Genomic DNA, 144,179 nt, shown 5'->3' with positions numbered 1-144,179 from the left:
TTTCTGTTATAAAATATGACCCATGATCCAAAAGGTAGGCCCAGCCCAAATCCACCCCAAAACTCACACTTGGATGGCTCAACCCAATAAACTGTCTTGACCCTTTCCTTCGGCTTAAGCCCACTTCAGCCACCTGGCCCATTCCCCAACCCGGCTCCCCTGTTATATATACCTCCTTGTTTAGTAGGTGAAAATCCTAACCCTAATTTGCGCTTCTCCTCGTCTCTTTCACTTCTCCCTCTCTCTCTTTTCGATTTTCTTCCTCCGCCGTTCTTCTCTCTCTCTGAATTAATATTTTTCCCCTATATGTACCTCTGGTGGTTTTTGATGTTGTTAATAACCAGAAAACTTCTCTCTTTCTTTTTCCCAATTAAAAATTTTTCGTGAACAAATTTCTTAGTGGAAATATGAGTGATTTTTTTTAGTGGTCCTTAGTGGATTGAGTCTTGGTGGTTTTTTGAGTTTTGTAATCGTGAGGGGTTGTCGGCCATTGGGTGGTGTTTGGGCTCCTGTGTACCGAATCTGGTCCTTGAGCCAAATATTCGTTTTTATTCTTTTTATTATTTCTTTATTATTTTTTTTAGATCTGTAATTATTCATTATTATTTTTTTTGTTGATTTTTTTCCCCATAGTTTCGTGCCTCATTGGTATGACGTAATTTTGTCGGTCTTAACTCTGGTGAAGGGAAAGGAATTTCAAGAGAATTATGATCCATCATTGGAGACCAAGTTCTTCTTCCTATCCTATCACTTGAAAGTCTTCTCTCCACCGTTAATGCATTGTTTGCTTCGAAAGATTAAACCCAAAAATGTACCTCTGGATCAGAATTGTCTCCGTCATAATTTAGGCCGCGCCAATCACGCCTTTACCTGTTATGTCTCATTGCATGCTGCATGATTAGTGTTAAGTTTGATAAAATTGATGTTTCTTTGTAACACGAGCGATAGGTCCTGAACATCACATGGATTTAAGTTAACTAACTTTATACATTTTTACACGTTAAATGCATGTAAGGAGGTACATGATCACTCTTATTTTTAGTTAGAAAAAAATTTGTTTGACCTTTAATAAGTCAATAATAAAGCAATCAGGGGTAAATATGTACTTTATTCAATTTTTGTGCTACTATCAATAAATACGATAAATTTTGACTAACGGAGTGATCTATTTATTAGACGAACAAATATTATGAATACTATATGTAATTTTCAAAACTACAAAAAATATAACTATATAATTAGTGGAAACAATTACAAACCCATTTTGGATAAGACAATTACAATGAAAATTATAAATATTTGAAGTGAGGGTAATATTCTGAAAACCGTATAAAGAATCCTAGACTCCAATTTCAAATTGCCTGCGGACAACTCTAGATCCTCGAAATACATTTTGGGTTGTCTGACCCAGCCTCGATACCGATCAAAACTCAAATATATATGGGCTCATTGTTACCAATGGATCATTTTCAAATATATGGTTCAAATGAAATTGTACAGTTAGATAAATCTATATGCCTTATGTACAACTTTTGTTACTCTAATATTCCTTACCACTTGAGTCTTTCTCCTCTATGACCTATTCTAATTTAGATAGCAAAGGGCTATAATCCAGGCCTTTTTCGTATGATTCTGATGATTTTATGCCTTGTCGATCTTGCACATAAAAATTTTAGGCATATTTAAATTATTTAAGAAGCACAATTCTTATTTATGACTTAAATATAAACCAAGCTAAAAATAGTAACAACAATAGAAAAAATTATTTGTTTAGTCCTTTAAGTTTGCCTGCTATTAATTTTAATGCTTTAAATTTATCCATTTTAATTTTAGTCCAATAACTTTCAAAATTGCTTAATTTTAATCATTTGACCAAATTTCAAATAATTTTACCCTACACAGCTTTTCAAGAGCAACTTTGTATATAACTACTCATTTTACATCTCGTAGCGAATGCTCACCTAGAATGGTAAGAGTTTAGGTTTATTCAAAAAATATTTATTTATACTACAGTTAAAGCATTATGATGGACTATTTAGTATTTATCATCAAAAGGGCAAAATAATCATAAATTAGACTAAAGAACCAAATTTACGCAAATTATTAGTAATTAATTGACGGGGTAATAAGTTTAATTTTATCACTTCAGTCTCTTGAATTTGTAAAATTATCGAATTAATCCTTTTCTACACACAAAAAAAAAAAAAAAAAACTTTTTTATATTCTTTTATGCTGATATATTATAATTATCTTATGTAATAATAGAAACTTTCAACTCTTGTGAACATAATAATAATAATAATATATTACTTAATTTAAATAAACAGTCTCTTTCTTTTAGTAGTTAAAAAAATCAAAATTATGAATAAATTTTATAAAACTTATCTAATATGAAAATATAAAAAAAAAAAAACCCAAGTCACTAATTTTTATATCAAGAGCTAAAGATAGGTTTAAAAAAGTTAAACCTTAACAATACTTATAAATATTTGGATTTTCGAACAAAAATTTGATAAGTTATACTTTTTAACTAGATTTTTTAATGGATTTCATATAAAATTCAATTTAAGATGTTTTCTAAATATATAGTCCTATTTTATAGAAAAAGATCTACAAAAATCTCTTAAAATGAATTTTATATATATATGAAATCCATCAAACAATCTAATTAAAAGTACATTCCACCGACTTTTCCTTCAAAATCGTAACTATTAATATTTAATAACATTGTTAAGATTTAATTTTATTAGACATATCTTTAACTCCTAAGATAAAAAATCCTACTTATATTTTTTTTATTATATTTTCATATTAGATAAGTTTTACAAAATCTATTTATAACTTTGATTTTTTTTACTTTTGAAAATAATTAAAAAAAAAGAGACTATTGCAATATGTTAATACTTTATTCACAAGATTTTAAAATTTTTATTTTTCATAGTCATAATTCATTGGTTGATTGTATCATTAACCATTTCTTTTTGTTGGTACGAGGAACTTATCATGAATCCACTGATTTCTGCTGCTTCCGTTATTGCTGCTGGATTGGCCGTAGGGCTTGCTTCTATTGGACCTGGAGTTGGTCAAGGGACTGCTGCAGGTCAAGCCGTAGAGGGTATCGCGAGACAGCCCGAGGCAGAGGGAAAAATACGAGGTACTCTATTGCTTAGTCTAGCTTTTATGGAAGCTTTAACGATTTATGGATTGGTTGTAGCATTAGCACTTTTATTTGCGAATCCTTTTGTTTAATTGTTTAATCTTAGAAATAGGAAAAATAATTACATCATATTCACCATATAAAAATTTAAAAAAAATAATTTTCTTTCAAAAAAAAGATTAATTTGATAATTTTATAATCTTAAGGGACTAAAGTGATACAATAAAACTTAAATTGACCATTTTACCTTCGAGAAAGTCAAACTCCAGCCATATTTTTGCCAAAAAATAGTCAGAGGGATCAAACTGAAACACAAAATAAAATTTAGGAATGCTAAAGTCAAAAAATAAAATTAAAAAACTAAAAAATAAAAATTTAAGGGACCAAATCTCACATTTACCCTAATTTTAGCGAAAATTATATTTTTTTAGTCTATGTTGATACTAAAATTTTTGGGATAAGTTTTTAATTTAAAGTTCGAATAAATTGATTACTAATTGGATTCAATCTAAAGTTCGAATAAATTGATTGCTAATTGGATTCTAGATTGAAATTTATATCAAATTTGTACCTTAGTATGATACCCAAATAAAATAAGAAATTATTATTTTTTTTAAAAAGAATTGATTGGCTAATGCGGGCAAAATATGTATGAATATAATGCGATTGTAGAAATAATTCACCAAAGTGTACTGGTCTTCAATTCCAAATAGAAGTGACCTCCATGCCGGCAAAAGAAGCAAATATCATTGATTTGATAATTCTAAATGGCATCTTTTGATTAAAGAAATGTCAATCGAATCATGAAGTACTATCTATCAAATCGCGCCACCTCATTAACCAATCATGACAATAGAAATCCTTTTCAATTCAACACAAGTTAAGTTAGATAGCCAGTCAAGTCAGACAACAAGTCAAGCCAAGATACACACAAGAAGTCAATTCCAACAAAAAGCCAACACAAACATCAAGTCAATGGACATACAACACATTAGCTCAAAAATCATGTCCAAAGCTCTGGGCCGGAATAAAGCGTTGGAAATTGCAAAAGTTTAACTCTTTATCATCAAATTCTTAAGGTTTTCATATCAAATTTCGACGTAACTCATAATTTGCTCCCATAAATTCAAAAGAGATTATACATTTGTATCCAAAAAAGAGAATGGGCATGAAAGAAAACGCTATTATGTCCTCCACGCAGCCACTTCACCTTACCTCGTTGTTTCTACAGCAATTCCTTGTCATCAAAGCACTCCTCAAGTTCGTTGCTCGACTATAATTAGCAACTAATTTCGAGTTGCCCATTATAGTGTTTCACGTAGTTTATTTATTTGTTGGTCGTTTTTAATATTATTATTTTTTTTTTCTTGGTATTGTTCCCAAACTTGTGTTTGCTCCACTACATTAGTCCAAGTTAGTATCCTATAACCTTACCTCAAAATCTCTCATCCTCATTCCCCCACCCCCCACCCAACTTGTTGCAGTAATCTGTTTGCACTTTGGCCCGCAGCCAAGCGGCCTCAAAGCAGAACTGTTGCTTTCATCATGAAGGTACTATTTGAATGGATATGTGCCAATGCAATTAGAGAAGTCGTGTGGTCAGAGCAGCTGATTGCGCATCTCGTGGGAAAGTTGTTGCGCAGCTCATGTCGCAACATGCACGATTTACTCTTTTCATCAACGGTATGAGAATGGCTAATAGCGTACGTACTATGGTTAAAAAAATGAGAAAGTGTAGCCAACACTAATTAATCACGGGTTTGTAACGGCTATTAGCTGTTGCTTCTGCTAGTGAGGAAAAAATATTAACCATAGCTAAAATCATAGCAAATATTCATTCACCGTCCTCAAATATTTAATTTTTTATATCAATTTTGTTTGATTGTGGTGGGATAGTATTGATTTATTATAATTTTTAAGCCGTGGTCATTATAATGTAGGGAATAATTTATTTATTTATATTTAGTGCTGTGATATTTATGCTTAATTAATTTCTAAAATATAAGGGCACAGATCAAAGTGTACCTTTTACTCCACTACTATTTTCATATATATTCTTGTGTTGATTATTTATTTTTCCATGTTTTAATCCTTGTGAGGAGTCACTATTATAACATGGAATTGCAAGAAAAAGGTGGAAAATTGAAATTGTATGGAAAATATACATGACAAGGAAGCTAAATATTATACTATATATTGCTTCTAAAAGAAACTAGAAAAAAAAATAAACTTTCTAAGATTGATGTTTGACAAGCATGCTCCTTGCTGTAAATCCTGAGATAGGATGAGAAACAAGAATATTTTTTTTTTTTTGTGAGAGATAAAAACAAGGGAAGATTTCTAAGATTTAATCAGTCTACTGGTTAAAGTTGAGATTTTGTGAAAAAATTTAATTTTATGAGTTCGAGTCTCATCAGATGTATGATTATTTGTTTTACACTTGTATGAAAGTTTATTGTCTTTGTTTCGTTATATTGATGTTTGATTGAATATTTGTGCATTAATTAAACTGGTTTCTTCCTAATTTATTGAAATATTAATGTCTGTAATTACCACTTTAAAAAAAAAAAAACTATTTTTCATCATGTAACTATCTCGAATGACACTTTTGATCTACTTCAATTTTAATTTTGCAATTCGGAATAATAATTTAAAAAAAAAAATAGCACATCAGGTCCAATTTCTATCAAAATACCAATTTCACTGTTGAAAAAAAAAATATCACGTGCCAAGTACATGCTAATTTTCAACGGAATTGGCGTTTGTCTGTAAAACTTGGACCAATATGCTACTTTTTTAAAGTATGTTCTCAATTGTAAAATTGAAATCAGAGCCGATCAAACGTGCCAATCAATCATAATAACATGACAGGGAAAATGGGTTTTTCCCTAAAATCAGTTTAATTAAATTAATCTTAAATTAAAATCAATATAATTAAAAATATTTGATGATTAATACTAAACTAAAACAAGCAGCATCTGACTGACGTGCACTTGCTTTTCGATCCATTTAACAACAAAATGAATATCAAATGAGAAAATTAGTCAAACTCCACATGCATTGTCTTAACGTGCAGATTGATGGCTCTCTCTTTAATTATTATGTAATTATTAAGACTCACGCACACAGTATAATTGCTGTATGTGTCCACTGGTGAAAGAATCATTGTTGCCTACATTTTTAACGATAAAATTGTGAGAAATAATTATTATTAATTATAATTAAATAAATTAATGAAATTTAGTTTAGTTGGTGAAATTAAAGCCATAATCTTAGAAATTATTGATTCAAATCCACGATATGTATGGGATGTTGTTTTTACTGCATAGTAGATATTGTTCCTACTATATAGTAGGTATTGTCTACTGTAATAATAGGTGTTGGTTAAATTTGTAATTTATTTATTTCAATTAATAATAGTTTGTAGCTTTTATTTCAAAAAAAATTATATTTAGATAAAATCGATGCAAAAATTTAATTAACTTTTCCATCTATTTTTATGCCATGGTAATATATGAGTCATGGCAAATATTTGTACCATAGTTTTTAACCATGACAAATATTTTAGCCACACTCATAAAATTACAACTAATAATCATTGCGTGATTGCGATCAATAATAATTCATTATAATTAATTATAACTATAACAATTAGTCATAATTAATTAAATGTTATATCTCTTTTAGTGTTAACACTTTTTCTTTCTCTTTTTTTTTCCAAAGAGGGTGAGTCATCCACATATGTTGGGAAACTAATTTAATATCAAGCAATCATTTTGGCAATTTGTGGCTATTTTATCTATTTTAATAGTTATTTGTTGATCTATTGGAATAGTAAATATATATTGGTTAATTATGCATAATTGATATTGATAATTAATATAATAGCGATTAATTATTATTAATTGAAATAAATTAATTACAATAATTCATGTTGAATATCAATATCTAACAAACTATCGCAACAATTATACTTTGATCAATAATATTAAATACACTAAATTTAACCAACGTCTACTATTACAGAAGAATTACCACCTACTGTTCAAATAGAAACAACATACCTATTATTCAATAGAAACAATCTCTCACACATGAGGTGAGGTTCGAACCCACAACTTTTAAGATCATAGGACCCTCAACCTCGCCAAAATTGCAACCCAATAATTCCAAATCCGTAGTGGTTCTCATTAAAATTTGTTTCTTTGAATGCAAAAAATATTTTCTATCCTATTTATGTTACCCTATGTATATTTAAAAGGCGTTCGGGCAAAATTATATTTAAAAACTTATACGATATAGTAAAGAATCCTGCAAATCTTTTAAAAAATAAACTTATAAAATTTTAAATTACTAGTTATCATTATTAATATCTTATAAGGTTTGTGCTCGTATTTTATTTAAATGTTTAAAAAGCTTAATTTTTAAAATAAAATTTAATATTTTATAAGCTTTAAAAATATGTGATAAGATGTATATGATGAGCTTGTTATACGATCTAGCAAAACACCATCTTATTATACAAATGCTTGTATATAATTAAGGTACAGAATTCGGAAAAGTATGTTTTTCGTCCCTTAAATTTGTTACTAAAATCAATTTGGTCCTTCATTTTTTATGAATTACACATTTTCAGTTTGAAAACTTTCAGTCATCTCTGTCAAGTATTCGATAAGAAAACAAAAAGAGATGTTCGCGTGCTGGTCACATTTGTCTGGGTTGGGAAAATTACAATTTTAGTTCTATAAGTTAAGGGTAGTATTTCTAGTTTTATACGAATTGATTTTTACAATTTAGCTCTGTAATTTTATAATTTTGACAAATGTAGTTATTTTTCGGCTAATTTGATCAGAAAAATTACATGTGATTTGCTAGTGCACTCCATATATCCACCAGGGATGGTTGTGCTTTTACCATATACGTCAGCTGACGTTTCTATAATTGATTTATCGTTTTAAAAAGTTATGACTCAATTAATTACATAAAAATATATATAAATAAAGATATATGTTTAGCCCCACTGAATGTGTCGACAAGATTTTCAAACATGCATAGTGAATATAATAGCTCTCGACTTTAACCACCGAGTCATAACAATTAATGGTGGTGGAATGAAATTATGATTGAAAACGTGGATGATTTTGCAAATAAAAAAAGTAAGGAAGGAGTGAAAGATGAGGTATGCAAAGCAGGGATATAGCGTCAGCAAGAAAGGACAATGCCCCCACGTCTTTGTCGTCTTCCCTTTGCCGACTCATGAAGAGACGTTCGCCTTTTTGAACAAATCGAGAAATGAGGTAGCTAGGGTTTTCACTTTTACTCTTTTCCTTCTCTTTTAGCAAATTTGATTCCCAATCACACACAAATAGCTATGTGCTCCTGCGTGTTTATATATATATATATATATATATATGTCTATAAATGTATGTGTCTGTCTCTGTGTAACAATTTCAATTCATTTTTAAATTAACAAATATTATTTAATAATTTACAATGATATCAATTATTAATTATAAGCAATCAATTATAAATGTGTAGATACCTATTTTTTTTATGAGATTTGAACTCAAAACTTTAAAATAATAAGTGGTTTTTTTTGTTGGATTTTTATTCTTATTTTTTAGTATTTAAATAGAACGATGTGCTTAAATTTTGTTAAGATTTTCATAAATGAAAATGTGCATAGATGAATTGATAAGATTGTTTTATTTATTATTGGCATCGAATAGTAGCTAGTGTTTAAGGGAAAATGCCATTTTGGACTTGTCTCATCTTGTATGAATTGATTTTTGTAATTTAATTATAAAATTTTAAAATTTTGGTGATTTTCTTTCTTTTTTGGCCAGATTTTATGATAATTTGCACATAACCTAATCAAATTACATTTTAGTCTTGTAATTAACTTAAGGGTCGTCCGCATTTTTAGTCATGTCACTTAGGCGAGTTTGTTGATCGTGCACGAATAGATTTACATGATTAAAATTATAATTTAATTGGGTCTGTGCAAATCACATATATATGATTTTCCAGTCAAATTAGTCGGAAAGTACTAAAATTGCTAAAACTATAAAATTACAAAATTAAAATATAAAATTTAATTCATACAAAATAAAAAAAATACCACCTTTTAAATCACAAGACTAAAATTGCAATTTTTGTTGTGATTTTCGTTTGAATGAAACTGATAGTCCTACTCTTTCTCTTGTATTTTTCAATTGATTTAGGGTTGTGAATATAACAAATATCAATGCATTATCGTATATATCACTATTCAAAAAATTTAATAATTGAGGATATATATGTATGTATATATATGTATATATATAATATGTAATGATTGAAATTGTAAGATGGTACTGAACACATAAACAGACATGATATTGTATTTTCAAACAGATGAAAATCAAACAACGCTTAGGCCAGATTTCAAACATTAGGGTATTACGAACTCATAATTAATGTAATTAAGTGTAATTAGAAATTATGGGTTCGACGACCGCTATATGTATGGAATGTTATTTTACTACATTGTGCGTGTTGTTTAAATTTTATTTATTTGACAATATTAAATCAAAGTATAATTGTTGTAATTGTCTTTATTAGGTATTAATATTTGACAAGAATAATTGTAATCAAATTATTTTAATTAATAATAGTTCATATTATTTCAAAACGAAAAGAATATTGTCACAACTTCAATATTCGGCGCATGCAGACGATAAAAAAAATATGATCTTGATATATACAGGTACGGGATGAAATTAAGATATTTAAAATATATAATGAGTTAAAAAAATATATTTGACGTGAAATTTAATTAAAACAACAGTTTATCATTGTACTGGGAGAAGCATAAAGCAAACATAACTAAGCTAATATTTATAATTATTTACATAAGTGTATATACATATCGCCAAATAATAATCTGCATGTGTAATATTTTAAATTACAAAAGGTTTGAGATTTGCATTAGATAATTGCTTGATTCTAAAGTGTAGATATAGATAAGAAAAGCTATATCAATAAATTTATATTTTGTTTCGATCAACGAATTTGAATTTAAGAATTTCAACAAGGAATCTATCAAATTTATTTGAATAATTCTTAATTGTCACAAAAAAATTCATTTTGAACTATATTTTGTTCAATTATAAAAAAAATTAAATTCATTGAATATATATGGAGTCGCTCGAAATCCTATTCAAAACCCTTCCCTTAATTCAAATTAATCTATCCATGAAAAAGGAGCTTTATTTATTTGGAGAAGAAACTACTTTTTTACCATGAAAATGGAGCCTTATTTATTTGCTCAAATTTGAAATTTTGTGTTAAAATATAAATATTTAAAATTCACTTTCTGCAATGATTGGAAAATTGCAATATTTTTTCTATGGAAAATAACAAAAATATATTAATTAGAACAAAAGTTTCTGATGTTATTTTTTGGTGTTTGAATAAGTAAACTACATACAAAGAACAACTTCACAAACCAAAACGCTCATCTTTAATTTTACTCTATTTTCTTAATTGTAAATTAAGTCCAAATATTTATAGCTAGTACGTACGATACATGGAAATTACTAATTAATTATAAAAGATAGCTAACTATTTTTTATGCTTCAATTTTATTTATGACATTTTAAATTGCTAAAATTACTCATTTATGAAAATTAATAATATAGTTGGTAACTATGAAAATTATTAGATTTATAAATTGAATTTCTACACAATAAAGTGGAAACATATTCATCAATTCCAAGATTATTTATGGCAATTATTGTTACAAACTCAAATGTCACGCAGGCATTTTTATACTTTTACGCACAGTGTAAATTTATAATATAATACAGAAAAGTGGAATATTTCATGATCATACAATGGTACATAGATTAGACTTGCACGCGTGTTCTGCAATAAGTACATAATATTTAATATTTTTAGCCAGCACATACAAAAAGATTCTATATCTTAAGAATTGACACGGCGTTCACCTTTAACTTTTTTATTTACTTCCCGACTATTTAATCTCTGGCACACGTCGACAGACGTCGTTTCATTTGATGTGAAATAAACAATCATTTATACCATTAGACATCACTCAAGATCAAGAAGGGGAGGAACCCTTTTTCTTGAAGCAAAAAAAAGAGGGAAACCCTCGTGGAACCTCTAGCTTGTAAGCTTATGCTAAAGCCTAAATAGCAAATCATATAACTTGAAAGATGTGAAAAAAGACCAAATAATGATTGTAGTAGGTAAGAAAGGTATGTCCATCACTTGGTACTTTTGAAGTCGGCACATACTTTTGCTTCATTTTGGAGAGTGTAATTATCGTAATTTTTGAATTTTATCTTGGTTGGTATAGATAAGAAAATTAAAGAAAAATGATATATAGGTTCATAGCAAGGGAGAAATCATATAAGTGCAAATTTATGAAATAATATTGAGAGTGTTTGATATGATTTACAAAAGATGAATCTTGATCATTATATTGTCTACGGAAAACATTAATTTCACCTTACAAGAAAATTATTTGCAGTAAATATATGGAAAAATTGTTTGGTTAATGATGTTTGCGTAAATAAATTAGTTAGAAACTGTTTACAGTAAACGTTAGTTGTACCTTGCAAGAACTGTTTACAGTAAATATGTAGAAAAAAATTCTTGATTAATGATATTTACCAAAATATATTAGCTGGAAACTGTTTACAGTAAACGTTAGTTTTACCTTAGAAGAAAAGTGCTTACAGTAAACATATGGGAAGACTGTTTCGTTTACGTAAATATATTAGTGAACATTATCTACAGTAAACGTTAGTTTCACCTTAACAAAAAAAAAAAAAAAAAAACATGTAAAAAAAAAAAAAAAAAAAAAAAACATTCTTGGAGTATTTCAATTTCTCAATAATAGTTCTCTTGAAATTCGAATCATTCAAGTGGTAAAACCACCAGCATATTCTCATTACATCATAAAACGAACAAACTTATAACTCAATTGTTATGTTATGTGATGATGATATGTATAATAACCACAGTTTTTTCTTAATTATTGTGTTACGTGAAGGTTACATGTGTAATAATTACTGACGTTTCAACTAACATCCCACAAAAAAAGTAAAAATTAGTTGAGAAGAGGTCGTCTGATCAACCGTAAACCTTAAATAACTAATAAAAAATTATTATAAAGAGATATCGTTGATCCATCGCCTATCGTTACGTCCCTTTTTATAGAGTAGTACACATGTAACCTACCAATGAGAGCTGCAAACCCAACAAATATACATATAACTCAACTTCTTATTACAAAACATTCTAGACCTACACTAAGTGTGTGAGAAATGATTCATAATGTTGAAGTATTGTTTGACATTTTGTCCTACCCACCAAGAAGCAACAAGCACCGAGCATCTTGTCACTTTTCATCACTCTAGTGCGCTCTATAATTCATTTGCAAATTGGTTAGTTTTTTTTTTTTTTTTCTGCCCATTTTTGAGAATAACTTTGGACCCTTTAATTTTTAATAGTCGTGTTTCCAACTTTCTAACACTTCTGATTGAAAATTGCCACCAAAATTGGGACAAAACGTCTTTATATTGAAATGATTGCACAAGAACGTTGATTACCTCAAGATTTGGCTTTGGCTTGGTTACTTTTGGTTGGATTCCAGCCAATCACGTTTAACTTAATGCAGAGTTTAATAAGTTTAAATCCCACCATTTCAATCACAATTGTTAAATTGAATTGGATTGTTACAATTGTTAATAATTAAAATTGATAATATAATAGTCGATGAAGCTTTGTTTAATTAACAAAGTTGAAACCCTATAATTAAGAGATCATTAATTTGAACCCCACAAATGTAGAAAATTATAATTTTTATTTTGTAAATATAGACGTAACAATTTTGGTCCTATACGAATCTATTTTCACTTTTTCGATCACTTTTATCCTTAATATGCGAAATCTTTAAAATTATAGGACAAAAATTGTTAAGATGGATTCGTACGGGACTAAAATTGTCACTCTTCCACATACTTACAGGACCAAAATTGCAATTTGTCCCTTACCAATATATAAGGTGTCGATCTACTTTAATAATATAATGATTAGTCTACTATAATAGAAATAATTTATTAATTATACATATTTAATAATGATAATCATAACATATTATGGGGAGTAGGTACAAGAATAAAGGAGGTGAATGCATTTATGGGAACCCCAACATTGATACATATATGGGAGACCGCATGTAGTGGACACCCTCTTTTACCTTTTCTATAAACAAGAAAACAGTTGCTCAATGTAGGCCGAAATTTCATTAAGAAGGGCCTAAGAGTTTGACAATTAATACATACGGCAGAATGTAAGATTAATTCCACCACTAAGGATTCAAACCCACATCGTAGACGTGGCAATATTTGCCAGTATATCTCCATAGTTTCTACTCCCTATTTTCTTGAAAAAATTGAAATTTATGTCGCACAATTTACTTTTTTAGTGATTTTGGTCTCGTTATTTTAGTATCAAAGATTTAGTTCCTACATCATAAAAAGTTGTAATTTTAGTCACAACCACAATCGTGCCTAAAGGTATTACAACATCCTACAAAATAAAGGAGGAAAATTCAAAAACTAGGAACGGTCAAAATAAATTATTTGTGCCTAAATAAATTACAAACAAATTTAATTTCGCATCGAGTGAAATGTGGAGGGAAAATCACATCTAGTAACGGTTGTTAAATATTTGGTTGTTCCTAATATGTATTTAGAGCAAACCTTGGCTAATTGTATAAAATTATCGTGCCTAAAGGAATAATGGAACCATTCCTAATAATAACAAAAATTTCCTAGTTTCCTTCCCGATTACGATATCTCTACATCCGCGAGCCTGATTAATTTTAAATTTTAACGCATATAAATACTATACATATGCAAATATATCTAGCAGTTTGATGTAAAATCACACGGTTTAATGGACAGTTGCATCGTTTTCTACCTCATTAGTTGTTAATCAAATACGATATTTCAGTATTCGTATGACAAAATTATCCATAACTACATTGAATGTAGTATTTTATCGATTTGATCATATCCAACGGTTTGATTAGGTAATGTAGTATAACTGTAAAAGATGCCACTAAAATTTTTTCTAAAATTAAATTATTTTTCTGAAATTAAACTATTTTTCTTGAGATGAAAATATATATTTTTTTTCTGAAATTTAAATACTTTTCGAACATTAAAATAGTTTTCTGAATTTTTTTCAGAAATTAAATTTTCAGTTTATTATGTAATTTATTGTGTAATTTAGATCATTTGAGTATTTTTTTGTCAAATTTATTATGTAATTGCGTAATTCATGTAATTCTTGTCTAATTTATCATATTCATAATTTTTGTCAAGTTTATTGTATAGTTGTGTAATTTATGAATTATTTTGTAATGTAGATCATATTGTGTAATTTTTTTTAAATTTATTATATAATTATGTAATTCATGTAATTCTTGTGTAATTTTTATAAATAATATTATTTACATAATAATATCAATAATCACAATATCAGACTAATCTTTCCAATAATATTATTATTTACATAATAATAAATAATCACAACCTTAGGATATTCTTTATAATAAAAATATTATTTGCATAATTATGTCAATAATAACAATATTAGGCTAATTTTTTAATATTAATATCATTTCATAATTATATCAATAATGACAAAATTAGGCTAATATCTCAAATTAAAATACATTCACATTATAATGTCAATAATCACAATATTAGCTAATCTTTCTAATAATATTATTATTTACATAATAACGTCAATAATCACAACCTTAGGCTAATCTTTCTAATAAAAATATTATTTACATAGTTCTGTCAATAATGACAATATTAGGCTAATATTTTCAATAATAATATTATTTACATAATAATGTCAACAATCACAAATTAGGCTAATATATATTTCACATTTAAATGCATTTACATAATAATTACCATGACCACAAAATAAGGATAATATTTTCAATAATAACAAAAGAAGCTTAAAGCAATATTTGACCCGTTTGTATATATACACGCTATACATTTTTAATAATTAATGAGTACAATAATCATAAATTCATGATAATATTTCCAATAATAAAAAAATTAGTATATTTTTTTAATAATTATAAAATTAGGATAATTTTTCAACAATTACAAAAACTGATATTTACTATAATTTGTATAGATTATATCTAGTGGTACGCCTCCTGTACCACGTGATTGTGGTCGTGGTCGTGGCCCGCCACTTCCAGCAGTGCCCTTTGATGCTTCCCAGGCTGGGGAAACAGTCTTTCGACTACCACTACCACCTGACACGGTCGGACTTTCAGCCGCCACGAAAACTCCAAATGATGCTGGACCATCTGGTGCGGCACCGGCAGCTATGGAAATCGGACAACTGTCTCCCATACCAGCGGTTGATCCTGTCCGTCAGTGGGTTGTTCCACCACTAGCACCACCAGCAATCCCCCCACCATCAGCGCGCCAATATATCAGCCTCGATGACGCGAAGTAAATTTGTTTACGAATAATATTTAGTGTTAGTTTATCTTGAAAATCACTAATTAAAAGTTCCTTTCAAGTATGACCGCAAAATCCACGAGATCATCAATGCAATAGTGCGAGGACACTTTTCCCACCCTTGGGGATGTTTGAGGCAGGTGCCGCCAAAGCACCAATATTTCTGATTCGAGAGTATGAAGGTAATGTACTTTAAAATAATTTGGTATTATCTTATAGTCTAAATTGTTCAATGAATTTTACTAATTTTTTTTTAATTTGATATTTGTAGATTATATACTGGTAGGACTACAACGATGAGTCCATGTTCTGGGTATTCCACAGGTGGACAGGCAAATACATCCAGAAGAAGTTCTCTGTCACCCTGAGGGAGCTGGTCAAGCCACTTTGGCTGGCCAACAAGGTACAGCTCCAGTCCAGGCTTACTGGTCCATTGCGGATTTCCAGGAGGAATTCGTAAAGAATAAGGTGAACCGGGCGTCGAACCCTGAGGTGTCCTCTACTGTGTATCGTGGGGGATCTTCCTCTATCGGCATGCACAAGAGGAAGTTGATAGCTACACTGTTTTGAAAACAATATTACAAGGTGTTGTCATGCAAATTACTATATTATTAGATTTAGGGTCAATTATACTTAGACTTACTTCAAAAATATAAAATTACACTTTTTCCAAAAAGAAATTAAGATTATATTTATACCCCTCAAAAAATTCTCCATTACGTCCAATCCTTTTATGTTAGGATTTTGGACTAAAAATGTTGACATTAGCAAAAAAAAAATACATTTTTGGTCCACTAACATAGGGGTTGTGGCAGTTTCAGTCTAAATCAATTCGAGATTTGTAATAAAAAGATTGTAATTTATGAAAAATGGTTTGATCAAAAAATTCCAATTTGGCCGGAAAGTTTAAAATTTCCCAAATTTGAGATGTCAGGTGCAGACTATATGATAAAATTCCTGCCAAATTAGAGTTTGTTGTACCAAAATTGCTTATAAATTGAAGTCCTTTATTGCAATTCTCTAATTCGCCTAAACTGAAGCTATCACCATTCCTATGTTAGGGGACCAAAATTGCATTAGGGAATAATGCAAATTTTGGTCTAATAATATATGGGTGGTGGCAGTTTCAACCTAGATCAATTCGAGATTTGCAGTAAAGGACTGTAATGATAAAAATTAGCAATTTTGGTCCAACAAACCCTAAATTCTAAGACTGTAATTTCGGCCAAATCAGAGTTTCCTGGACCAAGATTGTTTTTGATAAATTGCAATCCTTTATTGCAAATCTCAAATTGACATGTACAGAAACTGTCATCACCCTTATACTAATAAACCAAAATTACATTTCTCCCTAAAAAAAAATGCATAAATTTCTAATCTATCCCTCATTTAATATTATCATGTAATATTTTATACTTATAAGAGAATAAATGTAATAAATATATAAAGTCAAAAGAGTATAATTATAAGAAAATATTATTTTCGAACTATAGACGTTACAAAAGTAGTGAGAATACTAAATAAAAAGTTCAATGATAAATAATACTCTTCCATCAAACTAAGTAAATGTAGTTGTTTGGCCGCAACTAAGGGATGGAGTTATTCCTGAAAGCATTCATGAATATAATTAGGACACATAACCTATAGTATCAACCCTAAAGGATTAATACATAGCCGTCAGCTTGTTATTAGTGACAAACGTTGTCACAATCACGAGCTCAAATTCAAAACTTAGTTCCATTTGATTTGGTGGCAGTTGACGTTAGATAACTTAGACAATAGTTTAACCGGGAGGTATCATTGTTGAACGAATGTCTCAGTTTATATCTTTTTGCAACAGAAATATTTGAATTTATCCCAATATTAATTGAAACTGGTAATTTCATGGCACTTGAAATGACTGACCTTTTTTACCGTTTCTTTTGAAATTTTATGACCAAAATTAATTCTGCATTAATGTTACTAATTGCCTTGGCCTATAAAACTTTAATACGGGATGTATAATTTCTTCAAGATAAACAGAAAAAATTATGTGATTTGGTTGATAATTTACTTTGAACCCAAAATTGTTACGCTACAACTCTCTTATAAGTTTTAGATTTAAATTTCCATTATAACAGCATATTTAACTGATTCTCTATTTATTCCAATATGTTTGTTTTGCGAAATTGGCTTCCAAAACTGTTAATGTTAAATTTGATTGATTTTCAAAACTGTGCAATGCTTGATTGAAAGTTTTTCCAACAATAAGTGGGACGCAAGCTTGCATCATTAGCCCCCTACGAGGGCTTGAAATAGACACATGGCTTTGTTCCAACAAAAGGTGCCAAGTAATGCGGCATGCAACGGGACCGACCTCTATTGTGCAACACATTATTTGTTTTGACTTTACAAATTAGAGTTTGCAAAATACATAGAATATATAAAATAATAATAAGTAAAAAAGATAAACCATCACCTCATTATTTTCAAATATATAGATTAGGAAAAAAAATTAAGTAAGAAATGATTTTGAATAGTGTAATATAGATCAATTTTATTGAAACAATACAAAAGTAATGAATGTGAACTTTATGGGCATTTTTGCAGCATATGATCTCCAGCTAAATGCTCAAGAGAGAGTTGCTAGCTATCACATCCTCTTCATCAACTTGCATTAAATAAAAAAAATAATTAGGATCATGTAATTATTTTCGTTGCGAATATTCAAGTAGGGTTGAAAAATTAATTTAAAATGCTAGCTATTCAATTTGAAATTGATTGAAAAATACATTTATAAAAAAAAGTAAAATAGATAAAAGCATCACCACATTATTTACAAACAAACAAATCGGGGAAAAAAAAAAGTAAAAGGTAAAAGCATTCCCTCATCGTCTCGCCCTTCTACTCCAACCATCACTTTATTCCGTATTCAAATAAGTATTAATAACACAATTCAATATTCGATTTGCGACTGATTAATAAAGATGTAAATGAACTCGATCCGTTCACTCAACAAATTAGACTTCAACTTAATTTATTGTTTGATGAATATTCAAATTATGTTCGAACGGAATTCAATTATCAAAAATATAATAAAATATATTTAAAAACATCAAATTACTCGAGTCCCACTCGCGTCGGATTCAACTAAACTTGTTCGAGATTAATTTGATTATTAATCAAATTAAACTCAAATGTCATTTTTTAAACTTAACAATAATTCAAACAAATCCAAACAATAATGCATTCCACTCAATTCGCGTTTGTTACAACTATACAAGTAAAAGCTCATGTTTTCTTTTCTTATTCCTCTTCTGCAAATAACTATTGGAATTGGGCTTTTCACAAGCTTGCGATGATTTCAAGCCCATAATAGCTTTATAGCCTAAGGGCCGATATATTTGGGCTTATTAGCAGGCCCATCATAGCTCTATTACTTCTTTACATTTTTTATTGTGGCCCGTGACTTGTCCCAATAGCCTGATACATATCTGAATTTGTGGCTGATTTCACTTGCAAAAACAACAACTAATAATCGTCGTTGGCCCTGATTAACTTATGCTCACCATGATTTTTTTATCATAATAATTAATTATAGCAAAAAATAATTTTTTTTCTAGTAGCATAAAAAAGAATCTCTGATTGGTTTGAAATAATTGGTGAAACGAAAGTAAAAACGAACGCAGTCGAAATATTTGCTGCCACGCTTCGTTTCCATCTAAAATTAGGTGGAAAATAGAAAGTATAATCTTCAGAAATTAAAAAAAAAAGTCCTCATTATAATTTAATTTACCACATTAGTCACAATTATAAAATTCTCTCCTGTTTTATTTAACTCTACTTTTCGTCCCACTTTTATATTGATGTAGCATGCAGCTCAATTGATGCTCATTTGTATAGCTTGTCTGTTTTGTTTTCATATGAGTCTCACAATTTTGTATAGATAAGACGTCTCGCTAAGGATAGGAGACTGTGAGACTTATAAACTATTCGAACTTTTCGTTTGCAATCAAAGTGTAACGCATGCCTAAGTCAGGTGTATTCCTTCTATTGCAGAAATTTGTTACTATACATTACCCTTCCCACACAGTCATCCCAGCAAGGGAAAATAAACAAAAAAACTATTATACTCTAATGATGTTTGATGCAATTATATAATTTTTGTATGAAGGTTTGAAATGATCAACTTTGCCCTTACTATACTGTTTTTAAAAAAATGATTAATTAATTATAAAAAAATTAAACAAGGTGGATGAAAAATTTAATAACTTTTTGATAAAAATATTCAATTAGTCAATAATTTTTTTAAAATATATATAATTAAATTTATAATTTTATAATGGCATTTTGGTTAGTTGACTACAAAAAATAATTGAAAAACTAACGAAAGCTAACAAATTGGACTAGTTGTTAGCCGGCTGTTAAAATTAAAGGGGTATTTGTTTCAATACTGAGTGAGTATTCGTAACTTTGTTATATTTTAGGGAAGGTTATTATGATTTATTCTAATTTAAATATTTATGTATATTATATTTTAATTTGAAAAAGAATTCCACGTACATTTCTTTTTTCCTCAAAAAACCCAACGAAGCTTTAATCTGAACTCAAATCGGATCCTGCCCGCAATGCTTGGTATAAACCAAACAGCAAGAATAGATAATATTGGTTGGGCCTTATGATCCAAGATCCGACATTTTTGCTGCTTCTGTCAGAAACATAGGACGGATCCAGTAATAGGGCCCAGTCATCACAAAGGCTTAAATTTAGGTTAAATTACCTTTCTAAATTTTGTTGTATTTTTTATTTTATTTAATACATACAAATTATGTGTACAAAAAAATTAAATAAAATAAGTAACATAAATAAAGTAAAAAATATAATAAAATTTAAAATAATAAATAACTACACTTACAAGTAGTCGAAGATGAGAACCTTTTGCTCACAGTTTATAGTTTACTTGTGACATCTAATGTTTTAACTCCACTTATAAAAACAACGACTAATAACCCTTCAAATGGTGTTCCAATAGTAAAAAATCAATCCCTTTTTTAGATTTTATAATTTAAATCTAGATATGCTGATCAAAGCCCTTAAAAACTCGAGTCAATCGGTGATACAATCGTAAGACATAATTCACTTTAAAGAAATGCAATATTCAATTATGGCTAATTGTTATAGTAAAAACAAAATAATCATAGCAAATAGTCATTGACCACAACTATGCAAAGGTTGTTGGCTATGGTACTTGCGAGGGTGGCTAAAACATTTATCATGTCTTTTTTTACCATGACTCTTAGCTATGTCAAATAATATTTTTTGATTGAAAATTTATGTTTTGGTATCGATTTTATTTAAGCATGGTAAAAAAAAAAACTATTTTCTATAGTTTTTTCTAGTGATTATAGTTGCTTAGTTTTTTTTTCTTCAACAAAAAAAAGAAAGTTAATACGGAAAATATATTTTTTTGATCACGAATAATCAACCGTTCTCTTTTTTTTTTTCCTTCAGAAAAAAAAAAGAAAAAAAAGAGAGAATAAGAAATAAATGAAAAAGAAAAGTAGAGAGGATAAGAAGGATACATGAGATGGTGGTGGTTGAGTCCGTGTCTGATTTTTGCATACCAAATAGCATGTGGAGAGGAGTGAAAGAAGGAAAGGGATGTGAATGGACATCAGTCTACACCACCCCTAGTGCTGCTGCCGGATGAGGGAAGCTGTACGTTATGCAGTATGAGTTGGTACCACGGCTTGGTACTTTGTATCTGGAAATTCTAGTCCAAATTTATTATGTGACTGATGTACAATTCATAAAAAATATCAATTATATAACAAATATATCGCGCTTGTACTATGATTGGTTGGTTTGGCCAAATCATGTTGCTTTCGATTTTTTAACACATTTTTTTTTATATAAGGTGTCACATTGATAAATAATTGATTAGATTTTTTTAGAATTAAAAATATAAATAAATTAGATTATTATTCAAAAGTTGAGGTACAAATAATATATGTGTGAATGTGACATTAGTGTAAAATATGAAAAATGTGTTGGAGGTATAGATCACCTTAAAAAGTATATTTTTATTTCTCTTTTTTTTTGTGTGTGGGGACAATTTTTTTCAAAATTATGTGTTTTAATTTGGTATGAGTTTGTTTATATTTTAATTTTTAATTTTTAGTAGAAAGTATGTGTTTTTAAAGGCTTTTATACACTAACAAAAATGTAATATTTAACCATGGTTAATTGTCATTGTTTATAATAAAATAATCGTAGCAAATAGTCATTGACCACGGTCATACAGCAGTTGTTAGCCATGGTATCTGCGAGGGTGGCTAAAAGCCATGGTTTAGCTATAGCAAATATTTTTACTATGGCTCTTAGCCATGACAAATAACTTTTTTTTTAATAAAAAGCCTATGTTTTTTAATCGATTTTATTTAACCATAGTCAATAAAAAGTATTTACCACAATTTTTAGTCCATGCCTATTAAAATATCGTCAATAATTATTTTTTTCTAGCGGTGTGAAGTGAGAATATATTTGGATTAATTATTTAAAATTTATGTTTTATATTAGATTGTGATGTCAAATTAATATATTTTCGACGAGAATACATATAAACAAACATATTTTCGCTGTAATAATTAAAAAAGGTGAATTTATAAACTAAATGAATATAATTGTCCCTATATAAGTCAACGAACACTAGCTTCGTTGGCGTGGCTGAGGCTTCATAATTAGAAAATCACGAGTTTGAATTTCATCAATATATGTATGTGTATCGATCTATTATAATACTAAATACTGGTCTATTATAATAATAATTATCAATTAACAATAGAAAAAATATGATTTTCTATTACGATTAATTACTATAGTCAAAAGAAGAAAATCATGATAAATGCAAATCGATCGTGGTTTCTTAACAGTCATTATCTGTTATTAAAAATCATGGCGAATATTATTTAATCGTGGTAAAAATTTAAAGTTTATAAGTTGATCTTGTTTAACTGTGATTAATAATATTGATTTACTATCGTTTTTAAGCCGTGGTTAATTATAGTATAGCAAAAATTTAATTTATTTATAGTATAATTAAATATATTTAATATTTTTAAAGTATATTATTCCTTAATAAAATTTTATAGTATAATTGTAATTAATATACCAAAAAAAAAAAAAAGGTAATGAGTGTCTTAAACAGACAATAAAAACGTAGGACAGCTTGTATGTACGTTTAGGAGGAAGAGGTGCATGTGGGGGCTCGTCTTCCTGTCAACACAACGACATCAAAGTTCTGAAACGGTTTGGAAATTGAATTTTCGAAAATTGTGGGGTCTTATAATAAATCACATTTATGAAAATTGTCTTTTCTTCTGTCCTTTTTTTTCTGTTTAAAAAAAAAAGAAAAAAACAGAGAGTTTTGAAGGAAATATGAATGTTATACTCGTTTTTTTTTAATCTTTTTCTATTAATTATATTTTTTATTTATAAATAAAATAAAATATTGATTGATCTGTATATAAATATTATTGTATATGAGATAGATGTATTTGGAAATTTAAGAAAAAGAGAGAGATTATTTTATTTTAAGTTAACCAATATATTATTATTCTATTCATAAGAGTTTAAAGTTTTTATTATCCATGTAAGATAATTACAAATGTCAACATAAAAAAATATAAAAAAAAGGTTATTTTTTCATTTAAAAAATAATTAATTTGATTATTTTAAAAACTTTAGGGATTAAAGTGACAAAATCAAATTTATAGACCAGTTTACTCTTCAAAGAGTAAAAATTCGGTCACATTTTCATAGAAAAATAGTCAAAGGGACCAAATTGAGACAAAAATTAAAGTTTAAGAATGCTAAAGTCAAGAAATGAACTTGAGGGACTAAAGTGATTCTAAACGAAAACTTAAGAAACCAAATGTAGCATTTACCCTATAATAAAATACCTAAAAATGAATTCAAACACTATAAAAGTAATGTGTAAATACTCGACTCTTCTAACAAGATACAGAGATAACTTGAAATCTATAATTAGAAATAGTTTTTATATTTTTATCTATTTGGTGTTCATAAAAATGAACTCGCTAAAAAGTCCCAAATGAGCCCAAAGAAAGAAAGAGACGTAAGAATCCAAATGAATGAAAGACCCAAGGTACCTCGAAGAGGCCCAATTCGAGTGAGGGCCAAGAGTGCGCCAAAAAACATAGTTTAGATAGAGATCCCAAGAAGTCCGACAGGAAGTGCTCCTAGGAAATAAATCTGCCCAGATCCAATAAGTCTTGTAGGCCCATAAGAAAACTTAGGGACTTAAAAATAAATAGTCGGACCAAAAAGTTATTGATTACGATCATACAACGGTTGTCGACAGTGGTACTTTTGTAGGCAGCTAAAAAAAATTTGTCATGATAAATACATTATTATACAAAGTATAATTTATTAAGAAGAAAGCAACAACCACCATCAATTAACAAATAACAAGTCTTATAGTTATAAACAACCAATTAAGTAGATCTAAGAGAAAACACATTTAGTGGGATTCTTAATTAAAACCACAAAGTCTTGAAATCTTAATTTTATAAATTAAATAGGAATCTATGATAAAAAATTAACCTATAGTGCGTTTCACAATCCTTAATGAATTCACAAACAAGTTGGAGGTGATGAGTTCAAATTCTATCGTACATGTGAAAAATTTTCTCATTTTATGTAAATCTAGTGGTTGATTCGTTGCATAGTTTTTTATTATATTAATATATTCATTGAATTGATATATTGATCAGTTGGTCAATTTATTAAAATATTGATATAATTATCGCTTTTACAAGAAAAATTAAATTTTGTGATGGCAATATCTTAATTATAAACAATTAATGCAGAAATTCCACAATGAGTATGAGATGTCGAATTAAAATTTCAGAACATGTATATAAGTATACATGTCACTAGAAAAAAAATTATTATTGCCCACGACTTTATTAGCTATGGATTAAAGCTATAGTAAATAATTATTATTAACCACGGTTAACCACCTTTTGTAAAAATTTAACTTATTCGCCATAAAACTATTTTTGTCATTGCAATGAGCAATAGCAAATATTTTCGCCATGACTTTTAGCTCTTACAAATATATTAGCTACACTAGCAAAAACCACGGCCAACAATTATTGTGTGGCGTGGTCAATGACTTTTTATTACAACTATTAATTTTTAACCATGGCTAATAAATCTTACATTTCTGATGTATATTGGTAAAAAAATATTCACCTGCAAGGGTAATTATTATTTTTTAGCATATTTACTATTCATTGATTGTGACCACACCTATCAAGAAACTCCCTCAAAAATTTTATTTTCACCTGGTGAGTTATTGTGTCGCTGGTAATATTCACATTTCATCATTTTGTAAAAATCTCAACCACATCAATTTCTTATAATGTCTTATTAAAATATGTTTTTCATTATATTCTTTATTATAAACTAATTGATTGAAAAATACAATAGAATAATTATTAATTAACTTTTGAATATGAAAATATAAGAATCATTGTAAGAAAAATAGAATTCACAAATGTAGAAAAAATGAAGAAAATGAGATGATGATTGCGGGAAGAGATGAGTAGAAGAGAAAATGAGAGTAATCATTCGCATAACACTGACAAATGTTGTGGGGGCCCAATCATATCAAAAACCTAATCCAGAGAGAATCCCCACACTGTTAGGATAAGGCTGCCCCTACCCATAACTTCCAAAACCTCAATCCCTTCCAAACACATCTTTCATCCCACAAATTAACATAGAATATTACTACCCCACCTCCCACCCAACTCTCCAAAAAAAAATATATATATATCTTACTAAAAGATTTTTGTAAATATATATTATAACTAAATTATTGAACAACATATCAATCATTAAATAATTTAATTCATTTTCTGACTATCTATGAATTATCAATGAGTAATAGAACAACAAATTAGAGTAATAAAAATAAACATGTATTCATACATTGGGAAGAATTTGAGCCAAACCCTATAGGTTTTATTTGGTTCTATTTTTAAGGTTGTGATACCTATAAAAATTGGATTGGTCTAAAAAAGTTTGAACGATCGGATAGAAAGAAAGAAATTGTAATAAGTCATAAGAATGCAAGGCCTAAAGTAATCCCAAAAGACCTAATTTGACTGAGGGCCAAGGTGCGGTCAAACTGTCCAGTCCAAGTAGAGGCTCGAAGAAGGCAAGTGGGATGTGCATTCAGGAAGTAAATTAGCTTAAAGAGATCCGAGCAGCCAAAATTCGAGAAGATCATGTAAGACCACAGGAAAGTTTATGGGCTTGAAATCTCCCAACCAAAGAAAAAATCAATATCACATAGCGTTTAAGGGTGGTTTAGATGGCATCCACGTGGAAACATGGTTCCTTCAACCAAAAGTAACATTCGAACTTGAAAAGTCTTGGGATCCCAGCTAAGTGAAGATATCTCTTCAACCACTTGCAAAAATTCAAGAAGGCATCCTTATCTTAGAAGATATCCTCATTCACTACGGACTCTAACCACCTCCGAGGATTGCGAGTCTCCAGCTGCCAGGAAATGAGCCTCCACCGAATTCATAGGAGATTTAGTCTTATCCAACCATCATGAGATAATCCTCTACCAAAATCTTGGAAACTCTCCACGGGGATTCGATTTTATCCAATCGATTGAGGATTGTGTATAAATTAAGAGGAAAAAGCTAACTTTAGCTAAAATAATATATTTTCTTATTTGGGGTTTTACACTTTGAATTTCAATTTCATTCTCTGATATGTATACAAGAAATAGTAATTCTGCTCTCAATTTCACTAATTTATACTCTCTCATTTCTTTCTTTGTTAATTTGATTACTTTGCGTTGCAATTGGATAAGCGCACCATTTTATACTCGTATCAGAGTGTTTTTAAATTATTTTGTATTAGTATAAGATAAATAAGACTAAGTTAAAACAATTGAATTTTGTGTTTTACTAAAATATAAATAGACGTTTAGGATATTTTTTTTTACTCTCTTTAAATTGTGAAAATAAACAAAAAATAAATTAAAAATTATACGATTAAAGTCTCAAGAGCTATGCAAATTGATGTGTACTTGGGTTCAGTTGCACCATAACGGTAACTTTGTGTCACTCATCTACTCGCATATTTATACTTATATTTCAATTTATTGTCACTCTATTTCAAATATCACATCATTATTTTTACGTTATTTCAAAGATTCTCAATTATTTATACAATCAATCAATTACTGATTTAAGTGTTGGAGTGCTAACACCTGTTTTGTAGGTTAGCCCTTCTTTAATTTTAAGATTTTTTGAAAATTCTTTAACTTTTATAGTGCATCTGGACCTACATTATTTTAAGATTTTTCAATTATTTATTTAAATAATAAATTAACGACTTAAGTATCAAAATGTTAACTTATATTTTGTAGACTAACCCTTCTCTAATTTTAGAATTTTATCAAAAATACTTCGACTCTTGTAATGTAATTGGACCCACTACGCATCACAAATAATAATAGAAATGCTGGGAATCAACTTTGGTGCAAGTGACTCTCAAGAGGGGCCACTTTGCTAGATTCAGAACAATTTTTGTGATGCCAAAATAATACAAATAAAATTTTCAATCTTGTTATATTATATTGTATTTATATTGTAAGTTTCTTCTCTTTTCATACCGCAACCATCTTAATTTGTGTGCCTTACATCGATCACAACCGTATGCTAAAATCATTAATTTATATGGAAAATACAATTTTAAAGGACTTTTAAATATATAAAAGTTCATATGAAAAAATGTTGAATATTCAGTACACTACCAAAAAATTCAATTTTCTTATACTATAAATCATTACGTCTCAATAAAAATTATGACAAATCAATGCTATCTACTACGGTCTAAATAAAATCAATGCAGAAACTTAAATTTTGACCACGGTTAATCAATATTTGTTATGATTTTATCGATAGTGAAAACATTTGCTATAGATTTTAGGTGTAGCTAAAATTTTTACCTCGTCTGCAGAAAAAACAGCTAATATATAGCCATTGTGCATTCATGTTTAATTAATATTCGCCGTGGTCTTTTACTTTTAACCATGATCATTAATCATAATAAAAAAAATCATATTTCTTTTAATTGTAACTAATATTAAATATTTTTTTTAGAATAAATCACATTCATAGAACTATATCAGGATGTGAGAATTAGTGAATTTTCAAATATAGTTTACCCCCATTTTACGAGGTACTTCAGGCACTATAAAAAAATATGATACTATCGCAGTTAAAGTATCAGGTAATAATTTTAATATTTTTGTTAAAATATATATAAACTAAGTAATGATAATTTTTTATTTTTATTAATTATTTTGGTAGTGAAGTTATCCCCCCCATGATATTTACCTTGCCTTGTTAAAAAAAGGTCCCTCTGTCGTTACAAAAAAAATGCCAAAAACCCCCTTGTGAAAAAAAAAAAAAAGCAATAAATAACACACACCAATTTTATTTTATTTTTAATTTCTTAGGAAGATAATTCAAATTGTACCTCTTATTATAAACGATCTTACTTTATTCATATCAACGATCCAAATTTTATTGATATAGATTAATAATTTTTGACCTATTCAGTTTTAATTTCAATGTGCATATAAACAAACATATATAAGATATAATATAATAAGTAAAATTAGAAAAATAGAAAAATTATATAATCAAAAAAAATATTATTCAATTTTATTAGAACAGATAAAATATAGACCGTTGATCATATCAAATAAAACCTTATGATTGATTAACAAGGGTATATTTATCATTTTATAAATTAAAAATAGAAGGTAAATTCTCAATCATATGTTTATTTCATCTATATAAATATAGCTCTTCTCAAATAAGCGATTTCGATCGTTCATAAAAAATTATCAGAAAAACGTGTTTGACTTCCCCTTAACGGTATTCTTTATATTGTAGATTGATCCATTTATCACTTCAAATAAAATATATAAAAGAGTAAATAAAATACTGATGTTAGCAAAAAAAGTTAAATTATTTTTTTTTATCTCTCATTTATAAAGGGGATAAATGTCATATATACAAAGTCAAAAAAGTGTAATTATAAAATATTATTCTCGAATTATAACCATTGGACAATAAGTAGTCGTTTGTGGATGAAAAAACTAATAATTGTTTTGTATTTTTTTTATTTTATAACTATATAAGGTGAGATGAACAGCTGCGTATATTTCTTGAAGCATTTGATTAAGTACTTGAACAAGATATTTTCAAAAAGTTAGATGTATGTAACAATGGTGTTAACCCCATTGGAATATCAAAAGTAAAAGAAAACACCATAAGATGACTAGTTTTTTTTTTTTTTATTTATGACTCCAATTGCTATAATTTGGAGCAATATTTTATTATAATTACACCCTTATGATTATATATATATATATATATATATTACATTTACCCCATTTCAAATATAAAAATATTACAGGTGAACGTTGAATGAAGGGTAACATAAAAATTTTATGTATTTTTTTTGTTAACGTCAATATTTTTCAAATACGGCTAGGTGTAAATAGTCAATTTTCGAAGTGAACATAAATATAGGATGAAAAAATTTACAAATTAAAAGGGCTCAAATATACTCATCACTTCTGTGGAGTGATGTTCAATTAATTTAGTATATATGTAGAGAAGAAGAAAGTATACATATATATATATATATATATATATGGTTCTACCTTCCCTTGTCTTTGTCCATCAATGTCTCATATTGTTCCCTTCTATATTATTGATGATGTAAAAATGCATATGTCAGTGTGTGCGAAAATTCCGAAAATTCTACACAAGCATGTTCAATCATGTACAATTGGGTAAGTCTATTTCCATGTGTTTAATTTGATTTAATATGAAACTTTATATTTAATTATGAAAATTTAATTTATTATGTTTCTACCTTAAATTTTAATAGTTGGGATTTAATACAGTTATTTTTTATCAAATAAAATAAAATCTTCTTTAAGATTGATAAATTATTCAACGGTTGAGACCAGACTATTTTGGGAACCGAGTAATAAATTTATTTATATATTCACATTTTGTGTATTTTATGTTTTGATACTTCGTTTTGATTCGATTGATTGGGAACCATACACTTAATTTATTTATGTCTAGTTACTGTGTCTTTGTCAATAATTTTGTCCTTGTTAATAAATATATTTGATATTAATTAATTATACATCTTTAATATTGATAATTGATATATATATATATATACACGTTAATATTTTTTTATTAAATTTTAAATGTAACCGATTCCCTCAATTATTCCTCTCAATGCTATCAAAGAACAAATGGATTGACAGATGGAACTTGTAAAACTTGATTAAATTATTTTTTATCTTCTTCCATTAATCAATATAATTATTTTAAATGAATTAAAATTATTGTCTATAACTTCCTAATAAGTTATTATTATGTCAAAAATAAAAATGATCTTACAAATAAAAATATTAAATAAATCAAATACATCTGTAAATGTTATGTGCCCAGCAGGTCTACAACAAGACTTGACGTCCAACCCAGATTCACTGACGTCCACAAAATACAAATTTGTGCCCGAACATGAATCAAATAATTTGGATCCAATCCCGACCCAAACTCTATTGATGTTATTTGTCATCCCTAACCCTAATATCATTGGAGGTATGCTCTAAAAAGAATGCTCAAAGCAAATCTTGATGAAATCCTCTTTTGAAAAACTCTCCCATTGTATATCCACATGATCTCAGGACACTTCATTCCAAATTTCATGAAAAATTGAATATTTCCCTTAAAAAGAAACGTTCAGTATAAATGTTCCTTCTCAATTTCACCTTTTAATAGTGAATATGTGATTTTAATTTTGTAAGTTAGAAGCTTTTCGTGTGTAAAAAGAAAATATGTTTACGTTAGTTGATGAGATTATATTTACGTTGCGGTGGTGTTAAATTAATATATATCTATATATATATATTTATTTTAAAGAGATTGATAGTTATATTTTTGAATTGATAACAATGATGGTAAAGATATCTCCACCAATAATATGTTTCTATTCACTGTCTCAAAAATTAAAAGTTGAAAAATATAAATAAAACCAAATACGAACTAACTATTTTCAAATAGGATAAATAGGGGTGTTTGTTCGGTAACATCGAGCCAAAATTTCGGTATGCTTATATGACGTACCGAATACCAAAACTTCAGTAAAAACATAACAAAATTCGATTTGGTTCAGTATTTTAATAATTTTTTAAAAAAGTCATACATATATCTAACTTTTTTATTTATTATATTTTTGTATATAATATTTTTTTAAAAAAAACAAAAGTCGATATTCGGTAAGGTATAGTATACCGATACCAACTACCAATACCGTATTGAATATCTAAACTTGTCAAAGTTGACTACCTAATACCAAATATTCGAACTTTTAATTCAGTATTGAGTACGCATCGAAATTTTTATTTCGTATGATCGATTTTTAACAAATTAGACACACGCTTAGAACTAAATTTAAACTGCCTCCTATGAGATTAAAATAACAATAAACCTTCCCGAACTAAGAAAAAAAGGTCAAAAAGACATCTGAATACTTCAAAAAAAAACGAGCAATTACTCCCCCTCATGTTCGTTTTGTTATTCAACCGCGTAATTTCCAACTAATTTTTATATTTTGACTTGTATATTATCTAATTGCTCTCATTCACTAATTATAAGACTTAAATATTCAACTAAATACTTAATTTTATCTCCTCTCCAATCACAATAAGAAAAGAAAAAGGGCAAAAAAGAGTTAGGTTTAAATACTTGTTTTTCAAAATATTGTTTCTATTTTAATTTTCACAAGTAATCTAAATTTAACCCTTGTCAAGAATAGTAGGAAGCATAAAAAGGTTCAAAGTAGAGCAGTAAACTCCACTCTTTTTCTTTCTTTTGGCCCTTTTGTGGTGGGAAGAAGTGGTTGGTTGTGAATATTAGTATTTTATTACAGCAAAAAGGTAACAACTTTTTCTTCTCATCTCATTTTCAAAGTTCAAATCACTTGAGAGTTTCAACCAATTATCCAATCTACCATATGCAACTAATAAGTGTGGTATATTTTATGTATGTGTATAATTTTTATAAAGTAAAAAATACCTAAATATATATACTGATAATGAGTTAATAGAGGAACAAAGATAATAAATAATGTCGGAGAAATAAAAAAATGCATGAGAACAAAAAAACTATTGAAAGATACATAGAAAATTATGTAAAATTGAGGATTTAAATTAATTAATTTAAAATTTTAAAAATAAATGACAACTAATACTTGTTACACGTTAAAAGAGTGTTGCCCTTAATAATAAAGTATAGATGGATGCTATGTCCTATATACATGACACACCAAATCCCTAACCCACAAACATCGTTTGACATAGCTCACCTTAAATCCACACAATTCTCACTCTACACCTACTTATTTTGAAGAATATACATTTTTTTGTTGATTCTATTTGGTGCAGGTGAACTACTTAGTGTCCATAAATATATATATTTGTATCATATTGATGTTCTTCTATGATTAGTATATATTTATATGCATTGGTATAAGTTAAAAAAACTATAAAAATTATCAAATTATGTTTTCATTAGGTTAAGAAATACACATACGGCACAAAGGGTCTGCATCTTTTTTATCGAACCCATCCCCCCACCCCCATGAAACCTGATAATCAAGAACCCTAATACCTAGATTGCCTGATACATGGCATAATCTGAGCATGTTCTGTGGACACTGTCATAGTGTTTCATATTTTTCCGTCACAAGTAAGATTTGATAAACTTATACACAACACCATTTCATATACGAGCTCTAGACCACTTAACTAACCTGACCACAAAGGAGATTGAGGCACCTCTGACCTTGTGTTGGTTTCAAGTTACTCCCTTAATCAATACTAAGGATTGGAGCATGACTGTTTGAACTTAATCTCATAGTAACAATTAAAGCACACTCAATATGTGTGCATAATTAAATTTTTGTTATATTCATTTAATTGAATAAAAAGTAGGAAGACAAAATGACTAATTATTCAAAATCAATAAAATGAATTAACATTGATGTATATGAAAAAGAAATTATTAATGAATTTGATTAAGAAAAAACATATATCTATATGTGGAATAAGTAAATATAATTAGCATATATCTATATGTGGAAGAAGTAAATATAATTAGTACGTTTTAGACAATTCATATTCTACCAACCATGATAATACTCTAGAGATTTACCCCTTATGTATAGTATAGATACATATCATGTGGCATCGCCTCTACTCATATATAATTAGATAAACTCTTTATTATTCCCCAAGTACATATATAAATATATCATCGATTTTGTTAGGAATATTTTTATATTTTTCATTCAATACCTACCCTATGGTATTAAATACCTTTAACTCATTGGGGAAATAAAATATCAAATACATTAAATATGTATATTTCAAATAATAATAATACATACACACATACATACATACGTCGGTACATACATTCTATTCATACATTTAAGATATTATTATTGTTACTTAAATACAAATGGGACCACAAAAATCACATGAAATAAAATATCGAAAAAAAAAGAGTAAATTATATTAATATGTTTGAGATTAGATCAAAATACATTAACACTTAATACTTTTTGTTAGATTACAATGACATTCTTGATGGATACTCGTGTAATATTTTTTAAACACCTTATTTCTTTTTACTAAATTACAGTTATACCTTTTGAGGATGCTAGTTTTTTAATAAATATTTATATAAATTTTATCTTTAAATAAAAAATATAGTTGTAATTATAATTATAATTTGATGGATCTAGACGTAATTTATCCCCAAAAAAAAAAATTATGATGCCAAAAAGGGAAGGAAAAAAAAGAAAGAGCTCTGGTTTAATTTGTTGGAAGTAGGAAACTTCGTGAAGCTGCCACGTTAAATGACAATTACTTCTTCATTCATTTACTATTCCCTCCAATCCTCACCTGCATCACTGCTAAGACTGTTGGGAATTTTTCCAAGAAATCAAAGCAAGATCAGATAAATTACTACTAATATCCACACTCCATCCACCATACCCGACCATTTCTGATTCTGATTTCCTCTCACATGGCGGCCACCACCCTGCACGACCTCCCCGACGTGATCCTATCCAACATAATCGCCGCCGTGTCTGATGTACGAAGCCGGAACTGCGCCGCGTTGGTCTGCCGCAGGTGGTACCTCTTGGAACGCGCCACCCGGTCAGCTCTCACCCTCCGCGGCAACCTGCGGGAGCTCTTCATGGTCCCCACCTGTTTTTCATCCATATCCCATCTCGACCTCTCACTCCTCTCTCCCTGGGGTCACCCCCTCACCTCCGCCTCCGCCTCCGATTCCGCCCTCATCGCCCACCTCCTCCGCCACGCCTTCCCTTCTGTCACTTCGCTCACCTTCTACGCGCGTAACCCATCTACCATTCAGCTCGTAGCCCCTCAGTGGCCTAATCTCGAACGCGTAAAGCTCGTGAGATGGCACCAGCGGCCTCAGATAGCCGCCGCCGGCGATGAGCTCAAGATTTTGTTTTCCGAGTGCAGCCAGCTGCGTTCTCTTGATCTTTCTGCTTTCTATTGCTGGACGGATGATGTGCCTCCGGCCCTCGAGTCGTACCCGTCAGTTGCTTCCAATCTCACTTGCCTCAATCTCTTGAACCCATCATTCTCTGAGGGTTTCAAGTCCGATGAGATTAAGGTAATCACCAAGGCTTGCCCCAATCTGAGGGAATTTCGGGCTGCCTGTATGTTCGATCCGAGGTATATTGGGTATGTTGGAGATGAGGCCTTGGTTTCTGTATCAGTGAACTGCCCAAAACTGGCGATTCTTCATTTGGCTGATACATCTGCTCTATCGAATGTAAGAGGGGATCCCGAGGATGATGGGTTCACGCAAGAAGACGCCAGGATCAACGTGGCCACTTTGATTGAGGTGTTTTCGGGGCTTCCGCTGCTAGAAGAGCTGGCTCTAGATTTTTGCAATAATGTCAGAGACAGTGGTCCAGCACTGGAGATGCTCAATTCTAAATGCCCCAACTTGAGGTCTCTTAAACTGGGGCAGTTTCATGGCGTCTCAATGCCTGTTGAGTCGAAGTTGGACGGCGTCGCCGTGTGCCAAGGGCTTGAGTCATTGTCGATTAGGAATGTAGGTGATTTGACTGATATGGGTTTGATTGCAATTGCCAGAGGTTGTTGTAGATTGGCCAAGTTTGAGGTTCACGGTTGCAAGAAGATAACGATGAGGGGGATGAGGACTTTTACTTGTTTGCTTCGTCGGACGTTGGTTGATGTCAGGATCTCTTGCTGCAAGAATCTCGGTGCAGCACCGTCGCTGAAAGCATTGGAGCCGATACAGGATCGGATTGAGAGGCTTCATATCGATTGCATCTGGGATTTCACCGAAGAGCTTGAGGATCTTGATGGAATTGGAGGTACTTTTGACCTAAATAGTTCGGATCAAGGTGAGATATCGAACCACCCTGTTGAAAAAAAACACTTTAGAGCCACTGGTTATGATTATGACTATGATGGCATGAATAGTGCAAGCAAGAGATGCAAATATGATCTGAATTCTACTTACATGGGATTGGATGTTAATGGCAACGGCTATGAAAATGGCAATGGATATGGTGAGAGAACATGGGACAGGCTGCAGTATCTTTCCCTGTGGATTGAGGTGGGGCAGCTTTTGACTCCTCTGGCATCCGCAGGACTAGAGAATTGTCCCGATTTAGAGGAAATTCGGATCAAAATTGAAGGAGATTGTCGGGAATTGTCGAAGCCGTCGGAGCGTGAGTTTGGGTTGAGCACTCTGGTGAATTACCCCAAGTTGTCGAAGATGCATTTGGACTGCAGTGACACCATTGGGTACGCCCATACAGCACCTTCCGGGCAGATGGACTTGAGCCTCTGGGAACGGTTTTATCTAATTGGTGTAGGCCATTTGTGTTTAACGGAGCTTGACTACTGGCTTCCACAAGACAGGGATGTCAACCAAAGGAGTCTATCCCTTCCGGCGGCCGGATTGCTGCAAGAGTGTTTTGGTCTTAGGAAACTTTTCATCCACGGGACGGCTCATGAGCATTTCCTGATGTTCCTCCTGAGGATACCTGATTTACGAGATGTCCAGTTGAGAGAAGACTATTACCCAGCACCAGAAAATGATATGAGCACCGAGATGAGGGCGGACTCGTGCAGCCGCTTTGAGGCTGCTCTTAACAGGCGCCGGATTGCTGATTGATACAAGCTGAGTGTTAGGCCGTATGTATGACAGGAACTGGGATATGGCGCAGGTTGTAGAATTTGTTGCATCAGTGTAAATAATGGTTCGAGTTTCAGAACCCTCCCAGTTTTTGTTTTTAATTTATCCTTCTGTCCCCCTATTCACAAAGCTCAAATAAGAAATGCTGGTTAACTCACAGTTTTAACATTACATTTATATTATATTTGGTCTAATTTGCTTTCTGAATCTGGAGACACACGAGCAGGAAAATTCACTGTTTGATTGCACAAAAACGATTTTGTAGCACTCAGATACAGAAGTTGAAACAGAACCTCATTCTAAAGCTGGAAACTCACGAGTTTTACAAATGAGCCGAAATACACCGTAAACCTCAACAGTGCTGTTTTCTATACAACGAAAGAAGCACATAGTGTTGGGATTAGCAAAGTGCTAATTCACAGTCTAGCAAGCGGGTAAGAATTTCCTCACAACTCGGTCGATCCTGGGGTTCTGCCCAACAATCTGCAGCCAAGAAATCATATATGGTCACAATCTGGAACAAACATTCCACTGCCTACCAGTGCACAAGTCAAGTTCTAACTCTTCACCATAACTAATACCTGCAATTAACCTGCCCACAGGCCCTTCAGGTATCTCCAACCGTGACCCTTCATTTGCAACAGCATAAACAACCTAAACAAGGCAGAGAATGAGGAAACCAATGAAAATCTAAAGAAGTATACGTTAACTGATAAAGCGGAAAAGAATAACAGCCATTACCCGCTCAGGGGGCACTCCATCCCATGGCCTGTTTAGAGTGTATAGCTCCCACATTATAACGCCAAGGCTGAAAATGTCACATTTCTCTGTGAAAGGTTCATTTCGGATAAGCTCAGGGGCCATCCATTCTGGTGTCCCAGCTGATGAGGAGTCCTTTATGGGTGCATCAGTCATGATTCTTGACAGCCCAAAGTCACAGATCTTAACCGTCCAGTGCTTGTTCACAAGGCAATTTGCACTTTTAAGATCACGGTGGATTATCTTCATGCGATGTATGCACATCAGCCCTCTTAATTGCCAAAAATAGTAGATAAATAAGTGAATATAACTTGCTGAGTGAAAAGAATTCTAATATTCTCTAAGTTGGTATATGTTGCATCCCCCATTCTCTCAGCAACATAACAATAATAAATGTTTCAAACATCACAATCCAGAGATTTCCAAATCACAACAGAGCAGATTCTAACAAGGTCTATAACCCTGCCCCTAAACTGATACAAGGTTGTTACTCCCTACTTTCCGCAAACGAGTTCTTGATTTCTATTTTGTATGTCCAAACACTCTTGTAATAAATGTTTCATTTGATTACCTATAACACCTTTTTCCAATATGATTACTTAGATTTTAATGCATTAATTGGAAAACAACAACTAAATACTATAACTATCAAGTCCAAGTAAATCACAAATGGATAGCTAAACTACCACATCATCTAAGGGAAGTTTTGTGCATAGTACGTAGACTTCTCAAACTCTTCAAGAAGAGTAACTTGGGTAAGAAAAGAATTGGCAACCCAGACATCATTTTTGGGTGGAGGTAATAGTTCCTTCTATCACTTTGTAGAACAGAATAGAGAGGTACACCAAGAATACACTCATAACTTCACTTTTGTCTGACAAACAGCTTGCCAGATTCTCTTTCCTCATCATGATTTCAAGAAATTTCTCCTACCACCCAACTTTCTATCTTGGTTTCATCAAACATATAAGTCTGTTTTTAAAAGATAACACAAGATTCAAGTAATTCTCGACTTCTGTCTGCTACAACAAGGTTTCATGACAAAAGGGTTGGAATCTGAATCAAAGAATAGTTGACGGAATCGACGAATTCCCAGAATAGACCTACTTATGGAGAAACTGCAGTAATGTTGAGACACGACTGCGATAAGGACATTTTAACAATCAGATGAAGGAACTTTTCACCAAATTTATTTTGAAAAGGATCAACATTGACCTAAACAGATGCTTCAAGTTCTTCAACTTATGGCCGCATAGAAAATGTCCGATCTCCAAACCATTAAAACAAATAATATGTCTATATAACTAATCTAGATCATTCTTCCTTCCAGTATTTGATAAAAGCATGTCTAACATTTATCCTGATCTGGGGCCTGTCATGCCTAATAACACCCGGGGTTCACGCTGCCAAGACTATCTCGGCCAGAATCTAGACATGTCGGGCTTCATTTTCATTCTGGAAACCAACCCAGCAGAAGCCATACCACCGTTTAGACCAGCAAAACTCATTGGATCCACTTTGTAATTTTGAAAATATTACAAACAATTATTTTTGAATAGGATATCACTATGACCTTCAAAATACGAGAAAATAGTGTTGTTAACAAATAATCATTTATTCGTATACTTATTGCACGTATGTTTCCTTCTTAAAAAATCATAATTTTAAAAGTAAAGACTTTTGTGTACATTGAAACTCGTCAATTATTTACTAACTTTAAGTAGTTTTTTAGTTTATAAAATATGGTAGTTATTTTTGTACATGCGTGTATATGCAACATAAAATATTTTCTTATATAAGCACATCACGTAATATATCGATAAAACAAAGACACATTTACACATAAGAAAGTCAGGCAGAAGGGTTTATAAGAACCCATAACCCAGGTCCCAAACCTGCTTGGCTTCAATACCTGGAAACCCAAAACATGCCCAAAAGCCTCTTATAGAGTCAAAACCTGACGTCTGGGTAAAACTTGAATCTATTATCACTCCCAGTTTAAATATGGCCAAGTCATGCAGGCAACATATCAAGAACACAATTTCAGTTACAGAGCATATGGTTCCTGGAAAACTTGTGTACTAAGAGAGCCAAATGATGGAGACAATCTGCCGAAAGTACAATTCAAATACCGATAAATATGATCGCCAAACACTTGTGTTCCAAGAATAGATTTTGAAGGTTAGTTGAGGAATGTTGAAGCTCAGTAAACGAGATAATAATCTTAGTTTAAGAATCTGAGCAGGAGACGGCACATGCTTGTGCACATATACATAGCTCACAAAATTTGGCATGAATATGAAAAATAGAGGAAATAAAGAGAAATGATGAAGCATGGTAGAAATATCTCTATGTAGGTCAAGCATGATCTGGACAGGACAAGACATGATGTCAAAAAGTTGAAAAAGCGCTCATGACATATGTAAATGACAAGAAAAGTGATAGAGCATTGATGGAGCTGAAGACTCAATGTCGCTCAAAAACATTTAATTTGACTCGGTGGCCCATTTGGTTTATCCAAGCTACTTCGCATATCAGTTCTGTTACAGTCTACAACTGATGCTCAAATCCAGAGAATAGCAATGGCGCTTACTCTGAGGAAAAAATCATCGATAAATAAATCTGACGTATGGAAAAGTTTCAACTAACCTGCATATGTCACGTAGCATCTTGATCCTCCTTCGCCAGCTTAGTTTCTTCTTCTGACCACTCAGGTGAATCAAATAATATAGCGATCCCATTTCCATGTATTCAGTTATCATCGAAAGTCGTGGGGGTCTTGTGCAGGCACCAAGAAATAATATGACTGCAGGAAAGGCACAAGTCAAACTGCAGAAAATGATTCCAAGACATACATCTAAAAGACATTAAGAATAAGGAGACTTATATCCACAATTTTAAAGAGAGGTTAATTCCATCAGCACTCACAGATATGCACACACGTGCGGACACATATATATACATATATCTTTGAAGGTGGCCGATTTTGAAAATTTTCCTTAAAATGTTTAATGATTTTCATTCAGATTAATTCATTAAAGTACCCGTGAACAGGGATATGGTTTAAGGGGCAGCAAAGGCGAAATCGGAACCACAATGACCCAAGCAAAGGGTAAATCATCCACTATGGTAGTTCCACTATACATTGTTATTTTCTCAGGTAGACATTCGATAAACTTCACAGATAAAAAAACATGACCATAATTTACCATTTAAAAATATATGAGACGGTTGTGTGTGTGTGTATGAGTGAGACAGACAGACAGACAGACAAGAGGATTGTTTGAAGTACACAATCTATCTTACTATCGGTTGTTTATTTGGTAAAGTCATATTGCAGTTCAACTTCAAATGATCCAAAGTCTAGTTTGAGCTTCACCAAGTTCTAAACCAAACTGATGGCAGCGAAGTTAAATTTTCTGGATTAATTCCAATTGCAAATAAAATTCACTTTGACACCAGACCTGATTATTTGAAGACGAAAAATATGGACATTGAATCATCAACGTCTATTATTTCGCATGTATGTACTTGAGGTTCATCTGCCGATTCCTTCGTCATTGTTATTGGTCATGACTAAGAGTCGCAAAAATGTGGTCTAACACCAAATATAACACAAGATCGGGGTTTAATTAAAGCAGGTGAAGAAAAAAGTACCATTTGGATGCCGAAGACGACTGGAACAAGAAAAACAAAAAAAATTCAAAGTTAGAATAACATACCCGAAGAAAAATTAGATGCCATAAAAGTAACAAAATGATTATAGATCACACCTGAGGATGGATATTTCATTGCAGAAGTCCTCCATGTTTTCGGCAGTGAGATCTTGCTCCAAAAACACTTTGATTGCAACCTCCGTTCCATTCCAAATGCCACGAAAAACTTCCCCAAAGAATCCTGGTAATGAGATCCTCAAAAGTCAAGGAACATGAAGATGGATGCGAAGTGGAAAAGGCATAAGCCACAAATTAAGAATTGAAATGAGTAACCAACTTTCCAAGCAAATCAAGCGTGAAACATCAAGGTGACTTTATGCCAAGACAATTCTCAAAGTTCTTCTTTCTTCATACTCAAAAAGAAAATGATATCTTTTCCCTAGAAACTTGAAATGCAGTTACACATTGGCTAAGCAGATTTCTCGATTGACAAGTTTCGATGCCTTTCAGGTCTCCTATTTCCACCTATATGTCCATACCTCTTAGGACTTGATAGAATGTAGCTGCTAATATTTATCAGTTCAGTGCATAGCTGCCATAGCACATAGTTTCTCATCAGGACAGTGGTAACAACACTGTGTATCTCAGATTTTACGAAATGATGTGACAACTTGTCCTCCTAGCCACTCTTTACTTTTTGCTTGTTACTTAAGTAATTTACTGCTTTATCAGGAAACTAGTACTTAGAAGGGGCTGTGCCTCACCAATCCCAACACGAGTGCCAACAGTTAACTCTGAGAAATCAATATTCCACTCCTCAAATGGAAGCAGTGGCTTATTATGGAACATGGGCAAATCCAGAACTCTGTTCCATGTAGAAACCAGTTCTTCATTTACCCCGTGATTCCCACTTCTTGGCGGAGTATGACCCATGAACTCGTGAGGAGATGAAGGTAATGAAACTGCCTTCTGAGAGTTGTGCTGCCTAAGAGGAGCATATAAGGAAGATCTTCCACCAGAGATATTGTCATGATCATCAACGTGAATATCAGTACCCTGCACAAAGTACAAGGTCGTTGATAATATAAAAGAATTTAAGGTTTTGAAACGTGAATTGCATCGAATTAAACAAAGATATTAGTATAGAATAAGAATCAAGCAAAATTTCGTTGTTTACTCTAAGCCAAATGACCTGATGCGTACCACGGGGACCAGGTCAAGGATGTGAATCATGTACTAGAATTGACAACTAGAAACAATTTCAAGCTCTTTTAGCATAGTTATTGGATAATTATTAAAAGGAAGCTCATATTTATTGACAAATACAGCATAACAGCACATTATAAGAACAAAACAAAATGTCACGACAAAACAATGATGAATTCAAAATTAAGACAAATTGATTCTTATATGAATTAACAGTTTACGTATAAAGGAAGAGGCAACACTGTTCAGACATTTTCGATTTATAATATACCCACCGAGGTAACGCAAAAAGGACATAGAGATGGTTTTAAATCATAAATACACATAGAAAGGTGTAAGAAAAAACAGAGGGCAGATGATGCCTTCAATTTTCTGAACGTCTGACTAAATAAAGCTCAAACTTTGTTTACAATTTGCAGAAGCTATCCATCATAAATAGGAACAGATACAATTATGTGTTAAATATGGAGAAATTATGGGACATCGACTGCAGAAACCACAACATGCATGCAGGAAAGATGAATATAAATTAAAACCACAAGGTTAAAGCATACATACATCTTTTGATTGACCTGCATTTTGTTGGTGCTGGACATTTGAACCAAAAGAATACGAGCCACCTTCTCCTTGTTCTCTTAAAAGACGATTCTGCTTCAGTGATTCATTCATTGCTCGCACAGCCCTGATGTGATTTACAATGGTTGTGATTTAAGATAGAGAGAAGGTCATCAGAAGATCCAAGAAACTTGACACGGAGAAAATATTCAAAATGATGCAAAAAAATTCTGCAAATACAATGACCAAGCAAGAGCTTCTATTTCAGCTCTCTTTATACAGGCATTTTTATGGTAATTTGTTTATGAAGCCAAATAATGCGATATAATTTAAGTTGCAAAAGGGTTGGTATTAACCTTACGATGTCATCACCAATCTCTGGAGTCATACTCATGCTTCTTCTTCTTAATCGGCGTGTATCAGATGTTGATGCACCTTCTGACCTGCAGGATGCAATTTAACTCAAAATGAAAGAAGCTCAAACAAGCATGCTTTATAAATAAACTAAGCCACTACTGGAGAGTTCATTAATGTAAGGATAACTGCATGAGGGAACTATTGTCCTTTCAATCATATTCACTTTTATTTGGTCATTCAATTCAATTGAAGAAAGTTCAACTGATCAACCTAAAATGACAATCAACCAGCAATCACACAATAATCTGTTTGATATAATTCTTCTTAAAGCAAAGATTTTTCTGATATATTTCAGAAAAGAAATTTGATGATGCAACAGGCTCTCAAATTAGAATTCATAACATAACAGCAGCAAAACTATGAGATAAAATCATTTTCCAGATCCAAACCAGAGATATTAGTGCACTAACTCTGAATTTCCAGAAAAGACAATATTAAAACAAGCTGCCAAAGGAAAAGTTTTAGTACCTTGATGTAGCAATGTCATCAGAAAAATCTCTGAAAGGTTTGTTATCTCCACTAAGCATAGATCGGGCACGTGCTCGAAGTGAAGGATGCTCAGGACTGGAAAACTTAAAATATTATAAAAATGCAAGAATAGAGACTAAGAACCCTCAAGTATAACATTTAAGGAATATGGCATGATAACCAAACAGAAAATAGAGTTTCCATAATCTGAGATTGACCACCAAATACTTTTTTAAATGTGCAGTATACTATTTTCCTTTACTTGGGAAACAATGAATAGAAGGATAAACTTTGTCAGTACACAACCTAGAGAAATAAGAGAAGAAAGAAAAATGCATTTCCATGTGCTATTGTTAGGTGAAAATAGGCGAAACACATGTCTAACTTATGTGTATCTTCCGGATTATTTTCTTTCGGTAGGTGATGTTGGACTACTTATCAAAATGTTTGTCTTCTTCCAAGTGAACAAAATAAAGCAACTGATATCTATTGACAATAAAAGGTCTCTAGAATGACATTTATAAGGCTGTGCAGCATAGACCTACATCAACCTAGCCTCCAAACACAATTCACAAAGTTGATCCCAGGTTGGGTAGTACCCAAAACAAATTAAAAGAGGATTGAGTAGATGGCTGGCAGCTTGCAAGGAACTTGATCTCCTACCCAAACCCCACCGAGGGGGGAACTGTTGTCGAACAAGGCAGAACACTTTTAGGCAAATCCAAGAAAAATCTCCATGCTCCTTAGCTCTTATGTAACAGAAAGACAAGGGATAGTTGCTTTCACCACTGAATTCACATGGCCATGTTGCTAATCATTGAATGTACTGTGTGTGAAAATGTGTTACAAAAGATTCATATACAACTGGTACTTTAGCATATGGGCATACGGTATTCATTCATCTCAAGTACTAAAGGTAGATGGGGAAGGGGAAACCTTCTTTGTCCTTGGCCCACAACAAAGCTAGGGTCCAAAATAAGGTTGTGGTAATTGACCAAACATGCTTTTCATCTATTTATTCCCCGAATTATTCAAGTTGACACATTTTCTTTCACAACCAAGCAAATCTTTTGGAGAAACACAGAACACATTAAAATCCCAAAAGCAAATACCAGATTTTCAACTACACAACACTGGTGTACGGTTGGATTAAAACAAGTTTAACATCACATGTCACAGGACACTTGCTGGATAATGCTTATGGTACATTGTCCTGATAAAATACTCATACTTTGTTGACACAATCATGCCATTGCAAGCATCCAATTTTTATGTATTTATCTCTTCTTTGGCCAAAAATAATGACAAAATCCAGATAGTGGTACATTTCTTGCTCCAGAATAATATCCAACTTATTAACCATCACAAAATCACGAAGATGCTCAAGTTTTAGCATTTAAAGATAAGCATTACAGAACGTGGACCATTAACCTCGACTGTTTGGGTCCATTTAGTATCCATAAGGGAAAGCAGATAACAGATCCTAACTGGATATCTCAAGTTATAAATCAACTTAAATTTAGAATACAAAACTCTGGAACAGAATAATAATGTGGTTGATATTTTATATAATAGGAGTCTCAGTTATGAAGAGAAACCTTGAACTTGCAGTCCTATTTTGAGCAATGACCTTTCTGCGACTCCTTTGCCAAAATGCAGCAGCAATATTTGGTTCACTCTGTGACAAGCTGAAAAATAATATTAAACTTACAAAAATACCTATCCTTATTCTTGAAAGAGAAAGCATGTGGAGAAAAAGAATTAAAAAAAATGATAAAACAAAGATTTCAGTTTGAACAGTTATAGTACCTCAATTTTGTATCAATGGAATTTGACCGCAACATCATATTCCTCAATGAAGGCCCTACTGCATTTGAAGATGCCTCTAGTCTACGCTGATAGAGCAAACTTTCTTCTTTCTCAGCACTGCAGAGGCTAAATAAATTAACTTTACAAATATACAACAAAGCCATAACCTAACCAACTCCTTTCTATTGTCCAAAGATGACTCACCCCAACAAATAAAATATTAATTCCATGTTTTGCCTTAGTCAGTGTATAACTTATAAAAGCTGTTTTATGCAACAACAAAAGTCTCAATTCTGCTAACCTCTCAGGATCAACTCTCTCTGAAACCCCGTATAGAGGGCTGTTTGGTTCCAATGGTGAATCACAAGAATCATTTTCTGCAGAATCACTCTCCCCTGCAGCAGATATGTGAGTCATAAAGATAGCCTTAGATGATCGTGGTATCAGTTGGCCAGGAAACCGCATCAGATCCACCAGCAATTCCACAGAATTCAACACAACTAAGACCGACATATGCTTGTACGAATCAACACACTCAGAAGCACCTTCCATAGGTAAACCCTGATAAGATGAAACCAGGTAGACACAACATGAGATAAATTGGTGGAAGAATTTTAAGAGAATGCTTTCAGAATTTCGACTGATTCCCATCAAACGTACATCAGTAAGAAAGACCTACGTAATTGAATAACAGAGGTAAAGTAAAGCTTACCACCACTAGCCTGCTTTCAAGTCCTACAGTATCTGCAAGTACTTTAAATAATATTGCTCGAGGTCTGCATGAGCCATGCTTTATTTGGCCCAACATCTGCACACCTCTATTCTCAGATAAATGTAGGGTTTCCTCTAGAGCAGCTTTCTTGGGACTTAGTTCTGAATTTGGTCGTTTGTAAACATCAGATACCTATAAAGGAAGTTAGCTGGTCAAAAACCTCACATCACAATGGCACATGAGAAATACTGAAAGACAAATGAACGTTATCATGATCAGTAAAACTGAAAAATCAACTCAATGGATTATGAAAGAAACAGGCCACTACAAATACAGAATTTATTTTAACTAAAAAGGATGAAGCAGATCGAGTGCACCCTCAACACACTAAAAAGCCCTAAGCCACTATGTAATGTCTGTGTCACAAGAGCAAGCCAAAAGACTGCAGATCACGTAATGAAGGATGAACTAAAAGGATAAGTTAGTTATCTTGTTAATAGTCAGAAGAACGGAAAAATTAGTGCTTCTCAAAAGTTCAGAAGAAAGTTCAGTGAATTCACTTCAGACAAGGAAGAAAATATGTGGCAGTACAAAAGATGGTATAGATTAACTATAAATCATGAGAAACAAGAAAGAACTAAAATATAATATACTGTTTCTCAGGCAGAGGATTCAGTTGCCAATCAGACTTGACAGTGAAGTAACCCTTGAACAAGTGTTCTTGAATATCGAAAACATGAGTTATGCCCCATAGTAGTAATTCGAAACAAATATTGGATCTAGTAACAAATTTGTTTAATTTGTTGCTGAAATAAATAATATTCTGAATTATGAAGAGCCATTGATAGTGATACTCACTAATCCAGCAATTTTTTTTATCATAGCCGCATGATTTGTGTTTAAACCCTTAACCAGAGCAACAATTAACTGCTTTAGCATAGACAGCTTCTTGTCTTTCTCTGTATCTACAAGAATCACATCGGCTCTCAAACCTTCAGTCTCCAAAGCATGAAGCTCCTCCAGAGTAGGTATATCTTCATAAAGTTCTTTGAGCTTTTTATCCTGTCAGTAAAACTTAGTAAGAAATAGCCTCTTAAGAGCGAAGGATACAAAAGAAGAAACAGACTGTCCACCACTAGATTCGAGGAAATAAAAAATTGTAATATGCAAAGATTCTTGTTAATGAAACTGTAGCAAAATCTTAAATATTAAATACATCTGTAAAAGATTGGCCCACAAGTAAAAGATGTAAACCTATTGCATTCTGTTAAGGAAAATATCATCCATATAATAGAGAAACTAATCCGGGAATCCACTATGAGAAACTATGTACCACAGATTCAATATTATGTAATACCTGTCCACAAAGGAATATAATTGCCATTTCATGGTCCGGTTTTACCTTGAAAAGATGTAGCAGCAAGACAGCAAATACTTCCCAGAACAAAGGTACCAATTTCATATCTTCTTCTATCCCTAAATGCAACAGTACATATTATACGTAACTGGGAGGAGGTCATAACTTCTACTCTGGTTATGAACTTCACATTCATATTCTTTAATTCACGTGATGGCCTAATTTCCTACGTCCCACCATTCTCAACCTAACAACATCCAAAGTTTTCTGTCTAACATTCTGCTGCACAAAAAGGTATAATATGTTTCTAAAATTTTCATATTTATATCCTTGACAAATCGGTTTTGCACCCCAATACATGTCTTCAGAATGAACAAGGTCAGAGGGGAAGAAAATACCAACAGGAGAGAGAGAGAAGTTCGAGAAACCTAAATTCTCCAATATATGGAGAAGAAAAGCAGGAAGGAGGGAACCACAGACAGCCATTCATTTTCATAGAGCTTTAAAAGCCATTTACTTTCATTCTGTGGATTTCAAACTAGAAGACCAATTGTCAATGCTAATGTTTGTCTTTCTACAAAAATTTAGCGAAGAAAAAGAATCTGCTAGTAACTATAGTCCCTTCTAATAATTGATGGAAAAATGTTTAGTAAGTCGGAGAAAATGCCAACTAGGTGGCAGTTGCACAAGTATAACAAAAAATAGGACTTCAATAATGCTGATGAGATCTACAAATAAAATATTTTTTCTTCATTCCATGAAAGAAGCATCAAATACCGCAGTTACAAGACTTCGCTTCAAATGGCATTGTTTAAAACTAAATTCTTTAGCCTCGCATGAAGTACTAATAATGCCCATCGTCATGCTATACAGGTAAATCAAATAAGACCTTCACATGCTGAGAATGTGAAAGTTCATTTATCCTAAAATTAACAACTTTAAGATTTAAAATCTATGTTTCCAAAAAGTTTCATTGATTATCTACAACACCACACCTTACAACAGAAACTTCTTTAATCTTATGGTTTTGCAAAAGTAAGATGCATATTGCATAGGTAGCATAAGGTGATTCATATTAAACGTCTTTTGCGTTGTCACAGACAGAACCATGAAAATCAAATCTATGTGCTTCAAATTACTTTTTACTTTTTAAAATAATGAGGGAACTACCTTTTTTACAATAAAAAGTTGGAATGTGAAATTCTCTGGTTTAAATAAGGAAAAATTCCTTCCAATTATCATCAGAAAATCGAGTTTCAAATTCAGCTCCTGAACTGGAACATCATTTGCATATCTGCGACATATTTGAGGACTGAATAAGATTTTATTATGACTTTTCAAATGTAACGTTTTGCTCCAATGCAAAGACAAAACAAGTTGGTATGTCAATCAGTATTTATGCATGGAGAATTCAATTTCCCATTCTTAGATAGCTATCTCAAACAGCATCATGATTGAGCATGTTACATTAACTCTCAGCAAAGGGATAACCAACCAGGAGCTCATACTAGTGGATGGCGCATATTCTATTTAAGTCAAGAGACACAAACATAAGAAACTAGAAAATAGAAATAGACATATGTAACGGGATTTATGAGATAAATCTTGGAGCTTACAGGAACAACAGAGTAGAAACCATTAGGAATTGGTTCGGAAAGCATTCCTGTGCGCCAAAGGATCTGTGATGCTGTAATACTTGACGGTCTGTCATACTTCTCTTTGTCATTCAATTCTTTGTTTTTCGGTTTACTGTCCTTAGAATCCAAGGATACGGATCCAAACTTTTCAACAAAATCGGAAGGCCACCATGCAGCTCTAGGAGACTTCTCCTCTGAAGGTCCAGCATCATCTTGCATATCCTCCATCTCCATAAGTTCTGAAAATGCAATACCATGTCGGTACCCCTTTTACCCCATAAAAGTATTAATCAGTTTCACGGTTCCATAAAGATACAAACTCATTGATGTATCTACTTCTTTTTCAGCTTCTCAAAGTTGAGGGCGATGGGACCTAAAAAATGAAGAAAGAGTTGGGTATGTATAAATCACGTACAAGTATTATATCCACTCATCCAAAATAAAGCATTTACAGGTTCAAAGTGTTCAAGGAGGGAGCAAACGTTGAAGAGGAATCTCACAGAAACCGGGCTACCCAAACTTCACAAGTACCCAAAAGAAAATCAAATAGCTAATGTGGAAACCGCGGAAATAAAAATTAGCAAAAAAATTAAAGCAAGTAGCATCAAAAACCTTGAAACCCCAGCCGTCCAAAATACTGACATAAATGAACAGATATACAATAAAAGGTAAAGGAAAAACAAAGAGAACAGGATTTGGGGAGGAAGGAGGAAGGAGGAAGTAAACCAAGAAAGCAAAAATAAACAACATACAATAGCCACTAAACTATTAAATCTATAGCCAAGTTTCATTAGAAAGAGGCAAGTTAACAAATCAGTAAATCACATCAACAGCAGAGAAATCAGATTACTGAATGAACACAGTAGTCAATGCAAACACAAGAATTATGGACTATCAATAGAATAGAAAGCTTCATTGTCATTGACAGAAGCTATTCAGGTTTTGTTGATATTCAAAACAGGAGAAGAGACTAAGACTGATAGTTCGCAATCAATTGGAAACTTTATACCCCACAAAAGGGGGCCTGAAGTTGCTGTGGATTCAACAATGAAATTTGACCAACCATCAATTATCAATTTATGGTGAAGCTCAAGAATTTAATATACATTGTTGAGCAGTCAAATGGTTCGAGTTTGCTTCTCGTTTATAGAGCAACATATGTATGCCAAGCTTCATAAGCAACAAAGTTTCACTATGTCTACATAATAGCACGCCTTTACATTTCAATCCCATTGGATTCCATAAAGAAGGAATGAAGGATAAGGAAAAAGATCAATGAATGAAGGACTTTCAGCAAAATAAAGCCAAATTGGCGCATGTCATCATCATACTGAAAACCAGTCCACAAATCCTTAACGGGCTTTCAGAGCCCTTCAGCAGCACAAAACTTTGCCCAAAGAGAAAAGAAATTGATAATTGGAATTTCTACTGTAGTGTTTGTTTATATTCAACATAAACACAAGATCATACACAGGCAACTTCAGGGATAGCAAATATAAACCAGCAACTTGCACTCACTTAAGACAGTAGAGTTTTGAATTTAGCAAGAGAGCACAGCCAGAATATGAAATTCCTGTGGGAGCCCCAAATCCCGGCTACTATTTTCCAGAAAATAAAAGTCAGATCAAGTGTATGCGTCCACGGAAATAGGACACCCTAATACAGGAAAGAGCACAAGTGATATCATCCACCCCATAATAATGTTATCTCAACCATGTCTATGCAGAGGATTCAAATGTCCAAAAACAAGTACAAAATACTTCTCAAAGATTGCAACCATCCAAAAAACACCACAAACCCTCCAAGTTTTTATACAGGTTCATATAATTATAATCCGCATTTTGAATGTCACCGCTCACCAACCCTATGCTCTCCAGAATTCTTACCTCTTGAATCCAGAGAGTGAAAACAAATTCTTTAAGCCCATAGACAATTGGAAATAACAGCAGATTGTTATTCAGATTCCTCCAACATAGCAGTGATATGATCCACCTCCAAGTCTAACATGTAACTAGGAATAAAATATTTCCCAGGCTCGGATCTCTTATAACCAATGCACGTAAATAGACTATTTTAACTCTTCATTGAGGACGATCAAGGTAAAGATGGATCTATTAGTATAGCTCATAGAATTTATGTATCAGGAACTATCCACGGTAATCTCAAACACCACAGCAGCTTCTCAAAAGTTCAAACAATGTTCTTAAGTAATTCAGCAAGTCTTCAAAAACTACAGCGCATACTAAACACAGCTTGTGAACTAAGCCCTTCACATGCATAACCAAACCTTAGATCCACATAGCAACGCTTTACTTCCAGACGCAAGAGACCTTGTTTCTACCTCTCGTAAATTTCAACTGATCATGGTCATAAGATTTCATGGTGAAGTCCTCAAGAACACACTGCCTATCTTGTCAACTACATCCAGGTATCCAACTAGCAGACGCACGCAGTTCCGAGGCCATCAAACTGAAATCCTACCAACCCGATTTCACGCATAACCATCGAAAACAAACTAAATGTAGCATCCACAGCAGCATAAAACTTACAACATGATCGATGCCAACCTAGCACCGTACATACTCAAAATCACAAAACAGAATTTCACATACCGAGTTTCCAGATCTTCAGCTACACCTACCACTACTTCAAAATCACTAATCCAATCACTCATCCTCCATCCTTTCCTCACCCCGGCCAAGTTCTTCGATCACTTCAGCTCAGTCCAAATTAGCACAAAAAATAATCAACCAACAACGAATCCAAATCGGAAAAACACACGACAACTTAATAACATACAAAATTCAAATAAAACAGAAAATAAACCGGGGCAAAAAGAAAAGAAAAAAGAATCACATACACAAAACCAATGAGTTGCGATTGCAGAATTCACCACCAGCAGATCTTAGCACGAGAAATTCAACTCACATTCGAATCCTCCAACTCCCCCAACAACAAATTCCATTCCTCAAATCCAAAAAAAAAAATCAATGAAACTTTACAGTAAGCTAAAAAAATACAGAGCAAACATAGATGCAAACGAGGTGATGCCGTGATAGTGAGTGCTGAATTTACATAATGGGGGGAGCGGGGATTTATTGCAGTATTCCGGTACAATAAATGGGCTTTCTCTCGGGTCCGGGTTTGGGTATTCGGGTGAGGAAAAGAACTGAAAGCGATGACGCAGACGGGCAGGGCAGAGTCTGCTCCTTATTTCTGGTTCCGAGGGATCTTATTTGAAAAATAAAATCAAAGGTACAACTGGTGATGCACAAAGTACAATTCATTGGATCTTCTTTTGCTCTGTGTTTGGTTTGGGGGTTAAGGTTTCCTCATTAGTCATAAATGATAGTTTGACTCCAAAACCTAATCGAAGGGTTAGTCCAATGGGGCAATGGAATTAACGTACCGTTGAAGTGAATTCTTTTGACCCTAAAAGCCCCCATTTTCAAAGGTAAAATATTCGATTTATTATAAATTTTAATAATTAATTTATTAAATATTTATAATTAATTAATTGTTATTATTATAATAAATCAGTATTCACATATCAGTAAGATTCGAATTTACGATCTTAAACCTATGTATTAATGAACTTTAGGTTATTTTTATGTATTAATCATACTATTGAACAATATAATAAATCGATTTTATGAAAAAAAAAATTATAGTATATCAGGTTGAGTTTAATAAACGTGTTATTCACATTTGTTATTTTTTTTTTATCAAAGTTAAATTACTGTGATTATTGAACTAAATCGAGTTGGGTTAATTATATACAAGTGAAATATAAAAAAGATCTAGATAATCTAATTTTCATTTATGCTTTTTAAACTTTTTACTAATTTAAAATAATTAAATTTCATAACTCACTTCTACATATGGTATAAAAACACTTACGTCAAAAAATTTGAATTTCGATTTCGAGTTAATTGACCCTTTGGGAAGTGACTGTAATAACTATCGTCAATTGACTAATTTAAAATAATTAAATTTCATAACATCATCGCGTACGCTTTTTTTTTTTCCTTCATCTCTCTAAAGCTATTTTTTCACCAGTACATATTTAAGGTTAAATTACTTTTATCGGTTGCGATCAGATATTTTTTTATCTTCGATCTCTATCGTTTAATTAAAATGAGTATAATAAAAATATTGACTATGTACATAAATTGAGTGTGCTTCGATCGCAGATACTTTGAGAGAAAGCATATATTAATGTTTTTAGAAAAGGCGTGAGGCGTTAATTACAATTATGGCTCTCTAATTATAAGATATAAATCCATATGATGTGCGGTGATTATATGAAATTAATAATAAGATGTGAAGAAAAGAAGAGCGGAGAAGAAAAGTGCACGTGAGAGAGAGAGAGAGAGAGAGAGAGAGAGAGAGGGAATTTAGGGCTAGTTGGGGGGGGTGGGGTAGAGAGGGAGGGGTGTTTATGGCGTGGGTCACGTGCATGTATTGAGCGCGAAATTTGGGTGAGATCTCTCCGACAGCCAGCTGGCGGAAGGGGTGTTGGCTAGTTGGCTTCCCAACGTCCACACCTTCTTCACCGTGAACTCTTTTTAAAAAGTGACTCAACCCAACACCCTCCTTTCAATTTTGCTTTTTAACTTTATTGCAATCTTTTTTTTTGTTAAATGAAAAGGTATTTATTTTTATATTAAATTTTGCAAATATATATATATATATATATATTTCTACGTTATAAATTGTGATTTTTATTGTTGGCAAAATTTTATTTTTCGTGCGTAAGTATAGGTGTGTTGCACTTTCGCTCCTTTATCTACTTTGACAGGAATAGAATAAAAATGCAATTTTTAACAAGAATTCCACACATTTTCAAACCAAAATTTCAACTTTTCCTTCCACTCTCAAACCCTACGTATGTTTAAGGGTAAAAGAGTGACAAGTTTTATAAGGTTTGATATAATTATGAAAACTTTATCGCTATTTAAAAATTAGAAATACTTCCTTAATGTTTGAAAAAATTATGTAATTTTTAGATGATGATTCAGTGATTTTCAACTTTACCCTTGTTATATTTTTTTTAAAAAAAATTAAAAAATGGAATGAGTTGGATGGAAGGGTTCAAAAAATTTAAAAAGAATTTATTCACTTAGTCCATAAAATAATTTCAGAAACTTAAAAATAACAAGTAGAATTATAATTCAATTCCACAAAGACATTTTGGTCAATTTATCATAAAAAAGGGATGAAAATCTAACATAAACTAACGAGTTGAGCTAATTATCAGACAACTATTAAAATTAAAAGAGTATCGGTAATTTTTCAAATAATAAGAATGTATTTGTAATTATAATAAATCTTGAGAAAATTCGTTATAATTTACTCTAAATTTGAATTAAATACTTGTCAACTTTTTACTTAACATAAGTTAAAAAGCGTTGTTATGACCTACAATTTATGTTTTTGAACCACTTAAATCAGATACATTTAAGCCAAAATATAAATTTCTCGCTACAAACTTTTACGGCTTCTTGATAATATTTTAAATATTTGAAGTCTACCTCGACCATTTAATTCCCCCACACTTTAATTTATATATTTATTTTTAAATACTTTTAATTCTCATTACAACTAAATATGAAAAATAAAATAATTTTTTTGCAAACACCCCAAAAATATATCATACGCTATATTCTTTTAATATCCTTTAATAAATTAATCGAAAAACTATTGTTATAACGTTCAAAAAATAGGTAAATACAATGAATCTAATTATATGCTTCACGATAATAAATGAACAAAAATGTGCTTTCGTTATGCTTTTGCTTATATATATATAATACTTGTCGAATTCTAAACGACTTGAAATTGGGCACGAGGCGTTGAACTTTAAGAATTCATAGACAATACTCAACTAAAAAATGTTTTTTCTTTTTTTTTTCAGGTAAAATTTGTTCATTATTATGTCATTCAATATATTATTTCAAATACTAATTCAATATATCGATATTTTTAAATCAATTAATATATCGAAAGTGAACAAAAATACAAAACACCATTATTAAAAATAAATTATATACCCACGCTCATAAAATTCGAACCCACAACCAAACTCTCACCCCTGGAACAAGGGCTTGTTTGGCCTCTACCATGAAATGGTTGAAGTTGCAAAACTTATAGTTGGCTTAAATCACGGAAGCAAGCAACGCATGAAAGTTCAATCTTTTCTTGATTTATGGAAGCTTTTTCATCATAGCAAAAGTTCTCAAACTTTGAGTGGGACAAAGTATTCAAAATTTTTCAGATTGGAAAACATGGAAAGCAAACTTACCAGAAATAATGAGGGGGGTAGTGATTGGGAATTTGAAAGGATTGACAGTTTAAAATTGCACTATATGTGTGAATTGACAATTTACCCATATGTTAATGGAAAGTGCAAAAAAGTCTTGTCAAAAAATAAAGTGCAATTTATCCCCTTATGACACTAAAAATGATGCATTTCCTTATATATTATTACACATTCATCCACTATAAATGTCAATACTATTTACACAAAATCATTTCCACTTTTTAAAAAATTACACACACAGAGACACTAAAAAAACGCTAACATCATTACACAAACTACTCATATTTTTTTATTATCAGGGGTTATTTTTATAATTATGCAAAAGACAGGGATGGTTTCTCTAAATAGACCATAAATCATGATATGTGAATGTAATTATCCCCTGTAAATATATCAGATGGTGATAATGATAGATAAATTCGTATAGTTGTTAATGATTGAAAAATGCATCCTGATTTATGTGCTATTTTCGTGTGACAAGATCTTGGTTCTTGACGACATGAAGCTAGGTATAAGAACCCTGACCGGAACATATAGTGCAGGCAATTATTAAAATTTGAACACATGACCTCGAACTTTATGTATAAAACCTCAACTTTAATTACTAAGCTAAAACATTGCTAATTGCGTAATTATAGTTTTAAAGTGAGGCAAATGTGCGCAAAACCTAAAGAGGAAAATTAACCCAAATACCACAAAATTTGTGCTAAATCATTGCAAATTAAACATAATTACCATAAGAACTAATCATCAAAGATTTGATAAGGAGACAAAAAAAAGAAAGAGCAAAGACAAAAGGAGATCCACCTAATTATTAACTTTACCCCCAAAATATACGTTATGCAATCATTTAGATCTTTATTTAGTACTCCCTTTTCTCATGCTGAAATTCACAATTTTTCAATATTTTAATATCCAATAATATCCCAAGATTTTATGCTTAAATGAATGAACAATGATTCATGTTTATGACTAAGACTTATAGGTCCTCACCTACCAATTTAGGGTATGTGTGTGTGTTTTTTAAAATTTTTAAGAAATTAAAAAAATAGAAATAAAAAGATATAAGTTTTTTAATGGGTGTCAGGACGAGTTTGTTTTAAGTATTTATCAGATTTTATTGTTGAAAATAAATTGAAAAATATGTTTTTAATTTACAATTTATGCTTTTCAATTGTTTAAGATAAATTGATTTAGATGAAAGTTATTAGTAGATTCCTATCAACTTCTACAGTTTATCGATAAAATTGTAAATATTATTTATTTATTTTACCCAAATACTCCAGTGTAAGCTTTTTAAATTTTTTATTACTTTTTACTTTTTTTTCTCCAAGCACTCTAACCTTCACAAGGCTCAATTTTACAATTTTTTATATAACTTATTCTTATCAAAGAAATAAAAACTAATACAAAAACCCTTTAGAGTTTGTAATATGTTTGATTTTGTATTTTATATTAGTATAAGATAAATAAAAATCGAGACAATAAAATCACAACACACTAAACTATGTATTTTATAAAAATATAGACAAACATTCATGATGTTTTTGACTCTTTATGAAATAGTAAAAAATGGAAAAAAAAATTAAAAAAAAAAAAAGCAATCTTGACATGATCCCAAGAATGGATGAGCAAAAAAAGCAAAGCCCAGAAAATATTAGTATACTACCAAACCAAACTAAAGTAAAGTATTGATTCTCATAAGTCATAACCCCTCATGCCAAGAATTCAAATTTCCTACACACAAGAATATGCACAAACAATGGTGTATACTACGACTACTGTGTATATGTTCTTCCCCATTTTACACAAGGTATAATGAGCTCCTCCCCCTCTTTGTCTCCACATAGTTTAATAATCTTCTGGAAATGGAAATCATTGCACAAGCGTACAACTTGGTTTATTCCCTCTCTCTTCTTCAAGTTCTTTCCTTGGGTGTTTTACAGCTCTCATCAATAAATATGGGGTAATGGCTGTGGGAGAATCAAGAAAATCCCATTTTCAAGACTCCTCGTTCTTGAAAAAAGGTAGTAGCTTTATCTCATTGTGATCAAATCTGCATGTCCCTTCTTTGAGTGTATAGTGTGTGTATGTGGGGTTGTAATCTTTTTTTTTGAATCTTGTTTTTTTTTTAAGGAATTTGATCCCATAATCATGTCAGCTTGTGGGTGGAAAGGAAAGTTCTGGGATTTCTTCAGTTCATGCTTTAGATGAGATTCTGATTTTATGTTGGGTTCTTGAAATTTGAACCTTGAATTTAATCTTTTTTCTTGACTGGATTTAAGCTTCAACTTCTGCTGTGGATTCAACTTGTGTTTGGTCTAGTGTCTGACTTGATATGATTGTAACTAGTGATTGTTGAAACTCAGAGATGCTACTTCTTTTAGTCAGGGATGTAGATATTTCATGCATGTTCTTGGTATTTTGTGTTGCTTGATATATATAGTCTTGTGGTTATTAGCTGAGTGGTGGAAACGATGTGTTAAATTGTCAATTGAAATACAGACATATCAGAGGGCCTCTGCACTGTGCATGCCTTCTATGGTAATTGCTTAGCAGTCCATCTTGCAATTGAAATGTGATTTTTCCAATACTTGTCTGCTTTCTTGTTCACATTGTTAAAGAATGAGGGGATACAGCCACCGGTGGAGGTGTTGGGGATGGCAGTGTTGCCAAAATTTCTGTTTATTCACCAAGAATCTCTGGTAGCCGGATAGTATACGTCTGCGGTGCACCGATTAGGATGGATGTTTTGTAAATGCCAATCAAGAAAAGGTTAAATATAGTAGTATGTCTGTTCCTCATAATGCTTCACTCTGTAGCGGAAATTGCAGATTGTTACTTGCTAGTATTCCTGCTTACTTCTTGAACTGTTTTCTGATAGCAAATAATGGCACTGATAGCAGGATTAGATGCTCATGAAGGATCTGATGGAAGACAAGAAACTGAATCTCAATCAACCACTTTTATCAGTGAGACGACACTCAACGATGTCGAACACACAGAAACTTGATGAAAGAAAAGTTGACAGTGCTCGGCCTGTTATGGGTCGGATTCCTCATTACAGATCTGAACTGAAATCTGGTCCTGTTGGGAAACCTGGAGCCGTGCCTTTTCAGTGGGAACAGGCCCCCGGACGACCAAAAGAAGAGATAAAAGCACAAACCCGAAACTGTAGTAAACCTCTGATTTCCCCAAGGCTTCCTCCGGGGAGATGTCCAAAGGCTAATTCTCGTCTAGTTTCTCCCAGTACTAATGACAACAAGATCCAGGATGTAAATATTCATTGTGACTCCCTGATTGCTCTGTCTCTGGATGAAAGCATTAAAGGTTTCGGGAGCAGTAGAGAGACAATAGAGGAGGGTAAGAGTTCTGATTCAGGAGATTGTGGTGAAGCATATGTAGATGCCCTTGATACACTATCTAGAACGGGATCGTTTTCCTTAAACTGTAGTACAAGCGGCCTAACTGGCATGGATGATTTAGATGCAAAGACATCTGGTATTTTTTTGACGGATCCACAAACTCAAGACAAGTTTCTCCCAGCGGTAAAGGGAGTATCTAAGACACCTCAATATGCACCACAAAAGCAATCAATAGTCGACAAGCAACCGCAACAATTTAAGAAAATTGTTAAACAAGATGAGTCTGCCATCCAACATGGGCCGAGTTTTGCAAAGCTCTATTCCCATCACCAAAACATCAAAGACGAAGCAGAAGAAGAAGAGAGCAACGATGACTGTCATCAACATGGAAATTTGTCTGCAGTTTGTTGTTTACTGCCCCGACTTTGCTTAAATAGTTCAGTTTGCATTTTAAATCCTGTTACGGCGATGAGTATGACAACCCGACTACGAATATCTCGTGCTAATAGAATACGACCTACATCTTCATCAGCTGGTTCTTATGCCAAGACTGAGGATCAGGTAACTTCTGGTTTGTTTCCCCTGCCCACTTATGCTATTTCTTTATGAAAGCATTTGTTACTAAGTTGTATGCTTATGTTCTATCGTCCTCCTTTTCTTTCTTGAGCAGTGCAAGTCTAACATCTCTGAGATAAAACCAGTTGGCAAACTCCGAACAGCTGAACTCAAAGAGAATAAGACCAGTGTGAAAAGTGAGAGTGGTCAGTTAGAAAGCCATAACACGTTAGCATATTGTGACGAACCTCTGTCATTTCTTGAAGATACAAAGCACACAGGGACTCAGGGCTATGAATCGTGTGAGAAGAGCTTCAGAACTTTTAAGGAATTATTGGCTGATGAAGGCAGTCCAAAAGAGTTAGAATCAGGAGGTGGTGTTGTTGAGAAAACTGTCTATGTTGATACTGTCCAGGACGTGGAAGATATGAGCTCTTGTTCTCCCAATACACAAGACACTGGAGTTCCCAGATCAAGAGAAGAACACTATGATCTTAACGCTAAAAGGATAGATCAAATGCACGTAATGGAATCATCTCTTGAAGATTTCAAGATGTTGAATACAGCAGAGGGGGATGCGAAACCCAATGGTGTATCTTCAAATGATAAATCAAATGGAAAAAGCAGGAGGGGAATGCCTACTGCTTTTGGAGAAAATCAAGAACCAAACCTACATTCAACCACAACAGAAAATATAGAAGTCACAGAAAAAGAAGCTACTAAGTATGTACAAAAGCAGCCACCAAGAGCTACAACTCTTGGAAACTCCCACGCAAAATACTCAAAGTTTCCTGTTCCTCCACCTCTACCTAAATCACCATCTGATTCTTGGCTTTGCCGTACTTTGCCCTCCATATCATCAAAGAAAGCATCCCAACATTCCAAGGCACGTAGAGGGGATATTAAGTGGGAAGCAATGGTTAAATCTAAAAAGGTGCAGCATCACAACTTACATTACTCTGAGGTATGCTCGTTCTTTGCTTTGCCTAGTATCTCAAAATATTTCTTCTCATGCATACATTCATTTATGAGCATATCATTCAGCTCATGTGCTTACCTGTTTTATCAGGACCTGTTGACTCCTGCACCTGAAACTTAAGCGAACCCATACCAAAATAGTCTTGCAGCTCATCATGCCCATCTTTTGGCAAGTCCATCGCTTGATACAATAAGGTTGCCATATTTCTCTTTATAGCAATGAGTTGGTACGAGGTCATGTGCGTGCGAAGAAACATGAGATGAAATTGCATTAAGTAGATGGCTAAGGCCTTGTATATGTTCACTAGTCCTTGCCCTAAATCATGATCATTTGAGACTTCTTGAAAAGGTAGCAGAGGGACATACTCAAGAGCTCTTCCTCCTTGAGCTATACATACACTCACACAGCACGTCGTTATCGACAACTTTGTTACATGTGAATTTTTGAAGTATCTATTTAGCCCTTTTTGTTGCATCTCATCCTTGATGATAAGAAGTCTGAACTAGATAATTACTATAAGACGAGGATCAGGATCCGCCTTCTGAAGGTCTTGTAGATGCTACACTCGATGCTTATATTCGTCTCTAGTCATTTTCATATAATTTTAATAAATCTGAAACTACTTTTACTCTTGTTAATTTATATCTTAGACCATTCAAATAAATAAATAAACATTAGAGCAAACTAACTTAAAGCTAGAAAATGGCCTAAAACCTCCAAAACACAAATGGCCTAAAACCTCCAAAACACAAATGGCAATATCAATTTGATCTTTAGTAAAATCGGACATTCCATGCTAGTTAAATTAATTTATCTGATTTTATGAAATCTATAATTTCTGGTTATATATCTTATACAGCAATGTTCCTTCAATGAAATAAGAAATGATCAGTAAGGGATTTTTCTTATCCTGATCTCCTTTATATTGCGATTTTGATTTACTGTGGGAAATTCAACTTAAAGGATCATTTCTTGTTTCCCTTACTGATATAAGATATATAACCAATGTACCTAAACGTTAAAAATTCATGCCAACACATCCTTTGTGGAGATTTTTCTTCAATGAAATAGGTATAAAAACACCAAACAGTTAGATTATACCTTGTTACGAGTGGAGCATATGTTATACTGACATAACATGATCCACACTGTTTAATATTTTTACACACCCAACCCCACCTCCCCATCTTCGCATATAATATTTGCGCCTGCGGATCAAAAAGACCAATAGGGTGTCAAAAATCAATTTAAAAGCTGTAATCTCCCAACGTGCACTATCATCCTGCACAACTTTTCAAGTGTGCAGCAACACTTCAATGATCTCAGGCATCACAAGCATTTTGTGGCTAATATGTAAGAGTGAGGTTAATGAAATACTACATATAATATCTCGATTATGTACATCTCAAAGTCTACTTTCGGCCAATAATGAAAATTATTGTCATAACAGTTGAGACATGTTACTAAAATTGCAGTAATTACTTCCCACAAAGTCCCCAATGAAAAGATGACATGAAAAATTCCTTTTCAAGTTTTAATAACACGGCCCTTGTACTGTCCTCTCCTTATCACGAAGTCATCCGGAGGCTGAAACTCTTCTAACCAAGTTATTTCTGATATTGTTACTCCGTCCACCTCAATTGTACCTTAATTCAAGACACAGCAAGGCATTTAAGATCACCCTTCTTTTCTCCAATCATAATAAATGCGAAAAGATATTTTCAATTGCAATGAATGCTTTTACCAGGTAGATCTGCAGCTGGCGACCTTCTAAAATAAGTGCAATGCCGTCCGTCCTCAGAAGAGTAAGGTGGAGAAAGGATGTCAAAGATAGCACAAGGAGTGATAGCCTTGAAACAATGGATGTTACCTCCACTAGTTGGATAAAGAATTGTGGTGTCGCATGGAGCCGTCATTTCGCAATCTCTGACCACCTTTGCAGGCCTTGCTCCTGAAAATAACCATAATATGTTAATGGCTTCAGTTTATTGATAATATAGAAGGACAATAAGTACACCACAAAAGAAAATAATGTCACTCATGCAATGCATATGATGCATACAACCTCAGAGGGTTCACACACACAAGACAGGAACGAGGGGGGAAAAAAGGCTCCACATCTAGTTCACATATTTGGCATTACATTTTCTGGAAATTGAAATCAGCACAAACACAAAAGAGGTGGTCTTGAAAGGAGACATTAATAAACCCATCTGAGAGGTTAACAAGCAAAGATCCTCGTCTAAGTTGGTTCACTTTCTTTGGTGCATCCAACATAGGAAAGTTCCAAGAGGAAACATAGGACACCAGCATAAGAAACAGAATGAAGCACAAGAAATATGCCTAAGAATTACTCAACCTTGAGATGGATCAGAAGGCCCAGGAATGTCCACCCAATCATAGGATTTTACATGTAACGAACCATACAGAAGCTTACTCAGCACTGTCATCCCAGGATGATTATGAAGAGGAATAATTGAGGAAGGTGGCATGCAAAATATTCCCATCTGCCAAAAGAATCCACTAATCTCAATAATTTAAGTTTGAGGTTAGAGAGTCTTACATATGCGTCTAAATCTGTCATACAAGATGTGAAGTGATATAGTTTTACATATGCATCAAAACCTGTCATACAAATGCGGGTTCATGTGAAGCCTAATCTGCCAAAGGAAATTGTAACTTCAAAACATAAAAAAGAACAGAATGAAACTGAAAAACCATGAGGAAGAAACTTACAGAGAAGCCATCACACTCATGCACATGCAAGTATTTAATTGTGGGGAGTGATCGACGACCACCATTGCGTTCGCTATAGGAACCTTTCCAGTTCCGTACTAGTTGAGCATCTTGCTCAAGACCTACATCAGAAGGCTTGATTTTCTCTGATGACAATGGAAACAAAATGTTAAGAAAAATAAGCAAGCAACTTGAGGGCGTATATATCAATTCAAAAATTATAACTGCCTGCTGTCGCAAATTAATCTATAAACTAGTATATTATTGCATACTATAGATAATGGGATGAGTTGGAAAAAGATTCAGTTCAAGATAATACACAATGTTAAAAAGATTCAGTTCAAGATAATACGCAATGCTCAACTAAAGATTCCCGGTGAACTATTGCAGGAAAATCTCAGATATCAGACTGCCAAATTTGCAACTATGAGAATTTTCTTTTAGTGATCATTCAACTTAAATTTGAATCTGCATGGACCTAATATTGCCTATAAGACATGCTACATTTCGGTATTGATTTGAAGATCATGTACAATGGTCAAACATCTACAGTATGACCTTTTTCTGGGTTTCCTCAGGGATCCCGTATAAAACTGCATACTTCCCTCTATGTTGCATTTGCACAGATACCACAATACAAGTAAGACATGATACGGCCTAATGATACATGCGACTGGTAAAAACATACAACGCACAGCTTGAGTAGGGGACATAATTTGATATATAGCTAATATTTGATTTCAAGTATAAAGCCTATATAATGTACCCCAAAAAAGGAATAAAGCCTATATATGATTAATTCAAATTTGTCTTTCATCCATAGAGGAAAAGTCTACAATGTGTTAACTGCGAGCACATTAGAACTTTAATTTTCAGATAAGTGGGGTTAGGGCATGGATTCTAGAGGTACTCTGGAGTGCCAGCCAAGCCGAAGCATCACACAAGGTAACACAACTCAGATCTAGAACCCACTGTACATTATCCCCTTCGGTTTTCCTCAAGTACATTGACATCAAACTACAAAAGAGTGAAAATCTAAAATAGAAATGCATCCACAAATATCAATGATTCAAGGAGCATAAAAGAAAAAAATTACCAACATCCAAGACATTTTGGGTTTTGAAAATACTACGTATATTTTGATTCCATTTGCCTGTCTCTGTGGTCTGAATATTGAATTGCAATTTTTTCTTGTTAGATTGATGATCTAGCTACTCTTGCCTTTCTGAATCAGCAGGATCTGACAATAACTTTATCTCATCAATCCATAACATGATCATTTTGAAACAATTTTCAAGCTTCGTCTATCATGGAAGTTCAAACAGCTGAAAGGCATGGTTTTTACTTTGAAGCAAAGCAAGAAATTGAGTCCACATATAGTGCAGCTCCAGTGTTATGGACTCATAAAACATAAAGTGCACAAGGACTAAACTGACCTTCCGATATGTGGTATTGCCAAAAACATTGAAAATACGACTCCAAGCAAAATCATTGGATATACAATTGGAATAACACCCTCCCTTGTGACCTTGTCCTTTAACAATTACAAAACCTCCCCTCTTGTTTTGGAAATTACAATGTCTTCCCTTATTACAAATCTCTGGCTCAATCATCCCTTGTTGATAGTTCACATGACGAAATTCGTCGACATCTTCAGAAAACTTTTATTGCATTCCCAAATGCCTTTACATATTTTGATGATTTTATCCAAAAGATTATTGTAATTATCACTCTTAAGAGAATGAATAACTTTTGCTTCGCTATAAAGACTATCCCACAACTTTACAATACCTTATATTTACAAAAATTAACCATAACAACCACTAGTCAAGTTCCAACCATCCTAATAATTTATTAACAAACTAGATGTCTTTGACAATGATACTCAACTGACAAGAAGACAGGCATAACAATTACTAGCTTTCTCATTTCTCGACATTAGTTATAGACTCGTCTTTGGAATGCATACATGCCCCTATCAACCAGCTGCTTTATGACTCGAGGAAAATATTGTTTTTCATTGCCAAAATTAATAGATTACATTCACTAAACATAAACTAAAACCAGCAACCAGAAACAAGGAGATAAATGTTTATATTCACCCATTAGTTTATTAAAGGTGTTCATCCAGTACAGATAACATACCATATTGCTCACATTCAGAGACGTAGCTCTTTAAAAGTATTAATTAGTAAGTAACTTATATCCATTTTATGAACAGAAACCAAGTTGTTAAGATTCTACACATGATCACACAATAAATAAATAAGATCTTGTCTCATTATAACTTTCAAGAGTAGACATAGTTAAACTGTGGAAAAAGAAAAGGACAAGAAGGATTTTGCCTTTCTTACCTAAAAGATTGCGGACTTTTTCTAGACCTTCTTCCGAAATGGGTCCATTAGGCGTAAGTGCTGCTTTACACGCGTTGTAAAGCTTCTGCACAGCTGGCATTGTATGGATAACTCAACCGACTAAACTCTAAGAAACTGTTAATCTAAACCGCTAGGATTTGGAATTCAATCAAGGGTCCTCTATTTGCGGAAGACCCTTTAGCTTAATTGCGTCAAACCTGGTGCAATAATCAATAATCATAGTTGGAACAAAAACTGATCATCAAATCTGTGTATCCACATTGGCACTTTACATAATTCTTCTCTGTCGCAGGCAAGACCTATTAAACAGTTGAAAATGACAACAATTTAACTCGACTTCACGAGTAAATTATAAAAAGAACACACCAAAAAAAGAATAAAATTCCACACACAATCATGCAGCTCCATGAAAACTCCTAATTTGAAGAAACCCAAAGAAAAAAACAGACTAACGAGTATAAATTAGTCCAGTGTGACTTTCCATGAAACGAGTGTTGTTAAAAGGGAGAACCGGGATCCTTATATTAACTCAAATTGATCAAAATTGAAATCAATAGCACACAAAAAAGCCACAAATTGACAAATAAAGCGAAAAAATTCAAAACCAGAACCAAAAAGAAACTACCCCAGACAATAAAAACTACAGTACAACAGAATATCACATGCCAGACAAACACGAACACAAAGCAACAATAATTATAGGTATGCTTTCTCAAGCAGCGGAGAGGGTCTTACCGATAACACGAAATCACAGCGGGCGTTGAGGGATTGAAGAAAGACCGATCGGCGTTCTATAGAGACAGAGAGGTGTACGTATATGTGGGCTTTGGTTCAGCGGAGCGGGAGTGGGGATGGGGGAATAAGGGAAATTGGAAAGAGAGTTTGGGGGTCCGGCGAAGGTCCGAAGCTGATTTTTGCTTTTCATATAATTTGATTCTTCTGACCACTTCACTTATTTGCCCTCACTACCCCACTTAAGTTGCCAAATTGCAATCCTTCCCCCTTTCTTTTGGAAAAATTGCACTTCCAATCCCCAATTTATTAGGTAATATGTATAGCTTAATTGGGTTAGAAAATTATAACACAATGTACGGTTGAAATTTCAAAACTCTCTACTTAGCAACATATATTAGGTTCGAATTCTGCAAATGTAGGTATTTAATATATTTGTCTATATATTTTACTCTTATTTATAATATAATTTAAAAATAAAAAATTATCTATTATATACACGCATGAATAACGTACTACAATGGCAAGTACAGAGTTAAAAATAGTCAATTTTTAAATTCGTACACCTAATTTGCAAAATATCTGGGATTGAGTTAATCGTCACATTTTTTTTTCATTCAAAAATTAAGGACATAACTATGACGGCTACATAATATAAAAGGCTAGAATAGGCTATTTTTTTCAAAATGTGGTAGTGAATTTGGGAATGACTCTATAGTTTGGGACTAAAAATGTAATATCTCTCTCTATTCTTTTTTTAAAACTAATTTTAGTGTGTGATGTTAAACTAATTATTGAGATGCTTTATTCTTATTCAAGAATACTTAGACTTTTTATTTGACATGTTTCTTCTATATTTATTTTGCTTAGACTTTTTGTTTTGATTTCATCTTTTTTGACTATTTGCACCATAATTAAAGAACATTACGAATGTGTGTCTCATTTTGCAAGACATGCAGTCTTATTTTGTATTTTCTAATTATTGTTGTGCGCGGTTTTTACGAGCATATAATTCTTTTTTTTATGTGAGATGATAAAAAAAAATTATAATAATCGTGAAGAAGTAAGGTGAGAGAGAAATATGGAGTAGTGGGTAGTCAAGAAGAAAAATATATAATTATGATATTATTAAAAAAGTATATCGAAATTACTCATTTGACCAACTCTTTTTAAAAAAAAAGAAATAAAAATAAAGGGTAAATTTGGGTATTCAAAAATTAGTATAACAGGAGATTTTTTGTTATAATTGTATAGATTCGTACCCACACTAATATGAAAAAAAATAAAATTAAATATATTAAAAATATTTTCAAAAGTATAAGTAAATAAATAATAAAGAAGGCTTAAAATTTACATGTTGATCTACATTTATTATTATGCATCAATCATATATAATAAATTAATTAATATGTTTTTATAATATTATTTAAATTTAAAAAAAAATCAATGTGAATCTCATTCATTGATGGTTGATTTTTGAGTCATGATTTATTGATAATAAATGTAGAAAATAAATTACTTCTCGAACATTACCGGGTACTGAGGTACGTTAGAGTCTTCTGGAATTAGTCTGAGGTGTTTCTCATGATTTCAGCTTATATTTGGATCGGTAAATTTGAATGGAGGATTTCAAATTTTTCACAATAAATTATTTATTTTATTTAAATAATTCTAAATTCAAATTATTGTAAATCCTTTAACTCTAGATTTAAATTGTGTTTTTGTTTTGAGGTTTCATGAATAAATTCGAGGTCATGGATTCGAATCCCATCAAATGTATGGGTGTTTGTTACACTTAATATGAGTTTATTGTAATGGATATTTGTCTCATGTGAGTTTATTGTAATGTCAGTTCATTGTACTATAAACTCATTAAGCGAATAGCTGTATTTTTATCAGTTTATTGGTATTGATGTAACAATACATTAATCACCATTTCTATCTAAAAAATTGTATTTTGTTAAATATGCATGAATTTCAAATTCTTTGAGTATGGAGTCATTTGAAATGCTTTTTTCAAATCCTTCCATAAAATCCAAATATAGCATCAAGAAAATTGTTCTTCGACTTATGAATTTGAAGTTAAGGATTTCAGATCATACTAACAAATTCCCAGTACTTGTTTGGGTAATCCTTTATTACAAAGGATCCGAAATGCTTCAATTCTCATTTTGAACCATTTTTAGTGACATTTATCATGAATTTCAAACTACTCTAATATGGAATTAGTTGAAATCATTTCTCCAAATCCCTTGTTTAAATCCGAAAACCATTCATCCAAACACATCCCACTGAAATTACCGTCTCAAGAGGTCTATTTATCATAGTTGTTAAAAGGTTAAGTGTGAAAAGGCACAACACAAGCGCCTGCAAAGATCATGATGAATAAATCAATACGCAAAGGATCGTTTATCACATTTTAAAGTCACATGCTAATGTCACATTCCGACGTGCATTGTATCCTGTCTCATTTTTAAATTTAAAAAAAGGGTACCCATCAATCGCACAGTGATTTGATACGAATATCTAATACTAAATTGTGATAGAAGATCCGTAGCATATGATATAATTAATTAATTTGAATAGTGGAGGCAAAATGAATATATCCTACAACTATAAAACATGAGGTGAATGCAAGTGATAAAGGCTCCTATTCATTTTCTTGGGAAGAGAATGGATGCTGTGTTCCTACGCTTTCCACTGTCTTCTTCTCACAAATGATTCCCAGTAGCCTTATTTTGTCAATTTGCTATGCACTTCCATTTTCTCACAATTAAATGATTTACTTTTAATGTAGTTGTTGTGACGTGGCACGTAATATTTATGTGCATACAATCAAATTGATACGACAGAAATTTTAAAAGCAAAAACTACTATCGATTAAAAGTGAAGCAAGTGATAAGTATGAGATATAAGTGAAAGTGTAGGATAGACATGATAGTGACGACTGACAAGCAATTAAAGATGACGTGAATTATTTGAAAGAAATAATTAATTGATACATTATAGATATTTAAGGGTATAATTGATATTTTAAAATTTAATGGTTGTGAAAACTATTTTTTTTTTATGGTGAGACGGGGTTCCCAACATAATTTATTTGATGCAATGTGAGAATTATCCATATTATATATAAATTGATTAGAAAAGTGAATTCAAATTAATAAGAATTGGGAAGAAAATAATTTTTATAAAGTATTCGTTCTATAAAAAAGTCTATACGAATCGATCCAATTTCTAGTTGCAGTTAGAAATACAATGCATAATAATATTTTTGAAAATATGAAAAAAATTATTGAACAATACCTTAAGTTATGAGTGGTAGAAGATTGTATCTGACAAAAATTTTCTTGAACACCACATTCTTTGTTGTTTTTTTTTTTTTCAGCCTCATTCGATTATTTGTTGTAATTTTGTATGTAAATAAAAAATATTTCAGAATCATGAAAAATTATATCGAGCCAAAAAGTAAATAGAATAAAATCTATCATTTTTATAACTAATTAATACTTACATTTATATAGATATTTAATTTTGAAATATAAACTTTAGTATCTATGATGTTAATTTAATTTTTTAATTTAAATTATAAAAAAATAAAAATTTAATATACTTTTATGGTATTTTAATTTTAAGTAATATATCTAAGAACTAAATTATTTAATTTTTTAGGAGGGAGAAAAATATCAACACCCCCCACCCCAACATACACACACACAAAATAACAACCTCAAAATAAAAGGATGGTAATTTTTATAAGATTAAAATATATATATATATATTTTAGTTAAATTAGTCCAAAAAGGATTTTCCTTAAAACACAAGGATTTTAAGCTTTTCCTAAAAAATATAAGGAGATAAAATAAAATTTTAGCATTTATTAGTCAAGTCAGCAACCATTAACTAACGCCACGTGACTCAACACATGCCTTTACTGTTCACATTTTACAGTGCAAGACCAATAGTGTTAAAATTTTAAGATTTTAGGACTAAAAGTGTCGGCCCCGTAAAGTGGGGACCTAAAAGTAAAAACGAGCCTATCTATTGGATCAAAAGTGCGATTTTTCCTGTTTCTTATTTCAAACGATATTTTTTTTTTAATTACCAATGATATTTTCCTTTAGAAAATAAATTATCTTAAATTAAGTCTGTCTTGCAACTATTATTTTCAAGTTGAAAATACTCTATATTAAAAAGTCAAGCTTTTTTCTTGAATTTTTGACTAACTTTATTAGATTGGTTCTTTGAGTTAATTATCATATTATTTTATTTAGGTCCTTTTACAAGGAAAGCATTAGATTCTTTCATTATTTCACTGAAAGGATAGTCAAACTGATTGAATTTTAAATTTGACACTAAAAAGGTGATGTTATCTTCAAACAAACTTTGACATTATCTGTACTATTTCTTCAAATATGAAAATTTAGGAATAGGTTTGTAGTAGTAAAATTATTGGAATTTGGGTGTTCCAGGCACAAATCCAACAGTATGTGAAGGTTGAATATGGACATTTTAACCTTCTCAACTCACTAACTAAATCATTGTTGGTATGAAGAATTACAACAATTACATATTTAGAGCAGGCAACACCATCATTTTCTGCTTTACTGCTAGTTATCATATTACCAAATCTTTAATCAGAGAAACAAAACTCACCGGGAATCGGCCCAATCCAAAATTCAGTTTGGTTTTCAATTATTTTCTTTTTAAAAAAAATTAGTTATTCAGTTCGTTTTTTTATACCGATTAATTGAACGGAACTGAATATCGAATTTTAAAATACATATGTATTCGTAAATATATAATATTATGAATAAATATAAATATAATAAAAAATAATATATACATATTAAATTATCTTAATATATGTATTTATAATAAAAAATAATAATTTTATAGTTAATACATATTTAATTATTAATAAATAAATTAAAATTACATTTTTTTCTAATTTTTGGTTAGTTCAATAAAAAATCAAACCGAACCAAAATAAATTCAATTATTACCGAACCAAACCCAAACCAAACATTCGATTCGGTATTCGGTACGCAAAATGGCGTACCAAAATTTCAAATCAAATAAACTTTTGGTTTGATTCAATTAACCCAATTATTGAACACGCATAACACACTCTCACATCTCTATCTTACACACATCCCTCTTTCTCTCTCTCTCTCACACACACAAACACGCTCACAAACTCTTTTCTCATTTACACACCATCTCACATCTCTTTATCACATACAACCTTCTTCTCCACGTACACACACAACATAGAGAATTTGGTTGATGATGATGAAGAAAATTGTTTCTCAACAAATATAGAGATTTGGTTGTACGACTAGGTGCTCCTTTAAAATAAGGATTGAAAATGTTATGAATTATTTTAAAAAATGTAGCATTTTGTTAGATATTTAGTAGATTTTATTACTTTATGATTTAACAAATGAAATTTTATGTATATGATCATTAGACAGAAATGATGTGATACAAATTTAGTCGTATTACATCACAAGTAGTAATTATCTTTTTCAATAATTTTAAAACATTGTCTTTTTTTCTTTCAACTTGTGGAAAATTTTGAAATCTTTAAATTCAAATTAATAAAATAATTTATACTAACCAGACGCAACCCATTTTGAACTCGACTCATTTGGACCCGACCCAATCCGCTAGCTGTAGAGATCTACTACTTTCTTATTCATAAACAGCATTCCCAACCTCCACCCCTGAGGGAAGGGTACGGCTTCAGCTCCTGCAAGCAATAGAGGCAAGCATCAATTAGTCTATGAACACCAGTTTTATCCAGTGGGCTAAAGAGGCAAGTAATAAATACTTGGGAGGAAGTTTGTCAAAGAAACTTAATTACGGCTGTGATGTATCTGTGCACATGCGGACATCTGAGGCTCAAGATATAAAGGATACTATATATTAAGGTTTAATCTTGTTGTAATGATACATGTGATATAGAACGTCTTATTTCTTCTACAGATGAACAACATAAGAGCGGAACACAGAATTCAAGTGAAGGAGCAATCTTTTTGTTTGATGTATAAATGGATGATCATGCTTAGGAGGTCAAATATGGGTTGCAGTTTATGTGGACATGATGGAGGAGACCTGAAATCTTACCACCTCACATAAGACATGAAAATAAAGTCTAAAATCCACATATTTTCCTATCAAAAGAAATCCAAAATTTGGTATTTTTAGTCTACTCGTCTAAAGATTATCCTCCAATACATCCTTGGAGCTCTCTCGGCAACAAGTTAGATTCGGCTCCTCATGAAGATCACACTGTTTCATTTACCAAAAGATCAGCTATTTCATGTACTACTCTGAGATAAAACACAGAATACTATTTTCCAAGACCCACTTCCCCGTTATATTCAGGATATATATTGTTTTCTTACAAGTACGCCTTATCAAAATTGTAAACATTACATGTTCATCTTATCACAATTCCTAAACATCACAACACACCCTTAGTAAGAATGCTATAGACATCCTCTAAGAATAATAAAAACCTTAAAAAGACACCCCTATTAGCTTTATACCCCCTATCGTTACATACAGAAATTACATCATGATCTGTTCAACATATACTAACAAGAACATACAAATTGTGTGTACACTTGATAATCATGAACCTAATGAAAGAAATAAAGCCTACAATATATACATTTCTTCTATCCATATTAAATATAGAGATTTTCCTGATCAAAATTTCCAAATATTATCTCAAAACATAAAATACAAACATATAAGTATCTTCATATTTTTATATCTAGGATAAAAATAAGAATTTTACTACTTCTATTTGGATTTCCAAACTAAGCACGTTCAGAGGTGTAGATTAATTTTCAAAGTGTCGAGAAAATAAAGTATTTTATGCTATTTCAAAGGGGTCCACGCATAACTAACCTTGAGAATTAATCTTCAAACTTTTACATGCGTATGTCCTACCCTTGCCATGAGCTCTGCGTCTCTTTCAGATAAATACCATGTGATCAATCTGCATTGCTTACCAGTTCAATTCACGCAATCTGTGGGCAAAGGTAAAGACAGTAAATGAAGCAAACAATTTCCATGAATATTAATTTTTGGAGCTTTCACTAGAATTAACATAAAAAATCACATGATAAAATCGTCAGTAATGTTTGGAACCATGCTGTAACATAAAAAAATTGTGTAACTTACCATGTGTGATAGAATTTAGCTATAGCGTAATGTTACAAGAGAAGGAACAGAGGATTTAATCAGGACACACGGCAAGTACTAGAGGCAACTGCTTGAGTAACTCCAGTAGTTAATGACCTCACCAATAATCCCCACAAGAACAATATCCATTTTTGAAATGATGAAACCTACTAGAATCTCGTACGATGATTTCTCGATTTTTAACCACAGATATATACTTCATAGCAACATGACAATCGTCACAGACACGCAAATTCTTCATTATCCTAATTGGAACACCATCTGGTGTGTTCATCAGAGCAAAGGCAACAGCCAATTTTTCACTGTGGTGTACCAAGTTGTATTCCTTTTCCTCTACATCCATATCATGCAGAACGGCACCTATATCAGGTGCATATCCAAGTGACTTCAGTTCAGCCATCAGCTCTTGCAAGTATGAGTCAATGTCTTCCGAATTTGGATGAGATTTATCACCCATTACGAAATGGTAAACTTGATTTTTTAATTCAAACCAGCTTATCCCGGGTTCTTTCTTGACCATCCTCTCCCTCATTTTTCTTCTAACATCTGAAACGTCCTGCCATCTTTCAGCACAGGCTTGGGTATTTGAGAGGAGCACATAAGAAGCCGAATCCTGAGGATCGATTTTTAAAATCTCCTCAACTATTCTTTTAGCCATGTCTGCATTTTTATGAATTTTACAAGCCGATAGCAAAGTTTTCCATGTAATGGCATCGGGCTCGACAGGCATGGATCTGATAAAGGCTTCTGCTTCGTGCAGACAGCCTGCTCTTCCAAGGAGATCAACCACGCAGGTACAGTGTTTGACATGAGGTTCAAAGCCATACTTTTTTACCATCATATCAAAAAATTCAAGCCCCTTATCTTTCAATCCACAGTGGCTGCAAGAGTAGAGTAAGCTTAAGAAAGTGACTTCATTGGCTTCTAGTCCGTCACACTTCATCCTGTTAAATAACTCAATTGCTTCCTCTCCTTTTCCATGAAAACCATACGCGGCAATCATAGAACTCCATAAAACAAGATCATCCTCAGCTCTTCCTCTCTCCCCAAAGACTCTCACAGCATCATCTAAGCAGCCACATCGTGAATACATACTAATTAGTGAACTAATAACTGCAGCAACTGACATTGCCCCAGCTTTTATCACCTCAGCATGAATCTGCTGGCCTTGCCCAAGAGTTGATAGCTCAGAACACGAACTGATAACGCTTACAAAAGTGATTTTATCAGGCTGGAAACCAGCAATTTTCATTATGTAGTACTGATCCAACGCACCCATGGCGCACCCGTTCTGCACTAGCCCAGCAATAAGTGTGTTACAAGCAACAACATTATGAACTGGCATAGACTGAATCACTCTCTGACCCTCGCGCAAAATACCACACCTCATATACATATGTGCCATGGAACTGCCAACAACCAAATCCATCTCCAAACCTGATCTTATGGCATAACCATGAACCTGTTTTCCCTTAATCAAATCCCTCAATCCTGCACATCCTCTCAACACACTCCCCAGTGTGTACGCATCAGGTAAAAACCCATTCACATGCATTTTAGTGAACAATCTCAATGCCTCCTCATTAAATTCAGACTTGATCAGTCCCATGATGACCGCATTCCATGTGGCTGAATTCCTCCGACCCATTTCCTTAAAAACCTCGATTGCAGCACCCAATTCGCCATTCTGTATGTATCCTCCAATTAAGATGTTATAGGACATGACATTTCTTTCTGGCATTTTATCGAACACCTTCAGAGCGGCCTCCACATGGCCCAATTTAGCATAAGTGTTAACCAGGTGGTTGGATACAAACTTCAATTTTAACCAATCCCTTGTAATGATGATGGAATGGAGCTGTTGGGCCAATGAGGGGGACCGGTGTTCAACGCATGCTTTGAGGAGATCAGAGAGGAGAAGTGGGTCTGAACATAGAAGCGAGAAATTGAACATTATAAAAATCATGCATCATTAATGAACATTAATGTACATGAGTAACTTCCTTATTGTCTACAACAACTTTATTAACATAAGGTTCATATTCAAAATTATATAGGTTTCTTAAGTGGTTGATTTTTTGGTAACCATGTATTGGCAATTGCATATCTTGCTTTATGATAGTCAATAAGTTCTACAATTTAGTGCTTCACATTTCAAATCTTAGACATCCTCTTGCTCTAAGCTGAACCAAAATGCATTAGTAGCTTTACGGACATTTGAGCCAACACAAGCTGACATTGAGGCACAAGTATTAATCCAAAAAAGTAGTATATACTCAAGAAGTCATCACCAATTCATTAACATTGGATTGGATCATTACCTAACTTATGGCCTTGTTGTTTCCCATTCATGTTTTACCTTCAATGTGTCACGTCCATCTATTACATTCTACATGTATAAGATGGAAATAGGATGGAAAACAGTTTAAAGAGAAGGACAAGCTCCTACAGCATGTACAAGATGATGGATGGCACTTCTGGAACAAGCAGATTGGAAATCCAAGTTTCAGCCTTTAAATCTGGCTGATATCAGCAAAATATAAGCTCCAATAAAACCTAGCGGCCAATTAGAAATGACAAGATATTGAAGCCCAACTGTGACCATGTTTCCAGAAATACATAAAAACACCAAACTGCAGCATACCTATGATCGAGTAAAACACTAATAGAATGTGAAAGCGGGCTATGATATTAAATCAGGCATCACCCATGAACATAATATATCAGGGTCACCTATTCTCCAACCAAATAACTTTGTTAATATAAGACTCATATTTTAAGTTATATGTTTCTTAAGTGCTTGATTTTTCTCTAGCCAGGTACTCCCTATCGCATCACTTGCTTTTTAATAGCGAATAACTTCTAATATTCATAGTTTCACATTTGGAAATCTTAGAAATCCTTGCAGTAAGCTGAACATGAAAGACTTGAGCATGAGTAGCCTTTACGAAAATTCTCTCCAACATAAGCTGAAATTCAGGCACGAATAGTAATCTCAAGCCGTATATACTCGAAGCGTCATCCCCAATCCAATAAGATTGTATGCTTTAGCTAGTTTTTTATGCCTTGGTATTTTTCGTTCATGTTTTAAGTTTTATCTTCAATGTGGCAAGACCATATATTAGATTCTACCTCCATAATATCATCATAGTTTGTCTAAAATAAAGTAACAGGTGAGTAGATATATCATTACACGACGAGCACACAGTAATGCTAGGGAATATGGGTAAAACAAAGAGATAAAGGGCCAATCTTAAAATGACTAATTAATAATGCATAATTTGGCATCTTTAAAATTTCCTACGAAATATGAATGAAGGACGATGATCTATGAGGTTGCCATGGAATCAACCAGCTGCTTTATGACTTAAGGCAAATATTATTTGTCGTTGCCAAAATTAATAGATTACATTCACTAAACATATACTAAAACCAGCAATCCGAAACAAAGGAGATAAATGTTTATATTACCCATGTAGTTTCTTAAAAGTGTTCATCCAGTAAATGATAACATACCATATTGCTCACATTCGAACACATAGCTCTTTAAAAGTATTATTTAGGAAGGAACTTATATCCACTTTATCAACAGAAACCAAGTTGTTAAGATTCTACACATGATCACCAAATAAACAAATAAGATCTTGTCTCGTTATAAATTTCAAGAATAGACATAATTAAAACTGCAGAAAAAGAGAAGGACAAGAAACATTTTGCCTTTCTTACCTAAAAGATTGCGAACTTTTTCTAGACCTTCTTCCGAAATGGGTCCATTAGGCGTAAGCGATGCTTTACACGTGTTGTAAAGCTTCTGCACAGCTGCCATGGTATGGATAACTCAACCAATAAACTCTAAGAAACTATTAATCTAAAATGCTAGGATTCGGAATTCAATCAAGGGTCCTCTATTTCTTGAAGGCCCTTTGGCTTAATTGCTTCAAACCTGGTGCAATAATCAACAATCACAGTTGAACAAAAACTGATCATCAGTGTATCAACACTGGCACTTTACATAATTCTTCTCTATCACAGGCAAGACCTATTAAACAGTTGAAAATGATAAAACACGACTCACGGTTAAATTGCAGAAAGAATATACCAAAAAAGAATAAAATTCCACACATAATCATGCAGCCCCATGAAAACTGCTAATTCGAAAAAACCCAAAAAGAAGAAAAACAGACAAAATATGAGTATAAACCATTCCGGTGTGACTTCGATAAAAGGAATGTGGTTAAAAAGGGAGAACCGGGGTCCTTAGATTAACTCAATTTGATAAAAATTGAAATTAACAGTACACAAAAAAGACACGTATTGACAAACAATAGCGGAAAAAATCCAAACCAGAAGCAAAAAGAAACTATCCCAGACAATTCAAACTACAGTACCACAGAATCACACACTCCAGACAAACACAAACACAAAGAAAAACAATAGTTTATTGGTATGCTTTCTGAAGCAGCAGAGAGGGTCTTACCGATAAAAAAAATCAAAGCGGGCCGTTGAGGGATTGAAGAAAGACCGATCGGCATTGTATAGACAGAGAGGTGTATGTATATATGGGCTTTGGTTCAACGGAGCCGGAGTGAGGATGGGGGTGGGGGCGTGCGAATAAGGGAATTTGGAAGGCTATAGGACGGCTTCCACTAGTTCGCGAGCTCCAGCTTGCTAGCTCGAGCCTATTTTTGGAGGTCGCCGAGCTCGAGCTGTTCGAATAAGGGAGCTCGAGCTGGAGCTCAGATTTTCGGCCGAGCTCGGCTCGCTTGCCCAGAAGGATCCATTGGTTTCTATAATCAGAGGAATACTCTCCTCAATCAGACATTTCATCAAACACTCTGAAAACAAAACTTGGTCAGAAAATTTCTTCTACAGTGCAAAAAATTTACCAAAAACCAAAATCGCCTGTTAATGGTGGAGTCGAGCGAAGGTGTGCCGATGGAGTCCTCCAATTTTTTCTTCGCGCCACAGAAAAGAGTCAGAGATAGAAAAAGAGTTCTCACTTCTCAATAGTGAATAGGCAATTCTCAATTTCTCACGTTACATATTTACTACCTTTTTAGCTTTTCTTTCTTATTTCTAGTTCTTATTTTTAATGAATTATTTGATTGATTTATTTATTTAATAAATATAGGATTAAAATAACTAATAATAAATGTATTTTTGTGTAGTGGATATATATTAGATATAATAGTAAATTTTATATATATTATATCAAATATTTATTTACAAAATAAAATATCAAAACGTACTAAATTATCAATTAAACTTGTTTTTTTAAATATACAAACCAAAATACCATATTTTAAAATCATCTAAAACTAAAATATATATAACTAATAATTCTAATTTATTGTGAATTTTAAACACAAGTTTTATTTTAGTGGATATTGAAATTATAACGATAAAATTCGTATGCATTATATTAAATATTTATTTATAAAAAAAAATACCAAAATATACTCCATTGTTGATTGAGCTTATTTTTAGATAATATAAACTAAAGTACCGTATTTTGATATCATCTAAAATTAAAATATGAGATATGGATTAATAATTCTAATATATAGTGAATATAAATGCTTTTTGTTGTGATGGACTGAAATTGTAACATATGCATTATTTTAAATATTTATTTATAAAAAAATTATCAAAACATACTAAATTATTTGGATTGAAAAAATTTTGAAATTATAGATTTCGAATGCTTTATAACAAATATATTGAATTTGTAGGGGTAATTTTAAATTTAAAAGATTTCAAATCTTTCAATTCCAATTTTAAACTACGTTTTGTTGAGTATTGATGGATTTTAAGTTCTTTTGATCATCTGAAATTATTTTTCTAAATCCTTTCTTAAAGTCCCAATCAATCAATCAATCCAAATGCATTGAACTGTCTTTTGGATATCGTTTGGATCCTGAGAGAATTTTGAGGTATCCGACTTGTGTTATTTTTATATTGTTTAACAATTATTACAAGAATACTATTCTTATATTGTTTAAAATTTGTTTATATTTTACTGAATATTGGCTCGTATTCTTTAAGAATTTTCGTAACCTATTATTCTTGTAATAATTGAGTTAGGGTTCTATATAAAAACTTATTTTTACACCTTACAATTCTAGAGATAATTACACTCCCTTTTCATGAGGTTTGGTGTAATATACGTAGATACTCTGTGGTTTGTAAAATTGTATCTAGAACTGCGGTCTCCTTTTGTATAACAAATAAGTTTCGTTAGTCAAAATTCGTCAAATTTGATGATATTAACAAAAAAATCAGATAAAATTCATATTTACCCCCAATTGACTTATTTCTGATTTATTACAAATAAATATTTTCATGACTAAATTACTCTTATACATATCCACATGTTAATGCATATGAGGACGTATATCTTCAACGTTATTAACAAATCAATTCAAGGTAAATATTGATTTTCATTCAATTTTTTTGTTAATATCAACAAGTTCAGTATATTTTGACTTGTGGGGAGACTTATTTATTACTCAAAAATAAATTTTAATAGTACTAAATATAATTTTTCAAACGACATGACGTTTTCATATGATTTCAAGCCAAACCTCAAGAAAGAAAATATAATTATCCCTAAATTACAAGTACAGACAGATATTTATTAGATATGAGTTTGGATAAAATATTATACGCCCATTTTACAAGCCTGAGCAGTTAACCACAACAACGTCATCTACAATTCAGAATTCAGGCACAGGCTGATCCTCATCAGGCGCCGGCCAGGTCCACTCACCGTTCTCATCACGCACCAACCCTTTGTTCTTCTCAACCCACCACGAACCTGGAATCAGATACTCATCTTTCAGAATTGAACTGGACTTGTTCACCAGGGCCAGGCTCCTTTTCACCTTCAACTCAAACTCCTCGTGAGGCCCGTTCCAGCCGGCAACGACGTGCAGCATCGCCTGCAGATTATGCCAGTCGCTTGGATTCTTGGAGTCTTTCAGACTTGGGGATTTCCTGTTATCAATCTCCAGCTGAATCCCAGTGTTTTTGTACCCCAAGAATTCGCTGGGGTAGAGTGGAATCAGATCGATTCTGTTCCTCACGTGCAGAACTTTAAGGTTCGGATACTGACGCATTCTCTCGTTGAAAACTTTGTCTCCCACCTGTGGGCTGCCGAAGACGATAGCCGAAACTGGGATATTATTGACCCCGTTTTCGACGAGATCGAATGCTGATAATGTTGCCAGACAGCCGCCAAGACTGTGCCCCGTCAGGGTAATGCTCAGGCTTTCGTTTTCGTACAGTTTTAGCAGTTCTTTAATCTTCTTCTGGAGCTGATTTCTCGCGCTAAATTTGGTAAAAGGAGAATTGGGATCGGAGGAAACGTAGAGTTTGAGCCAACCATCCATAACTTTGGGCACTTTCTCCTCGTCTTCGTCGTCGTCCTCGCCGCCGGGCTGCAGCAGCTCTTTAGCAGAATCAGGCTTGGCACCGAACACGTCGATCCACTCGTAGTCCCTCGTCGTCCCACGCCACGCGACGTAGATTTCACGGCGGCCCAGGGCCCGGCTGACTTCGTCGGTGGTGGTAGAAATGTAGCCAATCCAATTGGATTCCCTGTCCCAGGCCTCGCGCGACCGCGAGTGCAAGAAGATGGCTTCGATGATGCCGACTTTGGCGGTGGCATAGAGGAAGCATTGGACCTGGTAATCGGACGCCGACTCGAGCATAACTTTGCTGAAGAAGGACTTCTTGCCGTAGCGGCTGCTGCCTGCGTACTTGGAGTTCTCGTCGTTGTTGAAGGCGTCATAGGTGGCCTGACAGAAGTCGCCGCAGCGGAGGATGAGGCGGCGGAGACTGAGGTCTAACGGGTCAAGCAGGCCTTCCCAGTTCTTGCTGCCCAGCAATTCACCCCATGTGGGTTCCGCTACTGTCGTCGCCATGGCTAATTCTTGGTTAATTGCGGAGGTTTTTCAAGCTGTAAAATGGTTATTGGGTGGTGTAATATCAAAATCCTGTTGAAAACGATAAGTTAGCAGAGAATGAGGAAGAAAGATGGGAATGATTGTGCTTTTGTGGGAAGTGGGAACCATACAATTATGGATATTGAGAGAATGATTATGGGAGGGGGAATGGTGGTGTATATATACAGTGATAAAATGGTGTTATAATATATATATATATATATAATATTTTTCAATAATTTAAAATTTTTTTTTACTTTTAGTTCTATTAGTTACGAGATATTCACTTTTAGCTCCACGAATATCAGTGTTTTATTGCAAATTTATAGTTTATTTTATAAAATATATTCGAATATATGACTTTACGTGAATATAATATTCTTTACATACCGGGGTGGTTGTTTATAAGTAAAAAATATAATGAGATGTAAAACAAAATTAAATAAAAAGAATACAATTGAAATAGCAGTTAAAGACCATTTTAAAATTAAATAATAGGATAAATAATATAATTAGTCCCTTAAGTTAGTATTTAGAAATCACTTTAATTACTTACAATATTTATTGATTTTAGCGTTTCTAAATTTTTGTTTTTGTCTCAAATTTATCCATAGTAAAATATGGCCGAATTTTTTTGTCTCAAATTTAAGTTTGTTTTTTTTTTTTTTTTTTATAATTCCTTAAGTTTGTAAAAATTATCAAATAACTCATCTTTTTAGGTGGAAAAAGAACTTTTTATATTTTTGATATATTGAAATACAATTTAATTATCTTATGTGTGAATAATGAAAATTTTGAATTTTGTAAACATAATATAACATATTGCTTAATTTAAAATAAATAGTCTCTCTTTTTTTTTTATACATTTTCAGAATTACCAAAAAATCATAAGTTATGACTAAATTTTTTGAAACTTATCTATTTTGGAAATATAATAAAAAAAATCTAAGATAACTTAAGAAGGTTAAACCTTAATATTATTTATTAAATTTTAACAGTTGGGGTTTCGAAAAAAAATTTTGGAGTGGTACTTTATAAATAAATTCTTTGGTGGATTTATATATAGAGTTTATTTTGAAAGGTTTTTATATAATTTTTATATAAATTCATAATACATATATTTATAGTTATAAATATATACATTTTCATTAGCTATCTTATAGTTTTAATAGAATCTATACTATATATTAACTGAGAGTACCTTTTCAGTGTGTCACTTAATTTTAGTATGTCATTTATTTTTAAAATTTTAAATTAATTAATTATTCATTAGTATCTTAAAATTTCTCCATTTATTATGATTTTTCATAACTATCTTTGTGGTTATTTAATTTCTTTCATCTATTTTTTTAGTATTCTTTAAAAAAATCAAAATATTTAATTTATTTATTATCTTAATATATATTTTTAGATACTTTTTTGAACTACAAAAACAAATAATATAATTTATATTTAAATATTTTGTTTTAATTTATTCTTAAAAATTGTGCATATATATAAAATATACCACACTTATTAGTGTAAAATTAGGCTATTTCAATAAATTTGGAAGACGAGCACTGCCACAGAAGAAAAGAGTGGTTCATATGCCCTCTTCCGACCACAATGGTTAAAATCTTCTTGTCTTTACATATGTTTAAAAATCTTGTTGTCTCCACATGAATCGGACAAGAACAACACTATGTAGTTATCGGACACGTTTAAAAGGTGCGTCGTGATTCGAATTGTTTGTGCATTTATCAAATTTTTGTACTTATTGTTTGGATATTGATGTGTGATTAAGAGAAGATACAAGGAAAATGCCAAAAATGTCCTTCATTAAGGGCATTGTAGTCATTTAAGCAAGGATCCGCGCCTCTTCCATCAGTTGGATCACAAGGACCCGACCCGGATCCGTCTGCCCTCGAAGACCCGAACAATTATAGCCATCTGATCATGGACGTAGGCCAGTAGGATGAGACCACGTGGCTGGTCAGCGCTACCCTGCTGAGCCCTATATATAGACCCAAAACGCCGTCATTAAAGGTAATTGTTTTGCATTTATTGAGATCGAACTTTGAGATCGCACACTTTTCTCTCGATCAACCTAACTTGGGCGAAGGAGGATCATTGTCGGGGACGTGCCCGACGAGCTCACAGTTCTTGTCTTATTCTTAGGGAACCCAAAATCTGATCTTGGAGGAGTTAGCTATCTGTGACGAGATCGTGTCTCGGAATCGCTGAATTCAAGTCGGATCAGATACATTTATTAATTGTTGTTTTGTCCGAAGAAAATTGTGTTAAAAATACAATTTACTCCCTATATTAATAATAAACTGCAAAAAAAAACCCTTTAAAAAGATAAAGTGTTATTTACCTCCCTTCGGAAGAGGGTAAATTGCACTTTATTTTTTTATAGAAATCTTTTTACACGTTTTAATTAACATAAGGGGATAAATTGTATTTAACTCAAAGAAAATCAGATGATACTGTGGTCTGTTTGTTTGAAGTTATGTTTAGTTTTGTTTTATTTATTTAATTTTGTTATTTTGTGGGGTGAGGTGAGGTTGTGCCAAAAGCAATCCCATCCCATGTCTTAAATACAATAATTTTGTCATAAATTAATTTTGTAAAGAGATCGAATTAATAGTTATTATTATTTTCCTTAAAAGTTAATATATTTAATTATACATCACCATCTTATTCTCTGTGATGATGCGATAGATGATCTGTGGTGCAAAATATTATTTGATTGAATCGTACGAGTTTGTAATAGTTTTTGGTTGGTTTTCATAGGCAAATTGACAAACAATGTAACAGAGTATTATTCTATATCAGGAATGATTCGTAATTCGAGTATTATGAAAAAGAAATTAGAAAAATATAGTCGAGTGAACCACAAGTGAAGTATTATTCCAATTAAATTGGGTAAAATTCGTTAATATATTATTTTATTAAAATTCAATATTTTTTATTTTCTATAATGTTGAAGATATTAAAATTTTGATTTATGTCTTATTTCTGAGTTCTAATTTAGCGTATGTTTGGTTGGGACGAAAACTAGGAGTATAAGATGAGTGGAAGTAAAAATAAATGTTTAAGAGAACAGAATGGTGGCGCAGTCGACAGAGGAAGTGGTGGCGTGCGGTGCCGGAGCTAGTGGGGTGGGGGTTTGGGTTTTTTTTTTTAAATTAATAAAAGTATATATTTAAAAAAATATTAAATATTATATAAATTATATATATTGTACAAAAATAACATTTTTATTTTTAAAAACTCTACCCCGTGGTGTGCGGTAGGAATGACAATCGAATCAACAATCCAATCCGGATGGGTGGGTGGTACTCATATTATTCGGTCTGGAGTTTAAAATATTGGATCTGCTCAGGTTCGGATGGATTGCACATTTTGTAACGAATCCCCTCATCTATTTTTTATTATTTATTTATTCATATATAATACATTATTAATAAAAAATATGATATTAGAAGTAAATTTTAAAATAATTCTATATATATTCAACTCTATATATGAAATACCAAAAAAAAATAAAAATCGATGAATGTACTATTTGTATTATTTGAGCGAACTTAATATTACATTTTTCCAGCTACATAAATAAATGATTCCTATAAATATTATTATCGTTATCAACATCACAATCCTTAATATGGTATTATCAGTTAAAGTTAAATAATTAAATAACATTCATCATCATTCTCAAGTTAGTTAAATAATAAATTATAATGTTTTTCCAGCTACAAAAATAAATGATTCCTATAAATATTATTATCGTTATCAACATCACAATCCTTAATATGGTATTATCAGTTAAAGTTAAATAATTAAATAACATTCATCATCATTCTCAAGTTAGTTAAATAATAAATTATAATGCTTTTTTAGATAAAAAATAATTAATTATTATTTATTAAATAAAATAAATTATAATTATTGATAACAATAGTTGACAATTATATATTAATTATTAATACCACATATTATATTTAATCAATAATTATTATTAAAATAAAATAATAAATACTATTAAGTTAGAATAATATTCTACACGAACAAATCCATATGAGGCCTAAATTTCACCGGCTGAGCTGCGATTTATCAACAAATAGTAAATGATACTTAGGTTGAATCATAAATTAAGAAACATAAGTTGCTTCTTCAGTCCATCGGAGGGGTTTGTATATTCAATCACTTGTTCTTGCTCCGGTGCAGTACTTCTTTGCGAGTCTGAGCTGTTGCTCTACTCTTGGTTCTGCAATTCGATTTCCCGGTCTCTGAGAACTTCGATCAAGGTGATGTGATTCATAGAGTAACCCTAGCTTTCAAGGTAATCCCATTTGATTCAGGTAATTTTTTTTTCTTTACCCCCTGAACTGCGGTATATTGTGTTAATTATGTGCTGGTTATTCATTTTGTCGATTTCGTTGGTTCTGGATGAATCTCATGAACTTACGGATTATGCATTGCGCTGATCCAGTGAAGGGAAAAGAGGGGAAACAATGGCCACTGTTAATGTGATCAAGTCTTGCTTGGATTCGGTCAGACAAGTAAGTTCTACCTTGCTTTTTAGTTTTTGAATTTTCACTACAGTTTGTGAGAAATTTGATGCGTTTGTTGTTTATTTACATTTTCCTGAAATTCATGGAGAAAAGTTTGTTTGGGGATTCCGTTGATTGTTTTGAATTGTTTTAAGAGAAATCTATGGGGTTTCCGAGTGTCCACTATCTATTTTCCCATTTTCTTTGGTTCTTTCAGATATCAGAGAACATTAAAGATGCAATTGTATATTTGGATGCTGGAAGTACAGAGAGTTTCCAGTTTCTTGGGGCCTTCCCTTTGTTTCTAGAGCTTGGGGCCCGAGCTGTTTGTAGCTTGGAGAACATGTCGGCCCTTGATAAGGTGAGACATCATGTCACCCGTTCATGTTCTGTTCTCTTCTGTGCATAGTCTTGAATTTTTGTTCTTAAGGAGTTGCAGTTCTGAGTCGAAGTTTATGGATGCATAATATTTCATTTTTGGAATTCGGGCCGACCTACATAGGAATAACATCTGTTGATAGTAAGGAGTGACCTATCTTACAGTGCTGTTGGGATGTTATAATCAGCAAATGATCGGTTTCTATTAGCAGTATGACGCAAGAATACCTTTAAATTTCCTTGGATGAATCTGTCAGTCCACCACTCTGTCTCTCTGAGTTTATAGTGTTATCTATTCACCAATACTTGCTGTATCCACATTGAGTGAGGTGCAGCTCTGTGAAGGCTAACTTAATAGGTTGAAATAATGGACTGCAAATAGAAGGATATCACATAAGTAGAATCGCATCAAAACACAGCTGGAAGGTGGGGTTTTAGTCACTTGCCAAAGTACTTGTGTAATATTGATGTCTTGTTATACTTGTTATAGTTTTGACCAGTATCATTTGTAGTTTTTTTCTAATTTCCCTAATTCTCTAGGTTGTTGACTGGAATACCAATTCTGATCCTGCGACGAAGATTGTGGTCATTACAGCACGCCTTTTGAGTGACGCTCATCGATATATTTTACGTTGCCTGAGCACGCTTCAAAATGTTCACCTTTGTGCTATATATACGTCCATTTCAGAGGTAAGAACTTTTTTTAGTTGTTGGAGATTTTAATCTTTTGGTTTTATATCAATAGTCTTTGAATGCCTATATTCACCAGATTTCATATGCTAATATTCCTCCTAATTGGATGAAGGTCTTTATAGTTGATGATATTAAGTGTGTTTCCCTTTGCTGTTTGAATCTTGCACTGTTTCAACATTTTGATGTGAGCATAGATGTTAATTTCTGATTAGGTGTTACATGGTTTGCTTCCCCTGATTTGGTTATTACGTCTTCATTTTTAACATTAAGGCCTAAGTAATACAAGCATGTGATGAACTAGAATTGTGAAATTATAGGAAAACGCGTACAACAAAAAGAAGCTGAGGATGAAGTAGCTGATCAAATTACTGTCTAATGAGTTATGAGATTAACAAGAATTAACTCTTTGAATTGAACCCATTAAAATGTTTTGACGAATACAGATATGTGATATACATCCTCAAGTTGCACTCACTGGAGCATGAGTCTATCCTGAGAAATTGTTGGTTATTCTTTATGTTGTTTGATTCGCTAATAGATGTAATCCTCGAAGTTTGTTTCTGTACTTATTCCTTTCCTCAAGTATCTTGGATTTGCAGCTAAGTTACTTGTAGAAATTAACAATCAAATTCCAATTAGGCTGGGGGTTGATTTTCAGAAAGAAGCTACTAAAGAATCTCTCAAGCACTCGAGGGTTAGGTTATACCAGAATCCAGCAAAGGGAGGGAAGTCCGTTAGAGTAGGCTCATCATGGTAATTAATTGGACACAGGTCTCTTATACGATAGTAGGAAGAATATTCCGTCTATATTATGAGACCATTAGAGTTGAACCATATATACTACAAAGAATTCAGCAGCAAACCTAAACAAACAAAAAGCCTGTTAGGGGCTGTTGAAACTTCTCATGTAAATTTGCAACTTTCGGTAGAGTTTGATGTGTTATAATCGATTATTGTTTACATGCCTGTCCTAGAGGTGAATGTCTTCTGTGACATTCTTTCCCTTGAACTTGTATTTTTATGAAGAGTTTGCTGGTACATTATTGATTCTTTCAATTTTTGTTTGGGTTATGCTGAGTTGGGGACCAGTGGGTTTTTGGGGGGTTTGCAAGGAGGAAGGTTGTAGCTTTCCATTGATTTGATGCTTGACCTTTATAGAGGAACTGGGGCTAGGACATGCCTCCATGACCTCTGACTATGAGATATACATGGTATTACTTGGGGTAGATCTCGAATAGTTAAGATGCTTTCTGTCCTACTCGGAAGGACCAGGATTTATGATGCTGCCTATTACTGTCTGGAATTTTTTAAGCTGACGGAGATCTTATGATGCATGTAGCAGCAGTGCAGAAACTAACTTCTCTAAAATTAAGTCTACAGCTTAAAACTATTGTATATTTGATCTCTTACTTGTTTGAGGCTTCCATATAGCATCTTCTCCTGAAAGGTAAAAGTTGCTGATAAAAGTCCTCAATTCTCGTGTTGTCAGGTTGTCTTATTCTAGAGTTCTTTTGAAGTTCGTTGGGTGTCTGAACCTAGGCAAACTATCTGTTTCCTTGCCATCCTTGTGTGTCAGTGCAATCAATGGAAACGGTTTTATCTAATAATTTCTGTTAGTATAGGATTTCATTTGTAGCATCTTTTATTAGTATCATATATGCTTTTAAAGGTCAACTATGTGAAGCGACTGACTTTCATTTTTTAACGGGGAACTCATCCCTATTTTCTGTAAGTAAGATTACTAGAGATGATTAATTGAACTGATTAATGAGATAGGTAGTTGCCTGCTGATGCAAATGGTAGAGTAAGACTTCTAATAATTAATGTCATGGCAAACCTCAAGCATGTTATTGAGATTATTTTAACATTCAGAACATGGAAAAGGTGTGGTCAGTGGTTATGGCTTGAATAGATAGAAAGACCTGATTGCTAATCACCACCATACTATGTGCCAAACATGTATCTACTAACCTTTACCAAGTTTGTATAAATTTCCCAGATACCAGCATAAGCGTTGCACATGCTATTGCTTGTCTTTTCCTGGCTGCTGCAGCTAATATAGAAATAAAATGTTAGGATAGCATATTCAAGGAATCGCTTTACTCAAATATACTGCACCTAATGTAGGTGGCTCACTCAGCGTATCCTGATTCTCCTTTGGGCCCAGATGCTTTTCATGAGTATGAGTGTTTGCTCAATCAAGATTATGAAGAGCTTGTTAAGAAACGTGAGACAGATGTGTCTGGCAACAACGGGCTCAAGGAAAGTACTGCCTCGGAAGATGAAGGATGGGCAGACCTAACATCCATTGAAGATGATATTTCCAGATTCAATGACATCCCAAGTGCAAAAGTTCCACAGGAAGATTACTCGATCAGCAGCTCTGAAGATGCAGGACAAAAATTGATGGTTTCAGTGCACCACTTCCCTTTGATTTTATGCCCTTTTTCACCCAGGGTCTTCGTCTTACCTTCAGAAGGATCTGTTGCTGAAGCAAGCTTATCTGTTGAGCATGAGAATTCTATAAGCTCTGGTTTGCCTCCATTAAGTACTGGGAAGATTGCTGACACTGAGGACTTCAGTCCTGGGGCAACTCTTACAGCTCAGTTTCTCTATCATTTGGCCTTAAAGGTGATAAAACTTCGTCTTCTGTGGATACTTGTTGTGTGAAACCCACTTCTACGAAGACATATTTGGTCTTTACAGATTGACTTTGCTGTACGTACTATTTACATTTTACCTTTTTGACTCTGGGAAATGTGGTTGCTTGAACTCTATTTTACTTATGTAAAAGAAAAACCCTACTATTAAATGAAGCCTAGAGGATAAGAAATCATAAGAAATCTTAACTTAGCAGGAAAAACCATTCATCACTCAGGGTGCCTCTTGGAAAATGTACAAAATCAGATGATGGGAAATCCAGAAAGTATATGCACCAGCCTATGTGGATTTCATGGGATAATCTCATTCTTCACCTTTGGAATATTCTAAGGATATCTGATCCACTGTGCCATAGAAATGTTTTCTCTATCGGTGAAAAAAACTTGCTTTCTTTTCCATCATTTTTTTTTGGCTATATATGTTTTGTAAATTATAGTATGTTTTCATTATTACAGATAATCTATGTCTGTATTATAGAGATGGTGCAATCTCAATGTTTTTGGAACTTGCTTTGCTGAATAGTTAAAATTTGTCTCTTTCATGATGCTATATTGTTTGCTTTAAAACTTGCAGATGGATCTGAAACTTGAAATATTTTCTCTGGGTGATTTGTCGAAAAATGTAGGAAAGCTTTTGACAGATATGTCCAGTCTTTATGATGTTGGTCGGCGTAAAAGATCTGCAGGGTTACTTCTGATTGACCGTACACTTGATCTGCTTACTCCATGCTGTCATGGGGACTCACTTGTGGATCGGATGTTTTCATCTTTGCCTCGTAGGAAACGCATAACATCCTTAAGCCAGATGAAAGGCTCCCAGAGCCAACAAGAAAAGCTCCATGTTAAACTTGGACGTGCTTCTCTCTCTGTACAGATTCCACTTGAAAAGTTCATCACTGGAGAAAATTCAAAAAGTAATTTTCAGCTTTTGGAAAGTATAGAAGCATTCTTGCATGGGTGGAGTACTCTCAATTCAGATGCTCAAAATGATGAGTTGATGAAATTCAGTAAGAAACTGAATGATGAAGGTTGCTTTCAACATAATGTGGGTGAACTTCTGCATGGGTCCTTTGTTTCTACAGATAATTTCCTTGGAGCACCTTACCTGGAAGCACTACTTGACCGAAGGACAAAAGATGGGGTAATACTTATCAAGAAATGGCTTCAAGAAAGTTTACGTCGAGAGAATATATCTCCTGAAGTAAGAATTCGTCCTGGTTTTGCTTCTAAGTCGGAGTTACAGTCTTTGGTTAAGGCACTGGCGAAGAGGCAGTCCTCTTTAGTCAGAAACAAAGGAATAATTCAGTTGGCAGCAGCCACATTACATGCTTTAGACGATTTATATTCTGCTAGTTGGGATGCATTTACTAGTGCTGAGAAAATTCTACATGTAAATGCTGCAGACACGAGCCAAAGCCTTGCTGCTCAAATTAGTGACCTCATAAACAAGACTGCTTTAGTGGCTTCACAAGTGCAAAAGCACAATAATGAGAAAACACCGGGGCTATTCACTCTTCAAGATGCTCTGCTCCTAACAATTATTGGGTATGTATTGGCTGGTGAAAATTTCCCAACATCTGGTTCTGCTGGACCATTTTCATGGCAAGAGGAGCATTTCATGAAAGAGGCTATTGTGGATGCAATTCTTGAGAATCCAGCTGTCTCGAAACTAAAGTTTCTCCAAGGTTTTTCTGAAGAGCTTGAGAGCAACTTAAAGAAAACAAAATCTGACGAAAAAAAGGAAAATCCTTCTGACTGTGTGGATTTTGATGATGATCAATGGGGTAATTGGGGTGATGAAGATGCTGATAAAGATACGAGTAAAGAGGAAGTCTATGGTGACATGCAGCTAAAGCTTGAGCTACGAGACAGGGTGGACAATCTTTTCAAGTTCCTTCATAAACTATCCAGCACTAAAAGAAATGCAGCGCTGAGAGAGGGGATGTTGGCCTTGGAAAGTAGATCTGATGATGATCCTTATTCCAGTAAAGGGTTGCTCTATAAACTTCTAACAAGTATTTTAGACAAGCATGACATACCTGGGCTGGAGTATCATTCCTCTACTGTAGGACGCCTTTTCAAAAGTGGGTTTGGAAGATTTGGCCTTGGACAGGTACCATTTAGTTGAACATGAACATATTTATTTCTTATAAGGATTCTTAGATTAATAAGATTTTCTTTTGCCATCCCGCAGACTAAACCTAGTCTTACGGAGCAGAATGTTATCCTTATTTTCGTAATCGGGGGCATCGCTGGAGTGGAGGTAAGCTTTTACTCTAGTCCTTCTATGTTTCTTCTGATGTCAAGCCTGATCATATGCATACTTCGAGCCTCTGTAAATTATCCTTGTTTTTATGCCTGCTCTCTTCCTAAGTTAAAGGGATAGCACCTGTCTATCAACTGATGCTATACTTTCAACTAAGCATAACTGGTGTTTACCGTCTTTCTGCAACAATAGATCAAAATTTTGTTTCTCCAGTATCCCACTAGCAGAGTGAAACTTATTTTCTTGTTGCATTGCAAGGTGCGGGAAGTGCAAGAAGCATTAAGTGGAAGCAGTAGGCCTGACGTTGAAGTAATACTTGGTGGAACAACTTTTCTTACCCCAGACGACATGCGCGACTTGCTTCTAGGTGACTATTGTCATATGTAAAGAAACCTGTATATCAATTTTACTTAGCAGTGTTGGGAGTTGGTAGGAGATATATGGGAATTGCAGTCTTAGATGTTGTAGCCTTCCTAATTACAAATACTTATTCGTTGTTTGAGATCTGCAAATGCTCCCTTGATTTTTTTTAACGTCCGTCTAACAACGAGTTCGTTCCGTCAGTTTGAGTTAGGTAATCTATTTAATTTTGTGGTGAACTGACCAAAGTACCTTTGTGGATTATGAATTATAATTTTAAATATTTTTTAGAATATTTTCGCAGACTAATATGTCATGTGGATTATGCAAATATTTTAGGAGTATTTATAATTATGCCAAATTTTAAAAGATGTAAGTTGTAATTTAACCTTTCTTTCCTCTAACGAATTAAGCGAAGTTATGTTCATTTTCATCTTGTTGGATTTGCCTTTTTTGGTGCTTGACAAAGATGAGTCAAAAATAACAAACTTGTATAAATAGTTGCAGAAGTGTAACTTGATTTCTGTTTGCTGTTTGCTTTAAGAATTAGAGATTAGATGATTAGACTTTCAGATGAGAAATAAGAAATTCTAAGCCCCTAAAAGTGAGTAGAATGTGGTTGAACTTATACATCCATGAGAAATATTACTCTCAGAATTACATTACAAACCAATGTGAAAGTTGAGTAAAATTTCGCAAATTACTTGGAACTTATATCAATTTGAATAATTTATAGTAAATAGTTAATAGTTATACCAATTCAAGCGGAACTCTCAAGTGTAGGTGGGACGGTTGAATAATTTACTATAACATGCAGTAAATTATAATAGTTTCATGAAATTTGATATAATTATGAATATTTTTTTGTTGTTTAAAAAATTATTAATACTTCATTGATTTTAACGGTGGTTTAACAATTAACCTGTTTCGTTAGTCTCCGTTAATATTTACATTTTGTGGTAAATTGATCAAAATATATTTGTAGATTAAAAATTATAATTTTATTTATTTTTTTAATTTTTTATTAACTAAGTGCATTTTTTTTTATAATTCTTTAAAATTTTTCATCCACTTCGTTTGATTTTTTGATATTTTTTTTTAAAAAAAAATATATATGGTAATGACATAGTTGACAATTTTATACCTCCATCCAAGGACATAATTTCATCAAACATAAGACGTATTTGTAATTTTTCAAATAATAAGAAGTTATTAGTAGTTATGGCAAATCTAAAAAAAATTGTTGTAATTTACCCTATAAAATATTAATTATGACATTAATTTTAAAATAATTGATTTTAAAAAAAGTTACTCACAATTAATATTTTTTTGAATATTATTGATGGATTTTAAATTACTTTAATATGAAACTATTTGAAATCATTTATTCAAATGCTTTTCTCGAATTCAAATGTAGCTTAAATAATTTTAAAAAATTATGTGTAGAAATATGAAATTCATAATTTTGAGTATTTCAGTAGTCTTACTTTGATTTTAAATAAATTCATAATTTTAAATTTATCGATCTTACTTTGGTTGATTCATTTATGCAGGGATACGAATTGCAATTAATTTCTATAGTCTTACAGTAATTTCTAAATAAATTCATAATTCAAATTCATCAACCAAATATTTTACGGATTAAACTTTCCTATGAAATTTTTAATATAAAAAATCACCCCTATGTTATGAATAAATAATAATGTAGCTCCCTGATTAACTTGAACCTATTTTTTTAGATACAATGACTAAAACACTCCTCCTAAATCAAATTAGGCCTATTGATGCATAATTATTTTAATTTATAATATATAATTTATAACTATTAAAATATACTCATCATATATATAATTATAATTTATAAAGAAATATAATCTATTTGAATATATTCAATATTTATTTATATTTATTCGAAATCTTATCTTCAATATTATATTTTGAATTATTTAATTGTTGACAATTTTTTTTTTGGTTAAATTTATTTATATAGATTAACTATTTATTTATATTTATCCAAAATCTTATCTTCGACACTATAACAAATTTTATTTGTAATTTATTTTAAATAATTACCTAATAATAGTTTAAATATATTAAATATTTACTTCGTATATATCCAAACATAATAACTAATTTAATTTATATTTAAATATATTAAATATGTATTCCTCATTTATCCGAAATCTTATCTCCAAGATTATGATACTAATTTAATTTGAATTTATCTTAAATAATTACCTATAATGATCATGATTTTTTTATCATATTTGTATTTAAATATAACCAAATTTATTATGCATCTCTCCATTTTTCAAATATGTTCAATTTTGTCAGATTTATATTCTCCATTGAACAATTTTGAAATTTAATACTCTATATGTTTATTTTCATAACTTTTCTATATGTTACATTTTTTCATGATTATTGAAGTTATCTAATTAGAGATTTATATTTTATACTCATATCGGGTGTGGCTACACTATTTTTTTTTTTTTGTTTTATTTTATTTTATTTTATATGTTACAACTTTTCATGATTGTTTGATTTAATTTTTGCACAAGATGAAATAAATTTATTTGGTATTAATAGATTACATTTTCTTTGAACATTTATTTGTTTAATTCTACTAATATATCTTTTATAAGATCATTTTAGATTATGTACTAATATAATTTATGAGGAAAATAAATTTTATAAATAAATAATATATTTATTTTTTTTTATTTTTTTATGTAGGGCTACGTATATGTAAAAGCTGATCTATTTATTAAAAATTATTATGTTTTAAATATTAAAAATAAAAATTCTATTTTGCATAAAAAAATCATTAATAACACCATATATTATAAAACTATTTATTTAATTTAATAATATATATAACCGTGCCTAGAATCGAGTCCTATGCTAGTTAAATATATATGTCAAAATCATTCCAATTCTCTTCTCTTTAATTAATAGAATGGATTAACAAAATAAAAAAAAAATGAAAATCAAAGTCTAATCCCCCATAAAGTGCCACGTGTAGACCGCAGACAACTATAATATACCCACCTCCACCTGATTGCAGTACTGTAACAAAACCATGGACTTAGAGAGCCAATCACTTGCCTCCACGTGTCCATTAGTTTCTCTTGCAACTCGTTGCCACCTTACCGTTATTTGGTCGGTGACTATATTTACAACATAGAGACGTTGGAAATTGATGAAGTTCATTTCTGAGTCTCCATAGGTATGAAAACCCTTTTCTTTTCTTTTCCTTCCTTTTATTTTGTTAAATCTTTAAAGTTTTTGGGAGTTCTTTGTGTGTGTAAAACTTTTGATTGTTTGCAATGAACTTGTATTTTCAAGAAGCAGGTGTTAGTTTTCATATTCTGTTTTCTTGGGCTAACATTTTCTTGAAAAGTAACTTTTCAATGGCCGTGATTTCAAGAATCCTTTTTTTCAGTGATTTTGCACATCGTTTGCACTCTCATTTAGTCATTTCTTTATGGTTCATTCTTTGATTTTTCTCAATGAATTCAGAGGGGAAAAGAATGGGTTTTTTCAAGAACTGTGGGTTTCTTTTTTTCAAGAACCAACTGTGGGGGTTACTCAAGGAACTTGGGATTTTTTAAAAACTGTGAGATTTTCAAGAACTGTGGGCTTTTTCACGAAACGTGTGATTTTTCAAGAACTGTGGGCTTTTTCAGGCAACATGGTATTTTTTCAAGAAATATTACACCGTACCATGCTTTCTCTGTATCTTCGTTTGGTCGTGCCTCTGACATTGGTCTAGGTTACGTGGAATTTTTCAAGAAATGTTACACCGTACCATGTTTTCTCTATATCTTGTATGGTCGTATCTCTGACATTAGTCTAGAGTTATGTGTGTTGCTCCCTTTTGTTTTTCTTGGTAATTTTAACACGAATGATTCCTGGATTCTCTAGAGGTGGTTGAGGTGATTGTACGTGCATACCACTTGGGCCAACCATAGACCTGTGGTATGGGCTGTGTTTCTTCTCAACTCTAGGCCACTTAGGCCTTCTTAGGTCGATTTACTTCCCAAGGGCACCTCCCCACTCTCTAGGGCACCCGAGGCACCCCTGCAAAAAAGACCAACTACAACTATAATTTTTGACTTGGAATTTCACACTTTAAACGAGGAACTTCACTCTCAATTTTACTCATTTGTACTCCTTAATTTCTATGAATTTATCTCATTATTTTGTACTCCAATTCAACCTCAAACCATGATAGATAAATACATATCTTTTAGTATAATTTTGTGTTTTATGTCACATGTCAAGGATAAATGTAAATTAACCTCTTATTCTACCAAGGGCAAATAACTTGTCCCACCCATGAACAAACCTCATTAATGATAATAAATAAGGGACTACATGGGTTTGTGCCTCTTATCCAACCCAATCCCAACTAGTAAATGGGGCCGAAATAACAAGATTCAACCTTATCCTATAAGACATATGTACTAAGTTTTACACACACACACATACAGAATATGAAAACTAATACATGCTTCTTGAAAATACAAGTTCATTGCAAACAATTAAAAGTTTTACACACACAAAGAACTCCCAAAAACTAAGATTTAACAAAACAAAAGGAAGGAAAAGAAAAGAAAAGGGTTTCCATACTTATGGAGACTCAGAAATGAACTTCATCAATTCCCAACGTCTCTATGTTGTAAATATAGTCACCGACCAAATAACCGTAAGGTGGCAACGAGTTGCAAGAGAAACTAACGGGCACGTGGAGGCAAGTGATTGGCTCTCTAAGTCCATGGTTTTGTTACAGTACTGCAATCAGGTGGAGGTGGGTATATTGTAGTTGTCTGCGGTCTACACGTGGCACTTTATGGGGGATTAGACTTTGATTTTCATTTTTTTTTATTTTGTTAATCCATTCTATTAATTAAAGAGAAGAGAATTGGAATGATTTTGACATATATATTTAACTAGCATAGGACTCGATTCTAGGCACGGTTATATATATTATTAAATTAAATAAATAGTTTTATAATATATGGTGTTATTAATGATTTTTTTATGCAAAATAGAATTTTTATTTTTAATATTTAAAACATAATAATTTTTAATAAATAGATCAGCTTTTACATATACGTAGCCCTACATAAAAAAATAAAAAAAAAATAAATATATTATTTGTTTATAAAATTTATTTTCCTCATAAATTATATTAGTACATAATCTAAAATGATCTTATAAAAAATATAATATAAAGCAAGACTAGAAACTTCTATTAATGAGTTACAGGAAAGACAAACAAAAGGATGGGGCGGGTGGAGAAAAAAAGATATACAATAAAATAAAATTTAAAATAATTTTTAAATCCCAATATCATTTCGTCAATTTGAACAAAAAAAGGATAAGGAGTAAAGATTATCATGAATGAAAAATTAAATAAGAACAAATACAAATAAAATAACTAAGTTAAGTTCAATCATAAATACTGTAACATTATCATCAGCAGTGAAAGGTAAAGAACAAATTTTTATCATGCATTTCTTTAAAACTCCAAATGCATTAATAAAAATGATTAGCAAGAGAAAATAAGACACACGAAAACAAAAAATAAAACAACATAAAAGAGAAAGTATACAAAAGTCTTAATTACAAAATATACTGAAATGTATAAGTAGGCAATAACTGTTAGGCTTTAATTTTATATATAAAGGGGGGGGGGGGGCGTAGGGATATATATTTTTTAGGCAGAGATGAGTGTAAAACATAAATAAATATTAACATTTAATAAGGATAATGGTCAATAACAATGAAAGAAGTATCATAAAAAAGTATAAAATATCTACTGCAACATAGAAAAGTAATGAAAATAAGCATACGGAGTGTTAGCTTTGGAATTATTTAATGAAGAAATAATTATACAAATAAATGTTAAACAGGATATGTAACTATTAATATTAATTAAATATATTAACAAACTAAACAAATATGTTCCTTTTGTAGAAAAATAAAACATAATAAAAAATAAAAAAGACCAATAAATTGAACTATAAAAAAATATTGATAGATGAAACTATAATATATAAAAAAAATAAAATAGTGTATAAAGATACAAAAGAATAAATACTTTTTAGACAAAAGTAGATACTATATGAAATATTAAGTAGAATTAAACAAATAAATGTTCATAGAAAATGTAATCTATTAATACCAAATAAATTTATTTCGTCTTGTGCAAAAATTAAATCAAACAATTATCATAGAAATCTAAAAAAACTAACAACGTAAGAGAAGTAAATAATTTTGTAAAGAAAACATAAGAAAATGGTAGACATTACTAACTCAATAGTGTAGCCACACCCGATATGAATATAAAATATAAATCTCTAATTAGATGACTTCAATAATCATGAAAAAATGTAACATATAGAAAAGTTATGAAAATAAACATATAGAGTATTAAATTTCAAAATTGTTCAATGGAGAATATAAATCTGACAAAATTGAACATATTTGAAAAATGGAGAGACGCATAATAAATTTGGTTATATTTAAATACAAATATGATAAAAATCATGATCATTATAGGTAATTATTTAAGATAAATTCAGATTAAATTAGTATCGAAATCTTGGAGATAAGATTTATAAATGAGAATACATATTTAATATATTTAAAATAAGTGATGTTCTAATCTTTTATAATTAAACAATTTAATTATAATCTTGAAAAAAAATCGATAAATACAAAAGAAATGTATAATATTGTTAAAATAGATCATGTTTCTAGAGCTCATGATCATTAGGTAGGATAAATATAAACTAAATTAGTTATTATTTTGGTATAAGATTTTGGATATATACGAAGTAAATATTTAATATATTTAAACTATTATTAGGTAATTATTTAAAATAAATACAAATAAAATTTGTTATAATGTTGAAGATAAGATTTTGAATAAATATAAATAAATAGTTAATATATTTTAAAATAGATGATGTATTTAACCAAAAATTTTTTTTTTCGACAATTAAATAATTCAAAATATAACATTGAAGATAAGATTTCGGATAAATACAAAATAAATATTGAATATATTCAAATAGATGATATTTCTTTATAAATTATAATTATATATATTATAAGTATATTTTAATAGTTATAAATTATATATTATAAATTAAAATAAGTATACATTAATAGGCTTAGTTTGATTTATGAGGGGTATTTTAGTCATTGTTTGTAAAAAATAGGCTAAGTTGATCAGAGAACGACGTTAATTTTATTCATAACGTAGGGGTGATTTTTTATATTAAAAATTTCATAGAAAAGTTTTTTATATTTTTACATATCATAGGGGGTCAAAATAAATTTAACTCGTAAAATATTTGGTTGATAAATTTGAATTATGAACTTATTTAGAAATTACAGTAAGACTATAGAAATTAATTGCAGTTTGTTGTCCTGCATAAATGAAACAATCAAAGTAAGATCGATAAATTTAAAATTATGAATTTATGTAAAAATCAAAGACTACTGAAATAATCGAAATTATGAGTTTCATATTTCTAGACATATTTTTTTTAAAATTATTTGAGCTATATTTGAATTTGAGAAAAGCATTTGAATAAATGATTTCAAATAGTTTCATATTAATGTAATTTAAAATCCATCAATAATATTCAATAAAATATTAATTATGAGTAACTTTTTTTAAAATTAATGTCATAATTAATATTTTATAGGGTAAATTACAACCACTTTTTTTTAGATTTGCCGTAATACTAATAACTCCACGTTATTTGAAAAATTAAAAATATGTCTGATATTTGATGAAATTATATTCTTCTTGAATGGAGGTATAAAATTATCAATTATGATATTACTATATTTTTTTCTTTTTTTTTAAAAAAAAATTTATAAAAATATCAGACGGAGTGGATGAAAAAATTTAAAGAATTATAAAAAAAATATGCACTTAGTTAATAAAAAAAAATAAAAAATAAATAAAATAATAAATTTTAATCTACAAAGGCATTTTGATCAATTTACCACAAAATGTAATTCTAATGGAGACTAACGGAATGGATTAATTGTTAAATGACTGTTAAAATCAATGAAATATTGATAATTTTTCAAACAACAAAAAGATATTCATAATTATATCAAATTTCTAAGAAACCTATTTAAAATGCTTGGTTTTGATTTTGGCCCATCTTTGAGATGGGCCAAAATAACTAGTATGTTTGGGTTGGTTGGTTTTGTAGGTTTTAAATGTGTTTTTGATTATTTTCAAATATTTTAATTACTTTTTGTCCAGAAAATGGCAGAAAATTTGTCATAATATTTGGATTTGTTTTTTGAGTGTTTTGTTGTATTTTGTGAAGATAGAGAGAGAAAAACAAAGATAAATAAGTGTGTATTAGAGATAGTATGTATGTTAGGATTTATTTTTGGAGATAATTTAAAATAAGTATTGTATGTTTAATGTTGTGTTTCGGGATACAAAAATTACTATTCATTGTCAAATCATGTCTTTTTTATATATATTTATGTATATGTATGTGTATGTATATATATGTATGTATTTATGCTAAAACAGTTTAAAATACATAGATAAGGTATTTTGAATGATGACAAACATTGGGTATGTTTTGACTCGTCCCGAAGATAACTTGAAAATGAAAACAAACATAGCGTATAATTCTTCATCATCTTCTTCACAAATTTTTCTTCTCTTCTAACAAAATTCCATGACCCACCGATTTAAATAAAAATACATTTTATTTTAATCACTTAATATTTTGTACGTAATATTTTCTACATCATTGAAATAATTAAAAATTTCAAAAAATACAAAATAATATAACAATTCTACGCGGTTAATTCATATATTACATTATTTGAATAATGTATTTAAATTTATCACCTCAAATAGAACGTCTAACAAAAAATATTATTAATCTATTACTAGAGTGCATTTAATTATTTATAAAAGTGTATTTACATAAATTATTTTTTTTTATTTCCGTACATATATAATTAGAAAATAATATTTATTTTAATCAACTCACAACTAAATAAATTATATAAATTTTTATACATATATATAAAAGAGACATGATTTGATAATGAACAATATTTTTTTATCTCCCCACTCCCAACATCAAACATACCATACTTATTTTATATTATCTCCAAAAACAAATCCAAACATACACACTATCTCTAACTTATTTTTATTTATCTTTATTTTTCTCTCTCTATCTCCATAAAATAATAAAAAATAAGTTAAAAAACAAAACCAAATATTATGAAAATCTTTCATTATGTTTGGTTTTGTTTTTAACTTATTTTGTGTGGTTTATGGAAATAGAGAGAGAAAAACAAAGATAAATAGGTGTTAGTTAGAGATAGTGTATATGTTTAGATTTGTTTTTGGAGATAATATAAAATAAATATATTATGTTTGATATTGGTTAGTGGGAGACAAAAAATACTGTTCATTGTCAAATCATGTCTCTTTTATATGTATTTATATATATGTATGAATATATGTATATAATTTATTTAGTAGTGAGTGGATTAAAATAAATAGTATTTTCTAATTATTTTTGTATAGAAATGAAAAAATATAATTTATATAAATACACTTTTATAAATAATTAAATGCACTCTAGTCATCCATTAACAATATTTTTGTTAGCCGTTCTATGCAAGGTGATAAATTTAAATATATTATTGAAATAATGTATTATATGAATTAACCGCGTAGAATTGACATATTATTTTGGATTTTTTAAATTTTCTAATTATTCTAATGATGTAGAAAAATATTACATACAAAATATTAAATGGTTAAAATGAATATATTTATATTTAAAAATCAAATACAAACCTTTAACATGTAAATCAACCCTCCAATGCATCCTTCATTTTTCATACAATGTTTGCGAATGAGAGGACAGAATGAAAGTGCAAAATGCATCTAAAGTTACATAAATATATAGCGGAAGGAGTACACTCTCCACCATTATTGTTTCACGGGCGAAACAGTGAAATATTTTGAAAGTATCGATGTATTCATGTATGAATACAGTATACAAGCACTGTTGTATCTGACAGTATAGTAAAAATTAATAAAAGAAAAGCTGATAATATGTCGGTAAAAAGTCAGAAATGAACCAAAAGAGCACATGCTCGGTTGCAGCAATAATAATGGTGATACAGTTGATTCAATAATTCAATTGAAGCCATTTCAATAAATTACAGAAAAAAAAAATTAAAATCGTATTCACTCGAAAATACATAGAAAATCACCCAACCTTGTGACATCACCATCAACTGCGAAGAAATCTGTCGGTGAAATGATCGGCATTTCGGTGAAGAAGCTCAATCTCGCTGTACAGTTGTCGAAACTCGATGGGTGAGGGTCTGTTGGCCTCGACGGACGATGGGCAGACGAATGGTGGTGGTTCACGGGTGTAAGGCGTTCAAGCGGCTGCAAATCGACGCTTGAATGTACAAAGTGGTTCAATATATTACACATTGAAAAGATGGATGAAAATTCAATCGAAACATACCGGAATGTTCACCTTGAGAAGGGGAGTTGATGGGTATACATCTCGGTTGGTGGGCCATCGGAACGGCGACGATGGAGTCGAAATCAAAGGTGGAGAGAAGATGTTCTTTTGCCGTAGGAAGTCGTTGTTTTGCCTGAATGTTCTGTAATTTAGTTGCAGAGTTAGAGTGGGCCACATTTGCAAAATAAAGTAAAACAGTCTAAAATATGGCAGAAAACAACAAGACAAAAAAATCCAAACATGTAAAATTTTTGGCCCATCTCAAAGATGGGCCAAAAACAAAAACAAACATAGTGTTTGTGTATCTTGCACAAATAAAAAATAATTTGTAGCAATAATTTAATTTATTTGAAAGAGAAATGTTACAAAACAACGTTTGATTTGACCATTCCTAACTGACACTGCTACGTCAAGTTGTTTATTAGGCACGGCAATCGCTTTTTATTTTTATAAATAAATAAATTAATTAATATATCAGTATAATTATAATAATTTACGTAAAGTGATATTAACATCTATACGTTCGATGGGATTCGAGTGCATGATGTAATACTTATTTATGGGACTTTAATCTTAGCTTTAATTATTAAGTTAAGAGATTATTGGTAGGTTAGGCAATCACTTAAAAACAATATATCAATAATAATAATATTATACATACGAAAATAAAAAAAAAGTATTTAATAATGGATAATCAGATTAAAAAGTAATTGAGATGGAATTAAATACTATAAATTATAACTTTTATTAAAATTTGATTTTGATGGAATTTAATCCCAAAATAACTATTAGAAAAAGAAACAAAATGACAAGTGTATGAGTTTAGCATTCGGAGCGCAAATTTAACTTGCTCAATTATAAGATCAAATAAACGCTAAGTATCAAAATTCTTATTGATAATATTCATTATTCTCTACCTATTTTATTTAACTATAAATATTCTATTTATTTCATATTTTTTGTTTATCTCTCTATTTGTCTTTATATTTTAGTATTTTTTTTCTCATTCATATTTTTTACAAAAAAATTTAAAAACATATTTTATTCTTGTAAAAGATTGATTACGAGTTAGATTAGAAAAAGAAAAGTGCTAATAAGAAAGAGGAGGAAGTCTCTTGGGGGTTGATATAAAATTTTCACAAAGTATAGGGGGTGCCAACGTAAATAAGATGAAAATTGTCAGGAGTTGGTCTCCGCGCCACAAAAGAAGACAAACACAAACCTGAGAAAGGGAAAGAATCAGACATGAGAGAGAAAGTGAAGAGAGAGACACTGTTCCTCCACTGGGACTGACCCCCATTTGTCACTTCAAACTTAATGCTCTCTCTCTCCCCCACAGCTTCTTCCACTTTCCTGTTGAAATCCATAACAAAAAATTCACCATTTTTCATTGTCATATTCTGTGGCAATGGGAGCAGAAAACGGTGATTACAAGAAGACGGAGCGCATCGTATTGGCTACAGTCCTAGTTTGTGCTTCTCTCGCCGTTGCTTCTTTGCTGGTCGCATTCAGCTACTACTGCTACTTAAGATACAAGCTCTCTAAGCGATTCAAGACCCAACAGAAAAGTCAGTATCTTTAAAGTTTTTTTCTTTTTACTCTTTGCATATATTGCAGCTCTAGCAACTGTGGACTGTGTACTCTCTTGATGAGGAATTTTCTGGAGTATATGTTGTGTCTGGGCTGTTCGTGTAATGTGGGAAAATGATGTGCTCTCTGAGTGGGTAAAGCTGAGATGAAAGCCCAGTTGAGAAATGAGAGTAGTGGTGTATTCTTGAATCTTGCTTTTTTTTTATTGTGGTCCTTTTTCTGTCATTACTATCTTACTATTTAACTGCAGAAAAATGTAGTAGTTGAAATGGGGCAAAATGGAAATTACTATATGTGACAATGTAATAATTAATTAGGCCAAGGAACGGTTGAACCAGGGAAAAGAAGTTGATGGTCACAATTTGAACTCCCCTGAATTTTCTCCTTTGCTAATGAGGTACCATATATGTTGAAATGGTTGCACTAACTGTCAGGTTTACTTACAAGTAGTTGAGCTTATTCCTTGTCCTAGAGAATTGGTCGGTGGATCAATTTTCTGTTTTCTGATTTGCATTTTGTTGTTGTGTCTCTGTTATTATATCTTGGAAGGAGTTCACTATGAGGAGAAAGCTAGCAATTTTGGCAACATCCAAGTTGCGGCTGAAAGAGGGCTTCAAGTCTTTACTTTCAAACAGCTGCATTCGGCCACCGGTGGATTTGGAAAGTCTAATGTCATTGGACATGGTGCTTTCGGAATGGTATATAGGGGAGTTCTCCAAAATGGGAGGAAAGTTGCAGTTAAGTTGATGGATCAAGCTGGAAAACAGGGAGAGGATGAGTTTACAGCAGAGGTCTGATTTTTATGCTGGATTTCCCTAGTACAATTTGGTGGAACTTGAAGGTCGACTAATCTTGCATGCATATCTGTGTGTATGCATTGTTTTCTTCTTATTGGCTTCCTAATTGAAATGATAGGTGGAGTTGTTAGGCCGGCTATGTTCACCGTACTTGCTGTTGTTGATCGGCTACTGTTCAGAGAGCAACCGTAAATTGCTGGTTTACGAGTTCATGGCCAATGGAGGACTGCAGGAACATTTGTATCCCATCAGTGGTAATTATTTTTTTCAGTTACCTGTCTGAAGTTGTTCGCTTCTCTAATTTCATATATCACACCCTGTAGGTAACCCCTTTTTATATCATATCTTGTTGCCATTTCCAAAACCATTTCCATCAGGAAAAGTCTGAAAATTCACTATCTTTTGCAAGTGCTGGAACCAAACAGTAGGCACTCCTTATCTGTTTGTTGGAATTGATTCATTTCCTTGTCTTTAGTCAATTGAATTGTGTGTGGTGCTTTGATCTTGTATCATGATTAATAAGTAAATGCATCATCTGCTTGATTTGATTTTATTGGACAGAGATGCTCTAGCTTATGCAAGAAGACGAGCAGCTAATTGAATCTTTTGAATTATACTTCTCAACAATCATTTAGAACTTACTTCATTACAACTTCTATTTCTGATTTTCTGCTTTGAACATTCAGGTAATAAAACTGTTTCTTCAAATTTAAACTGGGAAACTCGGTTGAGGATAGCTTTAGAGGCAGCCAAAGGTTTGGAGTACCTCCACGAACATATTAGTCCACCAGTAATTCATAGAGATTTCAAAAGCAGCAACATCCTTCTCGACAAAAACTTTCATGCCAAAGTTTCTGACTTTGGACTGGCCAAGCTTGGGTCTGAGAAAGCCGGTGGGCATGTTTCAACACGAGTCTTGGGCACCCAGGGATATGTTGCACCTGAGTAAGACTGGCACTCTTCTCAATTCTCTATATACCTCCACAAATCATACATTTTTTCACCTTCTAAAGCAATTTCTATCGATCTCGAGTTGACAGCTTCTGATTCTTTGTTCCTGCAGATATGCTTTAACTGGGCATCTGACCACAAAATCAGATGTGTATAGCTATGGAGTAGTCCTTCTGGAGCTGCTGACTGGCAGAGTTCCAGTTGATATGAAAAGGCCTCCTGGTGAAGGTGTTCTTGTGTCTTGGGTATGTTTCTCATTCATTTCCAGTTTTAAATACCACAATTTATTAGTAGACCTGTTACTTTGACGAAAATAGTTAGCATTACCTTCAATAACCTTAATACATTTACTAGTCGGCCTTAAAACCATCTTAATTGATTGGACTCTCTCTCCCTCTCTCTCTGTCAGGCTTTGCCCCAGCTTACAGATAGAGACAAGGTTGGTGAGATTATGGATCCGGCTTTAGAGGGTCAGTATTCAATGAAGGAGGTCGTCCAAGTTGCCGCAATTGCTGCTATGTGTGTGCAACCAGAGGCTGATTATAGGCCACTGATGGCTGACGTTGTGCAGTCACTCGTCCCTTTAGTCAAGCATCATAGACCTACAAAGGCAGGTAACTTTCCCAGTTTTCACGCCATGCAGTCTCCTGATGCATAGGCAGTTAAGAAATTCGGGTGGAAACTGCTAGTTTCAGATAGTATTCCTCCCATATTTCTCTAATCTAACATGATAAACATTCCTTGCGACTCTTGGGGCTTGTCTTGATTTTAGCAGTTGGTCATTGAAGGTAGAAACTACATAGATCAGTAGACTTTCAGGGGAGGAAGACTCCTTTACTCTGTAGAACTTTTATTTAGGATTGGAGCTTATTAACTAGTGATTAAGATTGGGATTTTACTAAAACTCATAATTCACATGTGATTAAGAAGTATATGTACTGGTACTAACTTGTTTCTGTGCAATGTTGATCAAATGTAGTTTAATTTCATAGTTCCATCCTTGCAAATGTGCTGAAATTACGAATGGCTTTGCTCCCTTTCAGACATTAATTCTTGTTTCGTGTTTGGATTGATGGATTTATAGCAATGGATTTCACGTTCACAATAACAATCTATGAGCTTGTTTGGATAATTTCATGTTATGAACAATGTCTGATTGTTTGTGTTTTCATTTTCAGTTTTCAGCTTTTAAAACAATAATTAAAATAAAGATATGTTTGTTTGTACGTATTCTCATTAAAAATATATTAATTTGATACCACCATTCAATATAAAGCCCAATCTCGTTAACTAATCCAAACATATTCTTATTTCACATGAATTGTGGAAAGAGTCTCGTATAACTTAGCAAATGCAACCCACAACAGAGTATGTGGTATTCCGACAGCCTTCTTTGGGTCCACTGTCCTCGCTGCCTACAAGTCAAAATTTGCTTTGTGGGATGTCCTTCATAGTCTGCTCAACCCTCCCATGCCATTGTTCTACATTTGTGAGGATCTTTCTCAAGACAAGAGCACACTGTTAGCCAACTCTGGCCTCCTATCCATCAGATACTCCAATCTTGCCAACCTCAAATCCACATCCTTTCCATTCTTCAACCAGAAGTTGTCAATGACTGTAGGTTCATGATCCAAATACGCAGCATTTTGTGCATCGTGGCGAGAGCTCATTCCAACGTGTTGTTTAGGTTTGACTGAGCGTCTAGTGGGCAAGTTCCTAACAATCGTGTGCTGAGATAAGCACGCCATGACTTGTAGAATAATTGTGCATTTCTTGAAGTGAGCTTTGCTGCGGGCGATAAGTATCGTATCGCCACCATAGCTTAAGGCTGTTGGGGTGGCGGAGAACCTCTTCCTCGTACAGGTAATCCTCTTCACATGGGTAGAGATCTTGCGGTGATTGACATTTGGTTGCGCATGTCGTGGGGTCCATTTGCAAGAGGAGTCTGAATGATACGATCGTCCTACCCAGAGGGCTATGGCTATGCCATACTCAAATATGACAACAAGAACCTAATCACGACCATCTTCTCGTCTCCATAAAAATCATTGGTTGTGCCAAATTGCGAGAAGGGGTTGGGAGAAATAATATAGGGTGAATACTATAGTTAATGCTTAAATTTGCGATTAGAATCACTTACTTTCTCAAATTCGTCTTTTGTTCATCCATCTAACCATTTTTTAATGAAAATTTGTGGCTTTTGACTTTTTGGAATTAAAGGGCATATTTAAATTTATTTTTTTCACTTTAATTTCTTAAGTTTTTAAAATTGTCAAAGTAGCCATATTTTGGAACGGAGAATTCCTTAAGCTTTTTACCGAATATAAATGCACTCAAAACGAATTTATTTTACATAAGTCGATCGGATCATAATCACCATACAATATTAATAATTTCACATGATTCTATATTATGTAATTGCATTATTCATATGTTTCCCTTTGCTATGATCTAGAATTGTTCATACTTACATTGAAAAATGTTGACAATATTATTGTGCATGTTCACTTTGACAGCTGAAAGTATAGTTAAACAATGTCCGGTTACTAAAAAGAAACTTATATTCGTAATGGAACCTAACTCAATTGACAAAATTGAGGTCCCGTAACTATAAATTTATGGGTTTAAATCCATCAATCATGTGGGAGTTGTTGTTAATAAGTTTTTGTCTACTTCAAGGGAAATTGCATTTTTCGTCCTATATTTTAGAATCAGTACACTTTTATTCCATTGATTGCGGAATTTTCATTAATGCTCAAATAAGTTACAAAATTCTCGCTTTTATACTACAAGAAAATGACGCCTAGCATTAACATTCGATTCTAGTACAATGTTGTTAGCTTATACCGATACAATCAATCAAATTGGCATTAGAAATATGTTTGGAATTTTACGATGCAGTTTTGTTTTCAGCTTCTTGGAATCCACTGCGTCCAAAGCTATCTGCAACTCTGTTATGGTAGCAATCAATCTTTGAGAAGACAAATGCACATTTTGATCCTTTGAAGAGCGAAGCCAAAACCAAACATATAAGCCATCCAAATATCTTCAAACCCGACTGTTCCTTCACCTTATAGTACATTTGAAGATTTTTAGAAATATCACAGATAATTTTGAGAAGTCTTTTAGATAGTTCATAGCTTGTTGAGTAATATTTTCTAGATAATTCATGGCTTTTAGATATTTAAAGAAACCTAGAAATATCCTAGATAATTTTTCAAGAAATCTTCTAGATAGTTTATGGCCTGTTGAGTAATAGTTTCTAGATAGTTCATGACTTGTTGAGTAATTCATTAATTACGACCATAGATGTATGATTGATAACCTTTCACCAAGTAGTATAAATAGGCCTTGGTGGAAGACGAAATGTGTAGAGAAAAAACTATGCAATAAACTGCTAGATAACCTTCTCCTTGTTCTCTTAGCCTTCTTGCATCTCTTCTATTTAAGTCGCCTTTCAATCTACCCTTGTTTTCCAAATTTCAAACTACTCAAGTTAATATTCTTTTAAAGGGATAATTATATTTTCTCTCCTGAGATTTGGTGTAATTACACCTAAACCCTCTGTGGCTTGAAAAATTACATTTAGCACCCCTAAAATTTGCTTCCGTCTAATAAATAAATCCCTTTATTAGTCAAAATTCATATTTTCTAGATACTTCATGGCTTCTAGATACTTAAAGAAAGCTAGAAATATCCTAGATAATTTTGAAAAATCTTCTAAATAGTTCATGGACTGTTGAGTGATATTTTTCAGATAGTTCATGACTTATAGATTTTTAAAGAAATCTCGAAATATCCTAGATAAATTTGAGAAATCTTCTAAATAGTTCATGGCTTGATGAGTAGTTTATTGATTACGACTACAGATGTATGAGTAATAACCTTCCACCAAGTACTATAAATAGGCATTAGTGGGAGATGAAATGTGTAGAGAAGGGCTATTTTTATATGAAGGGCTTGTCCCATGCGGGCGACGGAGTCAGTGATGAATGCTAGTACCATTAATTATCGGTTCCGTAGTTCAGTTGGTTAGAGCGTTGGTCTTATGAGCCGAAGTAATTATCGGACCATCCTTTTGCTTGCAATACTCAATGTGTATAGAAAAAACTATGCAATAAACTACTAGATATCCTTGTCCTAGTTCTCTTAGCTTTCTTGCTCCTCTTCTATTTATCTAGTCACCTTCCAATCGACCTTGTTTTCCAAATTTCAAACTACTCAAAATTAATATTCTTTTAAAGGGATAATTATATTCTCCTTCCCTAAGGTTTGGATAATTACACTTAAACTCTTTGTGACTTAAAAAATTACATCTAACACCTCTAAAATTTGCTTCATTCTAACAAATAAGTCCCTTCGTTAGTCAAAATTAGCTAAATTTGCTAATATTAACAAAAAAAATATATATTTACGCAATTCAGACTAATCTATGTGTTAGTCAAAATTCAGTCCAGAAAAATGTGAACTTTTCCCTTTTCTATGCAATTCAGACTAACTGTCTACTATTTTTGTTCTAACATTGAAATCCGCCTCGAAAAACTCTTGGGAGACTCCGAGCATTGGGCGGTGATTGAGTGCGTTGAGGTTCGTCACCCTGTAATTTAGTAAACCGATCACTCGAAAATCTAGTTCAGTCAAAAGATGTTCTTTGAAGATAGGAATTTTTAAAAGAAAACGAAAAATATATGTCGCTATGAAGGCTTAATTATTTAAATATTACTTAAAAATAATAATAACAAAAGTAAAATATTTTTAAAATGTATAACACAAATATTGCAAGAAATTTAGTTGCATATTAATATTTGTGTTATATATTTTTAAAATATTATATATATATTTTTTAATATTTAAAGAATTAAACCCTATATGAATAAACTGGACATTCTTGATTTTAATTATTTTTTTGCATAATTATAATTATACTTCAAATATATATATATATATACATACATACATATTGCATATTTATAGTTGCAAAAAAAAAAATCATAGTTTGGTTAACATTTCACATATTTGACAAAAGAAAAGGTGAAAAATATTATTACTTAGATGAATCCTTTTTTTTTTTTCACGACAGTCAACTATTTATTTACTTATTTTTGTAGTCATAATTATTGAAGAAGCCTATCTGTAGACCAAAAAAAGATATGACCTGTTTGATTATTCCATAAATATAGGATTATTATATTTTATATAATTTTGTATGTACTTTTTTGAATTTATCGTTAAATTATAAATCAATTAACAAGGGTACTTAACCAATGTGAATTTTAGAAAATTCTAGGGAAAATTTGAATCGTGGTTGAATGATTCTCAAAATATTATCAAGTACAAGATTAAGTTAAATCGACACCAATTTTCATAAATTTCAAACTTAAACTAATCAGTGTGTGCTAGCAAAGTTTGGACGAAGGCACCTCCAACCTTCCTCAGCTGCTAGACATTGCTTTATGTCTGATTATTACCATTAATAATAGGGACAATTACACCTTCATCTCCTAAAAGTTGGTGTAATTGCACGTAGTTTTTTTGTTATTTGAAAAATTATATCTAACACTCATGAAGTTTGTTTTTATTTAACAAATAAGTTCCCGTTTTGTAAAAATGAAAATATCTCATACGTCTTCACTCGTTAATATGTGAGGGGTATATCTTCCTCGTTATACGCATAATTTAGTTCTAGAAAAATTATTTGACTTGCAATAAGCCAGTAATTAGTCAATCGGAGTTAATATAATTATTTTTTAATATCAACAAATTTGATAAATTTTATCTAATAAATAAACTTATTTGTGCTAAAAAAGAGTTTATATGTAATTATACCATATTTCAAAAGAGAAAAGTGTAATTATCCCTTAATAATATCTTTCTTGACTCTCCCCTATATATAAAGACTAATAAAGTGGAGGAGAAAAATATAACAAAAATCAATTTTTCCTAATTGGTTCTCCTCTTCTCCTATTTGTCGTTGCTGATTTGTCTTTCCACTACTTGCAAGGTATTATAAAATGGGATAATTACATTTACAATTCTTCACTTATCGTTTTTTCACACAAATTATTTTTGCTTTTTGAAAAAATACAGAAACTACTCCTGACAGTCTTTAGAACTCAAAATGCCCTTGTTGACTTGGTCAAACTTTGATATAATTTTTTAAGGATAAAAATGCCTTCAGGGGTGTCTATGTAATTACCAAAAAATAGAAAGGGTGTTAAAGTAACGTATGTGGGGATGAGTAATATGACCCGTAAATTCTTTTTATTATTTATATCAATTATTAATTTATAAACACTAGAAAACAATTATTTTATCACAATAATGAATTTCAAAGTTTCAGTAGCAGTAATTATTTTGTAAAAATTATAATTAAGAAGAAGTAGTGATAAAATATTATGCATAAAGTTTGATCTAAAGCAATTACCGATACATGTATAGCGACAGTAGTCACTTATACTCACTAAATTGTCATTATAGATGTGTCATTACTTATTGGGCAAAAGACAATTTTCGTCCCACAACTATAGGCCATTTTCGTTTTAGTCCCGTAAGTTTCTAGGGTTTCAATTTGGTCCCGTAAAACTGAAAAATTCGCAATTTCAGCCCAAATTTGGCCGGAAAATTTTGTGGATCGCCGGAAAAAGTCACATGCGATGCATGTGACTTTTAAAATTGGGGGCTCGATCCTGATTGGCTGGAGAAGTTGACGTGGCGCATACGTGGAAATTAAAAAAAAAAAATCGACGGAAAATCAAAGTCTTGAAATCCCCACCATTCGCCGCCACCTTCTCTCTTCAATTCCGCCGCCGTTACTTGGAATTTCTAGCCACCACATATACCATTCGATTACCCATAATAAGGAGAACAAAACCCCTCAACCAATTTTGCGATCCGACCACGACAACGACTGGACTTTGAAATTGACCGCCGCGGACAATTCCCGTCGATTCGCCAGCGACAGGACGACCCACGATCGCGGATTGGTACCATTGGATTCGTCTCCTCACTGCGGTTCTAATGGGACTAGTCTCATCCATTTTCATCAACTAGGTGCAAAGATCCATCGTTTTGAAGATCTCAGTCGTCGTCCGCCGTGACTGCACCTTCCGCCAGCGTTTTCTCTTTCATCTGAACGAACCACCGGCTCGGAAGACCATCGTTGAACGCCTCTCGTTCTGGCGAATCTTTTGAGACCAGTCCCATCAATTTTGGTCACCTCTGTGCAAAGATCCGACAAAAGCCGTCCTCCGCCTTTGCCATTCTTTTGAGATCGTTTTTTTTTTTTTTAAATTTCCACGTATGTGCCACATATGCACCACATCAGCTTCTCCAGCCAATCAAAATCGAGCCCCCAATTTTAAAAGTCACATGCATCGCATGTGACTTTTTCCGGCGACCCACAAAATTTTCCGGCCAAATTTGGACTGAAATTACGAATTTTTCAGTTTTACGGGACCAAATTGAAACCCTAGAAATTTACGGGACTAAAACGAAAATGGCCTATAGCTGTGGGACGAAAATTGTCTTTTGCCCTTACTTATTTATTGTGATAAATTTATGTTACAATTCAAGATAGTTCATAACTTCTAGATATTAAAAGAAACCTAGAAATATATCCTAGATAATTTTGAAAAATTTTCTAAAAATAGTTCATGGTTTGTTGAGCAATTCATTATTTGCAACTACAAATGTATGATCAAGAACCTTCCACTATGTAGTATAAATAGGCCTTAAAAGAAGATGAAATGTGTAGAGAAAAACTATACAATAAACTACTAGATATCCTTCTCCTAGCTATCTTAGCCTTCTTGCTCTTCTTTTACTGATTTAACCAACACCTTCCAGTCTAGCATTGTTCTCCAAATTTCAAAGTACTCGAACTAATATTCTTTCTTCACCAATTCTTTTTTTCTAAAATAAAATACTAACAGGAACATCAAGCCCGACAATGTTCTTTTAGACCAGAATGATGGCATCTTCTTGACCGATTTTGCGTATGGCCTCATTTTATGAGAGCAAGCCGTCAATTTTGATCTACTAATATTGGAGCAGCATATTGGATGATGCCCTAGAAGACGAAATCAGCCAAGGCTGATATAAGGTTGTTTAGGATCACTGCATATTAGCCCATGGGAGGCCTCCCTGTCTACCCAAATCGAAATGTCTGATCAAGAAAATGAGGCGGGTTTAATTTTTTTTTTTTCCTGATTTGCACAGCATTGAAACAAGAATTCAGCGAGAGTTTTACTTTAATGATTGATCTGTGCCTTAAAAAAGATCCATTCGAAAGAAAATTTGCAGCGGAATTGTTGAAATGTGATTTTTCAATAGAAAGCAACACTGAAGATCCTGATTTCTAGCCAATAAGCTGTTGCCGTAGGGACTATCTAAAGTGGAGTAAAGTTTCAGAAAATCACCAAATAAGGAAGAAGATGTAGGGAGAAATTGCTCGATGGAGAAAATATTAAATACTGAGTGTTCAGTCTAGAAAAATGTAAATTTTTCACTTTTCTACGCAATTTAAATTAACGGTTCTACTACTATTTCTGTTCTAACACTAAAATCTCGAAGACTCCAAGGATTGGGGAATGACTGAGTGCGATAAGATTTGCCACATGGTAAATGCACTGAACAAATCACTTGAAGATCTAAGAGATTAACGCCAAAATGAGATAGTGTGGTCAGAAGATGTTCTTAGAAGATAGGAATTTTTAAAAGAAAATAAAAAAGACTATGTCGCTACGAAGGCTTAATTATTTAAATACTAACCCCAAAAAAAATAATAAGAAAAATAGAATATTTTTAAAAGAAATTCGATTGCATATTAATGTTGGTAATGATGCTAATGAACAAAAAAGCCAATACAGAATGTGAGTCAGAAAATAAGAAGACCTCTACGCCAACGGCACTATCGCACTTGTGGGACAGGCATGTCACTTTTAGCAATTATAATTATTGTATTCTTTTTGGTATTATATAAATTATAAATTAAATTTCAAACTTATTAATTAATTAATAAGTAATTATAAAAAATAAAAAATATAAAAATAATAAAAAAAATATAAGAATGGAGTTATGGAGTGTACAAGTTTTTAGTAGAAGATGACCGCGAAACATTTCTTTAGTAGCACAACCAGAGCATTTTCAGTATACATATGCAAAATCAAAAACAAGAATGTCATTATGTTTCCAAGTAGACATGAATTTTGGTAGTACTAAATTCTTGAATATGAAAACAAAATTATTATCCCATCATCGGCCTGTTTTTATGTCAAGTATGAACAGAAAGTCTCTAACTTACATGGATAACTACTGCATGTTTTCAGCCAGAGAACTGTCCCTTGGAGAGCTTAGGAATAAGCTTGATACTGATATCATCGTATGGATTCTGTTGATGTACATCTACAAGTCCATTACTCTTCACAACCTGCAAGAAAAAAGAATATTATTAGTCTAATTTCTTTGGACACTGTCGATTTAGAAGGCAGTTGCAGAAGGGAGCCGCATAGACTTTAGCACTTTCCGACGTCTCATAAAACATGTGAGCTCATAGAACATATACAAGTGGTTGTAATTCTGTGCAATTTTACGCAAATCTCAAAACCATTGGAGAATCCAAGTGCTTCAGAGAATGCTGTTCTTCATGATTCCGGGGTGAAGAAAAGCAGTCATCAGGCAACAATACTCCTGTAACTGTAGAGCAGGTCGCCTTATCCGTGTTGATTTGCTCTTCCAGGAATTTGTCGGGGTCAGAACGATCAGGCAATATTGGTGAACTATTGAAATCAAAACCATGTCTAGCATGGCCCATGATTTCAATACTTGGCGAATCTTGAGGACTGCTATTTCTGATATTTCCATCATTAGCTCTTAACTGATTAGGAGGAGGAGGATACTCAGAACCAGCAGCCGCATCCACTTCAATGGGAGGAGGAATGCTGCAAGCGTAAACATCAAATTCATAACTTACTCAAGAGTGATGATGTATAGTTGAACTTTGGCAGGCAATGAACAGCCTAACTCAAGAGTGATGATGTATAGTTGAACTTTGGCAGGCATTGGCCCTGATCCTGAATTATCTTCTATGAATGACGAAGCCGTAAAATCATGCTGCAGTGGAGAAAAAAGATCCATAGATTAGCATAACCTTTAAATGCAACAATTCTCTCACAATAGGACGTAAAACAGGGCGCACCTCATCAACTCTGATGACAATATAATTCATCTTTCCCAGTTGGAATTTGCTCTGTGTGACAGAATATCCGAGGCCGATAGTAAATGTTATTGGGGATCAAGGGGGAAAATTAGGAACCAGGAAGCAGCATGATCACAACTTAAATTTTCATATGCAATATCAATAACCAGACAAAGTAATGTCATCCTTGCGCTTGAGATGAGAATCCTCACACCTGAAAATTTGAACCCCTCAATTTATCTACCCTCTATAGCTAGTAAAGAAAGAGTTAAAGATCTTCAGCAAGAACTTATCAGTCCTTATCATAATCATCCGATTCCAAGGAATCCAAGCTCAAACTTTCCCAGCAAAGTGATGGCATGAAATGGGGCATGAGTTGCATCGTCAGGAAGGTTGGCGTTTATACATTTTATTGCATTCTGTGCATCTTCTAAAACATAGTCAACTTGTTTCAAGCACATCCGCACAACTCCAAGCAGAAGGTCTGCCGACGTTCTCAGCCAAATAGGCACGTCAGGATGTTCTGTAAATCAAGTTCCAAAATAATAATCAAGTTTCAAGAAATCATCCAAAAAGGCTAGTAACATAAAGTTTGAAAGATAGCTCATGGAAATTAAGAACAAAGCCAAATGAGTAGCACCATCCGACCAAGAAGTAGGAATTGCAACTAGATAACAGTATCATGCTGTTAAGAACTTTCATTTCATCAGGTAAAGACTATAAGAAAAAAGAACAACAAGCAGAGTGTGTGGAAACATAAACACGCCCGAGGATGAAACATAAACCCACAAATCAAGAATCAGCTTCTCGTCTACCGTCAACCTATCAAAACCAACCAATCAAGATTCTTTCTTGACACTAAATTACTAAGGAAAACACATAATCATGCACCACCCCTTTATCTTGATTTACTCAATTCTCTACAACACGAAATAAAACCAAACCAAAAACAACGTGAAAAACATCGTATGCTTATCGAGTACGGAGGGCACGTTGATTGAAACGTAATCAGACTGTTGAGCTTGTGCGGCACACCAAATAACTTTCCTTCCCAAGAGCGTATGCGAGTAGAACATCTCCTCCTCCTCCTTGGACGTGCCTGTAACAAGCAGTAATAACTTTCTATACGGGGGATGAGGGGGTTGAGCCGGTGGAGCACAGACAATAAGTGGCTGTGTGTAAAACGGGAGGAGCGTGCATGTGTTTTGAGGTATGTATAGGATCTTGGATCCCTATTGTAATACCACTGTGCGTAAGTAAATATTGATGCATGGATTCAGTTTGTGGCCATTATCCCTCTCTCTCTCTCTCTCTCTCTCTCTCTCTCTCTCACACACACACACACACACACACACACACACGCACCCTCTTTCTCCCTCTAGAATTAAAAAAATATTTTTTACTATTTCATTTTTCTAGCATTCAAAAAAAAGAAAATAGTCAATTATTTAATAATAAATTATTATAGTTAAATAAAAATAATATTGATATTGATATTATATTTATTGAAAAATATAAATTCAAAATATTATAAATTATACGACTAGAAATAACCATTGCATTAACAGAGAAAATCTAAATTATATATATATATTAATATTCAACTAGCATGAATTTACATATATATTATTTTTATTCAAAAATTTAGGTAATTATTCGTCATTTTTTTTATTTATAAAAAAAATTATCTATTGATTTTTTATTTGGATTAAACTAATGTGTACTATTTATAAAGCATTTTAAAATTTTTTAAAACAAAATATATTAAAAAAACAAATAATTTGATTATAATAGTATCATGTTTAGTAGTATAAGCAACAAGCAAGTTGAGTAGAGAATTTAATAAAATAAAGACGCCCAAGACTTGAGAGGTGATTGACTACTACAAAGAGAAATTAACCAAAATACAAAAAAAAAATAAAGTTTGGGAAAGTTAGGAATGTATGAGATTTAAAGGTGGTAGGCTCATTTAATTGATTCAATAAATGTCATATTAACGGATATTAATTTATCTAAACTTTCGTAAGTCGAGATTTTTCACAAGTAAATCTGATATAATTTCTCGAGTTATACCAAATCTATTATTATCTAAGGATCAACATATCTCTCTTCTAATTCTCGAGACAATAGTGCACTAAAATGTGTGAAACTAGCTTGATATTATCAGGTTTATGAATCTTTACATATCATTCAATTCACGCCATAAATGACTTTATCCACCATGCAAAATCCCTTCTCAACTCATCAATATAATTTAAATAACTTCAGAGGTGATTAAACCCTCAAAAATAATAAGAAAAGGCACAATAATTCATGAATATAAGATGAAAATAAAATTGTAGATTAGTAAAGAAAAATGTTTAGTTTATTAGGTTTTTTCAGAAACCTTAGTAAAAGAAAAAAATAGTTGATGATGTAAAAATCCAAATGAATTGAAGAAAAAGTAAGAAACTCATGGTGTAGATAAGTCTGGCTGGGGCAGGTGTCACTTCCAATGTCGGCCTGTCTGCTTCAAACATACTCTATCTTTTTTCTCTTGATGGTTGTGTTTTTTCCTCTTCAAAAAGCCCATCTTCCTGTGCTTTCCTTTCTCTTTTCCTCCTGGAAATGAAACTAATTCTAATTAAGCTCAAACTCTTCCTTTTCCCTCCAAATTCATTTTCTTCCGAATATTCTAATTTAATATAAGATAAAATCGCATCCAACGTTCAATAATTTATTTGATCTCTCCTAAATTCTCACCAGCTCGCTCGTCTGATAACCTGTGGGCATCGGTTAAGTCATGTTGGCTTCTGTAGACCAGGTGTGTGGTCAAGTTGAGCTAGTTGTGATTCTGTGACTGCATGTCCTCCAACCCTCTTTTTTGCATAAAAATTACCTTCTTTAATTTCTTCGAAACTCTTTCATTCATGAACACACCAAAAATAAGTATTATATCTTTGAAAATTAACATAAAAAAAGTTTACATGGAGCTAGTACACTCCACTCCTAGCGTGGTCCTACGTTGACAGGACGACTTATATTACTAAAAAGATAAGAAAAATTGTGAGATATTCCTTGAAAAATAAAAAAGCAAAATATTCAAAAATGAAGGAGTAGTAGTTTCATCCATCTTTTGTGTAGAGGAGAAGAATGTAGAAAGCTTTAATGGGAGAGCACATTAAGAAACTAAGAGTTACAACTTTTCCCTTTGCTCTTTTGCATGCATCAATGATTGATTGAGATGAGGTAATAAAGTCAGCTGACATACTTGTATGGGGCCTTATCTACTGCATATCACTTCTTTAATTTATGATCATATCTTCTGCTCATCCTCTCTTCTGCTGCTGTCTTACCAATCATCTCCATTCCCTGTAGGGACCCTTTGATCTGCAGCACAAAAGGTTTTGAAAATTTTATAATTCTTGGCCTATAAAAGAGAACAAATCCATGCAAAATCCTCATATATGTGTTTCATGGCTTTCCTTAGAATTTTTTCCCTCATGCTATCCGTCGTTGCGATTCTTGCTTGCGGTGGCAATGCGCAGCTCTCGCCCGACTTCTATGCTTCCACATGCCCTAATCTGCAAAGGATTGTGAGCGACGCTATGAGAGAAGCCATTGATCAAGAACTTAGAGTTGCTGCATCCGTCCTTCGTTTGTTCTTCCACGATTGCTTCGTTAATGTAAGGCCTCATTTACATTTAACTATGCACGTCGCCGCATGCCCCTTAAGTATATACATTGTATATCTGCGCATGCATCGAGTGTGTATTTCCCACTGTATGCAATGTGAAGGGCATTGTAGGTATGTAAATCCCTTGTCCTTGCACCTATCACAAGACAGTTGGTATGCCGTAAACTATAAAAATGTCGCAACCACATGTGGTAGGACATTTTAGTCCCAACAAAGCCTGATCAGATTTCGACCAATTGACGTATAGCAGTTATCTGTATTTGCTATGTGATTTTAGTCCGATTCAATTCGGCTATATTTGATTTAGAAAAGAATTATTATTTTATACGGAAAACATATATTGAACTAAGTTTTAAGATAATAATCTAATTTTTATTTGGGTCGATATTTAATATTGTGATTTTTATGCTGAAAATTAGGGGTGTGATGGATCATTGTTGCTAGATGACACAGCCACATTCACTGGGGAAAAAAGCGCGTTTCCAAACCGGAATTCAGTGAGAGGTTTTGAAGTGATCGACAGAATCAAAAGTCGTGTTGAATGTGAGTGCAATGGTACAGTTTCTTGTGCAGATATCTTGGCCCTGGCTGCACGAGATGGAGTAGCCTTGGTTAGTACTAATTATATATAATTCACCGGTTGTTACAGGACATCGTCCATGTGGGTATATAATAAATATTTTTTATATTTTAAAATATATTATAAATAAAAATAAAATATGTAAATTAATAAATTAATTATTTCTTAAAAAATAGAAAAAAAATCAACTTAAAGTGTTATCGACACAACGAAAGAATTGGTGTGGTGGTGTTAAAATAACGTCGAGTCACTTTTGTAAGAAAATAAAAAAATAATTATAATTAATTTGTAAAATTATCTGATTAGGAATATAATTGTTATATTTAAAAATTTATGCGAATGTGTCACTAACAATTATTTGTAAGTGTAGAGAGTCATTTTTTAGGGCAAAATATTTTTATAGTCCTATAAAATAAGGATAGAATTCTTTTGGTACCAAAATTATGCAGACGAAGCTTTTTTAGTCTCATAAAACTCAAAATCACGCATTTTAGTCTCAAAAAGTGTGATTTTGGAAATTTAGTCCCAAAACAAAAAAGTAACTATAATTAATTTTTAAAATTATCTGATTATGAATATAATTGTCATCTATACTAATATAAAAAGAAAAGTCCCTCTACATTCACAAATGATTGTTAATGATACCACTGCACTATTTTTTTTTTTTTTGTGAAGTAAAAAATACCCTTCATGATAAAAAAAATAACTTATTCAACTTTTAAATACATTAATTGATAATTAATTTTTTGTTCTTTCTTTTATTAATGTACTGGTTTACATATTTTAGTCTTATTTATAATATATTTTAAAGCGTGAAAAATTATTTATTATATGCACGTAGGAATGACGTGCCACAACAGTTAGTATTTAAAACTTTATGTGTCAGTATCACTAACCATCGTTTGTAAGTGTAGAGTCTTTTTTAGGGCAAAAAAAACTTTTTAGTCCTATAAAAGAAGGGCATAATTTTTTTTGGTATCACAATTATAGCATGTGTGGCTTTTAGTCCCCATAAAACTCAAAATTATGCATTTTTATTTCCATACAATGAATTTTAAGTCACTAACGCCTTTTTAGTCTCAAAACGATGCACATGACTTTTGGAACTAAAAATACGTGATTATGAGTTTTATGGGACTAAAATGGCATTTGCCATAATTGTGGTATAAAAAAAAATTATCCTTAAATTTTATGTGGCGCACTCAAATATGTATGCATAACTAATTTAAAATTTTTTAAAAAAATTATTGTTTAAAAATATATTAATTAGATATATAAAATATTAAAAAAGGGGTGAATAGCAATTTACCCCCTATACTTTTTAAAATAAAGCAATTTACCTCCTTATACAGGGAGGTAAATTGCTTCATTTTAAAAAATATAAAAAGGTAAATTGTTGTATTTTAAAAAATACAGGGAGGTAAATTGCAATTTATTTTTTCATAAGAGGGTAATTTGCTCATTTGCGATATCACAATATGTTGTTTGTATTTTTCCCATTAAAAATATAAAAACAATTAATTCCTCATATTTTTTTACTTTCAAACATGATGATAATTAAGCATGAGAGCTGCACGCAGATGGGAGGGCCAACATGGGCAGTTCCACTAGGCAGAAGGGACGCGAGAACCGCAAGCGATTGTGCCGCCAACGCACAGTTGCCGTCCCCAACAGCCACACTTCCCACTCTCATCTCCATGTTCGCCGCCAAAGGCCTCTCCTCCCGTGACATGGTGGCCCTCTCCGGCGCCCACACCATCGGCTTCGCACAGTGCTCCAACTTCCGCGCCCGCATCTACAACGAAACCAACATCAACCCCATCTTCGCCGCCAACCGCCGCGGCGCCTGCCCCCCCTCCGGCGGCGACACCAATCTGGCCGCCATGGACCTGCAGACTCCGAACCGGTTCGACAACAATTATTATACGAACCTGTTGACCCGGGGCGGGCTGCTTTATTCGGACCAGGAGCTGTTCAACAATGGGCGGTTGGACTGGTTGGTTAAGGTTTACAGTAGCCGCGCTGCTTCTTTCAGGAGAGATTTTGCTGCTGCAATGGTGAAGATGGGGAATATAAACCCCCTTGTGGGGACTGATGGAGAGATTAGAAAGAACTGCAGGCTTGTTAATTAATTGGGTAAATTACAAATAACTCTTTACATACTCATTTGTTATTTGAAAATTACAAATATTCTCTCATAATTAACAGTTGTCTAATAGTCATGAATTATCACAAGGGGTATTTGTTAGATAACTATTAATTTTTAGGCAGTATTATAATTTTTAAAATAACGAGAAGATATTCGTAATAATTACAAATTTTAGAGGAGATTATTGAAATTTATCCTAATTAATTAATTAAGAAATCTTTATTATATAGTATTAATAAATTTCTTGCCAACTATCATCGTGGCCTAATGGTTAACGTAGAATTGTCGTCACGCCCACAATATGAATTTTTCTTATTGATGGGTTAAAAGTACGTCTTGATCACCTGTTTGTTGATTCACATGTGGTTAGACTTTAATTTTTGACAATAGTACGTCAGCTTTAGGGATTCTAACCAGCACATAAAACGCAATCCTCCTTAACAGTGAGGTCGTGATGTGTCACCTCTTCTTTCTCATTTAAGGACCAAACTTGTATGTTGGTAGTTCAACTTTTGATTTTTGACAATAGTAAATCAGCTATAGAAATTCTAACGGACACACATCGCGCAATCCTCCATAATAGTCGGTATGTGGTATGTCATCCCTACTTTCTTATTTATGTTAAAAGAATCTAGTATTGAGCTCTTATTAATTTGTAATTAATGATAGTAATTTAGATTTTTGTTGTAAACTTTTATTGTATTTTATATTCTATATTGCGTATGTGTACATGTTTTATATATTTTTTAAATGTATAAACAATAAATCTTATATACATAAATGTGTATATATATATATACGAAATATTACATGAGAATATTATATAGTAACTCGAAATTTCAGTTCAAATTTCGAACCTAAATTAATCATTAGCTAAATGGATTTCTGTTTGTGAATATGTTATGTGATTGATTAGTTTATCAATTAAATTCGACCTGAAATTTCTCTTTTTTTTATGAACTGTTGGGATAAATTTTTTAGAATATTTCATTAAGAACTTATAAAAATTTCAGAAATATTCAATAAATTTAGAATGGGTAAATTGCATATTATCTTCATGTAGTAATTCAAATTGAGTTTTCTTTTTTAAATACTGCTACATTTTCTATTTTCATTCAATACGTATAGGTCTACAATAATTTTTTAAAAAATAAAATAAGTTATGTAATTTTTATAAACATAACATGTATATATTAATTGAAATAGAAAATGCAACAGATTTTTTTATAGTAAAGTCAGTCCACTGATATTGCCACGTGTCTTGGCTTTGTCATAAAATTTAACTTACCCGTATCTTCAGCCTTTAGGTAAGGCGGCAAGAACCTACACTTTTTGAAATTCAGTTGGAAGTATCCATATAGTGGGAAGGCTCTTTTATTTGCGGGCTAATACCTTAACAACTAGCCTCTTGCTATGTGTACTGGCTTAGGTGGCTAATTTTTATCTATATCTTAAGTCTTCGAGTGAGGTGAAAGAATCTTATACTTTTTGGGATACAGTATGTAGTAACCCTTTGAGGGGAGTGCTCCACTGTCGCAGACAGTTATACCTTATGAGATAAGGGCGCTTCCAATTTACCTCATCCTATTGCCACATGTCCTAAATTTGGTGGCTAAAACTTATTCGTGTTAGCAGATCTCTCAGTAATATGGAGCAGGTAGTTCTAGGTGGATTCGCCTCTTGGATTACCTGAGGACACACTTTGTCCAGGGCCCTTATTTAGACCGGGCTTCCCCGCCTCTCTGAAGTCTTTTAGGTCTTGCATGCATCTTTATAGGCTCTTGCAATTTTTTTTTTTCTTTTACTTCGAACCATTTGAGTTTCTTCGGATCAGCCATTTTTATGAGCATCAATACTAAATTATAAATTTTTTAATACCATTTATTGGAAATAAATTTATAATAACTCAAATTATCTTCAATGAAAATAATTGTTGTAAACACATAAGGAGGAGGGGGGAGGGGGGTGTTAAATGATAAGGGCTTTTTCGTCCAGAAAGTTATAGTCAAAACCAGATGAATTTATTAGGAATTAAATATTTGTAAGGTCCCATTAAATAAAATATATATATATATATGAGCTAATTAATAATTTTATAGGCACATGCTAAAAGAGTATTATTTGAACTTGAGTTTGTTAAGTACGTATAGATGAGTTAATTATTTATATAAATGTCAAAAAAATTAATTTTTTATGTATTATGTAAATTTCTATTCAAATATATCTTATAAGTCTATAAATGTAATTCACTCAAAAGATTGTAACTGCTACATCTAATTTCAATTGTTCCTTTTAAATATTTGTATATAAATTTATTTTTTTATGCTATTGTGACCAAAGAAAATGGTGCTTAATTTTTTCAAGAAATAAATAAATATTACTTATTAAAATTCCGCACATGCATCGAGCGTGATAGACTGCTAGTACTATATATTAAGGCTTAAGACCTTAAAAAAAATATTTTTGGTAGATAAAATGTGAATTACCTAATATGCCCATACTTACATTTATTCTTTCCCAAATAACTATTCTTTTAGTTAGTTAATTGTATCAATGATTTTTTATTCATGTACTTACAATATTATTTGTTTATCAGATTGGCCCTTTATTAGATTTGGTCAGTTCTTTTTTTATTTAATTTAACAAATATTAAAAGAATTAAATTATATATATTAATTGTACTTCAATCGCTAATTTAAAAAATAAAATAAAATAAGAATGGCAGTGAAATCGATTTCTGTTCATCAATGACAAAGTCTTTCTTTTAGCCACCCCCCACCCCGGCCCCCGAAAGAGCTATTTGATTATAAAGGGGCCCAAGTTACCGTACTGTCTCCAGACTAAGTCAGATGTGATTTTTATTGTTAATTTAATTATATTTTTAAGGAAAAATTACAACGGTCTTCCTTAGAATTTTACATAATTATAAATACTTTCTTATTATTTAAAAAATTATAAGTTTTTTCATCAATTGAAAAATAATTATGTAGTCCATAGACGGTGAAGTGAACATTACTATTTTTACCCTTGTTAACTTTTTTTAAAAAATAAAATAAGTATAAAAAATATTAAAAAAATTGAGGGTGAATAAAATAAATAATTTAGAGGGAATATTAGTTCATAATTTTTTTTATAAAATATATATAAAATTATAATTTATAATTCAAAAAGGCATTTTTGTCAGTTCATCACAACAACTGGACGAAACCTAGCGGAATTGGTTCGTTGTTAGACGAACGTTAAAATCAAAGGGATACTTGTAATTTTTCAAATAATGAGATATTTATAATTATGTCAAATATCAGAAGGTGATTGTAATTTACCCTATTTTTAATTTGATATGATTATATATGAGTAGATTAATTTACGATCCACACACCAATCCAACAATAATTTTAGGAGGTTGGATCAAGAGGCCTTTTTTTTTTTAATCAAGAGGCCTTAGAAGGCCCTTAGGAGCCTTCCCCCAACTCCAAGGGAGACGAGGCTCAGGAAGAAAACTATTGACCCGAGAGTTTAGAGCCCAAGGTCACTCTGTCCGCCAACAGGCCATTTGTACAGATGATTAAAAACTACTCGTTCAAAAAGTGATAAAGATGTCCATGTGGTCGGACCTTTGGAAACACGAGACTCCTACTCAGTCAGAATTCCTCAGCCAAGGTGGACTCCCTTGAACCTCTCCAACCAACACTAGGATGCTGAAGAGACCTATCTATTAGCAACTACCTCTCGATCCCTTGGGAAGCGAGACTCCTCCTTCGCTGGGGGATTGCGAGTATAAAAACAGGTTTGGCCCCCTTAAGAAGGGGGATTTTTTTTCAAGCATACACAAATAATTTCTGTCATATTCAATTATTTAACTCATTGTTTCAATATAGCTTGCTATCTTATTTTCATATATCTTCTTTTTAATATTATTAGTTCAAAATTACATATTGACTTAAACATCAAAGTGTTAATATTTTCTGCAGGCCCCATCTTTAGGCTTGCGAAGGATTTGGTCTATCAAGGTGCTCATTCCTCAAACTATTTTATCCTTGCGTTGTTTGCATGCATCAAATTGCATTTAATATAAGAGATAAACTGCAATCTACCTATCTGTATAGAAAATATGCAAATAACTCCCTTTGAAAAATAAAATAATAATTTATCTTTCTATATTTTTTAAAATATAGCAATTTATCCCCATGTGTTTTAAAAAATAAAGCAATTTACCTCCCTACCTAAAGAAGTAAATTGCTTCATTTTTTTAAAACAGATGGGGAATAAATTGCTATTTATTTTTCATAGAGGATAATTTTGCTCATTATTAATATCATAGAAGGGTAAATTATTATTCACCCTTTAATATAAAACATATTATTTGAACAAAATAAGTTAGTTATTTTGGTTTATTTTTTGTACACATAGTACATTAATATGTTAAATATAGCCGAAGATATAATAGGATTTACAATAGAATCCGAATAATCCTTTTTGCAGTGGACGAAATCAACATGTATTTTTTTCATTGCAAATTCTTGTATTTTTTGTTGTGTTATACATTTCGTATGTATAAAAGTTATGTTACTTATTTTTATTTAAAAAATAACTTTCAACCTTCTCTTTTTAAAATTTGAAAAAAAATAGATGCGTTGGATTACAACTTGAAAAATACCACAAAATAGAAGAAAAATAGCATGTTTTTCCACCTTAAATGAAATTCGATTAAATTTAACGGAAAAGTTAACGAAAAGGCCAAAAGTGCCAAAAAAATAAAAGTTTAAGGAACAAAATTGTAACCTTAAATTGTTTGAGAAAAACGAAAATCGCATTAGTGACTATATTTGAAGACCAAAAAACACATTTGTCCTATTATTATATATATATATATCAATATTTATATTTGTATATCTTTTTTATAAAATATCGTTGATATTTGGCAAAAAGAATTCTTAGTTCTATTATTAATTTCTGAAATATGCATGATGAGGGAAGAATTACAAAAAGACCGATATACCCTTAATGAAGGGTAAAATCGATATTCTGCGCTATTAAGTCAAACTTAGCTCTATGAAAGGCAAGGAGGAAATCCGGTTGCAAGATTGCGGATCTTTGGCTCTATCGCGATCCAGGCACATGATTAGTGATGAGCTGTTTGATTGAAGGCTCAAGGCCCATGATCTTGACACGTTGCAGCCCAACATAGTAAGTTCAAGCTATATAAATATGCGGAAATCAGACCAATTGAGGTAATTATATTTTTATAACAATCTAGCTTCTGTTCACTACATATTTTCGACCGACAATTTAACTTGAGCATCGAAACATTTTTGTTGGGGACCGACCCGACTAGCTTGACGTATTTTCTGATCCATAAGAATTTTCTAAGATCGGGAACGAGGTGTGATTGCGATTGCAAATCCATATCACCTAATTCGAGCTTGAAGAGAATAATTGTTGACGTATACGTGCATATACATTTATTCATACATATATACATTAATATATAAAATAATTATAATTAATGTTTCTATATTATATAGATTATAAAAGAAATATAAAATTCAAATGTTATTTTAAAATAAAAGTTTATGTAAAATTCAAAATTATTAAAAGTAGCGTATGGAGAATTATTTTACAGAGCATATTTTAGGACGTAAATTAAAAGATAATAGGAGGTAAGTGAAAAGGACATTTTTGTTCAAAAAAATAATAACCAATGCTACATCATTTTGTTAAGGGAACTTCTCGTAGGCGAGTGCAGGTATAGACATATAGATACAAAGTGTAATTAATATTTTTTTTATATAGACGAAATTTTTGCCATACTATTTAAATTTAATCCAAAAAAAACTTCATTTTATAATACGTGTGTCGAAATACACCAATTAGATGGTCATTAAAAATCCACTCTTTATTTAATTAATATCTATTATTTTTTTAAATGAAAATTTTTCGTTTTTTAAATTAATTGGCCAATATGTAACTCTTTTTTATATATTTTGTAGCGAAAATCAAATACACCATAATTTATGAAAGAAAGGGAATATTTTAAATACAACTTATATTTAAAAGATTTGACTTAGGACTGTGATTCCTTGTAACTTTACAATAGTGGGAAAAAAAAAACTTTAATTGCATCTCCTAATGATTATTAATCACTTTATCCTTTCCTTTTGTCATGGCATCATTCACTTTGAAAATATTTAAAAGGGTAAAATGCAGACACCCAATGTATGGGGTCATTTGCATTTTGTTTCTCAACTTCTTTTTTTTAATATTTTTTCACTTAATTTTTTAATTTTGTTGCATTTTATATTTTTGGAGGGATAATAATGAAATATTCCGTCCGAGTGTGTACACGTGCCTGAGGGTGATTTTGGGTTCGATGAAATTGTAAAGATTAAATGCAGAAACCCCTACGTATGGAATCATTTTCACTTTGCCCCCGACCTTTTGATAAAAATTAAAATAAATATAAAATTGGAAAAATGAAAAAAAATCCAAAAAATGGAGAAAAAATTCAATACACAATTTGAGGATAAATAATTTCACATTACAAGATAAAATCAAACAGAAAAATCATGAACTTTCTGCAATATCATGTGCGTGAAACCCCTAAATGAACAAGAAAACTTTAAACTTCAATTCACAAACAAAAAATTTCAACATAAACACAAGATTAGCAAAACATTACAAAGATTGGAAAAAATTCAAATGAGAAAATAAGAAAAATTCACCGACTCAAATGAAGAGATTAAACTTCAACAACTCAAAGGAAAAAATCACAAAAGAGTGTAACTTCACAACAAAACCAAATACACTATATTGTATAAAAAAAAAAAAAAGAACAACTCAAACAAAAAAAAAAGAACGTGCTCTATCGGCGCTACCATCAAGCATATGTATGTATTTCAATCTGTGCCAATATTATTTGGCTTGTAATATAAAGTGGTTTATCTGCAAATCAAGTATTAAATTTTCTGAAAATTTTCTCTTTTTTTCTCCATTTTTCATAACTTTTCTCTAATATTTTTTTTTTTTTTTTGTGAAAAGGTTGGGGGGCAAAGTGCAAATGATCCCATACGTTGGGAGGTTGTTTGCATTTAACCTTTATAATTTACCGAACCCAAAATCGCCTTTAGGCTCATATACACACGCAAACGGAATATTCCATCTTTATTTTCTTAAAAATACGAAGGGCAATAAAATCAAAAAGTTGGGTGAAAAAATATAGAAAAAAAAAAAGTTGAGAGACAAAATGCAAATGACCCATACGTTGGAAGATGTCTATATTTTACCCTATTTAAAAATACAATATTTTTCAGGACAAATTATTCAGAGAAGGGTCTTTGGTTAAATACAGAAAAATTATTATTAACACTTGTTGGTTCAACTAATAAAGACGAATTATCTTCTTCTAAGTTGTCATGTATTTGATTCCCTCTATAAATATAAGGTTGAATAGATAGGTAATTTGTACAAAATCTTGTAAGCAACTCACAGTCTTAAGTGTATGCTCTATTAATTGTAGTGATAATCAAAATCGAAATACCCATTATATATAAATATATATTTATATATATCGACCAGCCACTTTCATTCAAATAGTGGTAGTTTCGATTCCCTCTACAATGTAAGGTTTGAGTTGATGAGTAATTTATAAGTACTTTTATAAGTGATTCATAGTCCTAAAAGACCCTCTAAACTTCACAAACGGCGTAATAATAATATAAAATCAAAATCTAGTACTAATCGTAATTAAAGTCAAAATCTCTCAAATCTTTTTATGTCTAAACTAATATAAAAATAAAAGACTCTCTACATTCACAAACAGCGATTAATGACACCATCTCAACAATATTTAAATATGATAATTATACTCCTAATTAGATAATTTTAATAATTAATTATAATTACTTTCCTTTTTTTTTAACATAAAATGACTTCATGTCATTTAATTCACCACATCAATTCCGTTGTTGTGTTGATAATACTTTAAGTTAATTTTCTTTTGTTTCTTTCTCTCTTTTTTTTTTTTGAAATATAATTTATTGGATATATATTCTATTTATATTTATAATATATTTTAAAATATAAAAAAATATTTATTATGTATATACATAAATTACGTATGACGACAACTAGTATATTTATTATTTTTTTTAAAAAAAAGAAAAAAGAAAAAGAAAAAGGGAGCATCCACATCCAAATGGAATGGTTTGCCATGTGTAATGGCCTCATAATAAGAAGCCAAAATTAGTGTAGTCCCACAAGCAGTCACATGGACTGGAGCGTAGCCGTACGCTCCACTTGGTCGCGTGGGTCTCACCTGCCCCCACCCCCTTTGTCTTTTTTCTCTCTCCCAACTATACAATAAATCCAATTATTAATAAATAAAAATTAGTATTAATTTAAAAACATTTAAATAAAAATTCAATAAATTAAAAACTTTAATAAGTCTTTTATTTAAATAAAATAATATTCCTCTCCGTACATTACAATTATATCTACACTGGTCGTATATTTGAAAATATAGTACCGAAATAATTACTTAAAAAAAAAAGAACCCATAAAGTAGGAGAAGAAAAGTCAAAAAGAAAGAGCATTTCAACTTTGTATTACTTGTTTTTTTTTCTTCTTATTTAATTTTATTTAATGAAATATGTTTTTTTTAAAAACAAATTTGGGTGATTGTACATTTTATACCGCGTCATTTTTATTTGAGTAAATTACATTGACACCCCTTAAAGTTAAGCCCAAATATTCGAACACTCATGCTACAATATTACAAGTACACCCCTTTGAGATTAGAGCTATAATTATTAGTAGACATCTTTTTTAGTGGCAAAAATTTACACAAACACTTCCTGAAATATATTACAGTAACATTCCTATAGGATTTTGCAAAATCAACTGAATTTTGTGTATTTGGATCTAATTTTAAAAATATTAATGTAATTTATCTATTTATTTATAATAGTAAATAAGACACACTCGATGAATGAACAGAGCACGACAAAAGTTTGTAAAATCATCGGTGGATGATAATAGAGAGATACAATAGAAAAAATAGGATATTTTAGAAATTCATATTTGACACGCCAAATTGCTATTGGTAATTTTTTAAGAGTGTAAGGATATTTTAGACATTTCATATTTCGGACACCAAATTAGTTATTTAGAGGGCTTAGCCTTAATATAACCAAATAAATTATGTTCATAAATAATCAATTAAATCAACGGTATGCGGAAAATTTTATGCATAACTATTAAATTTATCATAAAAGTTCTTTGTATTTATTATGAAAATAAGTCATTTGTAAATTGGACTAGTAAATAAATTGAATTGAGCTGAAGCCTTACTGGCCGAACATGTTTGAAATACAATCAAGTTCGGAAATTTATATTTGAATTTGGTTTGATTGTAATAATTAAATTGAGTTAAAACGAGATTAGTTGAATCAAACTCGAAATCGAGCTGTTTGACTTTTTTAAATATATTTTATTATTTTATCAGTAATCTAATCAAGAATGAGTCAAATTTAAAAACTTATCTAAGGATAAATTATGTTTGAATTTAGTTACAGGAACATAAACGAACATTTACCGTTTTATATCAAATTGAATATCGAGTGGTTTGATTAAATTTTCAAGCTTACAAATAAATTGGTAGGTATGGCAATTTTTTGGTTTATGTAAAAATAATAAAAATAATATATTGAGTGTGTATATATATATATATATGCACAGATTTAGTAAAATGGATACAATTTATATCAATAAAAGTAAAAATATAAATGAATTGGTTGGGGCAATTTATTACAACACACACAACAATATGTGTGTGTATATATATATAGAGAGAGATACAATTTATATGTATGATATTATATTATATGTGTGTAGTATATGAAATATAATTTATGCTTTGATATATAAAATATATACTATTTGAAAAAGGAGAGAGAGAGAGAGAGAGAGAGAGGGGAAAAGTCACATGGCCTCGTTGCCGCTGGGGCCTCAGCAGCATCACCATAATCCACCACCCGACCATCATCATCAATATCATCATAATGCTCTTCTTGACCAAGCTCCACCACCCCCCGCCGCCGTGAAGTTCGCTTCCGCCGCTGCCCACAATATGGAAGCCGACAAGGTACTGCGCTTCACCCACCCTCCTCTGCCGTCGTTTTCCTGTCCATTTGATTTGTTCCTGCATTGATTCGCCAAACCCTAGCTGCGTTTCTTCTGTTCTTACCGGATTTAGCTTAGAAGCTTTACTTTTATCCCTGTCGTTGAATCCGGAGAGGATCGGATAGAGTATGTCCGGGAATATTCCGGCGATCTGAGAGTTTGCTCCCTTTTCATGGGTGTTTTTCTACTTCCAGATTTGAGTGTTTCAGCTGGGTTTTGTGCTAGGAAGAGTGCCCTTGTCTTTTGTTGCTAATTTTTTTCTCTTGTGGAATTTCTGGATTTTTCGGTTAATGCATCTGATTGAGAGGAAAAATTGTAAGTTTTATGATAAAAGCAACTATCTTCAAGGTTTACTGTAGGTCGATTTTGCTTCTTTTCTTCTATTTTCTTTTTGGGATTTTTCTGATTTCTTGATTCTTTATGTTTGCATTGTCATCTATGTTCACGCAATGCAAATTCATACTGATTTTTGCTTCAACTTTGGGTCTTTTAGATGTAGTTTTCTTTTAAAACTGGTATCGGAGTTCCTTCTAGCAAACTTCTTACTTTCTTCAGGTAAACTTTTAGCTGCCTTTCTTTAACTTTAGGTGAATTATGCTTCAATCTATTGAATGGGGATTTGTTTCGTGTAGCTGGCTGATGGTTGATTCTCCTCAAGTTTATAGTAGTCTGCTTGTTTCCTTCTGAAGTTATCTAGCATATGATGCTTTCTTCAAAGTCATAGTTTATGGAAGACATTGCTTTTTCTTGGTTCTACACTCAGTATATCTAGATAGATCCCTGTCCTTTTTGCCTTTACTTAATTTCATATTTCCTTAATCATTTTTTCTTTTTCATTTGATCTTTTGCTGATCTATATGGTGATAATATGAACATCGGGTTATTATAAGTGGATATCAACTCTGCTAAAGCATTGATAACCTGGCTTGGTTTGTATTGCAGGAGATGCCATCGTCTATGGTTGAGGGTAATGATCCAGTTACCGGTCACATTATTTCTACTACTATTGGAGGCAAAAATGGCGAGCCTAAAAGGGTTGGTCTCAAAGTTCTATTTGGCTTCTATTGATTACAGCTTTAAATGCTAAGAGAATTGATAAATATCAACATTATTTTCATGGATCTGAAGAGCTCACAACTCAATTTCTAATCCTAAAAATTATTTTGGAGACTGGTTATGTGAAGCTGCATGGAATTTGTTGAATAATTAATTATTTCTCTTTATTATTTTCTTAACGGAAACTAAAATCCTGCTGTGGTGCTGTTTTGCAGACAATTAGTTACATGGCAGAGCGCGTCGTTGGCACCGGATCATTTGGAATAGTTTTTCAGGTGTGTTTGCCATGTGGTGATGATATTTGTGTCTTAACCTGGTTTTTAAGGGCTAATGAGCTGGAGCCATTCTTCTGTAGGCAAAATGCTTGGAAACTGGAGAGTCAGTAGCCATAAAGAAAGTCTTGCAAGACAGGCGGTATAAAAATCGGGAGCTTCAGTTAATGAGGTTGATGGACCATTCTAACGTGATTTCGCTGAAGCACTGTTTCTTTTCAACAACCACCAGAGATGAGCTTTTCCTTAACTTGGTCATGGATTATGTGCCTGAGACTATGTACAAGGTCTTAAAACATTATACCAATTCAAGTCAACGGATGCCACTCATCTATGTCAAACTCTACACCTATCAGGTTTCGATTTATCTCATTTTGTCTATTTCTCAGGAAACTTCTGCATAATTCAGTTACCTCTAATTAAAATATGAGATATCATTTGAAAACTTCTCTAATTCAAAAACATTTTTTCATCTGTTTCAGTTGTTTAGGGGCCTTGCATATATGCATACAGTTGCAGGGGTATGCCACAGGGACATAAAACCTCAAAATATTTTGGTCAGTAACTCAAAGTCTCTCTCCCTTGCCACCATCAATCCCACTGCGGATGTGCACTGCTGGTTCAGTTGGACTGGTTAATAGACTTTATAAACTGATACTGTGTGCTGTCTGCAGGTTGATCCTCTTACCCACCAGGTCAAGATTTGTGACTTTGGAAGTGCTAAAGTTCTTGTAAGTTCATTGCAAAGTCTTGTCTGTACATGCAAAATGATTTGGGTTAAGCAAACCTATCAGAAAAGTTTATTCAGAGAACACTATGCTTGATGACAATTTAATGCAAAGTATAAAATAGAAATCTTAGTATTACCCGTAACTATGGTTAAAAACACCGAAAAGCAAGAATTACTGGGGTGATAGCAATGTTTAAAGCAGAGAGAAATTATATTTTAGAAAATCCCTTTTGTTTTCTTTGCTAAGAGAACCTGCCTTAGGCTGATCACTTTGTTTTTCAAAAGCATTAGTGCGATAGGTTAACATTTATTCCCAGTCGAATAACTTGCTGTTTATTTCTTTGCAACCAGAGTGAGGGATGACATTATATTTTATCTTCTTTCCTTTTAGGTTAAGTCCTGTTGTCATTATCAATTAATTTATTATCGGATATTGATGTCATAAATGCCCATGATTTCTTTACTTATTCTTGGTGCATCTTTCTTACCATGTAAAACTTGTAATTATCAGGTGAAGGGTGAAGCTAATATATCCTACATTTGCTCTCGTTATTATCGAGCTCCAGAACTCATTTTCGGCGCAACAGAATATACCACCTCTATTGATATCTGGTCTGCTGGTTGTGTCCTTGCTGAGCTACTTTTGGGGCAGGTTTGTGTCATTGATGTTGCAGTATGCCCTGAGCATCAAAATGTACTTCTCAAGCTTCTTATATCTTCTTGGTGCAACTTAATTTTTTCCTCTCTAACAGCCTCTTTTCCCCGGAGAGAATGCTGTTGATCAACTTGTAGAGATTATCAAGGTGTGCTCTCGCAGTGTATTATATTTTGGATCACAAATGAGATTAGCTTTAGTACCTTTATTTAATTGTAAAACTTTCTCAAATAGGTTCTTGGTACTCCAACTCGAGAAGAAATTCGGTGTATGAATCCAAATTACACTGACTTCAGGTTTCCCCAGATTAAAGCCCATCCATGGCACAAGGTATTACTCTACTTGCCATATATTCTTCTTTTTGTGTACAGAATTCCAGTTATAACTAATGATGAAGCTTTTTGTTCAGGTTTTCCATAAGCGAATGCCTCCTGAAGCCATTGATCTTGCTTCACGGCTACTTCAGTACTCACCAAGTCTTCGATGCACAGCAGTATGTTTGATTTTATTCCTATCCTATAATCATACATGATACTTGATATGTGTTATGCTCTGTTGGAATTCCTGGTGAAGCATTCAAGCTATGCAGAAGAATCATCAATCTTCTGCAATTTGGTTTCTTTTCACTGCTGTTATTCTACATTATTTATTTATGGTACAAATGGAATTGATTACCTTTTCTTTGCAGCTTGAAGCATGTGCCCATCCTTTCTTTGATGAGCTTCGTGAGCCAAATGCTCGCCTCCCAAATGGTCGCCCTTTCCCCCCACTTTTTAACTTCAAACAGGAAGTATGTTTCAAGCTTACTCCATTATTCTTTTTACTCTACTCATTCTGTTCTTTTTCGTTTGTTCTCTTGTTTTCCCCTTGGCCGTTTTCTGGCTAAAGAGTGCTGAATGAGGGGGTTAACATTCTAATTTTGGTAGGAGCAAATGTTGACTTTGGTTATTAAACTTCCGTCTGATTGGTGAAAAGTAGCCCTTGAATTAGTCCATGATTATTTGTGAACTTTAACATTTGCTTCTGATCTTATATCTACCTCTGTTGTCATAATAAGATCTGCTGCTTATCTAATTTACATGCTAAAGGGAACAAGTTATTAATTAACATTTATATTGCATTTAAGGTTTATAAACCCTACTTATAACATTTGAGTATCCTGTTTTAGCATGGGAGAGTAACACTTCAATCATACTACTCTTGTGCATTATTCATCCTTTTATCATCAACTTGTGGTGTTTCTCAGCATTCATGTTTTCTCATAAGTTCCTTAGTTGTCTGTTTTCTATTTGGACATCTTCGCTTGAAGAGGCATAAATTGTCTGCTAGTGGATTCTGAAGTTGCTTAAACAACTGTTCTTTTTTATACAAATGATATGGAGTTGTAAGCAAAAACTGCTATGGTAATATATTCTGTGGTGTAAGTGGATTGAGATTAATTGGATAGTTTTTCTTGAAGCTTCATTTGAATTTTCTTTGAACTCGAACTTGTCTTCGAACTGGGTTTGATGGTTAACATATCAAGCTTGAATCTGCTTTAATTGAGCCGAAACAGGAGTCATAATCGAGGGATTTGATATTTTTTATCTTATGGTTATTAAACTAATCAAGTGGAAATTGAGTTCAACTTTTATTGAACAAAAAGAGAAAGGCGCTGTCAGCGTAAGCGATAGATCCTGGGTGGAGTATTGGTAAACTTGATATATTTGTGGTTTTGCATGAATACTGCAACTGACTGGTAGAATGAAGTCTTCTACAGTTGGACTGAATGTTGAACACTTTCCATGCTCTATTTGTGTTTATTTATTATGCTTCTGAAATCTTCCACTTCAAGTTTGCACTCTGCAGCTACCAAAGTAAAAGTTAACCTTGATCATTTCTCTTCTAGTGTTAAAAATTGTTTGGTCAAATTTCTTGATGTGTTCCACAAATGTTTCACGTGGGTAGAGCACAAAAGCACAGTTAGTAATTAGAGAAATCATCCCCATTTCAAAGAAGTACTACACTTCATCTTTTTCTGTTATCAACCACCCAATAAGATCTTTAACTCGCTACTTGCAACTGACTAGCATTGAGTTCCTGTCTATTTAACATCAAATTCTCCTGATTGCAGCTAGCTGGAGCGTCGCCTGAGTTGATCAACAAGTTGATACCCGAACATATCCGTCGACAAGCTGGGCTGAATTTTCCTGTTTCCCATCCTGCTGGGACGTGATGATTGACATCAGAATTGCGGCCCTCTTCATTTAGTTGGCGGATAAGTAGCAAAAGCAAAAGCTCTCTGTTTAGTATTATCAGGCGTTTCTACCCAGGTCAGTGGTCTTTGACGCCCCTTATGATGTATGCATATAGCGTCTGCTCGGATTAACAGCATAGTTGGTGGTACCGGTCTAGTACTCCGCCTAGCTAAACAAGTTTCGTTGCTTCTGTACATTTGTCTAGGTCAAAACTCAAAAGATTCTGAAATGTAGTAGAAAATATGATGTTGGTGTTGGTGTCAATCGATGCAGATTTCCTTGAAACAGCATAGTGCGAGGATTTCAATTGTATTTCTATTTTATTTTCATCTGAGGTTGTGTTTGTTTCTGGTACCATTAAGTTGTCTCATGCTAAAAGCCCTATTAGACTTCGCTCTGTTCGTACCTACCATCTGACCTCTTCAAGATTTCATTTGCTTTCGGAGTTCTGCTAGTAAAACTACTGAGAAAACTTGGTTTCAAGTGTCTAAGTTGTTGCATGGACAACAGGTAATTCAAGATATTATATTACTAGTTGTAGGATGGAAGAAGATTATTTTATAAACCTAGCTACTGAAGATAAAATTATGATTTTGTTTTATGGAATAATTATATTTACACCCCTAACTTATGATCTATTTACAGAAATTACCCTTATTTTTTGTGTAATTACAAAATCATTCCTGACAATCAAAAAGTAGGCTTAGTTTATGTTGATTTTTTGGGGGTGTAATTTTCCAAAAACAAGAGTGATTTGTGTAAATGATGCCACGCTTCATGGTGTGTATTTGTAACTTTTGAAAAGACATGAGTGGTTTGTGTAAACAGATTATAGATTAGGGAGTGTAGATATTACTATCTTTTTTCTTTTTTGGCGGACTCTTGATATCGTACATTATTTTAGAATTAAAAAAAAAACATTATTTTACAATGAAATGCTTCGACTTAAAAAATGATTGATGTAAATATTCTGAACTTGGAAACGATTTAGATTCATTTTGCAGTTTGATTATTATGCAAGAATGTATTCACTTTCTCAAAGTAACATATTCTTAAGATATTTGCTTCTATAATAATATATATGTATTTTTTGAAATTTAATAACTAATTAACATTCAAATATTTTTCGAAGTTTCAAACAAGAATGAAGTATATATTTTATTATCAATTATTATAATTTAAAGTATATTTCTCTAAACTTGCATATAAGCAAGGATATATAAAGAAGAAACTTTTTAATCCCATCTTAGGCTAATTGATTGGATAATGTATCCCATGAATTAGAATTGTTTAAATGAGATTTGATATTACTATGGGACTCTAATATAGTGAACCAAGTGTATGGTTATGTATGATAAACCAAACAAGGCCTTGACATATAATTAAGATAAGATATTATCTCTTGTCATTCAATTGACAGTCGTTAGATGAAAATGACATTCTAATATTTGGTGTAGTAATTGAATCTTTAGTATGTTTATATTAAATACATTGTTAATCAAGAATTATTTAACAAGAGTTAATAAGTGTATGAATTGCGCTTAAGAATATAATACCACAATATTGTAATCAAATCAACAGTTTTAACAACACATAATGTTTTGAAGCATTAGATGAATTACTTGATCAAGATGTTTTAGAAAATAGATGCAATAATAATATTAAGAGATAATTATATTTTTTTTTTTAAAATTTGATATAATTATACATAGATACATTTAGTTCCCCTGATGTCTGCTTCTAACAAATAAGTCCTTATTGGTCAAAATTTACTAAATTTGTTAATATTAATAAAAAAAAATTGATATTTACCCTTGATTGACTTATTGCAGGACAAATGAGTTTTTTCGAACTAAATTATCCTTATAACGGTGAAGATATACCGCCTCACATACATTAACGCGTGAAGACGTATGAGGGTAATTTGATTATAAAAAGATTTATTTGACCTACAATAAGTCCAAAATAAATCAGTCGGGGTTAAATGTAAGTTTTTATTTTGTTGTTAATATTAGCAAATTCGGTAATTTTTACTAATGTGTGGACTTATTTATTAGACTGAAGCAAACCTCATTGGTGTTAAATGTAAATTTTTCAAACCACAAAAAGTATATATAATTATACCAAACCTCAAGAAAAAAGGAGTGTAATTATCCATAATATTAATCTCACCCTATATATAAGAAGTAAAAAGAATATCAAAAGATGAGTAATTTTTTTCTTTCATTGCCACTATGTTTTATCCAATTGATAGTTTAAAAATAATATTTTATTACAATTATACTTTTTTAACTTCATATATATTACATTTATCCCTTACGAATAAAAAAATATTCTTAAGAGAATGATGAATGAGGAATAAAATGAAAAGCTTATGCAATTTTTTTTTTATTTTCCGTCCAAACTTTAATAAAAGGAGATAAACTATAAATGGGGAATTTTTAAATGACATGAATGTGTAAAATTTTGTTTTGAAAAAGTGTAATTTCTTATTTTTAAAGAGGGTTTAAGTGTAATTAATTCTAGAAAATAAACATAAAGTAAGTGTTAATTGCGATTTACCCTCTTATGATAAGAAAAATGAGCAAAAGACTTTTTTGTAGAAAAATAGTTAACAAATTACCTCCTGTGTTTTGAGATTGAAGCACATTACCCTATCAACGGTTTAAACAGTAGCCTTTTTGCTTCATCTATACTATTATAAAGAAAAAAGAATTTTTAGCTCAAAGTAGTAGTTTTAATACTCATACACCAAATTATTATAATATCAAAAGTTACCCTTCTATTGATAGATACTATTTAGGGATAATTACACTCTCATTCCTTGGGGTTTGGTTTAGTTACACGTAGCTTCTCTGTGATTCAGGAAGTTATATCTAACACCTTGAGATTTGCTTTCATCTAACAAATACGCCCCTCCATTAATCAAAATTTACTGAATTTGCTTATATTAATAAAAAGTGGAATGAAAATTAATACTTACCCTTGATTGATTGAAAACTGACTTATTGCAGGTCAAATATTTTTTTTCGAATTAAACTATCCTTAGAACGGTGAAGATATACCCCCTTACATACATTAATGTGTTAAGATGTATAAGAGTAATTTGGTCATAAAAAAATTATTTAACTTGCCGTAAGTTAGTAATACGTTAATCGAGGTTGATATAAAAAAAAAATTTCTGACTTTTTTGTTAAATATCGACAGATTCGATAAATTTTAACTACTAGAGGGACTTATTTGTTAGATGAAAGCAAACCTCAAGGGTGTTACATGTAGTTTTTCCAACCACAAAGGGTCTAGTGTAATTACACCAATTACACTAAACCTCACGGAGGAGAGTGTAATTATCCAATCTATTTAACTTCCAAACTAGTAATACTGAATTAACTACCCAACTATATCCTTTTAGAAATTAATTCCATGTAATTACCTGCACTCATAATTTAAACTTACCCTTTTGTTTAACTTTATTGTTAATTAAACTAAAAATAACATATTAATATTTTTATTGCATGTAACTATAATATAATATATTTTGTACAAAGTTTCAATCTTTAATTTAATTCAAGTAAAATATACATTGATTATGAATGCATTAGAAAAAATTATTAGACAATTTTGTATGTGTGGTTTAAAGACAATAACTTTAATTATAAGCTTTATAAAATAAAAATATTGGTAAATTATAGGCGTAGCAGCGAGCCATGATGTCTAGTTTTTCAAAACAAAAGTAGTATATTGCTAATTTTTTGTTCTTTTCCCGTATCCTGTGGTAAATCGCACTCTATCCTATAAAATAATAAGTAAACATTTAAAATAATAAGTACTTTATATTTAGAGTGAACATACATAAAATTAAATTGAAATAAATTTCTCATAGAAGCAAAAATTAACCAAACTCAAGCATCAACAAACTTGAACTACTTGTTCCTCTTCTTTAAGTAATTCCCTAATGGCCTAATCTCATCAAGACTCTCATGCATCACATGAACATATCATCAATAATTCAATATTAATAAAAACTATTGTAACAGCAGATAATACCAATATTTTTTACCAAATTCAAATTCAGAATCTCTAGAACAGTCAAGTCGAATAAAACCAAATCGTTTCTACTTAAATAGGAACAACTTGTACTTCTTCCTATAGTTCTAGAACAAATTGCAGCATAGTCTTAGAACTTCACCATCAGGTTATAAAGTCTCCCAGAAACATACAATGCAACTCGCAAAATTCACTTGATTGACAGATTTATGAAACATGAAAAATGAATATAATTCCCCCTACTTTTAGTTGTACAACATCTCTTGGTTCATGTATCTTTGCATTATTCAAGCTCTAACAACTCTCCTCATATGATGTAAGTTTCTTCTCTTGAAATTTGAATAATGGGGAGAAAGTTCCCCACAAAAGCCCCATTTTATTCTCAGGTGGATTAAAGAATGAGCAAAACCAGATATGTCTGCATAGATGTAACGACTTCGAAGTCAATATATATGGCCTCTCTAAGCTGATTTGGTGAGACAAGCAGCAGTTACCTAGCCCGATTTGGTGACCTCGTGTATAGCATTTGCCAAGTATCCAACATTTCCCGTAGTGACCCCAGCCATGCTATATTATACAAAGATATTGATAAATCAGACTAATTCAAGAAAGATGGTATGTGTTCAGGATACTTGATAAATCAGGAAAGACTCTTAATAAATCATTGTTACCTGATACGGCCATTACGAGTCATGTAAATGTGATACTCCTTCGTCAAGCGATCCACTTGTTCAGGCGTCATCCCACTGTAGCAGAACATGCCAATCTGTTTGCACAACCCAGTGTCATCACCTTAGAACGGGATGTGAATTGAAGAAATATGATAGGATAACGAATAACTGATAAATTGCAAGACCTGCTTGGTTACGTGCTCCCATGAAAGAGGTGAGCCCAACTTCTCAAGATTTTCTCGTAGTGCAGTTCTCATTCCTATGATGCGATCAGCCATTCCCTGGAGGAAGTACTTTCTATAAATGCAACGGCTAGAAATAATAGATATTTAGAGGATCTTGAACAAAATTTCAAGCCATGAGTTGAGGTAGCACATGAGACCGGTAAAGAACAAATGTTCCTGTAAGATATAACTTTTCTTTGTCTGACATTATCCTCATAAATTGCATTTGAGTATCATGGTCTTCCCAAGCACTCATTGGTATAAAGATCCTAGTTGTGATCAACTGCAGTTTGTGGTTGTGCTTGTTAAGCTATCTGATTCCTATAACTAGCATGTATAACACAGAAGTGAGCTTCTCAAATGTGATTAAAGATTGATTGTGGACCATAGAAATGCATTAAAACTTCAATATTCCTTTCGTTAACTAATTTCAGGGAAAGAAAAAGAAAAAAAAGAAATGACAAACCCCAAGCAGCAGTCTGGAAATAATTTTTGTTCTAGACTTGTTAGTAGAGTTGGGAGGAGCTTCCTGACCAAAGCAAAACCGCAAGACCAAGTGTGCTGCTATTTCTACACAACTTAATCAAGTCTACTAAATGCTACATAAGAAACACAAGAAATTGAGTTATATTAATTTTATCTAGTTCCATTACCACATGAATTAGTAAACAGAATGCTTCAGAAGAAGTTCAGTTGTCTTACTTTCACTTCCTTCAGCCATAACTTCTTCAAGTCTGGATCACCAAGAATTGTGGAAACAATGAGGGCACCGTGAACTGGTGGATTACTGTACATGGGTCTTGCAAGCTGCTGCAACTGACTTTTCACTGCTACGGCTTGTTTCTCATCCTCACAGACCACACTGCAATTGATGTAGGATTAGGAAGCATAAAAGCAAGAGCATGTTTGTGTTTTCTTTTAGGGAAGTAGATCCTAAGAGTTGAAGGAGGAGAAGCAACAAATATGCCTTACATAGCTTATGCACATACATACACATATGCATCTCTTATTGCACTCATGGGTAACACTAACAACAGTTATCACTTAGAAATATTCCAAGGCGCATCAGTTGAGTTGAATTTTCTGTTTCGTAATTTTCACGTGATCGAATGCACTTGCAGTCAAATGTGGACCCTATGATAAATAAAGTCCTGATGACATTCAGATCCAGTATGCATCAGAATATCAAATTTATGCATTGCATTACTAAGTAATGAGCAGCAGTAGAAAACCTCTAGCACAGTGTGAGAGGCTTTCTCGAGAACCATAGGAAAGAACTCCATTACAACGTGAGTCAATTTCATACTAAAAGAATTCGTGACTACATTTATTATCTGAGGTATATGCATCTGAAGTATTTGAAGATTTTGAATATTTCAAAATTTTCATTATAATACTACTATGATTTAAGGATAACACCAGAGTTTCAGAAAGCTCATACAGTTCCAAGTTAAAACATCTGATAAAATATCCCTTATGGGGCTTGGAATTGGTTAATCTTCCATGAAGTATCTGCCTTTCATTTGGTGTAGCCAAAAAGAAGTCCAATTGAGAGTTAAGATGCAAAGGAAATCATAGAAATATGCAGTTGGAGAAATGGTACTATGCAACATAGAGATGAAATTGTTAAAAGCTTTTATTTCAAAAGAGAACAGGTAGTTTCATAATTACCTCAGGCAACCAACTCTCTGACCATAAAGTCCCATATTCTTTGCATAGGATTGGGCACACCCAATCAGATGGCCATCCTCAAGAAAAAT

General features: G+C 32.1%; 11 protein-coding genes across 24 annotated transcripts in view; 6 read left to right on the top strand and 5 right to left on the bottom strand.

The window, feature by feature from the left end:
- LOC105165629 (F-box/LRR-repeat MAX2 homolog A) lies at positions 33,733-36,314 on the top strand. Its single transcript, XM_011084705.2, has one exon. It carries the CDS (start codon positions 33,960-33,962, stop codon positions 36,120-36,122), a length of 2,163 nt encoding a protein of 720 aa, XP_011083007.1. The 5' UTR covers positions 33,733-33,959; the 3' UTR covers positions 36,123-36,314.
- Positions 36,365-51,930, bottom strand: LOC105165628 (serine/threonine-protein kinase EDR1-like). 4 transcript variants are annotated; one of them, XM_020694832.1, is made up of 19 exons: positions 51,580-51,930; positions 51,332-51,432; positions 49,040-49,092; positions 48,699-48,958; positions 46,584-46,787; positions 45,726-45,917; positions 45,315-45,574; positions 45,014-45,139; positions 44,803-44,892; positions 43,205-43,300; positions 42,676-42,762; positions 42,323-42,446; positions 41,323-41,614; positions 40,676-40,799; positions 40,560-40,579; positions 39,552-39,708; positions 36,885-37,173; positions 36,725-36,797; positions 36,365-36,626 (listed from the first exon to the last, which is right to left on the bottom strand). In XM_020694832.1, the coding sequence occupies exons 3-19, from the start codon at positions 49,041-49,043 to the stop codon at positions 36,544-36,546; spliced, it is 2,481 nt and encodes an 826-aa protein (XP_020550491.1). In that variant the 5' UTR covers positions 49,044-49,092; positions 51,332-51,432; positions 51,580-51,930; the 3' UTR covers positions 36,365-36,543. The 4 variants fall into 4 exon arrangements, with proteins under 4 accessions (XP_020550491.1, XP_011083003.1, XP_011083004.1 ...); XM_011084701.2 differs by lacking the exon at positions 51,332-51,432; XM_011084702.2 differs by lacking the exon at positions 51,332-51,432 and having other exon boundaries at positions 45,014-45,130; positions 51,580-51,929.
- Positions 56,763-60,419, top strand: LOC105165626. 4 transcript variants are annotated; one of them, XM_020694495.1, is made up of 5 exons: positions 56,763-56,854; positions 56,988-57,068; positions 57,948-58,967; positions 59,077-59,925; positions 60,031-60,419. In XM_020694495.1, exons 3-5 carry the CDS (start codon positions 57,954-57,956, stop codon positions 60,058-60,060), a joined length of 1,893 nt encoding a protein of 630 aa, XP_020550154.1. In that variant the 5' UTR covers positions 56,763-56,854; positions 56,988-57,068; positions 57,948-57,953; the 3' UTR covers positions 60,061-60,419. The 4 variants fall into 4 exon arrangements, with proteins under 4 accessions (XP_020550154.1, XP_011083001.1, XP_011083000.1 ...); XM_011084699.2 differs by having other exon boundaries at positions 57,945-58,967; XM_011084698.2 differs by lacking the exon at positions 56,763-56,854 and having other exon boundaries at positions 56,893-57,068.
- On the bottom strand, positions 61,297-65,977 carry LOC105165625 (plant cysteine oxidase 4). 3 transcript variants are annotated; one of them, XM_020695172.1, is made up of 6 exons: positions 65,787-65,977; positions 65,031-65,350; positions 62,677-62,822; positions 62,378-62,447; positions 61,685-61,891; positions 61,297-61,586 (listed from the first exon to the last, which is right to left on the bottom strand). In XM_020695172.1, exons 2-6 carry the CDS (start codon positions 65,128-65,130, stop codon positions 61,468-61,470), a joined length of 642 nt encoding a protein of 213 aa, XP_020550831.1. In that variant the 5' UTR covers positions 65,131-65,350; positions 65,787-65,977; the 3' UTR covers positions 61,297-61,467. The 3 variants fall into 3 exon arrangements, with proteins under 3 accessions (XP_020550831.1, XP_011082998.1, XP_011082999.1); XM_011084696.2 differs by having other exon boundaries at positions 62,300-62,447; positions 65,787-65,974; XM_011084697.2 differs by having other exon boundaries at positions 62,300-62,447; positions 65,031-65,248; positions 65,787-65,974.
- On the bottom strand, positions 70,868-78,004 carry LOC105165624 (pentatricopeptide repeat-containing protein At2g41080). Of its 3 annotated transcripts, XM_020694285.1 has the most exons (6): positions 77,891-78,004; positions 77,482-77,791; positions 76,731-76,823; positions 72,984-74,930; positions 72,708-72,829; positions 70,868-71,538 (listed from the first exon to the last, which is right to left on the bottom strand). In XM_020694285.1, the coding sequence occupies exons 2-4, from the start codon at positions 77,534-77,536 to the stop codon at positions 73,102-73,104; spliced, it is 1,977 nt and encodes a 658-aa protein (XP_020549944.1). In that variant the 5' UTR covers positions 77,537-77,791; positions 77,891-78,004; the 3' UTR covers positions 70,868-71,538; positions 72,708-72,829; positions 72,984-73,101. The 3 variants fall into 3 exon arrangements, with proteins under 3 accessions (XP_020549944.1, XP_020549943.1, XP_011082996.1); XM_020694284.1 differs by having other exon boundaries at positions 77,482-77,998; XM_011084694.2 differs by having other exon boundaries at positions 70,869-71,538; positions 76,731-76,947; positions 77,482-77,998.
- On the bottom strand, positions 79,619-81,124 carry LOC105165623 (phospholipase A1-IIdelta). The gene has a single exon (XM_011084693.2). The coding sequence runs from the start codon at positions 80,927-80,929 to the stop codon at positions 79,721-79,723; it is 1,209 nt and encodes a 402-aa protein (XP_011082995.1). The 5' UTR covers positions 80,930-81,124; the 3' UTR covers positions 79,619-79,720.
- Positions 85,030-91,941, top strand: LOC105165622 (sec1 family domain-containing protein MIP3). Of its 2 annotated transcripts, none has more exons than XM_011084692.2 (8): positions 85,030-85,277; positions 85,428-85,497; positions 85,706-85,849; positions 86,407-86,556; positions 88,687-89,190; positions 89,794-91,332; positions 91,414-91,482; positions 91,744-91,941. In XM_011084692.2, the coding sequence occupies exons 2-8, from the start codon at positions 85,450-85,452 to the stop codon at positions 91,870-91,872; spliced, it is 2,583 nt and encodes an 860-aa protein (XP_011082994.1). In that variant the 5' UTR covers positions 85,030-85,277; positions 85,428-85,449; the 3' UTR covers positions 91,873-91,941. The 2 variants fall into 2 exon arrangements, with proteins under 2 accessions (XP_011082994.1, XP_011082993.1); XM_011084691.2 differs by having other exon boundaries at positions 85,030-85,296.
- Positions 103,637-106,739, top strand: LOC105165621 (probable serine/threonine-protein kinase PBL23). Its single transcript, XM_011084688.2, has 6 exons — positions 103,637-103,978; positions 104,550-104,791; positions 104,916-105,051; positions 105,484-105,742; positions 105,861-105,993; positions 106,158-106,739. Exons 1-6 carry the CDS (start codon positions 103,819-103,821, stop codon positions 106,404-106,406), a joined length of 1,179 nt encoding a protein of 392 aa, XP_011082990.1. The 5' UTR covers positions 103,637-103,818; the 3' UTR covers positions 106,407-106,739.
- LOC105165620 (peroxidase P7-like) lies at positions 119,383-122,431 on the top strand. Of its 2 annotated transcripts, none has more exons than XM_011084687.2 (3): positions 119,383-119,608; positions 120,039-120,230; positions 121,780-122,431. In XM_011084687.2, exons 1-3 carry the CDS (start codon positions 119,390-119,392, stop codon positions 122,329-122,331), a joined length of 963 nt encoding a protein of 320 aa, XP_011082989.2. In that variant the 5' UTR covers positions 119,383-119,389; the 3' UTR covers positions 122,332-122,431. The 2 variants fall into 2 exon arrangements, with proteins under 2 accessions (XP_011082989.2, XP_020550649.1); XM_020694990.1 differs by having other exon boundaries at positions 121,762-122,431.
- Positions 132,262-137,870, top strand: LOC105165619 (shaggy-related protein kinase eta). Its single transcript, XM_011084686.2, has 12 exons — positions 132,262-132,489; positions 133,470-133,562; positions 133,799-133,858; positions 133,939-134,211; positions 134,338-134,412; positions 134,530-134,586; positions 135,097-135,237; positions 135,338-135,388; positions 135,475-135,570; positions 135,650-135,733; positions 135,929-136,030; positions 137,354-137,870. Exons 1-12 carry the CDS (start codon positions 132,331-132,333, stop codon positions 137,453-137,455), a joined length of 1,293 nt encoding a protein of 430 aa, XP_011082988.1. The 5' UTR covers positions 132,262-132,330; the 3' UTR covers positions 137,456-137,870.
- The window catches only part of LOC105165617 (aspartate aminotransferase, mitochondrial), a 6,482-nt gene continuing 3,821 nt past the window's right edge, over positions 141,519-144,179 (bottom strand). The window contains exons 6-11 of one of the 2 annotated variants that reach the window (XM_011084684.2): positions 144,091-144,179; positions 143,122-143,281; positions 142,381-142,476; positions 142,196-142,290; positions 142,019-142,091; positions 141,519-141,942 (exon numbers count right to left, since the gene is read on the bottom strand). The exon at positions 144,091-144,179 is cut by the window's right edge and continues 84 nt beyond it. In XM_011084684.2, coding sequence (XP_011082986.1) covers positions 142,019-142,091; positions 142,196-142,290; positions 142,381-142,476; positions 143,122-143,281; positions 144,091-144,179 — 513 coding nt within the window. In that variant the 3' untranslated portion in view covers positions 141,519-141,942. Of the gene's footprint in view, positions 142,092-142,195; positions 142,291-142,380; positions 142,477-143,121; positions 143,282-144,090 lie in introns of both variants that reach the window. The other variant, XM_020694921.1, reaches the window with a different exon arrangement.

Source organism: Sesamum indicum, linkage group LG6, assembly GCF_000512975.1.
Source record: "Sesamum indicum cultivar Zhongzhi No. 13 linkage group LG6, S_indicum_v1.0, whole genome shotgun sequence".
Taxonomy (NCBI): Eukaryota; Viridiplantae; Streptophyta; class Magnoliopsida; order Lamiales; family Pedaliaceae; genus Sesamum; species Sesamum indicum.
This window is presented reverse-complemented; position numbering and strand designations above follow the sequence as displayed.

Excerpts from the sequence above, each read along its gene's own strand:
- LOC105165629 (XM_011084705.2), top strand. The coding sequence starts at position 33,960 with ATGGCGGCCACCACCCTGCACGACCTCCCCGACGTGATCCTATCCAAC.
- LOC105165628 (XM_020694832.1), bottom strand. Across the intron at positions 36,798-36,884 it reads ATGGAGTGCCCCCTGAGCGG|GTTGTTTATGCTGTTGCAAA; the intron begins GTAATGGCTGTT and ends TGCCTTGTTTAG. Across the intron at positions 36,627-36,724 it reads TGTGGGCAGGTTAATTGCAG|ATTGTTGGGCAGAACCCCAG; the intron begins GTATTAGTTATG and ends TCTTGGCTGCAG.
- LOC105165626 (XM_020694495.1), top strand. The coding sequence starts at position 57,954 with ATGCTCATGAAGGATCTGATGGAAGACAAGAAACTGAATCTCAATCAA. Across the intron at positions 58,968-59,076 it reads ATGCCAAGACTGAGGATCAG|TGCAAGTCTAACATCTCTGA; the intron begins GTAACTTCTGGT and ends TTTCTTGAGCAG. Across the intron at positions 59,926-60,030 it reads ACAACTTACATTACTCTGAG|GACCTGTTGACTCCTGCACC; the intron begins GTATGCTCGTTC and ends CTGTTTTATCAG.
- LOC105165625 (XM_011084696.2), bottom strand. The coding sequence starts at position 65,130 with ATGCCAGCTGTGCAGAAGCTTTACAACGCGTGTAAAGCAGCACTTACG. Across the intron at positions 62,448-62,676 it reads ATGAGTGTGATGGCTTCTCT|ATGGGAATATTTTGCATGCC; the intron begins GTAAGTTTCTTC and ends TTCTTTTGGCAG. Across the intron at positions 61,587-61,684 it reads GCCAGCTGCAGATCTACCTG|GTACAATTGAGGTGGACGGA; the intron begins GTAAAAGCATTC and ends TCTTGAATTAAG.
- LOC105165624 (XM_020694285.1), bottom strand. The coding sequence starts at position 77,536 with ATGCCGATCGGTCTTTCTTCAATCCCTCAACGGCCCGCTTTGATTTTT. Across the intron at positions 76,824-77,481 it reads CGCTTTGATTTTTTTTATCG|CTGTGCAGAAGCTTTACAAC; the intron begins GTAAGACCCTCT and ends ATACCATGGCAG. Across the intron at positions 74,931-76,730 it reads AAAAGTTCGCAATCTTTTAG|ACCCACTTCTCCTCTCTGAT; the intron begins GTAAGAAAGGCA and ends TTCTATGTTCAG.
- LOC105165623 (XM_011084693.2), bottom strand. The coding sequence starts at position 80,929 with ATGGCGACGACAGTAGCGGAACCCACATGGGGTGAATTGCTGGGCAGC.
- LOC105165622 (XM_011084692.2), top strand. The coding sequence starts at position 85,450 with ATGGCCACTGTTAATGTGATCAAGTCTTGCTTGGATTCGGTCAGACAA. Across the intron at positions 85,850-86,406 it reads ACATGTCGGCCCTTGATAAG|GTTGTTGACTGGAATACCAA; the intron begins GTGAGACATCAT and ends CTAATTCTCTAG. Across the intron at positions 91,483-91,743 it reads GGGGCATCGCTGGAGTGGAG|GTGCGGGAAGTGCAAGAAGC; the intron begins GTAAGCTTTTAC and ends TTGCATTGCAAG.
- LOC105165621 (XM_011084688.2), top strand. The coding sequence starts at position 103,819 with ATGGGAGCAGAAAACGGTGATTACAAGAAGACGGAGCGCATCGTATTG. Across the intron at positions 105,052-105,483 it reads ACATTTGTATCCCATCAGTG|GTAATAAAACTGTTTCTTCA; the intron begins GTAATTATTTTT and ends TTGAACATTCAG. Across the intron at positions 105,743-105,860 it reads CAGGGATATGTTGCACCTGA|ATATGCTTTAACTGGGCATC; the intron begins GTAAGACTGGCA and ends TTGTTCCTGCAG.
- LOC105165620 (XM_020694990.1), top strand. The coding sequence starts at position 119,390 with ATGTGTTTCATGGCTTTCCTTAGAATTTTTTCCCTCATGCTATCCGTC. Across the intron at positions 119,609-120,038 it reads TCCACGATTGCTTCGTTAAT|GGGTGTGATGGATCATTGTT; the intron begins GTAAGGCCTCAT and ends GCTGAAAATTAG. Across the intron at positions 120,231-121,761 it reads CACGAGATGGAGTAGCCTTG|CATGAGAGCTGCACGCAGAT; the intron begins GTTAGTACTAAT and ends ATGATAATTAAG.
- LOC105165619 (XM_011084686.2), top strand. The coding sequence starts at position 132,331 with ATGGCCTCGTTGCCGCTGGGGCCTCAGCAGCATCACCATAATCCACCA. Across the intron at positions 133,859-133,938 it reads CATTTGGAATAGTTTTTCAG|GCAAAATGCTTGGAAACTGG; the intron begins GTGTGTTTGCCA and ends ATTCTTCTGTAG. Across the intron at positions 135,571-135,649 it reads AAGCCCATCCATGGCACAAG|GTTTTCCATAAGCGAATGCC; the intron begins GTATTACTCTAC and ends CTTTTTGTTCAG.